The 144179-nt window shown below is 38.0% G+C and overlaps 4 protein-coding genes and 1 pseudogene across 4 annotated transcripts; 4 read left to right on the forward strand and 1 right to left on the reverse strand.

Annotated features, from left to right (window-relative positions):
- The first annotated feature begins 15299 nt into the window (after window positions 1–15299).
- Window positions 15300–44579, forward strand: LOC145773063 (alkaline phosphatase-like). The gene is made up of 11 exons (XM_082584776.1): window positions 15300–15434; window positions 16985–17098; window positions 17423–17544; window positions 18134–18308; window positions 19700–19875; window positions 22001–22208; window positions 22777–22929; window positions 29207–29386; window positions 30134–30283; window positions 32119–32263; window positions 43503–44579. The coding sequence occupies exons 1-11, from the start codon at window positions 15320–15322 to the stop codon at window positions 43780–43782; spliced, it is 1818 nt and encodes a 605-aa protein (XP_082440902.1). The 5' UTR covers window positions 15300–15319; the 3' UTR covers window positions 43783–44579.
- Window positions 35678–35823, forward strand: LOC145784934 (U6 spliceosomal RNA; annotated as a pseudogene).
- A 1016-nt stretch (window positions 44580–45595) lies between the features above and the next one.
- LOC145767988 (venom phosphodiesterase 2-like) lies at window positions 45596–79942 on the reverse strand. The gene is made up of 23 exons (XM_082579541.1): window positions 79636–79942; window positions 70199–70384; window positions 68997–69140; window positions 67387–67503; window positions 66298–66411; window positions 64867–64921; window positions 61983–62074; window positions 60667–60746; window positions 59445–59564; window positions 58411–58583; window positions 57625–57806; window positions 56555–56745; window positions 55964–56067; window positions 55055–55124; window positions 54199–54289; window positions 53542–53705; window positions 52948–52999; window positions 52306–52481; window positions 49863–49986; window positions 49206–49283; window positions 48636–48762; window positions 48045–48222; window positions 45596–46450 (listed from the first exon to the last, which is right to left on the reverse strand). The coding sequence occupies exons 1-23, from the start codon at window positions 79940–79942 to the stop codon at window positions 46148–46150; spliced, it is 3228 nt and encodes a 1075-aa protein (XP_082435667.1). The 3' UTR covers window positions 45596–46147.
- Window positions 79943–83628: 3686 nt separating this feature from the next.
- Window positions 83629–86019, forward strand: LOC145768004 (52 kDa repressor of the inhibitor of the protein kinase-like). Its single transcript, XM_082579542.1, has one exon. It carries the CDS (start codon window positions 83629–83631, stop codon window positions 86017–86019), a length of 2391 nt encoding a protein of 796 aa, XP_082435668.1.
- A 40163-nt stretch (window positions 86020–126182) lies between these two features.
- LOC145784268 (uncharacterized) lies at window positions 126183–141634 on the forward strand. Its single transcript, XM_082596060.1, has 3 exons — window positions 126183–126436; window positions 128636–128747; window positions 140890–141634. Exons 1-3 carry the CDS (start codon window positions 126226–126228, stop codon window positions 141008–141010), a joined length of 444 nt encoding a protein of 147 aa, XP_082452186.1. The 5' UTR covers window positions 126183–126225; the 3' UTR covers window positions 141011–141634.
- The last annotated feature ends 2545 nt before the right edge of the window (window positions 141635–144179 follow it).

Below are 144179 nucleotides of genomic sequence, written 5' to 3' on the forward strand. Positions count from 1 at the left end.
GAAAAGTGCTAAAGTCTCAAAGTTCTGCAAACAATTTTAAATTGGATGGATTAAGTGCAACCATATTTCTTTTAACCATGTCTATGACAGCACAATAGTGTGATTAAAGGAAAAAATAAACATGACTATGACATCACAAAGGTATATTGAACTTCGACAGCGAAAATAAAAAACATCAAAATGTTCCATCTTTTACTACATTCAAATGTGATTTGGGCTAAAAGTTGGGACTTTAGCACTACACTGCTTTTGCCAAACGTTTTATCTATCTTTCCTCTACCCAATTAAATTTTTTTTTAAGTTACACATCATGGTTTTATCGGTGCGTAACGACAAGACGTTAATTTCTTTTTATCTCAAAAAGTAGTTTAATGTTTACTGTTAATGTTTATAAACATAAAACTTGTTTAATGTTTATAAACAGATAGCCCACCCAAAAAACATGGGGGTTAAAGCTAAAAATTATCCAAATATGTTTAGCGGTTCTTGAGATATTGTCGTTTTTCTATTGCTCCTTATCTATGAAGCCACCTAGTGGCTAAGGTTATTTCACTTATAACTCGAGAACCGCTTGTGTGGTTTTTATTAAGTTTGCTCCAAATGCACAGCAACAGGAACAAACTCTTGACGTTGTACTGGAAAAGGTGTGGTGTGCTGGTCAAAAGTGCCTTTGTGAAGCAGAGAAACAGGACACTGACCACCTGGTCCTAACATGCCCATTAACCAAAATCCCAGGTGGCTTCGACACTGTACACGAGTGTGGTACTGCATTTAACAACTGGCTGGACAAAATTACGGACAATACTTTAGATGTGCCAACCATAGGACACTGTTACTACTATTTGAGACGATGAGAAGTCTTCATGGCTCGTGTGTTGAGACTTGAGAATTAAGATCTACAAAATTGCAATGAAACAATACACCAGACATATAGTCTGATTTGAAATAAGTTATACGAGTTATGAGACTGTTTGTTTGTTGAAAGAGACGCTATTGCAATGAATTTACCCTAATTGCTGCATATTGTGACATTTAATGTCAAAATAGGTAAAAAAAACTAAATAACGAATAAAAAACAAAAAAAACGACAAAAAACATAAAAAAACGAGCACGTTTTTTTAAAAACAAAAAAAACGTTCTTTTACATCTCTAGTTGTGAGGTTGTAAAGGGGTGGAAAGTTTTCCTGAATTTTGAAGGACCCAAGAATATCGGGGATTTTCAAATTTGGCATTAATTAGCCTACGGTATGTTTAAAACATTTGTTAAATATTTCATGAACCAGAAAAAAATATTAAAATTTATCTTAAGCTTTTCTTATTTTCTTTTAGTATAAACACTAATTTAGTGTTAATTAAGAATGAGGCTTATGCACAATTATGCATACTCTCTCAATATTTTAAAAAATACCAGAGGCCTTACCAGGCGCGGATCTAGGAGTTTTTTTCGGGGGGGGCCAGAAAATTTGAAAAGCAATTAAACAGAAAGAAAAAGATAAAGCAGATATGAACAATGATACTACGACAGTAGCGTAGCCAGGAAAATTGAAAGGGGGGGTTTTGACGGCCGGCGGGGGGTCTGGGGGGCAGCCCCCAGAAAATTTTGAAAAATTACTTTGAATTTGGTGCATTCTGAGAGCATTTTCAACAAAAATGTGGGTAAAAATATTCTTATAAAATGGTGCTGTCTGGTGGCATAGCAAAAGGATAAGATCATGTTTTCTTCGGATTTTTCGGTAATAAACCTAAGTCTCTATGTTTTCTTGTTGCTAATTCCTGGCTGAGATATTTGAATGTTTGGTATTGGCAAAACTCGCTCTTTTAATGCAGTTTCGTTTAAAATTAGGAAAACTTTGTTTAAGAGACATAGATACTGAAAGCTTCATTCTCAATATCGTGATGTCACACGCGTGCCAAGGGGGGGGGGGGGGGGTTGTAACCCCCCCTCCCCTTGGCTAAGCCACTATACCACTATACTACGACATATACGATATGCCATAAAATAAAATAGACATTAAAAGAAACAGCCATTTCGTCAATTGTGAATGTTTGAAAAATACATTTTGCTTGAATAAAAACTGCTAAGCATGCAAAGTAAACTTGAAATCTGGTTTAAAACCCTTTATGCAGTGTCCATAACCAATTGGATGTTTGTATGTTTGCAAGCATAGACGGCAATTGATTGAAATTATAATGAAGGCTAAAAACTATAAAACAGCCATTCAAGGTTTCAGATTGTTTCAACTGACGTCATTTGGTTCAGCATTGGTTTCAGCTGAGTCAGCACCAACAAATGTTGCTATTAAAATGCACTTACAGTTGTATAACGGAATAAAGGAGTCTGATCGATGCATGATTTTAACCATAATAATAACAAAAAATTACCCCCCCCCCCCCAGATAAGTTAAGTCCGCCTTGGGACTAATATCAGCTGTTTAGACGTACATCAAACGATTTGATGCGGATACATAGAATTTCAACAATAATTCCTCACAACATTTCGGGGGGGGCCCGGGCCCCCTGGGCCCCCCCCATAAATCCGCGCCTGGGTCTTACTCACTAACCTCTCGTAAGTTGCGATCTCCTAGAACACTGCGAGAGAACTTTACGCGACCGATGCGAGACCGCTTAAGATCCTAGACCTCCTATTCATCCTCAAGAAGCGTAGGCCTAAAAACAGTTTTGCATGAAACCAATTCATGCTACACCAAATATTCTAGACCCTAAGCATTGTGGAAAGGACTTAGATGACGAGCATATTAACACTGCGTAGGAAGCGATGCCCACGTTGGCACGCCACCTTGAACTTGATGAAGGGAAAGTCCTGGCTAGCTTGGCTAAGTTTCGCTCCAAAAATGGTTTGTGGAAATGTGTAGCTACATGGTGGAAGAGCCATGTAGCTCTGAAGCCATATCTCCCATTGCTTCTGTCATTTTACAAATGCCACCTACCTCAGCATCTTCTGAGCGCAACTGGTCAGTATTTGAGAACACTCACACCAAGGTCCGTAATAGGCTCGCAAATAAAAGGATGGAAAAACTAGTATCAGTCAGGTCAAACTTGGCATTGTTTGAGTCATGTGAAGACAAGTCATTTCAAATTGTAGTTGACTCTGAAGTTGATGACGCTGCCAGCACAGTCATGAGTAGGCTAGGCCTAGGCTACATCATCTGAAGAAGTCTAGCAGGAGGATGTGCTAAATTGCTAACCGGCAGCAACTAGAACAACGACTTTGTAACTGACTCAGTATTGTAATGGGCCCACTGACTCGGTGTTATTGCTGTCGATTTTGAGGTACCTAACAATAAAAGCCATTTGATCGATCGGTCATGTTTTTACGGTCATGTCATGATCGGTCATGTTTTTACCAATAAGCTCGATTAATTCATTTTGGATAGCTGGTGAAAGGTACGTTATCATGCCCTTTTTAGAGAGTTGGGTACGGTACCAAAAATGTGTTCGTAAATGATTGTAGCCTACTGTAATTTTCAAGGCGTTTTAAAGTTTCAAGAAAATTTCCCTGGTTCCTTGAATTAGAATTTTCCCGATGACCACGAAAAGGCCACTCACTGAATCCATCCCTGATAAGACGATGATTTTATATTTATGTTAATATCTGGTTTCAATCATGTATCTGTTTAAAGGCAACATGAATGTAATCTACATCATTCTGTTTGGAAATAAATATAAATGTTTGTTATAAATACCAACGTTCAATTGAAGACAATGGCGCTATGACGTCACTATCTGCCCCCAGTTTTAACAATCCCATTGTACGTTGTCATGGCCTCTATATAGTCCGTCTTGATTTAAAGGCAACATGAATGTAATCTACATCATTCTGTTTGGAAGTCACTAGGACACAAACAACTGATGAGAAACTGCGTATGAATTCCACAATTGTTGGAACATGGAACATGTCAGTTGAAAACCGCAAAGCTTTCTCAATAAGTTCTTAAGGTTTATTTGTGATTGATTGAAAACTGTTAAAGAGTATTGGTATAAAACCAAGCTTAGTAATACCAAGAAAAAAAACAATCTTGATTTTTTTTTAGCCCGTAGGCAAAAGCTACTCTGACAATGCAGATCGAAGCATTTTGGCCTACATATTTTTCCGGCCAAACGGTAAGGCACGAATTGTAATACGCAAAGTAGGCTACCAAGGTTGTGAACCTTATTGGAACAGTCGCTCAGATAGAAAGGTTCAATATTTCTGTTTGTTAAGGTTTGTAACGACAATAAAAACTTTAGGCTACAAAACATAATTTTATTCGTCAAAATATTGTGTTTGAATACGAGTTGAAGATGTTGTTATAGCAAAACCAATTCTTAATAACTGAAGCTAAGTGATTGGCATGACAACATCCAGGCATAGACCGAACTCCATTTACCATGGCACTGGACGAACTTGCTAAAACCCGTGACTCATAGACAAAGATATCCCATACAGATAGAAACATAGAAACCGATAACCCACACAGATAGGCTACAGATAGAAACAGATAACATGTTGATGCGCAATCTGCTTTAAGCGGAGATGGCGGTTAGCCTCAATATAAGAAATTCGATTGTTGAGCAAAGCATTAAATAAATGCAAATTAGCATCAAGCTACTACGAAATTAGGAAAGCGTGTTTGTAGCCTAAACTTAATTGCAGCGAATAATGATAAAAATGAAATAGACTGCTATGAAACAATTGACCAAGCAAACTACTTATCCGCCGCGATAGCTCAGTTGGTTGAGCAATGAGCACTTGACTTTATAAGGGATGAAACTTCAAAATTAAGCGACGGTGGATCGACTCTCGAAATGTGCGCTTGAGCAACACTTTGAAGGACAGTTCTATTCAGTGCCATCTAGTGAATAGAATAATCCACAGACAAGAAGAAGAAGAAGCGGAAAATGCACTCGACCAATCTCGGTGACTTGGCGTGCGTAAGTGGTTCAAAGCTTCAGCAAGTATGCTAAACTGCCAGGATTAGGTTCTCAAGGAAGCCTTCTTTGTCAGAGGATTTCCAAGATTTGCACAATCCAATCAATCTATCATCTCGAACATGTCATTCTGAGCAATGTATTTCAAGGACAGCTCTCCATGCAGCGACATCGAGTGGTTAGAATAATTTGCAGAACAACATTTCAACATATCATAATGATGCGTTTTTGCCTCGCAGAATTAACCGCCAAGTGATGTGCCTTCCTCCCCTGCTTTGCCGTTTCATTCTTATGCATTTTGCTTTTTAATTCATTGTGCAGATCAGTTATTTATTTTCAATGTTGATGTAAAATCAGCTATTTTTCGTTACTTGAAAAGGGTTAACTTGAGTATGGCCGAAAATGTTCGTAGTTTATAGTTTTATGTTCACTTTAATGTATAATGTTAAATGCCGTGTGGTTGCTTGATTTTATCTGTCTATGATTGAAGAAAGTAACTTCTTTACCAAAATTGTATTAACATTTCAACAAGCGAATACTCCACTCTGTCAAGCTGAATCACCACGTCAGTGGTTCCTCAACAAATTGGCTATTTCAGAACTTGCAGGATTAAGCACCAGACAAACTATTTCAATTTGAAGATATAAATTCCCACAATCACTACAGTAGAGTTAGCCTACTTTAGGGTTGATGAAAATACAAACTGGGTCTTTCATTTCTTCTGAAGCTACTTTCGTCCGGACATGTTTCACTTGCGCCCTTTCAACTGTATCGAACATATGCTCGCTATGTGATACGATAAGCACGTTCAATATTTTGTGGCTTAGAAGCGGAAGATAAAAAAGTCGTGCTTCCGTATCGAAGTTTCTGTGAACCAGCTTCAATAATGGTAAGAACAAAACATTGTTGTGGCGATTTTACTGTTGGCGAAATTATAAATATCTGTACTGTAAAATGAAAAAGATCACAACAAAATGTCACATATTAGCTAATAGCTACAGTTAGTAGATTAGAATCTGTTGGGTTGATACAAAATAGCTTTTTTTTTGTGTTGCTCGTCTTTCGAAAGGATCTGCCAAGAAACAATGTTGCATCCAGAAAGTGCTACTGGGTATAGTCTGAAGAACAACTTATTAGCCTACGGCCAACAGTCAGTTACAAAACATATTAAAAAAAAAGATTGTGTGAAATGGTGGTAGTTGAAATGAAGTATAAAATCGGCGATGGTTTATTTGACAGCTTCACCGAAAATCAGCTACTCCCAGTTGAATCTAGATCTTCGAAAGGACGAAGTATAACTGTCAATAGAAGTGAAGACAGCAAAGAAGTTCAAAACAAGAAGGCAGTAATCACAAACTTCAAACTGGGTCAATCAAGTGTCTTCGTCGATTACAAACACAACATTGTCTGCTGTGGATGGTTGTTTGTTATAAAGAGACTTTACTGAAATGAAATTATTTGAAAATCACACGACCAGTTGTCGCCTTCAGCTCTGGTGCTGGTAGATCTGAGATCGATTCCAGGTCGGGTCAAACCGAACACTTTAAAAACGATACCGATTGAGTTTTTTCTTGCGTAACGCATTGAGAATAAGCCGGGTAATAATGTGATGACATCGTAAACCTAATACAAAATTAAAAATGAGCCCTTTAGCTAAAAGACCTTAGCTGTTGTAGAGCGAAAAATAAATAAAACCATAAAATTATTATTTGCAAATCACACACGTCCAAGCCGTGACGTCGCTGGTTAAGTGCTCAACTCAAGATCATGTGGCGCAGGTACGATTCTCAGGGTGTGCGCTTGAGCAACGCATTTTAGGACAGCTCTCCATTCAGAGGCATCTAGAGGATGGAATAATTCCTAGGCAACAAAATTTCAACAATTAGAAGCTTCACTCTTGGTAATCGGCCCTGTGTCAAAAGCTACAAGTATGTATGCACGTATGCGAAACTGCCAGGACTAACCCATCAAATGCTTTGTTAGTTCGAGGATAAAGATTCAAGACCAACTAGTTCCAACATTGCGAAATGACAACATATTCATGCTAAAATAAAAATAAAATAAAACTTGTTTTAACCTTCAGTCGGTTTTAGGAATCGTTGCTGTTTTTGCCGTAAAATACATGAATGAAAATCACACACTACAGGGAAAGATGAGGTTTTCAGTGATAGGCTATAACTCGATGTTGGTAGAAAATGGAATTTGGTGATTTCATTTTTTATGTTAATTCTGCTTTGAGTTAGATCAACAAGTAGATTGCAAAAGTTAAACATAATCCGTGACACTGTTTGCCAACACAAAAGTAAAGACTCTTGTTATCGGATTAAGCGGTTAATCGAGACAATGTGATTCGTCATGTTATTGTTAGTAAGCGAGAATTTCTTTTTTTTAACTTGCTTTTTTGCCACGTCTACTTCTTCCCAGCGCCCTATGGCACGAATCGAACATAGCAAAGTGCAGCAGGTAGGTCTATAATAAATTTTGCGGCATATTTTTTTCTAGTAGGCCTATTAGTAATAAAGACAACAGGGGTCCGCAAATACTTGTTGGCGCGACCCAAAATACAATCGTTTTAAATCTTTGTGACCAAAACGATTCGGAAGCATATAATTTCGTGCAAAACATTTTGCAATTTAATATGAATTTAAGCACAGTCGTCCCATCTTATTAAGGCTACGTCTGGACCGGACGATTTTGGGCTGATTAAACGAGGGCGATTCTCTGCCACTCCTATAGCCTACTTTCAGAAATTTCCGAACAGACCTAATTGGGCTTAATAAGCGGGTGATCCTATGAGCCGTGGGCTTAATAACCGGGGACTACTATAACTGATGTGCTAAATTTCATACAATTTTGTGCAAAAAAAAATTGAACTTTCAGTGATGGTAAGTTGATTTATGGTAGTAAGTTAGTGTATAAGAGCTAGTATGTGATTGCGTTTATTTTTACAATCAAGTTAAATAGTAAGTTTAAACTGCTTTACGACCCAGAGTGGATGGTCTCGCGACCCACCATTTGCGGATCCTTGTATTAATGTATTAGTAGCCGATCCTATTCACCTTTTATTAGACTTTAATAAACTGTTGCTGACTTATCTCTGCGGAACATACTGTAACATAGAACAATAAAAAAAAGATGCGCTCACACCTCACACCCAGGGATGCAAGTATCGGTTCCAAATCGCTATTCGATAGCGCTATTCTCTACTTTTTCAATATCGATTACGTCATAGTCTTTTCTTTTTTCCCCGAATATCGTTTATGATTTTTCTTTACTTTTTTTTATGTGAATCGATATTCTTTATTCGATTGTTTTGCGACTTTTTTCAAGCCTTTAATTTTACTTAACCTGTTAACCGTATTAAGACTGGGCTCTCAAGGGATTCCCTGAGTTGGGGGGGGGCATAATGTGCCCACGGTTTTGAGCGTTTATTACGCCTTTAATATGCATACTGTCAGTTAGATATTTTACCAAGTGAAAGAAAATTTATCTGACTTTCCAAAAAATTTAAACGTGTCTTCGAATCATGTGTATATCTATAGCTATAATAGATTTATTAGACAGTAATCAATTCGCAAAAGTTAGATGTAAATTATAATAAAGAAACAAGGCTTGCTCTGCTTGAGATAATAACGTCACTGTAATCCCGCGTCACACTTTGCGTTCTGTCTCTCACGCTAACAACCGTAACGGCTCATCAACTTCTGAGAATCTATTTGTTCTGTAATTATCCAGCCGGCAAAAGTGCGACATTATTATATCGACTCAACGTTTGACCACAGTGCTTAGACGTGAAAATTGTTTATTTGACTTCAGTTTGTTTGGAAAAATGCGAAGATCGGAAACAAGCGTTGCTAGAGATATAGGCAGATTTGGCTACAAGCCTCAAAAATATATATTCTTACACAGCTAACAATTCCACTCTTATTGCCAAGCTGGAAATAATTCACATCGATTGGGCGTAAAATGGGCGATTTTCTAGCTGAAAAGCAACGGTGAATGTAAATAACCGTCAATAAACGCGGATTCAATGCAGTTAATTATAATTTAGTCCATTGACATTCCATGTTCCAATTTTGTATGGTTTAGTGAAGCGTAGAGTGGTAGTTTCACTGCAAACCGTTTCAGCAATTAGGGGTCCAAAAGGCTTTGCCCTATTCACGTCATTAGTACTTGAGTTCCTTTGACTTTCTCTTTGCTCTTCTCCAGTAGCTTGATTGGTACCGTCCAGCCTGGAGGTTCCACTTTCTGGTACCATTTCGTCTCCACTTTTTCGTTTTGTCATCATAGAGTATTTTGGCAAAAGTTCTGGGGTAGGTTGCCAGGTCTTTCCCAGCGGAGGAAGAGGAAGGGAGCGCCCAAAAACAAGATGGCTGGACACAATTGTAAATGACAGTGGTATGGGAGTGCATGAATTGAAGGAGGCTGCGTGGGATCGAGAGATGTGGAGTGACGTATAGAGTGACCGACAGTCGTAGACGACTGAACGGATGATGATGATGATGATGAATTATAATTACATTATAAAATATCGTCATGTGATTAAGTGTTTCTCATTGCAATACGCGTATTGTGCAGTAAATAGCGTTTCTGCTTCAATAATATTTTAGTGAGGACTCGCATGTAAAAGTTATTTTGTTTGTATTTACTCGACTACCTTGTTGTAAACAAGTATTAGTACGTTTGATTATACGTGATGACGGCTGAAATAGTAGGCTATGCGTGTAGCCTACATCTTGTATGCAAGGCTAGAGTTATGGCGTGCTGTGCTTTATTTACTATTTTGTTGATTTGCAACGTTGAATGGGCACAGTTTCGAAAATCGAAGTAATTTCAAAGCAAACATTTCTATCTTTGGTGTTTTACAACTACAAATATCATTTGTAGAACTGAATGATGGGTTAATAAATTATGCCATTATCGTTAACTTATTGCTTGATTATAATGTAAACAACAGGATGTAAGAACAATAAAGTAGAAGAGCTGTCGAAATATGTCAACCAACCTACAGAGAAAAATTGACCATTTGTACGTCGACTCAACGTCTTTAGTTGTTGAATCCACGTAAAAATGGCCGATTTGTCAGTGAAGAACAAGCACATGGAAGTGGTTTTATTTCTGTTTGTTTTAATCGCAGCAACGTTTTTACGTCGTTTCACGTTGGATCTGCGTAACAATGGTGGGATTTGAAAACAGGAAAACACGATCAAATGCAAATAAAAGCAGAAGACGTTGATTCTATTCAATACCGTAAATATTACAGCGAGCGAGTTATATCAATTGAACATCTGCGTTACATCAAAATCATTGAATAAAACCACGGTTTGTCTTGTATGTTTGCTAGTGGCATGATACAAGCTAATAGAGTCGGTTTACGATGATGCGTAGCGCCGCCCGTGCTGTGAAATCTTTTATTTGGCATCACAACACTCGACTAAATTAATTTTGCTGGTTGTTCTTGCGCGCCAGTGTAAACCAGCTTATCCTTATGCATGGCTTCCAAGCGAGCAAAACTGGTCCTTTTTACATTGATTCATCGTTTGCAGACGTTGAATCAATGTAAAAAGGACTAGCGTTGCTGAATGGGTTGTGTACCGTAGCTGTTACGGCTGAAGGTGAACTTCTTTGAGGCTTCAAATAAAAATGCGCCACTGTTACATTATTACAATGTTGCTTCAAATAAGAAGGCTCCATTACCAATATACTGTGCGTTTCAGAGTGAAAAACGAAACAAATCACGCTGTTACTCAGTTTACACGCTGATACACAGCTGGTACAATCTGTCATATTATGGTCATATTTATGTTGATTCAACGTCTAGCAACGTAGAACTAATGTCAAACTTACCGAGTTTTCGAGCTGGGTATAAATTGCAACGGTTTGCCGATGTTTAGAACAATCCAATTAGCGAAATCAGGAATTGTTTATTTACCACGTTTCTGCAGAAACAGATGCAAAACAAAAAGTAGTGCGAAAATATAAAATTACAGACTTTTCGCATTCTATATATACCCAGGAGTTACGTCATTTTACATTGGTTCAACCATGATGATAATAAATCAAAGCTGAAACAGCAATGTGCTGCTGTAACACTTATCTTTTGAAACATAACAATAAGCGTTGTTCACTTGTGCAGTCATTGGAGGCAGGCAGCCAATTTTACGATAAATCAAACTCGTCTAACGTTGCTTCGATGTAAGAATCCTATAGTATAGGCGATCGTGTGCAAGCATTCTCTCATCGCAAACTTGTCGATTATTAAATCGATTCAACAGCTGATGATATTGAATCGATGAAAACATGGCACTTGCTGCCATCAGGCTTGTATGAGCTTAGAGATATATCATTCATAGCATTATATACCATACCCCAATTAGTAAAGTGATGCATTTGACTTGTATTATACAACTTATCTAGTTCGAAATTCCTTCATATACATATGCGAATTCATTTTCAAAATACATTCCATCAACACATTGTTGTTTTTTTCTGTCGATATCTGCTTCATTTCGTCAATTTCACATTAGAGGGACATCTAAAGACTAAAAACTGATAAAGGCAAAGCAACCAAACTTTGAAGTAGGTTATTCCAAGAAGAATATATCCGTTGTGTAAAATAAATGGTTTTGTTTCAGTCACAGACAGAAGTAACTGTATGCAATTTATGCCAGACGCAAATCATCACGCAGTGTCTTCTTCACAACTAATCAAATTACACGCGCGATAAGCTCATTAGGCGACTCGGTTTGGCGGCTTGGCGCCTTTGAATAAACGATCGATGATCTGTCACTCTTTTTATAAAAGAAACCAACCAAGCGCAATCTGCTCTCACTCCAGGAGCAAATCAATGAAATATTTCAAGGTACATGCTAAAAACAGTAGAATATCTCCCAAACCGAATAAGGTATAGCCAAGACACTTTAAATACATTTAGCCAAGTAATATTTAGGAAAAGTCAAGAAATTTCAGCTTATTAGCACATATGCCCATTAAAATACAATCGTTTGAAATTGGGGTGGGCACATTATGCCCAACCCCAGTCTTAATACGGTTAAGTGCGTATGACGACAATTGTCGTCTGAGACATTCGCTCTTGCTGTGCGTAAGACGACAATTGTCGTTTTCGTGATCGCAGCTATTCATGGCACTTTTAATTTCGCTTTCCTCTGTTCGCTTTGTCTGGAATGCGCAATTATGATGTGTGAAGAAACATAGATGCATTGTTTACGCTTCAATAACGATTGCAGCCTGACGGAAATCATTAATCCCTATATCACTCTATTACAATATTAGGTAGCTTCTGCACTCACCTACAATATAACCACAATTGCAAGAATAAAAAGATTTCATCCTAAATGTTTTTTTTTTCTGAAATAGCTTCCTTCCGGTGTATAAAATTCGAACCACATCATGCGCGTTCAGTCAGTGTGAAGTCATTTTGATGTAATGTTGCAAGCAGTTTCAGAAATATTTTGTTGTGTTCGAAAACATATTTTGTAACATGTAACATATAGTTAACAAAACAATAGGGTTTTGTGTTGCTGCTAATGTTAGAATAAGCGTCAGAAAATGATACAGTTTGAATATTTCCAAACCAAATTTATGTGTACTTTGTTTAGTGTCCTATAAATGCTTAGAAATTATTCTGTTCTGTGAACTGATGTATTTTTGTCTTCATGATAAACAATTAGTTGAATAATTTCACAATGGTGAAAGGTATAATCACTTGAGTACAATGCGATTACACCAGAAAACAATAGTCCAGCCGGAGACTTTTCCGCAATAGTCGATGAAAAGGTAAAGCAATAGACACAAAAGGGAAATTGAACAAAAGCGTATTGTGCTGCGTCATGGGGGTTCCCCGATATCCTAGCAAGCAATAATGCGACGAAAAATACTGCGAGTGATCAAATTAAATACGCACAGTAAGGAGAGTTTCGAAAAATTAATTACGCACTTAACGGGTTAATAACATACGACGGACAAAGATATCATAGCATATTTTGACGCTCATGCGAGAAAAACGATATTGAACGATAATTGAACAATACCTTGAACAATTGAACATATTGAACAATTGAACATATTGAACAATTAAACAATTGAACAATTGAACAAACGATAATTGAACAATACCGATCAAGCGGAGTTGAAAGAATAAGCATTTTGTTTGAAGTTATGCATGATTGAGCAGAAAGGAAGCACTGGTAGGCAGTATAAAATCAGATACTTGATTTGTATTTTTTTTAATTGCGTTTAACATCGATTAGCCTAGGCCTATTCTTTATTCTCTACTTTTTTGCGAGGCTATTGAAATCGGATATTTCTCTACTTTTTTGGAAGGCCATCGAAATCGGATATTTCTCTACTTTTTTGGGAAGCTATCGAAATCGGATATTTCTCTACTTTTTTGGAAGGCCATCGAAATCGGATATTTCTCTACTTTTTTGGGAAGCTATCGAAATCGGATATTTCTCTACTTTTTTGTTTGACTATCGATATCGATTTATCCCCTACTTTTTTCAATATCGACTTGCAACCCTGTGACACACCACACAGCATGCAACGCGAAGAATATTTTAACTTAGATTTTTTTAATCAGAGATACAAGTAAACGTTTGTACATGAATTTTCAGCGAGAATCAGCGCTTGTTTTTTCGCTAGAGAGTTTAGTACCGGTACATCAAGTTTTGAAAATATTTGCATTTTAATGTTTTAGCTATTGTTACGTATTTAGTTATACAAAAATACGTTTCTAAAATGCAATTGGTAATCACAATGCATTCTGATTTCTGCTTTGTATTAGCTTGAAGTCAAAATTGTCATCAATATGCCAAATTGCGTCGCATTTGCTTTGCTAAAGGTCAAATTAAAGCAACAAAAATTCGAATATCTTAAAAACCTGGAGTACTGAAGAAAAATAAAGACATTTTCGGAATCAGCGTCGAAAACCCTTCAAAAATGGCCTAATTTGGTCTCTGCTTAAAACTTGGTATTGACCAATGCAATGTTATGGTTTTGTTTATTGCTGCTTTAAAACAGCTAATGTCTTTTAGTGGCATGGCTCATTTGTAATTTTGTATCAGGTTTACGATGTCATCACATTATTACCCGACTTATTCTCACTGCGTTAAGCAAGAAAGAACACAATTACCGTTTTTAAAGTCTTTGGTTTGACGCGACTTGGAATCGATCTCAGATCTACCAGCACCAGAGCTGAAGGCGACTCCACTGGGCCATTGAGCTGGTGGTATGCAACGCTTTCTAAGCACTGCGCTACAATGAAAGACAGACTCATTGAGCAAGCGGAGTCACGCAGCAATCAATCAGCCACAAACAGAGCAAGAGAAACAGAATAGCAGTAACTGTGACACAATGATAACTCCATTTCACAACAGTGGTACAGATTGTTTGTCGCATACACGCATAGGCCCACTTGGCCTAGCAAGTAAAGCAACTATTTTTTGACTCCACATTCAAGAATACCTTTAGGCCTAAGTGTCTTGCCATGTACACAGCCACCAGCCCAGTGACCCAGTGGTTTACCTGCGGCTCTGGTGCTGGTAGATCTGAGATCGATTCCAAGTCGGGTCAAAGCAAAGATTTTGAAAACGATATAGTGATTGTGTTTTTTCTTGCATAACGCAATGAGACTAAGTCGGGTAATGATGTAGCCCCGATTGCTCAGTTGGTTAGCGCGTGACTTTTGGAACAAAGAAGCTTCAAGACCAAGCGGCGCTGGTTCGACTCTCGGGGTTTGCGCTTGAGCAACGCACGTTAAGGACTGCTTTCCATTCAGCGGAATCTAATGGATGGAATAATTCCCTGGCAACAAGACTTCAACAATCGGAAACTTCACTCTACAGTATGTCAATCTCGGTGACCGGGCCTGCGTCAGTGATTCAAAGCCTCTACAAGTATGCAAAACTGCCAGGATTAAGCTCTACAAGATGCTTTCCCAGTCCGAGGATAAATATTCAATCAATCAACCAATCAATGTGATGACATCGTAATCATGGTGTAATTACTGATATAAAATTAGAAATGAGCCCTATCGCTAAAAGACCTTAGCTACAAGCGACAATAAATAAAACTATAGCATTATTAAGCACACAACCATATACTCTTGAATGGTGTCGAACCGGCGCCCTTTCCTTCGTAGTGCCAGGGCTTTCGTCACTCGGCTGTACTGCCTATGCAGCCGACTAATGTACAGATACGGAAGGCATAAACAAATTAGCCTTTATTAATTTTCTTTGGGAAAAAAGGATAAACTTTTCACTCCAACCCTTTCACACGACTTGGTGCTCAGTAATTGAACAATAAAGTATCTAAATCTTTATTGCTAGGTGTAAGCTGTTGTAGTTTTTGTTTTGGCATCCTAGTAAGCATGAAACAAATTTTATCAGCACGAATAAAAGGCTTTATACTTTGCACTCTTCTTTGTATTCAAGTTACTTTTGGATTCTTAGATGGACCAATGAATGTTAAGAAAGTTTGGAAAGGTAAAGTATTTGAAACGTAATTTTTTAACAACGTTTTTACATTATTTTATGTCGAGTTGTTTCGCGAAAATGGAAAGTGTACGAATTATTTTTTAAGAAGGCTTCGTGCCGGTGCGTGTAGCATTACGTGTATCAGTGCGTCCTACGTGCAAGGTGTATCATACGCCAAGACGTGTCATTACTGCCGAATATCATAAACCAATCTTACTGCCTTTTATAGATGAGATTTTTTTGGTAACTAACCCACACAATTGCACATACTGTACTCTACAGAGAGGTATATCTTTGTAAGCTACTGTAAGGCATGTTTCTTTCACTTTTAATTGCGTAAAAGGGCAGTCACGCACTGTCGTGTAACACTAATAGAGATTTCAGTTCAACATCATTACTTGCTTTCATGGGATAGTTCTCAGTAAACTGTTTTATTATTTGATGACACGGTCTTGTCTTTTTAACCACCCCTTCTCGTTTTCATTATTCCAAGTGTGGTGAGAATTTTCCATTAGAATCATCATCATCAGTCGTTATCTCCGCCTGCGGCAGATTGCGCATCAACATGGCTTATTTGCTTCCAAGAGTGGCGATTTTGAGCCAACTCGCCCAGTGTCATCAAGTGGAGTCCGGTCCATGATTGAATGTTATCCATTAGAATACATTGTTGTTAAATCGGCCGGAAAAAACGAAGTGATGCAGTTATCGAGTTTACTGATGCAATTTAAGCATATGCTGTTAAGCGGTTTCGCACGAATGTCTTTTCCAGTGTAGCCTCATGGCGGTTTCACTCTTTGGCGAGAAACTTTGGTTTGCTGTTACTATAGCTCCTTGGTACGGTAGTTGAGAAGTCGATGTAGACATTAATGATAATTTGTTGTTGCATTTTCTACATATTGTGTCTTCTACATTTGGTTGGTACACCAGAGAACAACACATTCTTTTTTGACGGAGTTGTATATTGAAAGGTCCCACTTGCTGCACTGGGTGGTAATAAGCTAAAGACACATCAAAAAGCGGTCTGCTGTTTGACATTTGGTGCCACAGATATATGTAACTGAGTCTGTGTTGTAGCCTCACGTTACCATTGCTGATTTACTACGGCCAATACTGGTTTGGAGTCGATTCAAGGTTTTCCACTTTGCCCAGGTGGTGTTCGCTCCTGGGGAAATGGACTCTGATGGTGGAATTTTCATTTCCGAGAAGTTGTTTTTATTTGCTCAAGCATTGTTTATTTTTTTGCTGTTGTTTTTATTTGTTGTTGTTAATCCTGTTATCAAAACTGTTCCAAGGCAAACAAAACCAAGGAAGAACAACACAAACTTTCATGCAGAGAGCTTGACAGAGCACAGCCCGGATGACCTGCGACAGTTGGCTGAAAATCGCCAATGATGGAGACTTTTAGTTAACGCTGTTTGCACTCAACTGGTTTAAAATTGATTATTATTATCATTATTTTATTACTAGACAAATTGTAAATTTTTTACTTTTCTTTCGATTTTGTTAGAAGTTAAAGTCGGATTTTTAAAATCCTGTCCATCAAATCGTTATTTTTATAGATGAAGAAGAGACTCCAGACTTTTGGCTCAATCTTGGCAAAGAAGAACTGGATAAGTCTGTCAGGCTAGAAAATCTCAACAGGAATGTTGCAAAAAATGTGATTTTCTTCTTAGGTACCATTCAATTATTATAATGTAGTCTGTCTAGCGTAAATAATGAACTTGCCAATGCTGACTGATAAAACTATTTATTACGCACGCAATAAACTTCTCAGAAAGTTAAAATTAGCTTAGAGTAGGCACGGTATGTTACAAGTAAGTACCTACAGAACAAAAATGACGAATTATTGCATTTTCCAGAAAACTAGATTGATTTCATTGAGCTTGTTTAACTATTTAATTTTAACTATTTAAAAATGTCCAACAAGATTTGCTTTTCAAATTTTCGCGTCTGATCAAGTGAATGTTTAAACACACGGTCTTCTTCTTTTCCCATAGGAGACGGCATGAGCATTCCAACAATAACAGCTTCCCGAATCTTAAAAGGACAGAAGCATGGAAAAAGCGGCGTGGAAGCTACCTTGGAAATGGATAAATTTCAGCACGTTGGGCTTTCCAAAGTTAGTATACAATAACGCCCAGTTAGCTCAGTGGTTAAGCACCCACCTCAAGATCAAGTAGTTAGCTACTTGGTTTTGGCTCTCGAGGTGTGCGCTTAAGCATTTCAAGACCGATTCATTCAGCGGCACCTAGTAGATGGAATGTTCACAGACATCAACACTTCAAACAACTATGGAAACTTTACTCAGCCATTCTCCGTAACGTCAGTGCTTCAAAGCCTCTACATGTATGCAAAACTGCCAGGAATAACCTATCAAAGGCTTTGTCAGTCTGAAGATAAAGATTCAAAAACAAATCAACACAGAAAAATCCATCATTTTTACATCGTATGAACGTCTGCAGGCGTTGAGTCCATGTAAAAACGACAGATTTTTCTGTTTTAGAAACGAAAACCAAACTGGTCATAGAAATTCAATGACATTTACTTATATACGTGCTCTAAAGATCACTTTCTTCTCACTTCAAATGCACCACTTGATAACACATGCTTTGGTAAGATAATCTGATATATATTGGGAAAATGCTGATACCACACGTGATGATACATCAAATAAATTCTTTGCATTTAATCCTCTAATACTGTTCCAGACATACACAGTGGATAAACAAGTAGGTGATTCCGCAGCCTCATGTACAGCTTTTCTGTGTGGGGTAAAAGCGACATTTTTCACACTTGGAGTGTCAGCAGCAGCAAGATTAAACAATTGTAGTTCAGTCAAAGGAAACGAAGTCGAATCGATTCTTGTGGATGCTTTCAGAGCTGGTACAACTCTTAATTATATACCAATTATGACGAAAAATAAGATCATGAACAAACGAAACCAAGCATATGCGCATCACTTGTTATGTCACAAAAGAATAAACTGCAAACGTTTTCAACTCTTCATCATATAGTCACAGTTGGGCATTTGAAAGCATACCCGTAATTTACGTCATATACAATGCATTATACTCAACTAACGCTGACCATGTTTTTGCTTCAAATCATTATAGTTTCTTCTTCTTTTGAAACATGATAAGTGACGTATTACTGCATGGTTCTATGTGTTTATAGTTCAACCACGGCCACCTCTAGATGCGGCCTGATTTGTCACATTTTGCAGATTTTGATTACAGCTAGACCTACTGTTGGTGTTTGACTGACATTTTCTGAGATGTTTTTACTTTTTGCTGCCTCCTAATGACATAAAAGCTTTTTGTTGTCTTGGGGAAGCACAAATGAGAAAAAGTAAGCTGAAAAACGCTCAATCAGACTGTTATTGAAAAATTAACAGTCTGACTAAAATCTTCGAATTCAAATTTTCTTTGTTTTTCAACATGTGAAGATGTTAAAACCCATTGTGTCATCTGAGGAAAACAGTAAAGAAAGCGTAAAAATATAATTTTTAGAAATATTTATTTAAACATTTGCCCAAACAGCAAAATCTGGAAATTTCTGCAAAATGTGACAAATCAGGCCGTAACTTTAAGTAGCCATGGTTCAACAAAGTAACCTCTTTACCAAACTAAATTTGTACAAACATATGAAGTGTGGCAACATTAAAAAAACTGTTTTTTGTTATTAATATTTTAGCTTATCCAAATATTTATAGCGAAAAGACTTGTTGATAAACATGCCGCTAAATGTATTACGGTTACGTATAATTTTTGTTAGCATATAGTGTGGTATTATTCAAATATAGGCTATCTTATCGTAATGCTCTTACAAGGCGACTTCTCGTTCATTTCTGCAGAGGCACATCCTAATGTACATTATCCCTCAACGATCATTCTATCAACACTTCTTTTTTTTACAAGAGAACTTCGTTTGTTGGTTCTGTAGTTTTTTCTCTGGTGCCTGTTTTAGACTTTAATATGTTTGAACCTTTCTTCATTTCTTTTTTTGTTTTTTTTTGGTTTGTCGTATCCAGGCTTACGCCCGGTGATTGAAGATTTTGATTAAGTGAACGGGAAAGCAAGGAAGCCAATCTTCGTTACCACCTTCAGGCCTTCAGGCATGCCTTTAAGTGTTTTACCAAAGACAAAGCCACATGCTATTGAGCGGTGTCGAACCGGCACCCTTTCGAACGTCGTTCTAGGGCTCTCATCACTCGGCAATGCAGCCAATTTTTCAATTTGTGTTTACGCTATAACTAAACAATAACTTTTCTCAAGGAAAATCTACCGGTATTGTTACTACTACCCGCATCAACCACGCAACGCCAGCAGGTGCATACGCGCATAGTGCATCCAGAATGTGGTACGATGACTCTTTAACTCCGGAAGATGCTCTCAAAGAAGGATGTAAAGATATTGCCGAGCAGTTTTACGACCAATCGCACATGATAACTGTAAGTTAATATATATACTGTTATTTGGAAAAAAAAATGATTAGCCAATACTCTCATTTTCCTGATTGTGCCTAGTTTATGATTGGTATTAGATGATTCTTATTAAATTTGTTTCCAATTGTTTGCACTTTAACTTCAGACAATAGCCTAAAGTAAGAGTAGCCTATGTGTGAAATTATTGATTCCATCAGGCAATGAACTTTTCAGGAATTTTATAGCCTATTTTTATTGATTCCAAGCATAATTACAATATCCCGGTTTCAAACACAGTCGTTTTTGTTCACTAATTACTGCCATTGAGCAAAGTTTGAAAATCAAAGCTCTAAACATTTTACGAATTTACAACCGTATTGTCAGGATGGGAATGAAACTAACGACCCTCAGAGTGTTGGTCACATGACTTTTACAAACCTACTTTGCCGGCTCTGCTGCTCTCACGAAAAAATAGCCATGCCGTTGTTCCAGACAATGGTTCACCTATTCAAACGTCATATAAAAACCGTTCAAGTCTACTGAATATTACGTCATGGAAGTTGCTAGAAAATGTGCCAAAATTGCACCATCGTTCATAGACTTGTGTCAAACCTGTTTGGACTTGTTTGGGCCTGTTTCAGTTTGAAACCTGTTTAAACAGGAAATATTACATCAGCTTTAAACACCTGTTTGAATGACTTCATAATTGTCTATCATTATTGCGTCACAGTACTGCATATGTGAGTTTGAGATATTGCTATCTATTCTGGTCATTCGTAAAATGATTGTTTGAAAGTTGGCCGCACATTTAACTGTTGGCTTAGTGCTTGCTAGCTGGACAAAGGTTCCGTCTTTTATCCAAGTAATCTGTATCGTAGTGACAGTTTTTTTAGAGGTGTACGGCGTTGCATCTCGATTTCGATAGCCGCGGGCTAATTTTACAGGAATACACTTTTGAAAAGACGTTTCGAAAGAGTGTTTATTTTTCGGTCACCTACATGCAGACGAACGGATTTGGGAATCTTATGTTACAATTTTCCCACGAAGAGATTATGGTTTACCGCTGTGACCAGCCATTTGTAAATGAAATTGACCACTCGCAGTAGTTTCATTCATCATTTACAAACTTTTCAATTGCTATAAAAGTCCAATGCGTGACTTGGCAGGCGCAGCCGCAACGGTAAATTTTGAAACATGCCACAGGTGTTTGTTGGAACTTCCGACGGCCCTGCCTATTTCAACGCTTTCCGCTTTCCTTTGTAATTTGCATTTTTTCACACTTGAAGAGAGGATTGCTAAGTGACCTATTATTCGGACTGAATAAAGTAATCTTGTCAATCCTGGAAACATGACCGGTCACAACGATAAACCATAATCTTTTCGTGGGAAAATTGTAACATAAGATTTGCGGATCCGTTCGTCTGTATGCAATGACCGAAACAAACACTCTTCTGAAAACGTCTATTCAAGAATTGTATTTCTGTAAAAATAGCCCCAAGGTTGTCGAGATTGGGACGCAACACCGTACGCCACTAAAACTTGTCACTACAATAAAAATTACTGAGATAAAGACGGAAATTTCGTCCAGCTTGTAAGCACTAAGCAAAACAGTTAAATATGCGACCAACTTTCCAAGCAACAATTTTAAAATGACGAGAATAGATTGCAATATTCCAAACGCACGTAACCATCTTCTGTGACGTAATAATGATAAGCATTATGAAGCTATTCAAACACCTGTTCAATTTGGCTTACACCATATCTCGTAATTCAAGATTTAACGATTATGTAATGTTTCACAGGTGTGACAAAGGTGATGCAATCTTTGCTTATTTCTTGCAACAGTCCATGACGTAAGACGTTAGGTTCAGTAGACAACGGTTCCATGTGACGTTTGATTTGAAAATTGCCCGTAACAATGACCAAGTCAACGGACTTGTGCTTTTAACAAAAGCGCTTCAATGCAGGAAATACTGCGGATGCCTGTTTGAAGATTAAATGCACTTATGCCAAGAGCTTAGAAAAGTCCCTGGTTAGGCATAGTTGTAGAATGCAATATTTTATTCAACCACTGCGTTTCCAATTAACTTTTGTAAGCTGTTACTTGCTTTTGTTTTCCTGCAACATACAAACCAACATTGATCGACTGCAGGTTGCTTTGGGGGGAGGACGACGACATTTCCGCCCAAACACAACTTACGATCCTGAATATCCAGATGAAGCTAATTCTCGCCTTGACGGACAAGATCTTATCTCAAAGTGGATGGACGGCCACAAGAAGCAAGGATTGACTGCAAAATACGTTTGGAATCTCACTGAGTTTGACAAGGTCGATCCTGCACATACAGATTGTCTTCTGGGTTCGTTCTCATTACAGTTTGTTTCTAAATTGATCAGGTGTTGCGACAAATATTGCACATATTATGTTCATAATTACGTACGTTTAGAGAACACCTAAATGATAAAGTAAAGAAAAAGTTACTGTCTGCTATTGTGGATAGAATAGCAGTGGCTGACACATGGCTCACAGCTTCTTCAATCTTCAGCTCACAGAAAAGATAACCAGTCGTCCAGTCAACTCATGAATTATTGTCTTCGGTATCAACTTACTGATCAACATCGCAGGATTAGTCTATTCTTTTGTATCAATTTATAGTTTGTATCAGTTTTGTAGTTTGTATCAATGTATGAGTATCATACATATCATTAATTTATGACATATTTTGTCATTATGACTATTTCTTACTGTATTTAACTTACTTGATATTATCTTCATCGTCTTGATTGATGATTCTGAAGTAGGCTATGGCAAGTGCTGCAGTAGAATGTTGCTTAAAATATTACAAACCTGAGTGTGTGCCGGTGGTATTTTAACAGTTGCTACTTTTTACATTTAGTTTACAACGCTACACTTTCTGTATTTGTTAGGAATGTTTGAACCTACTGAAATGCACTTCCACGTAGACAAAAGCCTTGATAAAGCTGGAGAACCAAGTTTGACAGAAATGATGGAAAAAGCGCTTCAAATATTGCAAAAGAATGATAAAGGATATTTTTTGCTGGTTGAGGGCGGTTTGATAGGTAAGATTGTAGCCGATCGAATGATGTAAGAATAAGTTTAAGCGCCAAATTAAACCTAGCTTACGACGTATATAGCCTAGCCTATTGTTTTACCAAAACAATCACTCAAGAAAGTAGTTCAACACCTCTGTCTGTACTTTTGCAGAATACCAGTGAAGGATACTTTGGGCATACAATGCGAGAAATGAAAACCACATAGTACATGTTATTTGGAGCCTAACTAAGCCTTTAATTATCCGTAGAAGCATAGCATCTTTTCACATATAAACTAGGCAAGCAATTGCCCACCTAGTCTCTTTGCTTGCCCCCCTAGTCCTTTCTTTGCCCCCCTAGTTTGAAACTAGGTGGGCAATTTTTAAGACTTAATTTTTGTTTAAGTTAGATCTAAGTTAAAGAAAGAACAGAAAAATGGAATGCTTCATCATACATTTAGAACTTATGAGCCTACCTTTGACCTTACGGTAGGCCTACTGATAATATCCTTTAAAATATCCAGACACTTTAAAAGCTTCCATAAAAGAATTCGCCATCGACGTAGATTCGTGGGAAGACTTATTAGCCGCAGTACGACTAACATGGCGCAGTCCTATTAATAAAGGCGCAGAATCAGCTGAGAAAGCTTGATCTTAGCCTCATTGGCCATCTTCGGAAACGAAGGGCGAACATCACTTATAATATTCTTAATGTTCCATTCAAGCAGATTAATTAGCAATTTGTGTTGTGAGTAGCCTATACCTCAAATTTTGTGTGAGATTCTAAATGTCTGAATTAAGTTTGTTTCTTATTTTCATCAAAATAAAATACCAGCTCTTTAAAATCATCTAATTCTGCAAAGATTCAACTGATTATCAGGGCCGGATTTAGCTGATGGAGGGCCCGGGGCGCTTTTAAATCGAGGGCCCCCGTGCAAAAATTTTTTCGCGCCTCCGGCGCGAAAAACCACTTCTACGTCTACAGTAGCATTAATCCAGCACTGCACAGCATTTTGCAGAAATTTCGAAGGCTGAAAAAATATAATAACACAAAACTACATTTTGTCCACGTAGGGGGGCCCCCGGGGCACCTGCACCCTCTGCCCCCCCTAAATCTGGGCCTGCTCATTATAATATCTTAAGCAGTTGTGTTTTATAGATTATGTATTGTAGTTGTTTCTTTTTACTTTAGTAAAATGAGACCTCTGCAACTAAATGTTGCTAGATTAAATTTTATTACCTACATTATTAGGCTATTTATAACATATTGTGGGCGGAGATGAATATAGGAATCAATTATGGGTCTCAAAAGTTTAGTCTAGGTATAATATGCATTTTTAACAACAATTTGCCTGAGAAATCTACATTTTTAAGCTCCTACATGTTTTAAGCTCAGGAAAAATGCCCTTTTTCCCATCATTTACGCGTGAAAAGTGCCCTTTTTAACATAACTCTCGCGCTAAAAGTGCCCTTTTTTGAAAATTTGCCCACCTAGTCCCAATTTGTGAAAAGATGCTATGCGTAGAAGAGATGTCAATTAGTTCAGTTCAGTTTATTCTGTTCTGTTGGCAAATAAACAAAAATATACTAAACACAAATAATTCGAACAAGAATGGCAGCGAAAAACCAAATTGCTTCTTTTTGCGTTTGAGGCCACTGCAGGTCACTTTGTCTGTTCCAAGAACGGAAGCCGCCAGATTGTGTGTTCATCGAGCGTTGTTAGGTCCACATATCTAACCTGGATCGGTATATTCAGGGTTGGAAGTAACCACTAGTTGTCACTATTCGATAGCGTTATTCGTTGATTTCTGAATATCGAATGCTTATACTCATTCCTTTTAACCCTTATGCACTAGCTCAACAACATTCAGTGACGAAGGAGAACTTCTGAGTAGCTTACTGTTGTAGCGATTTCAAAACGTTAAATTGTTTACACAATGAGTTATTTGCGTTTTAACTTAATCGGCACATCTGTTGACAAAATGTCAACAATCAGAAACAATAGGAGTTTTTAATGTAAAGCCACTATGCAGTAGCTAGCTATTATCACAAAGTGATAACTGGCGACATACAGGAAAGTTGCACGTGTATTTAGTGAATCGCTGCCTGACTAGGTCCTAGTTAGACTGCCAGGAGGAGTTAGACTGCCAGTCTAGGAGGAGTTAGATTGCCAGTTGATATAACTCAGAAGAAAAATACTGCCTAAGCAGTTGTGTTGGAAACGTTTGCCCTACCTCTAACTAGCTCAAACAAGATTTTACATGTGTATTAGCTCTTACATGAAATGCTAACTATTTGAAATCCACAGGTTATTTCGGTTAATTACAGCAAGGTGCAAATTTAGTGATGGACAGACAGAGAAGATTTTCATCTCAAGAGACCCTAAGACACCTGCAAATAACTTCTGATGATCTTGATAGCGACTCTAATGCTGAGGCTACAAGTAGTAGTGAATGTGAGTCCATACCAGATGTTGATGAACTGCCTTTGGAAGTAAAGGGACTGTCTGATATAGCCTAGATGTCTTTGAGGAAGAAAGTGAAGATGACGAGATTGGTAGTGAAGCAGATCAAGAATCTAATGATGATTCCTCAGAAGATGAAGATCAAGTACCAATAACAGCTGGCAATGGGATGGACGACAAATGGCTGCTCGTGCCCCATCCTGTGAGTACCATCTGCTTTCAACCAGATGAGAAACGAAATTTGTCAACAAAGAGCCTCCACCCGGACGGCACAGCTGCAAGGGGCAATTGATAAGTTCAGACGCCCCACCATTCTGCAGCTCAACATAGCTGGCAATGCAATCTATTATGCAAATCCTTTTCCAGGAAAGCTCAGAAGAAATATATTGACGTAACAGCCTCGGATTGATGCTGCTCCTGAACTTGAAGTGGATGCCTTCAAATTATTTTATCGGCCTGAAATTATACTTCAGATAGTACGTGAGACGAACAGAAAAACAAAGGACGTGAGACACCGATGTAAGCTGTTGCCTAATTCTAAACACAAAATCTTCACAATTGAAGTTGCGGCAGGTCTTGGAATTATGATACTTGTTGGCTTGGACAGAGATAACTTCACCGATTTACGTCGATTGTGGGATCCTCTTGATAGTAGGCCATTTTATGGAGTGGCTATGGCACTAAATTGATTGAAATTTCTGCTAGGATGCATGCGTTTTGATAACTATCGCAATCGATCAGTAAGACAAAGGGACGATAGGTTAGCTGCTGTTCGAGAGGTGTGGGAAGCATTCAACAGCAATCTGCGCAACGCCTACATCACTAAAGAAGCATTGACTGTGGATGAACAACTGGTTGGACATCGAGGCAAAATTCCTGGAAGAACATACATGCAATCGAAACCATGGAAATATGGAATAGAGTTCTTTTGTCTGTGTGAAGCCACATCAGGTTTTGCTCTAAGTGGCATTATTTATTCCGGAAGAGAACCCGATTCGGCTCCTCACAGAAATCTTGCAAGTGATATAGTGATGAACCTGTGTTCTGTTTACTTTGGTATTGGTCAGGATATATACGTTGACAGATGTTTTACATCTCATAGTCTGGTTTGCAATCTTTTGCTTCAAAATCTTACATTGGTGGGAACAGTAATGGCTAATCGCCGTGAAGTTCCATCGCAGCTCAAATCAGCAAGGGGAAGAGAGGTGGAAAGTACTGAAGCGTAGTATGACCATTTGAACAAGTTTCTGTTATTGTCATATGTACCAAAACGAAACAGGAATGTACTCATGATGTCTTATTCACACTCTTCTGTTTCCATCACTGACTCTCACAAGTAACCTACAGTTATAATGCATTATTTTTTTATAACAATCATAATGGTGGAATTGACACTCTTTATGAAAACTGTGAAGAATTCAATTGCTTGAGGAAAAAAATCATTGGCCAATGCTTATAAATTACAATTTGACAAATGCCAGTAACAACGCATTTCTCATAATGAGAGGCAATGGGAAAAGTAACAAAAATAGATTTTCTCAAACAACTTAGCTTTCAGCTTGTTTGTTTGTTTGTTTTATTATCTTTATCCTGCATTGCGGGAAAGCGGACTTGAGCGCTATGCATCGGTGTACGCGGTGGTGCTGACATACGCTTGCTCAACCGTATGTCAGCAAAAGAAAATTGGCGGAGAAACTAAACTGCTTGCCGAAAATTTGGGGTTCATCGATGCTGCTACTTCAAGCACTTTCAATCGCACAGTTCAAAGTATAAAACAGGGAAGATGCTACAGATGTGCAAAGCATACTCGATCTGCATGTGTCACTTGTTACCTACGGGTTTGCCCACGACACTAAAAACTTCACAAGAACCAATATTGCTTGGAATGCTGAACGATTTGTTGTAGTGCTCCACGTTACTTCGTTTTTGTGTTTGAAATATACGTGGCAAAACTTCGCTTGTTATGATTTCTTTGCATTTTATCTGAGAGCTAGTAAGCTAAAAACATGTCCTGGGTAGGAAGCAGACCTCCCAATTAGCATTAATGGTTGTTCTGTTAAGGTTTTATCAACATCAAATCATCTAAAATAACAACTTCACTTTCCGACAAGCGCATTTGTACCGAAAAACACAAGGAAATGCCATGTTGACAATTTGTCAACATCTGTGCCGATTAAGTTACCTAAAATCCCTGTGCTAATAAGGGTTAAAAATAAATATCGAATGCGCGTTATTCACTGCTTTTTTATGCAAGCAACGAAATCATTATTCGTTTTTCACTAATCGATATTTAGGAGAACTGCTGAATCATTTTTTGTTGTTCACCTACTTTGGCGTCAAAACGAATTTACGAGATTTGGTTTTCGGATTACTATCCGACCTAGTCCCTTTTCGGTTTTCGAACTTTAAAGGATCAAGGAAAATTTTTCGGCAACACAGTTCAGAAAAACCATGCCAGTGAGAGCCATTAACAGTGTTGCAAACCTTGCGGTTTTCCCGCAAATTTGGGATTGTTTTTGTTTTTTTTCGAGTTTTGGTACCTTTTTTTGAGTTTGCGGGTTGCTTGTTTTTTTTTGGCCAGTCAATTTTTAGTAATTGCTATTCGTTGCTTTTTTTAAGTATCGATAGCGGAAAGTCATTGCTTTTTCGGGCACTATCGAATAGTGAAATAGTCATTGCTTTTTGACTAACGACTTCCAGCCCTGGGTATATTAAGCATTGGTAATGTGGTGTACAGTCAGAAAGTTTGAGCCACATGCACAAGATGGTGTCGGCGATGCTCCATTGGAAATTGTTGCTAGTGAAACCACCCAGTTCGTAAGCGATTGAGCTTCACCCATTCCTTCCTAGGTAGTTCCGCTTCAAATGGAGCATTGGTATTAGGAAGAATATTGTGAATTGAATTGGTCTCTCGACTTCTTTCCATTCATTGTTCTAAACTGTGTAAATGTGAGAGTTGCAGATAACTGCAGCATGGCGGAGAAAAAGGCGTTAAATTTAAGCACTGGGGCTCTTGAAAGTGCAAGTTTGGAACCATCTAGTTGTGGAGGTGGTCATCTTTCATAGCTTATAGAACAAGACTATGCACATAATTTTCCCCGAGCAGTTTAGCTGGGACAAAGCAGTATTGGTTATCTCTTGAACTGTTAGTAGGTTATAACTTACAGCAGTATTTTAATCTCAATCTCATTTATATTTTTTTGCCAAATTTCCTTTATCAACCACAACAGTATTATGATGTTCATTTTAAATTGTTATTACTTGGTTGGCTTTGAATCTTTATCCTCGGACTGACAAAGCCTTGATAGGTTATTCCTGGTAGTTTCGCATACTTGTACAAGTAGAGGCTCTTGACGCTGGGCGAGTTACCGAAATTCGCAAAGTGAAGTTTTCCGATTGTTGAAGATTGTGTTGTTGCCGGGGAATTATTCCATTCACTAGATGTCGCTTAATGGAGAACAATGCTGAATTGCGTTGTTCAAGCGCACAACCCGAAAGTCGAACTTGCGGTGCGTGATCTTGAGCCGGGCGTGTAACCACTGAGCTAACCGGGTGGACGAAAGTTTGCGACTACTTTTGACTTCCAAGGGGAAGGTGCCGTTGTATTTGAGTAATCTGTGTTTGCTGTAACTTAAACCTTATTTTTTAGTTAGGCTGATGCCTGTAGGCTGGAAACTTCTTTTAGGTTTTATACTCTTCGACGTGTTATCAGTTTATTGACACGTTTGCATATTCCACATTGTAATAATCTGCTTTATGTTTCGTTACTGCCAAATTAAACAATAAATAATAAATCTATATGATCTGGGAGATATGATTCACAATTGGCGCTCCTTTCCAGATACGGCTCATCATCTTAACAGTGCTTACAAGGCGTTGCACGAAACACTTGCTTTTGATGACGCAATAGCGAAAGCCCGAAGCATGACGTCAGATGAGGATACCCTGATCATTGCGACAGCGGATCATAGTCACACGCTAAACTTTGGAGGAATGACTGACAGAGGAATTTCTATATTTGGTAAGATTACGTATAGGCTTCTGTTTCTAAAAAAAACAGTCCATGGGAAAGCTGATTGTTTTCAAATATAATTTTCTCTTTATTGTTTTGCAATTTTAAGCGTATTTTTTGGATTATAAAAGTTTTGTGAAAGTGATCATACTCAACATGTTACAGTAGCAGAAGAAATGTTGTTCATAATCGATCAAACATTTGTTTTAGAAATTTTTATTCTTCTGTTGATGGATTAGAGTCCATTCTTATGGAAAAGAGTTTTATTCCAGAAAAGCACCCTCAATAGATAAAGTTAAAAAGATTTTCATAAAAAGGAATGCGTTCACTTTGTAGCCATGAGTGTGGTTTTATTGCTTCTGTTTCGATCAATTCAGTTTTCGAAACTTTTGCCCGACCATAAGTTAATTATATTATTTTATATTTAGAGCTCATTAGTTCTTTTCACATTGATCAAACGGTTCAATAATTTTGGTTTCAAGTAGTTATAGTTGCCTATAGTGGGGTAGCCGAGTTGTCTTCACGGAATCTTTGCAAAGATAACAAAATTACGCTAAAATCTCGTGAAAATAAGTTGCTTTAAATATTAAAAATTGTTTCAAGAGTACTACGTGTTACTCCAAATAAAGGGATAGGCTTCGCTGTTTACTAAGGTTTGTTTCTGTCTTGATATGAACCTCCGGGGTCAAGACCCAAAATCGTGGGCCCGAAATCTTGAGGCTGATTTGACGATCAGCCTTCAGAGTTGTGTTTCAGGTTTAGCGGAAATGAATGGTGAAGTTATCATGGGAACTGACAAAAAACCGTTCACTAGTCTCCTCTATGGCAATGGCCCATCAAATGAAGGATTTGATAACAAAAATAACTTTACAAATGAAAGGATGAATTTAACAAATGTTGATACGGGTAAGAGCTTGTAGTAAACATTTTTCTTGGAGTTAAGTTTTATTTCCTCTTCTTCAATATGGACAAAGTTATGCTTTTAAGAATTTAGATTTGCAGAGGTGAGAGGAAGGGGTAAGATTGAATTACCAAACGTTTTATCTGTTGCGAACTTGACGGAAAAATATTGAGAACTTTTTTTAGTTAAATCACTAAAGTTGTGTTCTTATATAAAATGTTTTAAGTAAGGTTAATAAGTTTGACTGCAATGTATGTTTTTAGACTGTCTGAGTTTAGAAATTGCATGGAAAAAGAGATTTTGGCAAAACAAAATATAGCTACTGTATGTGGTACAAAACAGGGGTCACTAATTAGCCAACCATGCCACTGTAATGTGTGGCCCTCGGAATGCTTTAGCATACAAGTATAACTAAAAATAATTTTCTTAGAACACAGGGCATGAGACATGAAAATCTTTGTATGTGACCTAGTTTGTATAATTTTGCATATAGCCTACAAACTTTTTCAGATATCAATCATTCTGACATTTAAACTTTTCTTTTTTTATCTAGTAAAATAAATTTTATTGATAGAGTCAATCACATGGCACATTTTTTCACAACATAGTTGTATAGAATTTACTGAAAGTCACGTTTTAACATTGTTAAAGAATGGTTGATATTTCACAACGCTGATACTGGCGACCTGTTCTAGCCTGATGCTGCGAGTTCGCTGTGGTAGTGGCAGATCGCACTAGCTTCTGGAACACAGTTCCTTAGTCATGTGCTATGACGAGTGGTTTGACACATTCAACTCCATTCGTTATAGCACATGACCAGAGAACTGTGTTCCCAAAGCCAAGGCAAACCGCTATTAGCTTACCACAGCGAATTCGCATCATGGCTAAAACAGGTGGTCAGTAACTACATTTTAAAGTAAGCAACAATCATGCAGCTGAAAGCGAAGCTCAATCTACTGCAATAGTTAATATGACGTAGTACGTTATTAATACGGTATCTATCTTCTGCTGAACCGTTTGCAAACTTGGTAGCCTTTTGATATTTAAATATTACTTTTATATTTCTTTGTGTCGCTGGTTTTCATACTTCTTTGGCGACATCTTTGCTTTTTTGTTTTCGTTTTGTCTAATTGTAATAACATTGCCCTGCGCTGCGTCTTATGATAGACAAGTAGACATTACAAAGTCCTTGAAACTTCAGTTCCATTTGTTTGATGAAATGTAGCTTAAATGCGGATTAGCCTACTACTTCGAACAGCTTGTAATTCTTCAGCTTATTGTAAACAAAAAATACGCCATGTTTTTTCAAGCAACAACCGGTTAATTCTCCTTTATTTGCCCACGTTAGCCGCATTATCAAGCTCACTATTGTAAAGTGTCTCATAATGCTGTGGTTGATACGAGAGTCCGAGTTTGAAATTAATAGTGATACGGCCAATAAGTTTTTTAGTTTTTACAAAGCGATCCAAAAATGCTGACATAAAATTTTAACATGGCTTAATACTTTTTTGGTAGAGACTAAAGTAACCATTGAAATTACTAAAAAAAAAGTAGTTGTTATTACATACAAATTGTGTATTGCTTCTTTGATGTTTTGCGCAATCGTTACGCATGGGTTCGATGCCTTGTCGTGTCATACCAAAGGCTTTCTAAACTTTACACTGAACCTTGTTTCTGCTAGGCTGAGTAGCAAAAGGAATGGATTCAGGACAGTAATGTAGCTCGGTTTCGCCTCTTAACAGCTGCACTGATAGGCTACTGTTTGGTTTGTAAAGCGCTGAGGAGCAATATAGCGCTACATGAAACCACGGATTACTGATATCATGTTTGGTTTGTGTAGGTGACAAAGATTTTCACCAGCAAAGTGCTGTGACACTTAGTTATGCAACCCATGCTGGGGAGGACGTGGCTATTATGGCCCAAGGCCCAATGGCTCATCTCATTCACGGAGTCCATCAACAGAGTTACATTGCTTACGTTATGAGGTGGGGACATTATATAATTCATTTAGTGATTAAAAACCCTTTTTCAATAGACTTTAGCACAAATTTGTCACTACTGTAAAAATATTTGAGGGACCAAAATCTTTGTAATTTTATCATTGAGTGTTTGCTTTATTCCTTGTTGGAAAACTTACGTCACAGTAAAAATTTCAGAATAAAAGACTGAGTGAGATCATCGTTTATAATTCGGTTTAAGCAGGATAGATCTAACGCTACTATAGACCTACTTCGTCTCAACGTTTATTGATACAAACTGTTACAACTTTAATGCTTATAGTGACAAAACAATGTCGATTGTCTAGTACAGGGGTCACCAGCCTTTTTTCCATGCTGGCCACTTTGGCACTATGGAGAGCTGTGGCGAGCCGCACTAATAAAATGTTAGGTAGGTTGACTCTTATGCTAGAGAAGAACGCATTTCGTACCCAGTATCCAGCGTTACATGTTGTTCATATTTATATTAGAATACCGCAGCAACAAAATTAATCGAACAACGCTACTGCCAGGCCAAGCTCCTTTTACACCACTGTTGACTTTTTTTAACAATGCCTAATAAATGGGGCTACTTGTTTTGCGCACTTATAGCGAAGCGAGCGGTTTCATCAGAATATTCATCGCCAAGCAAGAGTGGTGTTGTCACTTAACTTCACAAAAGATATCTTGCAATTAACAATTTCAGTAAACAAGGATACCACGGCCTACTAAAACACGGCCAAATATGTTGCTATTTGGAAAAATTTCTAAGAGTCTGAATTGTTACAATCATAGCCATGACAAACCTGTCATTTTCCCACTTACAGAAGTATGTAAAACAAGCAACATTTGTATCTAGACATATTGTTGGCTTGTTTTGCCAGAGATTAGATATGTATGTTACGCACAATTTATGCAATAATAATGTAAAATATGTAAGACTTTCCAACTGCATCCTGGAGGTAGTCTCATCATACGTCGTTAGGTTTTTTTTGTAAAGCAGGATCTTTCGCCAATAGCCATATTTTACTTGCAAAACTAAACTTGGCTAAAAACAAACAAAATAAAATTAAAATTGACACATCAAATGAACAGCTTACAACATAGAATCCACAAAAAATCCTTGATATTTTAAATGGAACATGCAATTACACCAAACGATACTACCTCCAGGGTGCAGTTGAAAAGTCTTACATATTACATTATTATTGTGTAAACTGTGCTCAATGTACATACCTAATCTCCGGTTAAACAAACCAAACATATGTCTAGGTGCAAATAGTGCTTATTTTACTTACTTCTGGTAATGGGAAGATGACAGGTTTATCATAGCTATGATTGTAACAATTCAGACTCTTAGAAATTTCCTCAAATAGCAACATATTTGGCCGTGTTCTAGTAGGTCGTGACGATATGTTTGACACATCGCAATACAGGCAACAATAGTGATCTGCAAACATATCAGCGAAAAATAGGCTCCAAAAACAGAAAAAAAGAAACCAGGCACCATGAAACAAATGCTTATGGAAATCACCCAAGAATCGTAATTCTATCGTAATTTATGAACAGTCTTCCCTTTAAAAAAGCAATGAGTTGGTTTTTCATCCTTTTTGTGAGAGTCTATAAAACCGTCTTTCTTTTGTTATAGACAACTGTCACTTGCGATGCTTATCAGCGTGAAAAGAATTTGTTGATTAACAACATTTTGCAGAGCTTGCATCGTCAGTAGATACAGGTTTTTTTTTAAGATTTGGTTTGGGTGACCGCTAAGTAGTTTTAAGAGACCGCAAGTGTTTCATTTAAATACCAAAAAATAGCCATAACTACATACAATCAACGCAACATAAAATGAATTATTCGACAAGGCACAGCTTAAATGATTGTGACAGCGACCAAACAGCCTGCCCAACACGGCCGCCAAACAAGTTTGCTGCACAATCACACAAAGTGTGCTTGTTGGCTTCTGCTTGTTATGTTTCCACACGTAAAAACTGATCATCATGCGCCATGAATCAGAAATAAACATTGACGAGTATCGAAGGTGCACTTCTTTTGTGAATAACAGTGACGTTCGGTGGCTTAAACCGTTGGGAAAGCAACTTGTAAATATGCTGCAGCAAGGTAGTAGGCCTAGGCACGAAGGGCGTAACCGTCGGGCGAAGCCCAAAGGCGTGTTGCCGAAGGCAACACTTCCAGCGGGGGGTATGGGGGGCCTCCCCCAGAAATTTTTGAAAAACACTTCCAATTTGGTGCGCTCTGAGAGCATTTTCAAAACAAATCAAACATAAAAATCTGTCAAATTGTGCTTCGCCTTTGTCGTGATCATACATCCATTTAATGTTTAGAAGTCATGAACAATCTTAATTTTAACGTTGCAGGACCAAAATCCAGTGTTAGACATGGAATAATAGTTGTCTAAATATTTAATTCGTCATGAATATTCATTCTGAGATATTCAGTTAGGCCTACACTACAAAAACTAACACTTAGGTCTAAACATTACAACCGCAAGCAATTTGTACAAAAAGCTGGATAAGTTTGCCTCCTGCGTATAGAAGCTTAACAAACTAAATATTGCACCCGCACCTGAACGTTCATTGGCGAAGTAACGTTACATCAACGCTGTAAAAAGGGCAAAGGCATGACTATGAAAGCTAGTAGGCTAAAGTACAGTACATGGCGAGGAGACATCAAAAAACAGCAACAATTATTTCGGCATTATGATGCTTGTGCGGTGTACCGTGACGAGCACCATTCTGACGAGTTAGTCTAGCCGCTCTAGCGAATGTATGCATTGACGTCACTGGGAAAGCAAGACTCACCTGGTCTCACCATAACACATCTGATTGGCTAAGCAGCTGTTGACGTTTTGCAAAACGAGTGATGATTGGATAAAACGAAGGCGTTTTTTGACATTTTTGAATTTGGGTAAGCAAGTTTGATAGTTGCTTACCTTGGAGCCTCAGTGATTGTTTCTGACAGAAGCGTTTGCGTTAATTGGCATTTATAGGCAAGACATGCGGTTTGGTGAGGATTTAGACTACTCACTAGCGTTACGAGTAATTCTAGTCACGAATACAGTAATTTTCAAGTTAAAATAGACATGATAAAAATAATAAGAAGTTAAACCTAGAATTCAATCATTATACTTTGCATAGTTTTCGCTCAGGTAAGCACTGCTTTCCTTGCTTTCCCTCACCGATCGTCACTGGTGAATAACTCTTTGATTCAGCTGTTAGCTGTACCTCCACTTATTTTTTTTTTCCGGACGTGAACTATTGATCGTAGGCTATATTCATATTATCGACAAGACATAGCGAGAAACAACCATTACTTTTCTACTGTAGTTGCAAGTCCAAATTTTGGGAAACCGCTGGAGAAATTTGGGGGACCGTTTCGGTCCCCCAAAACACCTTAAAAAAAACACTGAGTAGATATACTAAAATTGGAACGATACAGAGCAGATTAGCATGGGCAAGGATGACACGCAAATGTCCCTGCGCAAGGATGACACGCAAATGTCCCTGCGCAAGGATGACACGCAAAATCGTGAAGCGTTCCATATTTCTTTCTTTGTAAAAAAAAAAAACATTTTGCAGTACTAAGCTAAATATTTTCATAATACAATCAGAAAAAGTCTTAAATTTATATATAATATTTTGCCAATCTATTATCAATTGAGTTGGCACACCGACCTATTTTGCCAACAAAAACTTGCATAAAGAGAACACTGCTCGGGAAACACAATAACGGTGAAACGCACACTAGTGTTTACATGACATTTACAAACTTAAAATAAGCTACCCTATGCTCACAGACATTTTCGAAACTCGAAAACAGACGTTTTAATCAACCACTGGGACAGTGTGGCTGGACATCGCATTGGAATAGCTTTAAGCCACCCCCATCTAGAACTATAATCTGATTGGTCGGTCGGTGGAATCGTATGCAAAGCGAAAATATGCTTCCCGGAAAGTATTTTTTGCCTTCGTGCTCTTTAACTCCCTCAAGAAAAGTATTTTTGGTTATACTTGTACGCTGATACCTTCCTTGGGCCGCAGCGATACAGCGTGGCGGGCCGCATGCGGGCCGCCAGTTGGTGACCCCTGAACAAAGACGGTTATTTTTCTTGAATGTATTAACAAAAGAAAAATGATCGAATCGCAATTTCTGCAACAAAATACACAACGTAAGATTGTTAAACTCAACACTAGAACTAGAACAAAAGAAGCTGTTGTTCGCTAGCCTGCCAGAATGAAATGATACGAATAAAACAGAGTACTGCCTCGCGGAGTACACGTGACAAAAGGAGTGCAGAAGTAATCAAGGAAGCATGCTAACTGCAGGCATTTGTGCATCCCCCCCAGCTCGTAAGGCGAAACTGTAGACTTACGAGCTCGACCCCTTGATTACCCATTGACCAGAGGATGCGTCTAAATCCAATGCCGGCCGTCGGGACCGCGTGGAACGGCGCAAAACAGGCGATTTTTCAATGTGAGGGACTCCACTTGTGGGTTCGGTTGGTTCCACTGAATCGAAAGGTAGCGGCTGCTTTGGAGGTTCAGGTGAGTGCTGTGGCTCACAAAGCTTCGGGCTTGAGGCTGGTGTCGGGCAGGTGAGTGCGGGCGGACTGTGATCTGCATCGAGAAGCAACATCGGAGATTCTCCAATTTCTGGGCTAGGGCCTATTTCGTGATGCGGAGGGTGGGGAGGGCAGTAGTCCGTTTCAGGAGGCTGGGCAAAAGAAGATGATGGGAGGCTCTGTGGGTGAGCAATGATGTTTGGTTGAGGAGGGATGGGATCGGCACATGCTTTAGTATGTGGAATTACTCGCAAGAAACGTCGATTCCGTTTTGTGATTCTGCCCGACCCGTCAACTTTCACTACATATTTGTCATGCGGCAACGTTTCGACAACCATTCCCACTTTGTCCCATTTTCGAGGATAGTTGCCGTTTTGGTTTTGGATAAATACGCGTTTTCCACATTGTAAGGTACGTAAAGGACGAGTATGCTGAGACAGCGCCTTATCGGTTCGACCAGCTCGCAGGCGAAGGGCGTCTTCCTTTGCCTTCCATGTATCCCGCCATGTACGACGAATGTGACGATTGGAGAACTTGACTAGGCGGTTTACAAAACCGAATGCGTCGCGCAGAGGGTGACCGAACACGATCTCTGCTGGAGAGATGTCACAGTCAGGATCAGGTGTGTTTCGCAACTGTAACAATGCACGTAAGAAGGAATCGTTGTTCAGGTCTCCGTTGGGGCTCACATTAGTCATGAGCAAGCGTTTTACAGTTTTGACAGCCACCTCAGCTCGACCATTAGATTGAGGGAAGTAAGATGACGATATGCGGTGCTGCACACCCCAATTTTTAAGAAAGAGTTCAGTAACGGCAGCCGTAAATTCGGGACCCCCATCTGTAGATATTTCCTCAGGAACACCAAACGTGGCAAAGTACGAGCGCAAGAGTTGAGTCAAAGCAGCTGCTCCTGCGGCACTCGATCCTGATGGCGTGGCAAATACATCCGACCACCCAGAGAATCTGTCCCCAATGACCAAAAAGTGACGGCCCCCATAGTCAAAATAATCTGCAAAAATTTTCTCAAATGGTGTAGCTGGGGGATCACATGGCGTCGGGGGAGGAGCTGCTTGAGATGGAGCATTACGATTACATGAAGTACACGAGTCACGAATAGCATGGATATCATTAGTCATACCGGGCCAAAATACTATAGCACGTGCCCGGCGTTCCATGGCAGACACACCTTGATGACCAGCATGCAACGTTGAGAGTACTCTAGGCCTAAGCGATGGTGGTACAACAATACGATCATGATATAGAATAACGTCGTCTTCAACAAAGAACCCGTCACGATAGGGGAGATATGGGCGAATGTCGCCGGTGTTGGGAAAGGTGAATCCCGTTTCAATAGCTACCATTAACTTGCTAAGGTTTGGATCGGCGGCTGTTTCCCGAACGATTTCAGGCCATTGCAAGCAAAAGGCATGGGCGGCATCTGCCTGTATGGCAGTAACCAGCGCCATTTCTGCTACATTATTTTCTGCACACGACGCTACAGCAATGAGATCGCATGATACTGGGTGACGTGAGGCAGCATCGGCTGCGCAGTTGGTTGTGCCAGGTAAGTGTGCGATATCAAAGCGCCACATTAGTGTACGCTGTTTTAAACGAAACAGGCGAGTGTTAGTGATTTCGTCCAACGTACGGTCACCGAATATTTTTACCAATGGCTTATGATCCGTTACAATAACCAAATTATCACAGCCTTGCGTAAAATACTTTGTCTGTTCTAGGCCCCACGCAACTGCTAGGGCTTCGCCTTCTATGGGAGCATAACGTCGTTCGGCCGATGAGAGGAATCGGGATCCTGCAAGAGTCACTTTCCAACCTGATGAGCAGCAGTCCGGTATAGTGGAAGCACATACGCAATGTTTTTGGAGAAGGAAATATCCGATGCCTTTGTTGGACCAGTCAGGGCGCAAACATGTTCGACGGCAGGGGTCAAAGATTTCTACCCCATGGCGAATAGCATCAACGATTGCCGATTTGGAGGCGGCAAATGCGGAATCCAGCTCCTGAGACCATTCGAACTTATGCTTTGGGCTAAGGAACGGCTTGAACGGTGCCATTAGGTCACGCAGTTGAGCATAGTTTCCTACTTGGTTGATTAATCCGAACCAGCTGCGTATGTCTGTGATATTATTCGGGACTGGAAATTCTTGGATGGCGAGCAAGTATTTAGGGAGGGGCTCGACCATTGCTTCTGAGATACGGAATCCAGCGAAATCTACGGTGCGTTGGGCAAATTGAAACTTGTCAGGGTTAAGGACAATGCCCGCCCGTCCCACTAAAGTGAGGAATTTTATGGTTCGCCACCAATGTTCCTCCAGTTGGCTATCATAGAACACTGTGTCGTCGACACAGCGTTCTTTGCGCACAAAATCAGTTAATACGGTATTGAAACGGCGATTGTAGCCATCCCCAGAGGATAGGAATCCTTGCGGTGCCCTAGTGTAGCGCCATCTTCCAAAGGGAGTGATGAAAGTTGTGAGATGCCGATCAGAAGGACGCAGTGGAACACTGTGATAGCCGTTCCATGCGTCAGTCACCGATTTCCAAGTGTTTCCGGGGACACGACGGGACAGCTGGAATGGAGCTTCGGAGGCGAAGGTTTCTCTCTGGCAGAATTTGTTTAAGGGGGACAGGTCGACAGTACGGCGTGGTGAGCCATCATTTTTGCGTGTGATAACCATGCGATGACACCATGTGGTGGGTTCGCCGTGGGGGACTTTTTCAAGGATTCCCAGAGCCTCGTCGCGGAGGAGATCAGCGTGTACTTTTTCTTGCCAATGCAAGGGGATAGACGCTGGTGTATGAACGGCCACTGGTTTCGCGTTGGGGTCAACATGTATTTCTATGGGAGGACCAGCCATACAATGTAGCGCGCGGTGCGGGCAAGTGTTGAAAGTGGATGCGGCGTACCTCTGGAGTAGCCAGTTTGCCATCTTGTCATTGTTTTCAGGTGTGCATGGGAACGGAAGCTTGGTTGGGGGAGCTGGAACTGCACCACGTTGAGGGCAAGTGCACGACTCCAGTTGCTTGCTGGGTAATGTGCATCCACCGTTGACAAGTCTGACGACGTTGATTTCTGGTTCGATAAGATTGTGCGCCATTTCTTGCTTGATCTGATGTTCCCCTAGAGTTGGGAACTTCGGGGGTAGGGCACCTAAATGCAATAGTGTGTCATGAGATAAGTATAACTTGTCAACGTCTGGACTGATGTAAATCATGCACCGACGTTCAACATTGCAGCCGTGCGCTGTACCCCGAATGATGGCACGAAATGCTCCTGTAATGGAAATAGTAGAGCGATTTGCAGCTATTAGGTTTGGTGCGGGTACAAGGGTCTCTTGTCCAAAGCCGGATTGCACAAAGTTCTTCAGTGACCATACATTTATTTGGGCACCAGTATCTGCGATTGCTGTTACTTGTGCTATCACGCTAGTGTACCTGCCTTGATGACATGAGTCATCCATAGTTATGTCTACCCGAACTGTGGGATGTTCTCGCATGCGGGATGGTGTCCAATGCCCTTTTTGGAATGTGTGGTGAGGACCACGAATTGTTGAGAACATTGGGTCTCGGGCTGCGATGTCAGTTTGTGTTGAGGCAAATGTGCCTATTTGAGGTACAGTAGGTGCTACACAGAGTGCTCCGACTGATGCATCTTTAGGAGGAGCGCCCCATTTGTTTTTATGACGAGATGACCGAAAGCATTCGAGACAAAGGGAATAAGGCGTAGTGTTCCAACCTCTGGGGCCTTCTCTGTAACGATTGAATAATCTATTGCATTTAGGGCAGTGAGTTTTTTGTGACCAATTGGGAGAGGAAGGTGCTGCCTGGATGTGTCCACGGTCTCTTGGAATAGGGCTTTGGCTTTTCTTGCGCTTGAACGTCGACACTGCCGAAACGTCATGAGATGGTACCGCATTGCGAGCCATTTCTTTAATCTCGACAAGGGCGATGATATCGTTGATGGGAATCGACAATACTTTGTCCATTCCCATCATTTCGCGACGAATCTCACTGTCCGAAATTCCACTGAGTAGTGTGTCGCGGATCATGTGATCTGTATAACTAACTTTCAGCCCGCAGGAACATTTCGTAGTGAACGCACATATATCCGCTTTTCCTCGAGCACGAGCTGCAAAAGCGCGAAATTTTTCGTCGCGCCTTTGGTGCATCGCCATAAACTCTGACCGTAACACCCCTGTGGCGACAGGTATAACGGCCAGTTGTTGCATTGCAAGCAAAAGTTCATCTACAGGTTTGCTCACTGTCTCAGCGTCAGCTTGGAGAAGGCTGTCCCCTAGGGCTTGGCCGGTACATTGAAATAACTGGACTGAAGCTGCTTCATCAGAAATGCTGCAACCTTCTTTAAAAGCCTTCCATCTTCTGGTGAACACGCTCCATTCTTCTGGAGAAACTCCAATATCTACAGTAGGTCGATTTAGCTTCGGGCCAAGGTTTACGGGCGCTGGAGCGTTGCGCGTCGTAGCAGCATGACTGTACGTGTGACTTTGCAGCACCACACAAGCAACCGCTTCGGGCACGTCGGCTGTTTCAAAATTACAGTTGGGAAAGGCGCATGTTATCACCACCATTCCACAAATTTCTTTAAATTAACCTTATCCTATTGCGATTCGATCATGAACAAAGACGGTTATTTTTCTTGAATGTATTAACAAAAGAAAAATGATCGAATCGCAATTTCTGCAACAAAATACACAACGTAAGATTGTTAAACTCAACACTAGAACTAGAACAAAAGAAGCTGTTGTTCGCTAGCCTGCCAGAATGAAATGATACGAATAAAACAGAGTACTGCCTCGCGGAGTACACGTGACAAAAGGAGTGCAGAAGTAATCAAGGAAGCATGCTAACTGCAGGCATTTGTGCAACCCCTGGTCTAGTATATTATGTTTCAAAACGTTAAGAATGACCTAGTGCAGGGGTCACCAACTGGCGGCCCGCCACGCTGTTACGTACGGCCCGCGGAAGGTATCAGCGTACAAATATAACCAAAAATACTTTTCTTGAGGAGTTATAAAACCCATGAAGGCAAAAGATACTTTCTGGGAAGGGGGTCGCTTAAAGTTATTCCAATGCGATGTCCAGCCACACTGCAAGCATAGGGTTGCTTATTTTAAGCTTGTAAATGTCATGTAAACACTAGTGTGCGCTTCACCGTTATTGTGTTTCACGAGCAGTGTTCACGTTATGCAAGCTTTTGTTGGCAAAATACAGGTCGGTGTGCCAACTCAATTTATAATAAATAGGAAAATATTATATATAAGTTTAAAGACTTTTTCTTGTTGTATTATGAAAATATTTAGGTTAGTACAGTAGCCTACTGCAAAATGTTGTTATCAACAATTCTTGCCATGCTGATAAGCACCGCAAATGACAGTTGTGTAGCCTATAATCAAAGAAAGACGGTTTTATGGACTCTCACAAAAAGAATGAAAAACCAACTTATTGCTTTTTAGAGGGAAGACTGTTCATGAATTACGATAGAAACGTTTTTTCGGTGATTTCCACAAGCGTTTGTTTCATGGTGCCTGGTTTCTTTCTCCCTGTTATTGGAGCCTATTTTTTGCTGATATGTTTGCAGATCACTATTGTTGCCTGTATTGCGATGTGTCAAACATTTCCTTGTTTACTGTAATTGTTAATTGTAAGATATCTTTTGAGAAGCGAAGTGACAACACCACTCTTGCTTGGCGATGAATGTTCTGATGAAACCGCTCGTCTCGCTATAAATGTGCAAAACAAATGGCCTCGTTTATTAGGCATTGTTAAAGAAGTTTTTTTGTCGTATCCAGGCTTTCACCTGGTGGTTGAAGATTTAGATTAAGTGGACGGGAAGGTAAGGAAGCCAATCTTCGTGTCCACCTTCAGGCATGCCTTTAAGTGTCCTGCCAAAGACGCAGCCGCATGCTCTTGAGCGATATCGAACCGGCGCCCTTTCGATTGCCTTTAAAGTTAAGTTAAAGAAGTCAAACGTGTTGTTTGGTCTGGCAGTAGCGTTGTTCGACTAATTTTGTTGCTGCGGTATTCTAAGACAAATATTAACAACATGTAACGCTGGATACGACATGCGTTCTTTTCTGGCATAAGAGTCAATTTTATTACCTAAAATTTTATTAGTGCGGCCCGCCACAGCTCTCCTTACTGCCAAAATGGCCCGCATGCAAAAAAGGTTGGTAACCCCTGACCTAGTGGTTTAGCTTGGAAAAAAGTAGTTCAACAATAAAGTAGTCCATATAAATTTTCTTTTACCAGCTGGTTAGCGAAGGCGTATAGTGACGTAGTAAAAGCGTCTGAAGGTAAAAATGACCGGAACTCCGGAAGGTTTTTGGTTCCACACCCACCGAGATCAGGCACTATGTCTTGTAGAGGTGCTCAATATTGAAGTCTAATAAAGAGCAGCTGTTTCGATATCTCCATATTCTGCTTTATGGGATCTGTTGTATAGCTATTGTGTTATTATGACATCATAATGTGCATGTCATTGCATGACTCGCAAGTTCATCGAATATCACTTTGATTTTAAAATTTACCACCAGAGCCATTGAGAGAATAATTTGGTCCTAATACTGCTTCATTATGTTGTCATAAAGATAGAAAAGTAATATGTCGTTTTTATTACTGTATTGCTAGATATGCATCTTGTCTCGGAAAAGATAAACGACATTGTGAGAAAAAAAAAGAAGAAAGTGCTGGATTTGACAAAGAGAGTTTGGCATCTTTCATCGACGAAAAGCTGCATTCTAAATCTACCATTCTCATCATCGCCATCCAGTTTATCTTGGTCATGCTTATGCTTTTGTTTTTGCTTGCTTTGTGTTATCTTACTTCAAGGCAGCATAAACTTTTGTCAACAATCGCCTCACAACAATGTGAGAGCCCATTGCTAGATCGGAAAATGGCAACAGCTTAGTTGCAGCAAACGCAGCCTATGAAGACCTCCGTGTATGCTACAATAATATGGCATGATTTGAATTTGCAATGAAATATCTCAAGCTTTTCCGGAGGCGATAGCTTATTTAAAGCCTTAGGCTACGTTTTTTTGCCTCCAAGTGTGGTATCCGTTTTGCAACTACTGGATATGTTCACCAGAAAAAGTTTCCACCTTGACTGTGATCAATATTTTTTTTAGCATAAAAACCGGAAAAAACAAAAGATGACAGCGTGACTGGGCGGTTAAAGCGCATGGACAACGCTCAGTAGGACATCAGTTCGAAACCGCTCATGATCATGCGGCTGTGTCTTCAATCAATCAACCATTTTATTTTTCGTCATTAAAGCGTCCGGGACGAAAAAGATACTAACTACAAAACTCTACATAAACCTACCAGCACGTAGGTTTATACGGCACTCAAAGGCATTCCAAATATAGAAGCTAATTCGATAACTATATAGTCTTTTGCTTCTCCCAACTCTATGTTTTGTTGGATCTATAATTCACAAACGTAGGTTACCGTACTCTTTAGTCTTGTCTATGTTACAGCATCACAATGAGTTCAAACTAAAATGATGATTATCAGTTTGTTGAGATGTTTCTGCTGTAACATACCCTACTATTGTGACAAAACAAACAAAATATTTCTTAGAATGTGCAGATTGAAAGTTCAACATTCTAAAGTTTCTTTTTTATACCACTTCCAAAATGGTAGAAATGATTTAAAATCAGTTGTTTTAGTTTTGTAAACAGCAATAAAAGATTTGTTTATCTGGCAGACGATTGGAATTTATAGTTTAAAATAGTAGTTCTCAAACTTTTTGATTTATTGCTTCCTTATAACTTTGGAAACATTATTTTCACCTCTGTTTAAAAATGTATAGTGGAGTGTTAGGCCACCTAAAACCTCGTCACATCTGACCCCAGATGTTTTAAAACGAAAATGGTGAAAATATTAAACCCCTAATCCTAATGCATAGCCTACAGGATTTTCTATGAAATCATTAAGATTGTATAGTTTTCGGTTCATTGTTACCTTAGCCTTATAAGCTTAGCCTACCTTTAGCCTTATAAGCTTTACCTTAGCCGTATAAGCTTAGCCTTTGCAACGATTTGGCGGATTTGGCATGAACTTAGCAAGGCAATGCGTGGGTAGGGAATTTGGCATTTAATATACTTGGTTGGTGGTTTAATTTTTTCTCGTTTCCTTTCGAATTTTTTGCCCTCACCAATTTTAAAATTACCCCCAGGAGGGCGATATTAACTTTGAGTTTGAGGGCCACTTTGAGAACCTGTAGTTTAGACAACGTTCGATGTTTATTTTTTTAATCTTTTCTTTCCAATTTAACGTTTAAATAGTTTCTAGAAAAAGCATGCAAACAGTTTCGTTAAACCGAGCAATAGTTCATGGCTACCTTGTAGCCCTAAATCTTAAAAATGGAAAGCTTACCCATTCTCGAACCTTGTAAAGAGTAAAAAAAACATTAGAAAACAGTGTTAATCAAAACTAACTTTGCGACTTATTGTTCCCCTGACGTTTAAAATCGCACACCCAAACATCAAATGGACCATAGAGAACCCATTTTGGGCAAGCTTACGGGTACGCCGCCGACCTTACGTTACTCTGCGGTTGAATTTACAACATAAAGTTTCATTTTGCAACCATGACTGCTTCTCGTTAAGTCTTTGTCGATCTTTTGTTGCTTGGTTTGTCACATGGACCTTAGCCTGCCTAATGGTCACCGCAGGGTCTACCTATTGATCTGGTCCCACACAACGGTCACATCATTATCAACTTATTCTCAAATTATAATTTTTACTACAAGATGTTGACACTATCCGTGCAATGACTGTTGGTTGCAAAACAAGATGGGTTTTTTCCTCATTGCTTTCAAGTGCATTTACATTATATGCATTGATCTACAGCAGGTAGCACATTATATCCGGTGTGTAATGGCAATACAAACTTTTAACTTCTCTATTAGTGAGCAAACTGAGCAGGCTTATATGTTAGTTCGGCGATGCAGCACTATGATAAAAAAAGGTGATTAAATTTATAAAGAATATACACCAGATTAAAAAAATTAAGTTAACATTGTTTGCGCCAAAGTGATATTAAAGTTTTACACAAAACAACCGAATAAAATTAATTTGAAGCATTCGAATCGAAGGATAAAAACGGTTGTATCATTGGTTAGACCTACAGTGCTTTATTTTGGTGACTAACATTCTACTAAAATTCTAATCAATCAATTGCATTCTACTAAAAGTTATTTTTAAATTAAAAACAAAGACCATCATTGCATGAAGCAATAAATGTACAAACAATGTAGGAATTATCAAACTAGAAGAGTTTCATAAGAAGCAAAGAATTTGAAAAAATCAGCAACAAGCTATAAAATGAGTTGCCAGTAACAAAATTTCCACTGGATCTGATTCCTTGTCGGAAATCCACCAACCACTGGCTGGTAAATTCTGGTAAGTAAAGCTTCTGGCGAAGTGCAGTCACAATTTCAGTCTGACTGGCCGCTTCCGAATGGGTGGAGGATGTGAAAAATGAGATTCCTGAAATGAGTTCAACGTCTCTCAAGCGAGCCACATGCTCCAAAAGCGTTCCAGGGATCCAGTCAAAATCAGATTGATTGCTCTATAATAATAATGATAATAGTAACAACCATAACAATAATAATAACGATAATGACAATGATAATAATATAAGTATGGTTATAATAATAACAATGCTAATACATAATACTAATACAGTAGTATTGATATTAACAATAATAATATTAATGATTATACTTTATTTTCTGCTGAACATGATCATAGTGATGTTTTGAGTAATGAAAAATAAAAAAGCGCCATGCTGAACCTATGCAACCAAGCAGTCATCGAAAGCCACGATTGCTACAAGTTGTAAGTATCTAGATTCTAAAAGTGTATTGCCCTTTTGTTTGTTTCTTACGATAAAACTTTGCAAACTTATAAATATTTTCCGAAATACAATAATATAAACTCATACTTGGTAGGTACGTTGCAAGGGTTAGCTTTGAAAGTTAACAAGGTAGTGAATGAGAAAAGTAGCCCATATGACAGAACGTTGTTTTGAAATTATGCTTTTATAGTATATAAATATTTAAAGCACCGTATGTACGACAATAAGGTTGTTCCAACAGAATTTTGAGATAATCCATAAGTTGTGTAAATTAGCATAAATCCAGCACTGGTCAAAATAACCATTTCAAAATATTCCCAAATAAAAATAATAACTTCTTCTTCGTTTGAACCTTTTTCGCCACTACAGAGGTCGAGGGGCTCTGCCTTTTACCACCCTTGGGAAGTGGCAGCGGCACGGTCTAGATCAGGGGTTCCCAACCTAGGGGGGCATGGCCCCCTAGTGGGCCATGGCCCCCTAGTGGGCCATGAACCTTTTTTAAGGGGGCCATGGAAAAATAATAATGTTTTTAATTTATCATCTCTAAGTCCACTCCAACCAGGCCCGGATTTAGGGGGGGAGCAGATGGTGCAGGTGCCCCGGACCCCCCGACTTTTGAAGGGCCCCCCTACCTGGAAAAAATGTGATTTTGTGTTATTTTTTTCCTTTCAGCCTTTAAAGTTTCTGCAAAATGTTGTGCAATGCTGGATTAATGCTACTGTCGTAGAGGTGGTTTTTCGCGATTTAGGCGCGAAAATTTTTTTGCACGTGGGCTCCCCGATCTAAAAGTGCTTCGGGTCCCCCATCAGCTAAATCCGGCCTTGACTCCAACACTATATATACTGTATAACAAAAGAATTAAAGTACAATTTAATAAAAATGCTATCTACCGGTTACTGTATAAACAAGTTTTTTTTAATTAAAATGACAATTCTTAAGCTTTTCAAAAGGTTGAAAAAATAGGGGGGCCATTGATTTTTCAAAATTTTAAAAAGGAGCCACGGTGTAAAAAAGGGTGGGAACCCCTGGTCTAGATGTTTGGGCAGGTGTCAAGCAGCCATTTAATTGATTTGTCATCCAGTTCACGCAGACCACGCACACCATTTGGCGCATGGTAGATGGCGCAATTACAGATGGTGTGGTCTACGGTTTGTTCCTCCTTGCCACACTCACAAATCGCGGATGGAGCCATCCCCCATTTGTGCATGTTGGAGCGGAATAGTCCGACGCCAGTACGCAGGCGGTTGAGCCGCATAACAACAACTCTTCACGATTTCATAGAATTCTGCCACTATGTGCTTCTTACCGTGTGGCATGGTTCGATGGAGTAATTGGGAATGATAAAACTAAGGACTTCGACGTCTTTCACTGACTCCATACAGTCAGATAAGGGCGTTCCCACTTCCATACATCGTCTCATTACCAAGAAATAATGAGTTGGTATGGGAGAAGAAGTTCGGTCATTGTTCAAGTGCACTGCATCACTAAAATTGATAAAATGCGTAAAGGTTATGTTGCAAAATTGAACAAAGTGATTTAATACAAGTAGTTCATAGAAGCAGCGTTTTAGTTTGGTACTGGAAAGATCAAACAATTCTGTTTCAACTTCCCACACGTGCTCTCAAGCACGAATCGCTCTTCTTTCACATTATTAATGGATTAATTTACAGACAACAACAGTTTGGGTTTACGTCGATGTTGAGCATCCTAGTCAATAAGTATACTAGAGTACTAGACTGTCATGATCAAGGTTTCCAATTAAAAATGCCAACAATGAATCATTTAAAGCTTAGGTGCAGGTCGAACGATATATTTTTTCTCTATCCTTTTGGATAAAGATGAGCCAAAAAAACAGCTTTAAGAAGCAGAAAGAAAAAAAAGTAAACGCCATACTTACCTATCTAGAACTTGTTTCGAATCGGCCAGTCCGTCATAGTCGTAATCGAACGCCGGTCCGGCGACTACGTTTATTCCCCCGTAGCGGTCCGCCCAATCAGCAAGTGACAAAGCCATATAATTCCAAACTGTGTATGCAAACTTAGTCACCAGTGTGGAAATTAGATGTAGAGAAACAATTACAAAACGACTAAACAAGCTCCACTACAGCTAAGTGGCTAAAAGTTGTTATGCATTTAACATAAATTTAAGGCAAACAAACAAATGCTTTTATTCGATCTGGTTACTTTGCTATGATTTATCTGTTTATAATATGTTAACTTGCTGTCTTCCACAGTGGCACAACAATAATAATAATGAACCCTTTCTATTGAACAATACCATCTCGTGCAAGTGGAACTTTGGAAATTCTGAGATAGTTGATTCATATTCAGAGCAAAGAGCCCTTGAGGTTAGGGTTAGGGTTAAGGTTAGGGTTAGATTTCAGTGGATTCAGATTCAAAGTTAAGGCTCCTTGAAGTCAAAATAGATTAAACAAAAATATTTCATTTGTTTCAAGGTAATAGCCTACCATTTGTTGCTGACTTGTACATCGGCACTTTGTTTGAAAGGATTGCTGCTTCATAAATAGCGTCTCCGTTCGAGAGTTCTAGAAAAGACATTTTGATTGCTCATTAAAAAAATTGAGTTTGCTAAAAATGCAATATAAATATAGTTAAAAATTATTTTTTATAAATTATTGATTGACTGCGTTTTATTGTTTTTCTGTCACTTCCAACAGGCGAAGGACCCTACGTCGAAATTTGCAAGTTGAATGTTGTATGTTCACAACGACTTGGCTTTGAGCCTGATACATTCTAGGAAGACAGCGAATACCTAACCTAGCTCTTACAGATATGAGCTGATTGACTAAAATCTAAATAATTGCACATTGTTATACAGTAATCAATAATTGTTAGCTTATGGCTGCAGTGAAATGTGGGCCACATAATAAAAAAGAATTTGGGATGTCGGAAAAGCACAAACAAGGCTTCATTCAAACAAAAAGTTGCTTAATAAAATTCTTTTACAACAATTTTTTTGTGGATGTGGTTGAATTTTTAAGCTTTCTCATCCCCTAGAATTGCGGACTGGTGAAAGAGAGCAAGAGTTCATACAAACCAAATTAACAATTAATTTCTGTTACAGTAATGTGTTTATGGATCTAATTGACTATAAGCTTTCACACCTCCTGGGTACAAGCTGACAGAATTGATGTTGGCGTCTTTTGTAAATTCATCACAAGTGAGCGTCATTTGAGGCAAACGAGGGTCTGGACGTACACAGGGATCGGGAGATACCAAGTTCCTTTGCTGCAAAATGTTTCCAGAGCATCATGTTAACGTACATCATAATGCAAAGTACAAACAAAAATCGGTTGTAAAGTAAACAAGTTTTCAAACTGAAAGTCTAAACCAGGGGTCGGCAACCTTTCTTCAGTCGCGGGCCAAAACAAAACTGCGCAGATGTCAACGGGCCGTACAAGTTTTCCATTTGCACTTCCGTTTTCTTTACTTTTCATAATATTGTTAAAATTGGCGTTCTTATCAGAGTATCTCCATATTTAGCTACTATAGGCTTATATAGATTAATATAAAGAAAAATAGTAACAATTGGTAACGAAAAACACCAAGTACTTTATTTATTGACAGCACAACATTAATGTGATATTTGATGTTGTTTCCTGCTAGAAAGTTTCTGAAGGTCAGGTGATAGGTTGGATGAGGCAAGAATCATAACATCTTGCAAGTGGTCATCAGTAAGTTGTGTTCTCAACTTGCCGTTAAATATACGGTTCTTCTTCGTCGTATGAGCTGTTCTTCCGGACTATATGTTTGGGCATGATGTCATCAGCCACTCGACAGTCTCGTCATCCAGGGCCTTCAGTCCAAGCGTTCCATGTGGTGGTTGATGGATTGGGCAGTCATGGACGACATGATCTACTGTTTGGTCTGTGGCGCCACACTCGCATCCTATATATCGGTTAATTGACTATTACTAACGCAACTCATGTAGCCTGCAACTAGCATGCAGTAAATAGGCTAATATAACCGGACTTCAAGGTGAAACTGCCAAGTACCTTGATGCTACCTTCTGCAAGCTTAAGCTAAATTTTGCCCCAAACCTAGTTTACTATAACAAAGCGACCCGTGATCGATAGGTCGCGGGTACAAAGGCGCTTTGTGATAATTTCCTATGCTTGGTGGATTCTAACAAGTAGCAAATTCTTCAAAGACAAGAATCACTTGTTGAAAAAAACGGAAAAATGGAATTGGGAGTAAATTATAACTCTAAAAAGTAAAGTAATTTAAAAGACTGGACCGGCTGTCACTAAAAAGGCCAATTCCTGCTTCCTAAGCTACACATATTTCTAAATTATCAACCTTCAAACAAACTAATTCTTAAAACTTCAAATCTATCAAACTATCTGTCAGGCCTGCAACGTCGCTCTCTCTAAAATGCAGTTCGCAGAGAAAGAATATCAAGGAAATTCAAAATGGCGACAATGCCCTAACTAAGCATTGTTGCGGCATAAGTACACAGGCTACGTGATTACAAGTGAGCGTTACGGATAAATATGGAAAAGTAAAAATTGCGAAAGTTTTACATAACATTTAGTAATCTTAATTCTGTTATGTAAAACCAAATGGCAGCATAAAATAATGGGATGTTCGTTTTGGCCCGCCAACTACAATTTGCAAAAATGCTGCGGGCCGGATACGGCCCGCGGGCCGTAGGTTGCCGACCCCTGGTCTAAACCTTCTCGCAAGTGTTTGTGACGTGGTTATTAAAAAGCGCACAAAACAATGGTGGGATACAGCAGGTTCACACCGGTTCATTCGAACCCGTTCTTAAAGTTGTAATGGCATCCGCGAACCGGTTGTTAGTAAGTATATTTGTATAGACCTATATATGACATTACATGTATTGTATATCTATGTGTGTTGTTGTAAACACGTATGTTTATTTATGTTATTGTAAACAAGCTGCTTGAATTTTTCATGCAGGCTATCAATAGTATTGATTTAATATTTTCTCTCTTGCTATTGTGACGTCAGATGGTATCCAAAGTATCAAGCTATAACACTCGAAATATTTTGTACTATTCCTTGTTTTAACATCCGGTTATCTCCTCATCATCGTCATTGTCCATGTAGTCTGACAAAGCTTCCAGATAACGCACACTCGTCGCAAAAGTTAACCTAAGTTTTGATCAACCTCACAGATAATGATGGATATGTTATCTATTTTTACAATTTATGCGATGATCATGGCTACACACAGTCTTTGTCTCAAAGTGGGTTATAATACCAGACACCTGGCCACGTAACTACTGTGACTAGTTCTTACACCCGTCGATCAAGGTTGCCTTACATGTGAGAGTGGGAACTCCCGATGTTGGGTTGCTCAGCGAAGACAAGTCGACCGTTGTGTTTTGTCAGAAACAACTTAGGCTTGTGGTACCAAAGTAAAGCATTAACCCCAAAATAGATTGGTTTCTTTGTACCACATGTCCGCTGAGCTGATCTACTTGTCTTTAATGACAGTTTAGTTTGCTTGTTTATGAGTCAATCTATTTTATCAAGTTTTCTTGGAAAACACTCTAATGTAGCCTACTTCCCATCACTTACAATGTCTTTCAACGTAAACGCTGCGTAAAACGGAAGCTTCTTCAATTTGTCGTAAGCCAGGACGTAATCTGATTGCGTCATCAAGCAGTAGCTGATGTCATCAGTGAGTTCCAATTGACCAGCTGGCTCCACTTGAGGGCGTCCAAAAGGAAAGTGTAATTCTTGTGCTGCATTGACTAGAAAAAGGAAAATTTACAAATAAAATAAATAAAGAAGCAAAAGATTGCTACGCTTGAACTAGTAGATTGCTTGTTTAAGATTTAACTTCTAATTTATTTAATCGGCAAGGGTAAAAAACTTTCTGAAATTATCAAGAAATCTTCTTAAAGTTTTACTGTACCGTATATGAAGTTCTTCAAAACTCAGTCTATACTGACCAGAACAATGTGTCATTTGGTTGCAGCCTATAGCAACATACGAGTTAATAACAAGAAACATACGAGTTAATACTCGTACATAACAGTTAATGGTATTTTTGCTCAATGTAAACGTTAGCAACAATATCGCCATGTCGGATAAGACTTATTGAAATTTGGCAAAAGAAGGCAAAATATTCTTTTCTTGACGAGACTGCACATTGCACAAGCGTGAATGCGGAATAAATATTTGATCTACATTTTGTTAAAACAAAAGTTGACCAACCTTTGTCAGAAGACAATTGCAACCTTTGATATGCTAATTTGTCGGATATTCCCTGCAATAAAAGTGATTTTTTTAAAATTATTTTTAAATACCTGTACTCTGTGAGATTGCTTACCGAGATATCTAGAATACTACAAAATATTTGTTTGCTTTCTTATGGTGATTGTATGCTATAGTCTACCATGAAAGGATGACGGTGATCATCATGAGATATTTGTGGTAGCCTAGCCTGCAGTCACCACAAAAAGCAAGACAATTTTATGCGATAATAATTATGAACTTATTTCGTGAAAGTTTTGACCATGGATGTTGCCCCGCATGGTGGAAAAATTAAATCTTCAAATCTACTATCCTTGATTCAGCTTCAATAACATAAATGAAATAATTGAGATTGGTAAGTTCCAAGCCAACACAATAATAATGAATGTTGTTACATAGCGCTGTAGCCTATATATTGCAGAATACGTTGCTCCTCAGCGTTTTACAAAGCAGACGGTCTCCATTATGTCCTATGTAGCTTACTGTCTTAGTTATAATGAAGCTTTTTGATAGGCAGAGTATTAAAACAAAACTTTTGAAAACTCCATTTCCTACATTGCACTTGTCACATGTTGAATCCAAATTATCTTCATCAAATTGGTTGCATTGATCTGGGTTCGTGTTTCTTGGAAGTGGTTCCAAAGGTTTTGGGTTGGACATCACGTGATTCAAAGACCCTGATGTGCCGTTGTTTGGAGCAGGATCCAAGTCCAATAGAGCTGTGAAAAAGAAATCGTAAAAATATCTTGTGTCAACTAACCAACATAAATTTTTCTGTTACATGGTGGTAAGGCATTGTCATATTTACTTTTTGATCTTGTAGCTGTGATGAAGTTGTACTGTACATAAAGTTTTACAGTTTTTTACATGGACGTTGAAATCCTTTAATAAAACTATTTATGCTTCACTCCTAATTGTAAAAATTCAGCTAGTTCCAGTATTGGATGATATGTTGTGAGAATTCTGGTTATTGTAGAAATTTAAAACCACTGCCCCGGCCCGGCCAACGAGGTTGATAGAGTAAAATTTCGCTTGTGATTGGAAAGCCTTAAGCTAAAATTGTGTTATCCAACCACACATGATGGAAGTGAATCAACTGTGCTTGACGATGCATTATTTTGGAAAAAAAATCTGGTCTGCACTGTTTAAAGTAAAGAGAGTTAAAAAAATGTAGTCGATCAACCAAATGAAATAAATTAAAAGTTTCTGTACCCGCAATCAAGTTGTACACTTCAATATTCTCGAAAGGAGTGGACGTGTTGTAATGTTCCTTGAACAGTGGACCGTGTGCAGCGAATAAAGCCTGCAATGACAAATAACGTCTCTAGTATAAAAGCAGACATCTGGCTGTCTGAACACAAGATCAGGCCTTGAGCATGGCTAGAGTCCAGCAAAAGTGTACATAGTTAAGTTTTGTTGACTGCTGCTTCACTTCGACTCCGAAGTTTGTGACTCCAAACTCCACTCGAACTCCGATCGCAACCGTAAACCAAAACCATCATCCGACCATAAACCACAATCCACGTTTTTTTGTTTTTTTTTAATATAATAACTTATACCTTCACTATTTCCTGTCATGAAAAGAAGAACATATTTTTAAATGAAAATAATTACTGCTCGGAAAAACACCACAAAAGTAACAAAAATAACATCTGCGTCAAGTGCAGCGTAAATAATAATAGAGATGTTGAACTTAATGCAAGTGAAAAGGCATATTGATTTAACTTCTTCTTGTTTGCTTGAGTCAATTCATGTGAAAATGCATGTGTTTGCTTTCTTGTGATTTCAAAATGGTTCACAAATCGAAGTAAACATGTTGTGACATAGTATGCAAAGTAGTTGAGAAAGGATGTATAGCAGCTCAACAAAGGAATAATTGTTACTTTGGCTACATGCACAACATATCAATAGAAAGTTGATTCGCCATCATAAATCCACTGAATAAATAGATAAGGTTCTTCTTTTTTTGCTTTTTTGCAGGATTACCAGCAATTGTCAATCGAACACAGAAAACTTTAAAATTTAAGATAATAATTTTGAAACAATTCAGCCAATGAAAATAACTTACGTGCATGCTTTTGTATTCGTTATCAAATCCATGAGTGCCTCCGTTGCAATTACTGTTCGAACCTTTACGACTGCAAAGACATTATTTGTAACCGAAACTTAGTTTGTTGGGCATTTATGACACAGTCAAAATATCGTAATGAAACGATGATATAGTACAAATAGGACTAGTGTGGTTTGAAAGCAATCTAATATTATTTGGAGTGCTTCGTGAATTTTAGTTTCAAACTCTGATTGACAGTTTCGAATCTAATATTAATATATTAAATCAACATTTAAAAAAAAATTTCTTCTTGTTGTGTAGCTTATTTGATATGAAACCATATGTCGATTGCTATGGATGAAAGTGTCCAACATATGTTTCAGTTTTGTATTACCTACAATATAACTCAATAAACAAAATTCATAATAAAAAAATCAAACGAACTTATTTCTACACGAGTCAGTTCAAGCATAAACAGCTAAAAATTGATTTCGATCAGCTAGCAGCTGGATTATGTTTAGTTAAGGTTAAGTTAAACTTATTCAAATAGATTAGTTGATTTTATTTGAATAAGGTTAACTGAAGATGGTTTAGCTGCTAGCTGATCGAAATCGATTTTTAGATGTTTATTATTGAACTGGCTCGTGAAGACACCATGTAACCGAATCGTTCATATCAAGCATTGTTGTGGGTTTGAAACTTGTCAGAAGATATTTCATTTTCGTGATAATAAAAAAATGCGTTATATTTCATAAAAAATCGGACAGCTTTATATCTTAGAAAGCAGTGATTGAAGTAGTAATTATGAGGACGGCATATAGGCTACAAGTTCATAATGCAGAACAAGTAGTCTATTCCAAAAGCTCTCTAGTTTACCATAACGTGATTAGTAGACGGAAAAGAAGCAAGTATATCCAAATCACCTACCCTTCTACAAGCCATTCATCGTCCATGGTGATAAGCACAGGCTCAATGCGGTCATTGTGGGCGTAATGATACCGCTTCGGAAGATACTGGTATTTCAGAAACGACTGAAAAGCAAAGATACTGTTGTTCGTACGAAGCAATAGATTAACAGGACTATATTACTGTACTTAAAAACTTTCCATAAGGTGTCGGAGCTTTCCAGCTCGGATTGTAATGGATTTAGACATAACCTATTTAAAATCCAATTTTGAACATAGCAAAAGTGATGCCAAGATAAAGGCTTTTGTATTTGTTGGACCAGAAAATGGACGGCCTTTGCTTTGATGGCTTCGAAGAGTTGCAAAGCCTCTTTTGTAAGCAGCTTGAGTTGAATTCAATGCATTAGTTGAATGCAAGCAAATTCGGTTTAATGACACAGTTGAGAATGTAATAAAACCATGTTGCTGACAATGTTGCCATGTTTCAAAAAAAATTGTTTTCTTGTATTATTTTCAGCACTATCGCTATTGTTTATATGCATTATTTTGTGCACTTTCGATATTGTTTATATGTAGCTAAATTGAGTGAACAAAAAAATCTCAAGCCCTCCACCTGCCAGTGCGTCTCATTATGTTTGCATCTGAGCTTTTCATGGGTTTCTTCAGCGTTAAATTGGTCCCATTCAGAGCGGTCCTTGCTTTTGCCTACTCTCCCAAAAGCCCCAGTACGGGCATAAACCACATCCATGTCAACTCCATAATCTTCTATACTTGTTTTGCGGTCACACGATATTGGAGCCATACCTAAAATGCAAATGAACGCACAATGGGATAGTCAATCGGTGAATGCCATCTTTATTGCACTTCTAAGATTCAAATTTGTTTTCAAAACTTTTATGATATTATTCAATCAATGGCAGACACAACAATACCACAGGGTTGAGCATTACAACAGTTTGTTGTGTCTTTCATGTCTTTGGTACAAAAAAGCAAACTCTTTCCAGAAACTATATTTTCGATCAATATTTGCTGCGTCATGTTTTGTTTTGTAGGTGGCTTAAACAGGAAACTATCAAAGTCAAAAACAGCCATTGAGGTCAACAGTCTTAGCTCGTGCAATAGCATAAAAGTAAGAAGAATATTAATGTCAATAAAAAAATTTCAAAGATGTTTTCTCAGATTGAGTCTTAAAATTTCACCTAACAATTAATTAAGCAGTTGTGTATTACATAGAATTGAAGCAACAAAAAATATTTAATTACAAAAAGAGCACGTCAACCAAACCTGTAGAATACTTACAGGGGCGTAGTTAGGGGGAGCAAAGAGGGCAATTTTCCCTCGAAATACTCCAAAAAAAGCATTTCACCTTTGTTAAAGCATCATTTGACATAGTTTTAGGCCTACTATGAAATTACGCTGAAAGTATTTTCAAAATGAGCAATTTTAATGCATTTTTTTCAATTTTTTTTGGGGAGGATCCCAGACCCCCTGTGAGTGCTCCGCCTGCGATGACTCGTTAGAAAGCTCAAACTGACGTGCAATATTTGATCCCAACGTAAAGTTTTGTACTGGCTGCTCTCCTGAATAATTTTTCTTTTATATTATCGTGTCACAGTCTAGAAGTGTAAAAACAGACTGACTGCGCATTTGAGCATTACAAATGCAATCATCTTTACTTCTTACCATGATCAGCTAACATTATGATATTCACACAATTCTCCATGTTTCTAAGTCGTAGCCCATCCATCAATATACCGATTATACGATCTGCTTCTGTCAAAGCATCGTCTACCTCAGGCGAGTCTGGGCCATGGTTGTGCCCTTCGTGGTCCACAATGTCCATGTACAAAGTTATAAATGAAGGCCTGAAAAGTATGAAGGATCAAGCAAACGAAAAATCAAAATTCTGCAGCCTACAGGTGTTAACTTGTGCCAAAATAAAGCGAATAAGGATTTGTTTGAGTTAAATCATTTGCAATCTGTGACATAATAAAAGCATTTAAATTTGAATATAGCCTAACACAAATTTACATTTGCTTTTCAGCAGCCAATTGTATCACGACTAGACACGTGTTTCGCTCATGAGGTTGGGATCATCAGTATAGCACCACTAATTAACGCCAACTAATTCTATTTTAGTGAGTACTCAGCTTTGTCTTGACTGTTATATAGAACGGTCCTTTTTACACAGTTATATTGTTGTAATTCGAAACGCCTTTTATAGATTTCTCGGCAGCCGATTGTAGCAAAAACATTTTTTAGGTTGAATTGACAGCGATAGACACATATTTCACCCATGAGGCTGGGGTCGTCAGTATTGCACCACTAATTCCTATTTGATAGTTGTTACCCAGAAAATGCATATTTTATCTTCATGTATATCCAAGCCTTAAACTAAACTTGAAGTTTTGACAAAATCTAACTAGCAATGATTAAAACTTGAACTTTTAAAGTGTGACATAGTCAAACCTATCTTCCTTTGGCAGATCTAGCCAATCCAAAGCCTGGTACATCCTCTCCTCGTTATCTACGCTACCATCGTATTTGTAGTAGTAGTCTGGATAGCGAGTTATATTTACGTCAGAGCCTGGCCAGAAATAACAGGCGCTTTTCTTTCCTTGGTTGCTGGTTGTGACCCAGATCTAAGAAAATAAAAATTAGATTAAATCAAATTTAATAATATTTCACTGGTGGGAAGGTTAGACGTAAACGAATGGCGGTTCCCCGTGTCCTACCCCGTAAGCGCGTTGTGTCCAACAAAGCAAACTCAGAAATGATTACCACAATGCGCCACACATGCAGCCCTGGAGGCACAGTTGAGAAGGCAATGGAAAGTAAGCATAACACTTCAGACAAGTGCAGACACTCTAATCGTGCTGTTCAACGTACAGTATAACATTGGAGAACGTTCTGACGATACCAATAAGGGTAAAACAGCCTGGTAGTGGAGCTCCTCGAAGCTTGGCGTGGCGAAGAAGAAAAGGTTCACCTGAAGAAGAAACAAGAGAAAAAGAAGACGAAAAAGAAGAAGAAAATAAAGAAGATAAAGTAATTTAAAATTTTCAGTAAAATAGTAACTGTATTGGATGTAAAACAAAAACATATCGAAAACAATTTACAAGAGCGTGATCATGACTTACAGCAGGGGTCGGCAACCTTTTTCTAACAGAGGGCCAAAGCCAAGCTTTACATGGTCTTGGCGGGCCGTAGCCTACTGATACCAGTTTTGATATATTTAGACTTATGACTTCAAGGCGTTGACGTAATGGCTTCAGAATATCGGTTCTTGTAGCAATACCCTTGACAGGAGTCAGCTAAACAAATTCTTCAACATCAAAATCTTTGTTTACTCCACGTATACATACTTCTAGCTCATCTGTAAGCCAAACTGTTGTGTTTGTGGCCATATAATACTATAATTTGTAAAGTGGCTGCGGCCAGATGATTTTCCTTGGCGGGCCGGATCAGGCCCGCAGGCCGTACGTTTCCGACCCCTGACTTACAGGTTCACCCTTCCACCATTCCGGGTTAAATGATTCAGGAGATCCAAGACTAAACTCTGCTTCAAGATCATGATCATATATTTTGTTATCGATGATCCCATGGCTTTCTGGATATAATCCCTGCGTCGTAACATAATTTGTATTAGTTTTGGAAAAGTGGTGGAAATATGATGCCGTGACGGATAAGATACCTCTTCATGTAGCAACCAACCTTATATAAATAATGTCTCTTCTTGCGCAGTGGCACAACATTGCTTACTTTAATGTAATCATCAGAGGCATTTTTTCTGGTTTTTAGAAAAGACTTATTTATTCAATAAGATCTGAAAAATGCTAGAAAGATTCTTCGAAGTGTAGTTCTCACAAACGTTAGCTAAAATAATTGCAATAAACTAACAAAACTTAACAGTTTTATATAGAAATATTCTATGTAAAGACATTAAACGAGCTTTTAATTTAAAAAAAATTCAATCTGATGAAAACCGTGTTCTTTATTTTCTGTTACCTATACCAACGTCTCTAGCGTCCTCATCACAACTATCAAAAAAAGGCAAATGACATTTATTGGGCATGTCATGGCCACCTGGAGATCCGGCCTGATTTGTCACATTTTGCAGATTTTGATTACGGCTACTGCTTGACTGACATTTTTTGAGATGTTTTTACTTTTTGTGGTTTCCTAATGACATAAAACTTTTTTGTTGCCTTGGGGAAGCAGTAGTAAATGAGAAAAAGTAAGTTGAAAAACGCTAAATCAGACTGTTATTGAAAATTAACAGTCTGACTAAAATCTTCGAAATCAAATTTTCTTTGCTTTTCAACATGTGAGAATGTTAAAACCTATTGTGTCATCTGGGGAAAAGAATAAAGAAAGCGTAAGAATATAATTTTTAGAAAAATTTATTTAAACGTTTGCTCAAAGTTAGAAAAACCTGGAAATTTCTGCAAAATGTGACAAATCAGGCCGTATCTTTAGGTGGCCATGGGCATGTCTATCGCAAACGCGGAATTGAACATTCGGCAATGATGGGGCGACTTCCTGATCAGAGGCACCGGGGCGTCCACGTTTGGAAATCTTAAAAAAATCTTTCAACATGGACAAACCAAGATTTTTTAAACTTAATAAGTACCATGGACAATCGATCTTTGTGGAGACTCACGGTAGCCGACGCCTTATTCAGGCATGGCCGATGATGATGATGATGATACCAACGATACTTACAGTGGCAATAGTGTAGTGGTTTGGGAATGTCTTGGTGGGGTACACTGACCTCATGTAAGGTGCATGGACACCGCAGTCAGCTGTAATTGTAACGTCACAGTAAATGGATATTTGATTAAACTTCATCATCGTGTTTTGTTTGCAAATAATCGAACACTTTCGTTTTTTTCTGAGCTCTCAACAGCAATGTAATTTTTGTGTTTTTAACTACAATAAGGTTACAGACATATACGACCAAGCAACCACACGGCATTTAATATAATCCATTAACATTGAACATAAACTATAAGCTACAAACGTTTTCGGCCATACACACGTTAGCCCTTATCAAGTAACAAAAAATAACTGCTTATCATATCTACAATGAAAATGAATAACTGATCTAAACACTGAATAGAAAAACAAAATGCTCAATGAAACGGCAGAGCATAGGAGAAAGGCACATCACATGGCGTTTAATTTAAACTTGATAAGGGCTAACGTGTGTATGGCCGAAAACGTTTGTAGCTTATAGTTTATGTTCAATTGTAATGGATTATGTTAAATGTCGTGTGGTTGCTTGGTTGTATATGTCTGTGGTTGAAAAAAGTGACCTCTTTACCAAAATTGTACAATAAGGTTAATTGTATAAATACAACACAATTAACCCACGTTTTAATACTATTAACTATAACTAATTGACTAACTAGTAACTAGTAATAAGCTTAATTTACGAAATTTGGATTTATTTTAAACATTTAGAAAAATCGTAAACGTTCACGCTCGATTTATTTTTAAATATGTCTTCTTCTTTGTAGTGGGAGTCTCTGGGATCGAAGGTTTGTCCTTTTATTACCTCAAATTTACTATTTTCCCTGACAACACTGGAAGGCTGCTATAGAGAGCAACCAATCGTTGGTTTCATCATCCAAAACGCCCATACTTTCCACTTCATTAAGTGGCTTGAAGATGATACAATCGTTGATGATGTGATCTGCAGTTTGATCCCCGGCACCACATTCATATCAGAGGAAGATATATATATGTATCATTACCCATTAAGCCCGACGCCGTACTAAGATAGTTGAGGCACACCCTGTGACACCCATGTCTTTGTAGTGTGATCGGTGGGGCAAAATATATGTATACGAAGTGAATGTTGAATATGTGAAACATATCAACTATTCTATTTGACGATATTCTGCTGCTTTGTCACGTTTCCATTTGTTACAAAAAGCAAAGTTTCTTCAAAAGTTGTATTTTAAAAATACGTATAATACAAAGTTTTTGTTGGTGGATTTATATTTGTAGCCTATAGATTTTTCTGTTCCGCTTACCCAATTTCCAAATATTTGGAGTTCGGTCTCTATAAATATATTCTGCTTTGAAGCCGTCAATAGAGAAAAGTATCACGATTGGGTCTTCATATCTGAACAATTGAAGGAATAAACAGAATATAACAATAAATTAAATTCTAAAAAAATATTAACCAAATTTGCAGTTTTTCAGCTATAGGCTCACTTTAGAAAGTCACAGAACAAATTTAATAAGTAACTTAAGCAAAGGTAATTACTTTTAGAGGAACAATCTATTACATTGGACTTAATACATTAAATTATTTCTGAAACGGTCTGGATTTTCTCGCATCAAATATTTTCTTTAAACGCCAAAAAACAATGCGGTGCATTGAATTTAATACCAATAGGTCTCCAGAATAGACCACTTGTATTGCATCGGCATAGGCCTACATTGTGTATCTTATTTAGCAAAAGTTTCCACTTTCATTTGATGAATGCGAAAGTACAAGCAGGAACATACGAGTGGTTTTATTACTTCACTGACGTTTTGTTTTCTGACTTTAGTATCACATGGTCTTTCAGAGAAACTTGAAATATCAGTTTGCTCCCAACGCACCACACAGCCAGCACACAAGAACATTTCATCTCATATTGCGATCAACACTGGTATAAGTTAATTTAATTATCGACTGGTTGGGTGTGCAATGTTTTACTTCGGAATAGTGCAGGCTATTGTTTCCTCACCTTTAAAAGCACCAAAATTCACACACGCTTTATCTGCTGCTAAAAAACAAGCGATCATTCTTTTGGTTGGATCAAATAATTCGTGATTGAGCGAGCAAATGTTGCAAAACGGAGAAAATCTTTAACATGTTTTTGTAGCCTATCTATTTTGAAGGGACACGTGACATCCTTGATTTAGATGCTGAATGCTCGATGATGTCATCGCGTTTCTCATACTTAAAAAGTTGTTATTTATGCTTCAAAAATTCTCATACATGTATTTTGACTTCGCCTAAATCTAAAAACTGCACGAAGAAATATTTTAATTTGAGTAGGCGTCCTTCATTTTGGACGCTAGGCATACATGGGTTAAAGAACACGTCATTGAAAATGTCAGCATTAGCGGAAACAAAGAAAACCCTTCATAGAAAGCTTCAATTGTTATCGTATGAAAGGGACAAGTGCTGTTAACGTATGGTAAGCATACAGTATATTGTAGTATGCACTATGCAAGTATGCATGGCTTATCGACTTTATTTCGCATAAAGTCCTGATCTGGTTAATCATTGTAGTAGATTATCTTATCTTATCGATATCTTATCGATAAACTGCGAGTGTTTGAATTACAACATAGTTTGATGTTCTAGTGTCTTTAGTGTCGGTCTCGGACAAAAGTTTAAATTAGGGGTACCCAACGTTTTGTAGCCACGGGCCGCATTTTGCTATTCGGGAGTCTTGACGGGACACATTATATTTCAACCTCATTATTGTCCTTGAAATTCGGCCTAAGCTTTTACACTGTGTATTGTAGAGTGACTAATCATGAAATGTTTTTGGCGATATGTGCAACTGCAACTCTAACAAATGATAAATGATTATTACGTTACAGAATGATTCTTAACCACAAGTCAAGCACATAAGCATGTGCACAGTATTTTGACTTTTTGGTCTTGCAAGCTAAAAAAAATTAAAATAAAAAAAAACTTTATACTGTTCTGGGCTACAAGTTTTGAAATTCATGCCGCTTTATCCACAAAAATTCAAAGATGTTCGGGAAATATGTCTACAACAACTAAATTGTTTCCGTCATTGATGATATAACTTAAATACAGGTTATGAGCCCAGAAGGGGGTCTCAGATATTGTTTCCGCGGCCGTACTTTGGACACCCCTGGTTTAAGTATTTATCATATAAAACTCGTAAACAAGTAAGGCTTATTGACTTTAGTTTACAAAGGTATTTTTGCAGCTTTCAAATACAAACAGTTTGTGTATTTTCAAGAACGCAACATGTCAAACAAGCTATTGTAGCCTACTGTAGCCTACAGCAAGATTATACTAATTGGATCGGAAGCTGACAGATCGTACATTTGCTTAAGTGTAAACCTTAATCTATTGCCAATCAGTCAATGCTGTGTTTGTTAAAACAAACTAATTAATCTCTTGCATTGTAAAAATGTTGTTTTTTCACAATGCCGAGAAACATATCGTTGATTGGTTAGTCTGAATGGCTTGCGTGGAAGCTACACCGTTGTGGTTGGCGAATCGCAGCTGCTCGCTGTACTAGCGAGTGCTCAGCCTTGTGCTGATAGCCGGGAAGAACGCCCCTCTCTTCACAAAACCTGATGTCTATTAACTTCTGCTATATGGGTAGTCTTCTTTCATGATTTTACTTTGTGAATTATTTTATACTTTTGCTCCCTAAATATTTTAATTTTCTTAAAGCTGAAGAAGCTGATTTTATGATGACAAACGTTTATAGAAATACATTATTCAAGTAACTAAACTGGATTGATCTCATATCATATCAAAACATAACGTGCTGTATTTAGGCTTGGTGGTATTAGCCTTAACCTACTGTATATCCTCCCGCATCAATATAAAGTTTAAACTGACGATGCAAAAGAAAAGTGTCAAGTGTATCACGTCCATTTTTTGGGAATAAAACGAAACAAACGAAAAAATAAATAGTTAGATTCTTTATCATCAGATAAACCACCAGCTCAGCGGTCGAGATAAGTGAAAGTGGTAACCCAGACACTAGACTCCTATCGGCATCACTTTGATGGGAATCTTTCATTTTGCGCCGTCACTTCAAACTAATGCAAGGAGGATACAACTTTTGAGTGCGGACGTCACACACCAAAGCAAGCTGTCATGTGCTAACAGCACGAAGTGTAGTAATAACATTCGGCACTTACCCGGGCGGACAGGATTTTTCTGTGGCACAGACTGTGCTGGACCAAGGTTGCTCTCCTAAAGTAAATTAACACAAAATGTGAATGGAATAAAGAAGTACGCTACTAAGCTGTTCAACAAATGAAGTGAAATTTCCTTAGTTGGCGATCGACCTTTCAAAGCCATCAGTTCAACTTTATCCTGGCGTCATGTCCAACCGATGTGTAAAATAAGATCTCAAACTCATAAACATATTTTCGAAAGTGTTTGTAAAAACAGTTGTTTTAGCGGTTCTGCCTCATTTGAAATTTTAAGCAATACATTTCAGGGCGACTTGAGCAAGGCATTTCAGGACTGCTCTCCATTAAACGGAACCTAGTGGATGTATAAGTTTACACACTTCAACAATAAGAGAAAACTTTAGATAAGTAATTTATTCATTATTCTAATTCAAATAGAACCAAACTAGGTGTTTGTCATACAGTATTTGACAAACGCACCTTTGCTGTTTCCAGGTCTCCAAAGTAGAATAGTTCTTATTCAGTCAATCTCGGTAACCGGCCCTTCGTCAGTAGTTCCCCAGACAGCCACTTTATCTGGCCTAGATCTGGCAAAGATCTGGTCAGATAAAGTGGCTGTCTGGGTCAAAGCCTCTCCAAGTATGCGAAACTACCAATATGACCTATCTGAGGCTTTGTCAGTTTGAAGATTCAAACCAATCAACTTAATAAAATCTGGTCTTTCCCAAAGAAGATGATTGTGGCTTAACGTTTATTCAATCATTTGCTTTTCACTAGCCTGGCGTCATATGCGTTACATCATATGCGGCATTGGGTGATAAAACTCTTAATGCTTTCTATGTATTAGCACATTTTGTCGTGTGAATATCTGCGTAACGTTTAAATTTTTTGGCCAACAGTAAACACAGCATATAACGATGTTTCAAAAACATACTAAATTTTAGTAAAGAATACACTTAGCCGTTAAGACTTTTCTAAGTCATTAACCCTATACTTTCATCCGTCGGGTATAAAACACTAATCAAAAGATAACTACAATTTTCGTGTCTTTTCCTTTGGTTGTAAAATTTTATAAAGATAGCCTACGTATTAAATTATTTCATCATAAGGGAGTAATTGTCATGAGAATGTTGGCCATGGGAGAGTATCGTAGTGTAGTATTTTGACCCCTTTCATGAAAGAATTTCTACTAGGTTATTCAAATGATTCATTAAATATGCACATTTCATTTGGAAAGTCTTTGACAGTCAAGAAAAATATGGATACCAAGGTCTAAAAAAATAATAATCTTAGGAGTGTGCGCCTTGGGGGTGTTTGGATAAAAACTTTGCAGAAATTCCGCCCCTAAAAGGGGTTTCACTACATCTTGTTGCACCCGCCAATCAATATTCATATCTCGGACTGGTTTAGTTGTGAGAAAAAGACAAGATTTACCTTGACATGTCTCTTTGTAGTCTGAGCAGCATGTCTTGTCATTTACACACGATTCAGTGCAATTGCATCTCACTCTGCTGACGTCACATTCGCCTTTGCATAAATACTTTTCACCTGAAAATACAAATTTATATCATGATACAGTTTCTGTACACTTTTCTATGGTATGGCTCTCCAATTTTTGTGCTTGTAAACATTAAAGTAACTTTTTTTACCAAACTTCATGTTAATAGGCGAAGTGTTTGGTTTCGAGTAATGTTGCTGACACCAGGTAGAGTTCAAGTGCTTCATTGCTGGCGTAAACATATAGAGAATGACAAAGTAAACACGAATTTGGCATCAACAAAAGGAAAAGATGGCAAAACCAAAAGGTTTGAAATACGCATCGATAAAACAGTGTTTGGAAATATTATTTATTCAGTTTGCACAGCCACCAATCCTAGAAGAGAGAACGAAAAGAAAAACATTTATTTCATCTGTTTTAAAAATAGTACAAAAATATGATTACAATTTTAATTAACACTTGCAAGTACAACAAGAGCGTTAAACTTTACTACTCACAAAAGAAATTCAAAAGTGACTAGTTTCCCAAACCAGCGTTGACAGATTCTCAAATAGGTTTGTCGCCGGAGGTCTCATTAAATTTTACCAGATACCACAAATTTACACCGGATTTTCAAATCTTATAAATCGTAGATAAATAAATTGGATCAAAAAATTTTGCATAGACAGTCGCATGTCTTATAGATTAATCTTGTACTTTATGTTACATGCTAAAATTTCTGTTTTGTTAAAAAAAATTGAAATTAAAAGATGGGCTAGCCGCAGCTTGACCATCATTGAACATTGACACATTGCTGCTGTCTAGCAGGCTCTTTAACTGGCTGATCTTTTGCAGCCTTTCGCCGGTGTTGTCCAGAAACATTGTGAACCTGGGGTGGTAAAAAGATAGATCCTTAACCCCAGGAGCTTACACGACGAAAAAGAAGACACATTACATCTCCACCAATTCTGTCTTGTTACAAAATCTAAGCACGAGAAAGATGGGCCAGCAACAGTTTGCCCATAGTTAACCCATGGCACCCCCACCTCCACAATGGTCTTGGTAATCATCACAGCAGTTGCCATATGATTCACATGATGGATCGCAGTAACAATTGGCTGATGATGGCTTACTGGATTCGTCACACCTTTCTGCACAAGATGCTGCAGAAGCAAAAGAAGTATGGTTGAGATTGATTAATGGAACTCATCGTAGCCTAATGATAATGATAACTAGGGCCATTTAAAGTCATTAAAGTCATATTTTTTTTCTATGCATCAGTAAGTCGTGAAATCAATTTTAACGCAAAAACCGCATCTCTATGAGGTATATTAAGAAAGTTATGAAGTCATATAAAGTCATATTTTCCTGGTTAGGTCATAAATCAGCTTTTTAAGTTATATAGTCATATTTTTGAGTTATAAAGTCATACTGTTGTATACTTTAAATAAAAAATACCAATTTAAGCGGTGAAGCAATTAAGCACTAAGAAAGTAAGGCAATTTCTGATTGAACGAAGGCAAACTGTAGGATTAGCCTACATAACACTTACAGTCACAGACCTATATTTTATGAGGTCACACATTGAGGTCAACTTAATACTCAAAATGGAAAGTTGTACGTACACCATCAAAGAGGCCCATGCTAATCTAAATGCCCTTGGTTTCGGAAAAGATCCGCTTGAGCTCAAAAATTACATTAAGAAGCGATTGGACAAAAAGGATGTGAAACAAATTATGGAGCTACAAAGACAAGACATTTCACCAGCGCTTTATGCAAAACTGCAGAAGTGTCAACCCACATCAGCGTCTGTGGAGCGCTCATTTTCCTTAACTAAAGTCATTTTTACGTCCAAATCGTAACTTCAAAGTCTCTAACATTCCACACTACATGAAACTGTACTACAACAGTGGTTTAAAATAAAAATGGATGTGTATTACTGTTATGTTGAGTATGTTTTACTCTTTAGTTCCGTGAGTGACGTGTTCGCATGTAAAAATAAACAATTTTTACATAAAGTCATATAAAGTCATATTTTCCAAAAAATAAAGTCATATTATTGATTTTTTAAGGTCATATAAAAATGGCCCTAATGATAACTCATAATGCTACTCATCGTATTTTTTTAAACCATTCTGATTTTTTTTTAGTTTTTTTTTACGCATATCTTAGTGTAAAAGTAGCCTACTCAGTAGTGCCTCTATATGGCTGCATTGACACTGTCTACTTTGCAAAGCGCTGAGAAGCAACGCATTCTGCGATGGATACAGCGCTATATAAAAACAAGCATTAGTATTGCCATTATTTTGAAAAGCAAACAACTTTTGTTCGTTTTTATGCATATCATTTTGTCTGTTTTTTGAATGAGGTTTTTTAGTTATGAATTTATTACCTTGTTTGGAGCATGGGATTAGTTATTAATTTTGGTGACTTGAAATACTGTAAATAACGTATATTTAAGTCTGGCTATAATCCCTTACACCACTCGCCTTTCAAGCTACGATTTTGCTAAGATTACCCCTGAAACTGTAGCTTTCTGAGTCTGAAGATAAATACTGCCAATATCAATTAACAATTTTGTGAAATTTATCGTTTTTTTTTTAATGATTTATTGATATATTATTATACGCAGAGATTTTGACCAAAAAAGACTCACTTATAACCGAGCAGAGTTCATCATAATCATTGCAGCAGTTGCCGTAGTCGGGACAGAGGTCGTTGCATTGGCAAGGATTGTTTGAATTGTATTCTTCGTTGCAGCGGTCTTGACAAGAGAGCAACCCATCCGTTGGAGCTGTCGCTAGAAGAGATTACATCGTAAATACGTCATGAGTATCGTCATGCGTCATAATTGTTGCGACATCACGTCATTATCACCAGTAAAGAATCGTAGTTGTTGGACTATCATTGACTTTATAGATTAAAAATACTGTTTGTAGCAAATCAATTGCTTTTTAAAATTATAACCTGAATTCTTACGAAGAAATATTTTGTATAACAATTTAAACAATAATAAAACTTTAATCTAATGTCTTGTATGAACTCTGCAAGCAAACTGACATACTGTGATATGATTAAAATACAGCATATAGTTCAAAGTAAATAATGTCACTAACATGATTACAATATACTTTATTGTGATTTAAATACACTTATTATGGTGTTATGGTGTTAACACTGTGTTTTTGTGTGAGTATTGTTATATGCAAATAACTTAATGGCACACCTGCATTGTTGCATTGTATATTTGTGCTTACGTAAATACACAAATGATCAGATTTGCGTTTCGTTTTTGATGCATTTTTAATGAGTTTGGATTTTTTACTTCGTTTCGACTGCAGCTTATACAGCGCCGGTTCGACACCGCTCAAGAAAAATGTGGCTGTATCGTTGGCAAGACACTTGACGTCATAATGTCGATTGCGTAGTAGCGCCCTTTCTACAATAAATCTTGATTTCTCTCATGGTTATAAACAGTACTTTGCTTTAGTAGGGTCATTTTATGAATTTATTATCAACACATTATGGATAGAACAGCAATGTTGATTTACAATTGGCAGTCTAGAGAGATTTTTTACCCGAAAAAAGCCACTTTTTTTGACGTCAGATTACAGACATTGTGATGCTCAAATCTTGGTAAACTTTTAATATGTTGTTCTATTGAGGTTAGGCCAAAGGAAAAACCAATAAAACGTTTTCTTGCAATTTTTTTCGCGTTAGCTTAATTATTTCCTATCTTGACCCTACTACTCTGGAGAAAAATGCCTAAAGCCCTTCTTAAGACTATGGCCTGCTGAAATTAACTTAGACTACTGATCGCAGATGGCAAAATGATAGCAATGCAAAAGTGAAGCTTACTATTAAGTGAGCACACTTGCTCATAATCATCGCAACAGTTATTAAAGCCGGAACATAATTCGTCACAATGGCATGGGTTCAGTGAATCGTGGATTTCGAGGCATCGACCTTGACAGGACTGTGACGTACTTGCTGAAGTCGGAATTGCGGTTGTACTGTCAGGAATAGTTGATGCAGAAATGGTCACTGTGAAAATGTTGATACAAGTTTACTGTTCGAAGGAGAAAGTAATGTTACGGTTAGTACGTTTTTTTGTAGTGTTAATTTTAGTCTCTGCCACAGTGAATGAATGTGGGACCAATATTTTGGCGGTTGCTGAAATAAATAAGTATCTTGCTACATTATTTTTTGTGCCATCCAAATAGCATTTTTGCATAAGCTGATTAAAATACTTTGTGGAAATAGTTGAATTTGTTATTTTGTAATGCATGGACTAGCCTACTGGTAGCCAAGTTCACGTCATTTGCAAACTAGAAGAGATGATCAATCACGACGTCGAATAGATGTTACAAACCAATAGAATTTACTTTCATTTTTATATTACAGACAAAATTATCAATGACAACTTCAAATTTAGAAGTGCTTATATAACACATCAAAAAAGTTTTTTGAGAAAAAGGTTAAAGTTTTGCGACGTCATAGCCAACCAGGTATTGAAAAATGTTGTTACGAGTATTGCTATTGATTGATGAACCTTTATCCTTTGACTGAAAAGGCTTCTTTGAGAGCATGGCCAATTTCGCATACTTGTAGATGCTTTGAACCACTGACACAGGCCCGGTACTGACGTTGAGAATGCGAAGTCTTCGCTAGTTGTTAAAATGTTGTCTGCGAATTAATCCCCCATTAAATGCCGTTGGATGGAGAGCAGTTTTGAAATGCGTTGCTCAAGAGCACACCCCAAGAACCGAACCAGCGCCGTTTGAACTTGCCGTTTTTTCGCTTTACAACGAAGTTAAAAAAGGTACAAATACATTAAAATATTATTATTTATTAGTGATACTATTATAATATGAACTCACCTAAACAATGAAGACAAGCAATGCAGATGGACAACACCTGAACAAGATAGAAAACAATAAGATAAACGTGGAATGAAGACAAATGTAACCTGTTGAAATTCCAAACTTATCATAAAAGGCTTCCTAGACTTGTAGGCTACGCACACACATTTTCAATAGAAGTAGAAATGTACAAGCCCTTTCGTTTGATGACGAATAGTTCGGTTCGGTTTAGTTAATTTTGTTCTGTTGGCAAATAAAAAAAAATATATATACAAAACACATTAAACACACACAATTCTCACAACAGGGATGACATAAAAAAATCAAAAGGTCACTACAGCCACCTGCCACGAATAATTGAAGGAATCAATCGATATGCTAAGTAGGGATAATTAAAACCTTCTTTTCTGGCGGATAGAAAACAACATGCTACACATGATTTATTTTTTATTTTTAATTAAATGAAATAAACACAACAAATTGTTACGCCAAACTACTTTTGTTTCCTGCAGCTCTGGTCTGACAAGTTGGAATATAACGTATAGAAAGTTTCGTAATGCTTTACATTGAAGATGCTATGCAGCGGGGTTAACGATGATGAGATAGATAAAAAGCTAAATTGGTTTTGCAATTATCTTGCTCCTAAATCTACAAACTTATAGTGAAGTTTAGAAAATATACTACTCTGGCCTCTCTACTGATATATTGTCTTCCGAATGAACTTAATAGCCTAAGTTGTTGAATAACATAATGGGACTTGGACTGTTTCAATTTTTAGTTCAAAACAGGGTTTTCTTTGTTGTAAGCTACACAGCGTACCAATCAGAGGAAGAAGTTCAAAGTTTCGAAAAGTTAGGCTACAGTGCAAAACAAAAATAATTTTCAAAGTATTGTTTTATTTGCACAAGATAAACAAGTCGCTCTCAAAAACAAAAACGAAAACGATGCTATGTAGAGCAGGCTATAGGCCCGACAAGTGTTTGATTTACTGTAAAAAAGAAATATCTGTTCGTAGCTTTTGTCGTTTTCCGGATATAATGTAAAATGTAAAGTACATGTTAGACAAGCGTTTATCAAGGAGATAAGTGTTTATTCGCACACCTTAACGTTTACTATACAGAAAAGAGTAGACTACAGAACACACCGAACTTTGTTTACTGTGATGTTTTAAAGTATTTCAAAAGCAAGAAGAAAAGCATTTTCAATATTGGAAGAAAAGTAAAGCTGGTACTTTGGGCTTCTCCAGGATCAGCTTCTCATTTCGTAGTTATTGTTTCTACGATGTTTGAATATTTTGAATTGAAGTAAATATTGACAAAACTAATAAGTTTAAACAACCTACGTCACACTTCCCAGCCACTGACGTCAGCATCAACAGAAACACTCATGAGTGAAACACACTAATTTTTCCTGCCTTGGCAACATCCTTTCAAAAATTATAATTTTCCAAACTAGGAAAGCAAATAGTTGAAGAAAAGAGCAAGATAAGAAAATAAAAATTGAGCAACTTCCCCTGTGCCCTCCACATTTTTGTGATTTTGTTTGCGTTTCTTACATTGCAGACCAGTTCTTCAAAGTCACATATTTATTATCGACAAAAATATTAGAATATAGCCAATTGCTCTGAGACACAGGACACCAGTGCTCGGATAAAATCAGGTGCCGATAAAAATGGCTGTAGTCTGTTTAAGTTGTTTATTTAGTATGTTTATTTATGCTCAGCTTCTTTCTCAGACATGTAAACGCTTTTACACCAATCTCTTGTGTTTTACGGTACGTTTTATCCTGCTGCAATTTTTGAAAGTTTTTGAAAACATTACGTTTAGCTTCCTATACTTGAAAGATAAGGTACACCACATGATGACGTGGTAAAAACGGGATTAGTTGCAGTGTAAATTAGTATTGTAGGCTATTATGTTGTCACCAATTATTGTAATATAGCAATATGTATGGTAAGCCAAAGAATAGCTAAGTAAAATCAAAATTTTATTTTGCATGTACAGTATTATTGTACAATTGCACTAAATCCCAGATAAACTTTCATAAGCACTACATGAGGACAAGCCTCTGCAGCTTATGGTAAAGTGAGACAGAATTTAAAAAACATGCCTAAATGCGTGATATTCAAATTATAGTAAAAATATTGCTTACAGTAAGTATTATTTTCGGATTAGTTTCCACAATTTCAAAATTTTACATAGACTTATAAAGGGTCAATGAGCCAAACGCCTCTCGAAGACTATGGTTTGGGCACCCCTGACAGTAGCAGAAAGCCGGGCGATTATTATATTTAACATTCTAAGCTAACATTCTAACATTCTAAGCTTCTAAACGTACAAAGCTTGGTCAACGCTCAATTAAATTTCTTGGAACAAACACTTGGAACAAATTACCGGAACAGCTAAGAAAACTGCAAACAATTAGTATGTTTTCTAAAAAATTAAAACTGCACTTAATGTCTGAGTATAAGTAACTGATAGCCTATAGTACCATCAAACTGCTTCTACTTATTCTCACCGTATCTCGCTAATTACTGTATATTTGCTTTTGTCTTACCAGTATGCTGTGTTGTATGTATATTGTATATGCCATTTTGTATTTTTGCATCATTTCTAGTACTTCTGTTTTTTTGTTTTTTTTGTATATTGCACTGTTAAATTTCGTATGTGTATTGTTTTTTTATGTTGTATATAATATATATCTATCAATCAAATCAATCAATCAATCAATCAATCAATATTTGCGTTCAACTTCGACACCGTTCCATTTTCAATAAGCCATGACACCACACGGGTGTGGCAGACTCGATGACCAGTTTGGTCCTTCTGTCACTCCTATCGTCATCAGCAAACAACCTAGCTCACATTGTAATTTTGTATTGTTTTGTTTTTTCGCATGTGCTGATGATGCAAAATAAAAGAACTTCTTCTTCTCATTCAGGTCAAGTTTGGGCATAAAATTATGGGTTGGTATCCTGGCTTGGGCTTGCATGTGTGCATTTCAGTTTGAAATACAAAACCTTTGTAGGCTACAACTGTTTCATTCAATTTTTAAGCTTCACATAGCAACAACTCACCAATTTGGGGTCCATAATGAAATAGATTTTGAATTTTTAGCTACTTATTCAACGAAAATACCTTATCTCCACTGATAAAAAAATAATTAATTTAAAAATATCTTTCAAACTAATTCATAGTTTACTGTAATCTAAAATAAAAATTCCAACTGCTGTATTTATTAACGAAAAAAATATCATCCCTATAGATATAAAAACGCCTTAAAATAAAGTATTTTAAATAGAATTGTTATTTAATTCTTTATTTAGTTTAACCCTCTTCTTTCTTTGTGAACAGAGATTAAGTAGCAAATCCTACCTAAATAATGATGGAGCTGCATTTTCTACCATCAACATTACTGTTTGTGTTCTGCTTTTCAGGAATGTTTTGCTAGGCACAAACTGCAAATAGACATAGGCTAATTGAGAACGTTTTGTTTTTTTAAATGATTTATCATTCCTAAATACACGAAAGCCCAACGATATATATGATAATTAACTTACCCTGTTTGACAAGAGTTGGCTAATTATATTCGTCGTACTAATATTGTAACAATTTCTTTTCCGCCCATGTTGAAACTAATGCACTGCAGCCCAATTACTGGTTAACATTTTCATGCAGAAAATGATACAGATTGTTATTCGAAAAAGTAAAAAGCTTGGAATGGAAATTTTAAAGAGTGGATATCTCCAGCAACAAAACTTAAAAGTAAATGAAAGAAATAGTGGATATTTGGCACTGCAATGACTGTTTGTACCACAATCATACCGTTGTTCTATTTTTTTGATCTTTCAACTGATTTTCATTTTAGTGATTACAAGTTTATAAAATCTTGAGTTAGATTTTGGCATCACAGAAGCAGCAATTAATTGATGCTTTTTTTATCATCTTTCAAAACTATCATGCGAAAAAATAGGAAATTAAATGGTTGAGGAAAAGCATAAGACAAAAAAATAGCTCAGAGCAAGTAGCTGTGTTTTTGGTAACACATTCAAAGGCATGCCTGAAGGACGAAGGTGGACACGAAGATTGGCTTTCCTTGTCTTTCTGTCGACTTATCGATCTAAATCTTCAACCACCCGGCGAAAGCCTGGATAAGATTTTGTTTTGCCCAGAGTTGGTTGTCGCACAACCTGAGAAACCTTTTAAATTAAAAATTAATTTTAGTTTTATGTAACCATCTATTTAAAATAGAATTTCTATGCGTGTTGATAACATCGGAGTTTGCTTTATTTGTTCGTTTTACGTTTTTTTTTAAATTTTCTTTTTTACTTGTGCTATAGCTGAAGATGCTATTACGATAGCAAAATCCATTCTTAATAAATTACACTAAGAGGTTATAGATTGTTGTGCAACTGTCAGCATTTGATGAATGCAAAATAGCAGTAACACGCTTAAATAAAAGAAATTTACTTTCAAATATTTATAACCAAACTATATCTTGAAAGATTAACTTCATTTCCTCGTATATTAAAGACAGGGAAATGCTGATAAAAAGTCCTAGTAGGCCAACGGAGCTCTGGCACTAGCAATGGCATGTGCTGGTCAAATCATGGCTCAAAATACCTCATGATAATTACACAAACGTTAATGACAGAAACAGAGTGAACAATCATTCGTTTGGGGAGTTCTTTGCTCGGTAGAACTCCAGTTTGTTGGCAGAATGAACTAGACTGTGATCCTGCTACTCTTCTATTAATAACAGAGCAACAAAAGGTGAAAAAAATAAAAAATAAATGGAAACAGAAAACTTCAAAAATTCGGAACATGGAACGTTAGAGCATTTTCTTGATATAGAAAACTTGATAATGTTGCACAAGAAATAAAGAAATTGAAGATCAGCATTCTTGGTTTGGCTGAAATGCGTTGGAACTATAATAGACAAATGAGGAAGAATGGCTACAATGTGGTTTATTAAGGAAATTAAAATTTGTGTTAATTTGTCTTGGTTCTAGGTAATTTTAGACTGTGTTTTTCTGGTCTTACTTAAAAAAAACTTGCAATACGACATTAGTCTAATAAAAAATAAAATAAAAAATAGCAAACTTCTTTTATTGCAAGAATTACAAAAGAGACCTTAAGCCTTACAAAACAAAAGTGGGTCATATTTAATTACATGTTAATTAAAATAATGCGGACTTGCTGCTAGATCTTTTCTGCTGGTCTTCTTATCCATTCTTAGCTTCACAAGTGCATCACTAGTATCTGAGCTGAGATGACTTCGTGTGTTTAAATGTTGAATGTTAAAATTTCAAAAAGTAACGATTTACACGAAATCAAACAACGCCAACAAAGCTACCGCAAATTCTTTTACAGTTTCAAAATAGTTTGCTCTTTTGCAGATCTTTTAACGTTGTTTGGCAGCACTGCTTTAAGACGACTTTTTTGCCTTCATCTGATAAGAAATGGTTTGTTTCAGCTTTTAGGACTTTGTAACTGGACTTATTTTTTTTGTTTTACTCTGTTTTTTCTTATTTCTCAAAATTTTGACTTAATTATATAGGCAGCCTTTAGCGCTTAGAGTACATGTCAAACTGCAGGCTACTACACAACCTTTGTAATGAACATTAAGTATCCGGCTCGTAGCAAACAAAGTTGGCTCATGTCAGATTCTTTGCGTATGATGAGCTACGGAAGTTGTTTTATTTTGTACATTTCCCAAGTGGAAAATTTAAGTAAAACAATCCGGAAACTGCTCATCAACGTGAAATGTTATTTTAAGGGAGAAATTTTGTTCCATGCTGTTCATTTAAATTCAAATGAATGCGAGTTTCGTAAAACAAAAATGACCCTTTGTTGCATTATGTTTTTTCCTTTTGTTTTTGTGTTTTTGAAGTGCGAAAGCTCAGCAGCAATATTGGTTCTACGACTTGATAAAACACGTAAATATGATTAATTGTCTTTAAAATGCTTTACCTTAGAATTGCTAGGCAGATATTTAATAAGAATTGATTCTATACCATTTGTTCTGGCATAACCCTACACCTGTATAGATTACCGTTGCAACAACAGAGCACAATCCAGTTACCAACACAGCGAATCCTTAGTAGAGCAGAATTTTTCGTAGGTTTTTAACAAAATTGTGATATCGGGCCCTATTTCCATACATGGTCAAAGCAGATTGTTTGTTGTTCAATAAACTACGCATGCAGCAAAGCACGTAGAGACTTTGCGTTTTCGCTTGAAACTATAAATCAGCAGAGATGGGATTCGCTTCTTTAAAAGTAGCGCTCGCTTCCGCTACTTTTTTCTTAACTGAAACTGACACTTTTATCAAAATGACTTTGAAAAAGCATGATATTATGTGTTTACACTGCCATTTCAACGTCGTTATAAAAACCAAATCTAGGTGAGATTCATTGTTACACATGAAAGGAAGGTATCCCCACTACTGCAGCAGCTACTATAAAAATAGCGACGCTACCTTCTACTAAAAAAAGCAGCTGCGCTACTTCTACCAAAAGATAGGAAAGATAGCGCGCTACTGCCCACCTCTGCAAATCAGCAAGTGGTATGAAAATAAGCCATGCAGATTCTAATAAGAATCAACGTTATGATACATTGCAAAAAGTTTAAAATTTGATGAGTAAAAGCCACACTAAGGTACTCTCATGGCCTGGTAATTCATTGGATATATTTTTATTAGAAAGTTTATGAAATATTTAAAACCAATGGAATGCCTAATGTTAATATCATCAACAAACTTCAACTCTTAAAACGTCTGCTACACGTGCGGTTTCATTTAGAAAAAAAAATCAATAAATTGTATGGAACACGTCAATGCGATAAGTGCTATGCGTAGAGGAATTGCTACTCTGAAATTCGCTAAAGGTGGTCAAACAAAATATTGAAATATTCTGTTTTTTTGTTTTGTTTCATGAGCGATTAATAACTATCAGTTTAGATAAATTTTAATTAAAAAAATGCCCTTTTTTCAAAAATGGGTTGTAGATTTATAAATAAACAAAGAGCCTTTGCGTCTGAAAGGCGATTGTTTGGCAGCCCTTGGCAGTAGCAAACAACCGGCCAATCACAATTAGTATAGCTTACCGGCTACCCCTGAATTGCAACATTTAATTCCAGATCAAGTTTAGACTGAAAATTATTAATTTGTATTCAGTTCAAGGGTTGCATTGAAGTTTAAATAACAAAACTTCTGTAGGCTACAACTCTTTGCAAGTTTAATTCAATAACAAACTCCACACAACAACAACTCACCAATTTGAGGTCCATGATGAAACAGATTTAAAAATTTCAAATATATATTAAAGAAATGAACTTATTTCTACTCATAAAAAAACCAAAAAGAAACCTTGAAATAAAATATTTGAACCATAAACAGACATAACTCAGCAACAACACTACATTTAACATTATAAAACAAAAAACAAAAAGCGAACGTTTTCGGCTAGTCATATAGCCCTTTTCAAGCCTATAAGAAATACATTATTAAAAGAAATGCTAAAGAATCATATAGTATCACAGCAAAAATATGGTCAAAGCTAAACATTTGAGAAACTGCCTCGCTCACACAAAATGATAACTGAAAATTACACAGCACAACGGGTCAAGTATTTCAGAGGTAAAATAATTGATTGTTCAGACAAGGACTCAGGCAGTTTATTGAGTTTGTAAAATATTTGAAACTACAATAAGTTTCAACTTAATTCATTGTCTATAAATTACAAATTGCAACTACTGTATTTATTAACGATAGAAATTTATCCCTATTGATAAAAAAGCAGACCGACATCACATTTTTCGCATCTTGTAGTAGTTTTTGCATGGCGATAAGAGCATCGAGTTTGTTTGTCCTGGGCAAGCACCCCATGCTCATAGGCATCGTAACGTACATAGGATAAAAGCTTTTGTGGTCTGCTCCGCTTTTCTTCTTGTTGAGGTGGCTTACCATGTTGCGATAAGTATACTTTAGCAATATATGTTCGAAAAGAAAGCAAATCCATTGAATTGCCGCTATTGCAAATTCTTTGCAGTTGCCATGCAGTGTTTACAGAAATATCGAGCATGTATGGAATAAAGCACGAATATTTTTACCTCTCATTGCGATGTGATAGTTCGAAATGTCCTGATCCATTCTGTCAACGCCCCCCATATCTTAGTCATAGAGCTTGATCAAACAAGGTTGTTCAATTTGAACACGTATTGTTTCAGATATCGAGAGGCTTTAGAAGTTGGGTAAACTCCAGCTGCATTCGAACATAAATTTACTACACTATTGTCATTCTATTTGCAAACCAGCACGCCGTAGTCGGTATCGGTTCTAAAATCGAACTTGCCTCTTCCTTGTTTTTTCAGTTTTTCAGAGCATTTTTAGCGATCAGCGGACACTTTTCGGTCTTGTTTTCACGAATTGTACCTGTTGCTTTCACTAATTTGTCCTTCAGCGTCATAGCCAATCTCACACTACTGAAAAAGTTGTCGTAGCACAAATGGAAAAACTTTCGGCCGCAGCTATCGAGGACATCAGCAAAATTGTTGACAAGGTTTCCTCCAAGACCTAAATCTTTTTCTTGAGGCCGCGTCAACTCTGACTTTCCTTGATGAGGATCAAACCAAACCAAGTACCCCGGTGGGGTGGTACCACACCAAATCTTGAAATCAAAACGTATCGGTTTACCTCTCAAAAATTGCTTGCATCCATGGCGCCCATAATGCTCGCACATTGACTCGTCATTTTGCTAACACGTGTGCCTATAGCGACCTATATATAGGACAACAATCTTTTGAAACAATTTTCTCAAAAATTTTGCTGCCAATTAAATTTAAACATTTGCTATAAAATATGTTGATACATAGCAAATAAATACAATGACAAATATTTTTGGAAGCTTATTTGCATATGCAAATTTATTGTTATAATTCGACGTGCAGTCGTGCACCTTCAAAATTTTAGACTTAGAAAAATCGGGAAAATTGAAAATGATGTCAAGTCTCAACCAAAAAAGCAATTTTTGAAAAGAGTTGGGATATGTGCTGCAAAAATACTCATAAAAGTATTTTGGCTTCGTCTAAATCTAAAAAATGAACGTACGAAGAAAATTTTTACTTCGAGTAGGTGTCCTACATATAGGCTAGGACGCTAGGCATAAACGGATTAACATGCCCTGTTAGGCCAGAGTTGACTAATATTAGTCATACCAATATCGAAACATGTCTCACTTCCGTCCGTGTTCAAACTAATGCACTGCATTTGCAAGTTAACCATTAATTAATAATTTTTGCAGATAGCTTTGTAGAGAGCTCATATTAACATTTTGGGCGTTTGCCTAAAAAATTCAATAGTTTATTTTTTATTTTTGCAATTGAGTCAAGAAAGCGAACCATACTGTGCGCTCGCTTAAAAACTAAGCTTCAGCATTTTGACGAAAGTTACCAGAAGTGGATCTGGTTGCAATGTGACAAAGTGCCCATATGTTTATTGAGACAACATTCCAGTAGGATATGGATCGGCAGGGGTTCACCCAAACATTTCAAAGATCTCCCTGGAAAACGTGGAGATGACAGACTCACCATAGCTTATAGTAGAAGACGTTGGTGTCTCATAATGTCTATTACGGTTTCCCAGTGCAGTGCCGGTCTTTGGGGTGTGCAAACCGTGCGATCGCACAGGGCCCGCAAATTAGAGGGCCCGCAATTTACTCAGAAAATGTAGTAATTTTGTCATTTCCAATGGAAAAATTCAACAAGTGAATTCAACAAAGGAATTAGCAACAAGAAAGACTCAATGGGTGCAACCTATTTCGTCCCCTGAAAAGATCGAGAAAAAAAACAACATGGCCGAAGTTGCTGATCGGAGTTGCCGCAAACATTTCAAATTTCTCTCGATCTTTTCAGGGGACGAAATTTGATTTTGTTAACTCCGATTTCAGGGTACGAAATCGGGGTACGAATTTTTCAGGGAACGAAATAGGTTGCATCTAGACTCAACATAGCTTTATTTCCAAAAAACGCCCAAGAATGCATGATCTTATTCTTTTGCTATGCCACTGGACAGCACCATTTTACAGTAGGATAGCCTAATATTCATACCCAAATTTTGAACATGCTCTCAAAATGCCCCAAATTCAAAGTATTATTTCAAAATTTTCTGGGGAAGGCCCCCCAGACCCCCCGCTGCTGGGTGTCAGACCGTCAAACCACCCCCTCCCCTTTCAAAATAGGCCTCCCCAGCTATGCTACTGAGTTGAATCATTGTCATTGGGGCCCGCAAATCATATTCCGCACAGGGCCCGAAATACCCTAAGACCGGCACTGCCCAGTGTAATATAAAATTATAAACTATGTAAAAATCCATCATTTTATGCAACCGAGGGATTGAAGATTTGAAGTAGCCTAGGCTTTAATACATTAATGACGATTTTGTTGCCGTGAAGGCAGCTTCTTTGGTAAGTGAGTTCCATGCCTGAATCCAAGCATCAAGGGATGTGAAGATAAGGTTCTCGTTGTATAAAGCCTTCGCCACTAACGAGAGCAGATCGCCACTTGCCGCCTTTCCTTCAGCAACTACGCCCACACAATTTATCAAACCCTGAGTAGAAGCGAGTTTTTTTGTCAACAACTAGCTAACCCGGGAATCGAAACAGGATTACATTATTGGAAATCCAATGCCTTGTCCACTACGCCATCTCACCTCCACAAGCTTTTTTGGTATTTTGTTTATATAGAATCAATTATTTCACATAATGTGTGCATCAAACAACCATGATAAAATAAATCAATAATGATTCTATCATCAATTTAATAGACATGACCGTGAATGAGTTGTTGCTATTCTTGTCATGCTTTTTACAACCTTAAGGAGCGGACTGACATCACGATGGCTGCTGTTGGGCTACTACTTTTACAGTATTACAACACAGCAGATGAAACCTTTGATGAACTCGATGTTCAGTTGGTAATTTTTTCTCGCATTCCTTATGTCGTGCAGCATCCCAACGTGTTGTTGCTTAGATGATTGATTTATTTTTTGAAAATTTGAGAAAATGTTATTCGTTCTCTGCCATAGGCAGGCCTCCCGAGAAGCGACCGCTTCAATAAAAACAATATTGTCTTCAAACTCTTCTTTTCTGGTGATGTGACCGAGAAATTTGAGTTGTCTTTGAGTTATGTTGTTCCTTAGTTCCTTATCTTGGTGTTAACAGTTAAAAATTTCTGTGTTTGTAAATGTGGTATGATCAAACCCGAAACATTTTTCTGTGATACCTACATTTTCGCTACTTTAATGTTTTGCTTAGGTTTGTGTTGTAGCCTAAAGGTCCATGTCTCACAGCCATACTAGAAAATAAACCACACCAACACTTTAAAAAGTCGAACCTTTAAACTTAAAGCAAGCGAGGGAAAGTTTGTCAACTAACAGAATAGGTCGAATTCTATTAAAAGTGTTGAGCTAAACCTATTCTTTTTCATGTCTCTTTCTTGCATTGTGTTGAAGGAGTCAAAGTAGGCTACGTAGTTAAAAGAAAGCCACTTGCACAGTTGTAGCCTATTGCCTCCCTGGTAAAGAGCAAAGTGGGGTTCAGGACTGTCTTTGGAGATAGCAATGTACTTTGTTTGTTTTTGCAATTAAAATGTAACTACAGTCAGGCGCGAATTTATGGGGGGGGGGGGGGCCCAGGGGGCCCGGGCCCCCCCCCCGAAATTTTGTGAGGAATTGTTGAAACTGTATGTTTCCGCAATTCCGCATCAAATGGTTTGATATGCTTCTAAACAGCTGATATTAGTCCCACGGCGGACTTAACTTATCCCTGGGGGGGGGGGGGGGATTACTTTTTGTTATTATTGTGGTTGGAATTATCCATCGATCAGACTCCGTTATTTTCTTTCATACAACTTTAAATACATTTTAATAGCAACGTTTGTTGGAGCTGACTCAGCTGAAACTAACGCTGAACCAAATGACGTCAGTTGAAACAATCTGAAACCTTGAAACTTGTCGATCACTTGTCAATGATGATTGTGATTTGTGGTTTGCAGTTTGTACTCTGTGCTGTTTTCAAGCTGAATACAGAACAAATTAACCAAAAATTGTACAACAGATTTACGCTAATTGCTGAGTTACGCTACTCTAGTCTAGTGGACGCAGCGAGAGTTAAGTTTGGTGAGCTAATTACGCTAGTAACAGAGTAAGGCAGCATAGGAAAGGTTTTATTAGGCTAGCCTACCAGTACCACTTGACAAAAGGTAAAACCAACAACAGTTTAAGAATACTTGGACTCGTGTCTCAGTTATTTCCTTGGTAGGCAGGCATCCATTTTAACTCGTTATCTAATTATTGTTATCAGTGACTTGTGACTATAGTGTGGTGTCTCGTGTCTGTCTGTAGCTTTCTGAACAAAACATCCTTTCCAAGATGAGGAAACGTAAAATAACAGATTTTTTTGTCAGACCTTCGATAACCATTGATTCGGTTGATGAAATACCTGAAACATCTAATACTGAATCCACTTTCCCTGCAGTCACAGACCCGGTTTCGATAAATCAGCACACTACTTCTATTGCACAAGAAGCTGATAATATCAATGCAGACGACGCGGGCTTTTGTTTAGACATTGGTAATGTTCCAGAGCAGGGCCAGAGAAATTTATCTGACGAAGTGATATTAAAGTTGATAAACTGGAAAGAGCCAAGTACTACATGTTTTCCACTAATCCAAGAAGGAAATCATCGAAGGTCTTTTCAGCATTCATGGTTACACACCTATTCTTGGCTCCGATATAGCCACTGCAAAAGTGGAGGTCTATGCGTAGCTTGCGTGCTTTTTGGACCCAATTCTGTTGGTCGAGGCAATCATCAAAATCCAGGCATATTTGTAAAAACGCCAATGATAAAGTACAAGAAAGCTACTGAATATTTGAAAGGCCATCATACATGCGATTTTCACAATGAATCTATGACGAAGATGGAAGAATTTGTGCTGAGACGAAAAGATCCCAGTCAAAGCATTGCCAATTTATTGGATCAACAACGAAAAAGCGATATTAAACGAAATAGAAAATTGTTGGTACCGATCATTCAAACTTTGGTGTTTTGTGGAAGAAATGTACTTCCAATTCGAGGCCACCGAGATGATGGTGCAATCGATGTTGATGTGGACCATGTGGTTGGAGAGGGGATTTTTCGAGGGTTACTTCGCTTTCGATTGCAAGCTGGCGATAAAGATTTGCTGGAACTATTTAACAAATCACCATCCAAACCAATCCTGATCAGCAAATTCACTCAAAATGAGTTGCTAAGTATTATTGGAGAAGAAATCCAGGAAAAAAATGTTGCCAAGGTGAAAGAAAATGTTTTTTTCAGCGTGTTGATGGATGAAACCCAAGACGTTAGTTGTAAAGAGCAAGCAACAATTGTAATTCGGTATGTGGAGGAAGCTGGCACAATTGCGGAAGAGTTCGTTGGCTTCAGCCATGCAGTTGATTTAACTGGACAAGGCCTCGCGCTGCTCCTAATGAACTATTTGAAAAGGTTAGGACTTGATATTTCGAAGTGTAGAGGCCAGGGGTATGACGGTGCTGCCGCTATGATGGGTAAAATAAGAGGTTGTGCAAAAATTATTTTAAACGATAACCCTGTTGCCTTTCCAGTTCATTGCTTCAGCCACAGGTTAAACCTAGTACTGTCCAAATCATGCGAATTCCCTCCAATTCGAAACATGGCTTCGATCTTGACAAAAGTGTACGATTACATCAAATCTTCTTCTGTCAGGACTAAGAAACTTGAAGACACGGTGAGTAACAGTTACTCCGGTGAAACGAAAAGACGTCGGTTAGTTCAGTTGTGTCCCACTCGTTGGGTGCAACGACATGATGCTGTAATAGTGTTTATAGAAATGGTTCCAGCCGTTTCAAAATTTCTATCTTTGGAAACAACATCAGATGCTACAGTTTTGCTTTCTGCAATCCAGTCTTCACCATTTATCATGGCACTAAAAACCTGCGAGGCTGTGATGATTCATACAGTTTACGTTAGTGAAGGGTTACAAAAAGTCGATCAGCATTTGGGGGAATCGTACGGCCGCATTCGAAAGCTCAAGCTTACTCTGCAAAACTTAAGATCTGAAGCTGATAAAAAATTCCACGATATTTTTGTAGAGGCAAAAAAATTGATGCTGGAAATAGGAGGAGGTGAAATTGCCATGCCCCGGTGTAGTGGAACCCAACAGAATCGAGGAAATGTTCCAGCTAAAAATCCAGAAGAGTATTATCGCTATAATGCTTTCATCCCTTTTCTGGATGGGATTCTGGTTCAGCTGGATGAACGATTCGGCGCTGACAACGTTGCCCCAGCTATAGTATTTCAGGAGCTAATGCCAGATTATCGGCGTGAAGGATCATTTGAACGCGTTTGTCAAGCTGCTTCAGTTTACAGTGAAGACGTCAATCGGCCTGAAATGATCGTCAAAGCTGAAGTGCAACGCTGGATGGCATTAGAGCATGAAGATATTATCACCCATGCTGCCAAATCCGATTTAGAAAACGCTCTGACCGCAGCTAGAGATCGGTATTTTCCTGCAGTTTCAATCATGTTGCGCATATTTGGCACACTTCCTGTTACGACTGCTACGGCAGAGCGAACATTTAGTTCTCTAAAACGACTCAAAACTTACGAACGTTCAACATGTGGACAAGAACGTCTCAGTTCGTTAGGGTTACTTGCTTGCAATCCCACACAGCACATTGATGAAGCTAAGATTACGGACAAATACGCACAAAAGAAAACCCGACGGCTTTTGCTCCAATAACTTTTGTTTAAAAGCTTGCTTTATTGCATTAACCTTTGCATTGGAATTTGTTTACGGCTCTAAGTTTAGCTTGGGATTGGTCAGATGTAACATTTACCGTAACTGAGCTTAAGCTTGGTCAGATGTAATTACATTTTCTTCAAACGTTTTTCCTCTATTTTACAGCATATCGTATTATGTCGCAGTATCATTGCTCATATTTGTTTTATCTTTTTCTTTCTTTTTAATTGCTTTTCAAATTTTGTGGCCCCCCCCGAAAAAAACTCCTAGATCCGCGCCTGACTACAGTACTTATAATTTGACTACTTTTGCTCGTTTCAGTATGAATATTACCTTTTGCTATACCGCTTCAGTTGAAACATAAGATTTCACTTAGGTGTATGCACCTTGTTTTGTAATATTCTGAGATCCTGTACTAGCTTCTGCTTTGACATTATAAACGGCAATGGCGAATTCAGATGAAAAAGCCAACTGACTCTTGTCTGAATGCCCGCTTTTGTATCGACGCTTATTGTACGTCAACTGCAACCAGTTTGCACTAACAGTATTTGTCGAGCAAACAATGATGCACAATGAGCAAATAATGACATTTTGAAGTTTTCAGACTTGTCAAATGGATGTTTCATAAAACAACAAGTCATTGAACTATTGCACTGCGCTCATTTTGGTGCATGCAACGATTTAAGGATATGGTTGGATAGTGGATACTGGTGTGTCTGCCTGCCATACTTGCCACAATTCTACACTTCAGATTTAACTAGCATTTTGTTGCACTTGTGTTTGCAAGTCAGACCAACCAAACCTTGACTGCGAGACAGGAGTCATTATTATGTTCAATACAGTAGTCCACTAAGGCGTTGACGGGTTTCCAAAAGAAATTGTATCAATGCCTCCCCGTTAGTTAAGCGCTCGACTTTGCGAACGAAAAATCGGCAAGGTCAAAAGACGCTGGTTTGACTCTCGGGGTATGCACTTGAGCAACACATTTCAGGACTGCTCTCCATTAGCGGCACCTAGTGGATGGAATAATTCAAAGACAACACTTCAACAATCGGAAGCATCACTTTGTCAATCTGGCTGGCCTGGCCTGAGTTTGCGGTTCAAATCTTCTATGAGTATGCGAAATTGCCAGGAATAAGCTATCGGAGGATTTTTAAGCCCAAAGCTTCAAATCAAATGCACAGACACCACATCTCTTACCATTTAAGGTGAGAAGTGTGCTCACGGCACGTGCTCACGTGTGCTCATGGCAATAGGTGTCGCCTCGTTTGCTACAAATAGGACATACTCAATTACTCATGCTTGCCTTCGATGTGTTGCTCAGCCCTTTTTGAAAAAAACAAGCAGAGTAAGCAATCGGCAATCTTTTGCCTTCTTGAAGCAAAATTCACATCCACCACCAGTAGGAACAAGCCCAGTGGCCAGCTCAGCGGCTGAGTTGTTTCGCCTTCGGTTATGGAGCTGGTGGATCTAAGATCGACTCCAGGTCGGGTCAAACCGAAGACTTAAAAACAACGATACCGATTGATAAAAAAATATTGATAAAACCAGATAAAAAAAGCCCTGTCGCTAAAAGACCTTAGGATGGTGTTCTTTATTGTATAAAGCGATCTTCTACCGAGTTTTCGAAATTTGGTTGATGCACCAAAGATCAAAGAAAATGATGGTGCCGTTATTCTGCAGCTCTGCTCTGCGTTCATTTGGGTACATGTGGTTAAATCTCGGTGTTGGTATGGACCGGTCGACCATTACCTTTTGTTTTATGGCGTTTTGACGGTTGATGATGCTTTCTGTTATTTGTGTTATGTTTGGTTGAAGTTGTAGGCTACTGCATCCCGTCTTTCCGCTTCGAATTATAACATAACAATAGATGAAGGATGACAGTCTTGTTGTACTCAAATCATCTTCACCATTACCAACGACGTACGATGACGATTTTTTATCGGTGTTCACTTACAAAAAATTCAAACTCATGCTTGATTTGTGCAATAATTCTTCATATCATACCACATCAGTTTATTTTGATATGATATAAAAAGCTGTTGAGCAAATTGCAAACCTGTTTTGTGTTTAAAATCTGCTAAAAAAAGTAAATACCAAAAAGCAATGATCACCGTACGTACACCGTACGTACTTTGGCTATGTTTGAGGCCCTATTACTGCTAAACTAAAGTAGGTAACAACCCAAACTTTTTACAGGTGATAGTGCTTCGGCCAAATATTGAAAACATAACATCGTTCACACTGTCACATTAAAAAGTCAAAGGTCATAGACATCCAAATTTTGCCATTTCCAGCTCTCGGCTACAATTTTTCAAAATTTTGAAACCTTGCCAATACCCCATTTTTGATTGGTTTTGGGTGAAATTCGGTAGAAATGTTGTTTACAGGATTCTCTATAAACTGAGAAAATTTCAGTACCGGTACAAATAATTAATGGGGTTGGGAGGCATTTAATGTGAAACATTGGGCGAAATGAAAAAAGCAAAAAGTGGGGTCCTTTTAAAATCCAGGTTACCCATGACCCCAGTGAAAATTTGCACTGAAATGTTTTTTCAATATTTGGAAAAAGTACTATCACCAAATCGTGCCCCCTCGGCAGACCCCCCAAACTAAATGCTTCATAACTGTCGTGCTTCTCAATAAATTTCACTCAAGTTGTACAGGTGTTCAAAGACAATGAAATTTTTCACAAAGCTTCGATTGAATACGACCTTCCTCAATGAAGATCCAAGCAACTGGTCGAAAATAGTGAGCTTCCAATCTTCTCAAGCTATTGCGAAGAGCTTGGAAGTAGTTAATGACAATGCAGAACGTGGAGTTGCTCTTGTGCAGTCTTATAACCGACTGTTGACAAAAGATGAAGAGTACCTGCAGTTTCTATTGCAAGTGGTTATTGAGCATCGACGCATCTTTCCAGATGCACGTAAAGAAACTCTCATCCAGCCCAAACAATGAACAGAGTAGCATCTGTTAACTTTGATACGCTCATACTACCGCTGATACATTTCTATATTAACGTTCATATGCAATGAGCAAACGAATTAATTTTGAGCAGATTATGCCCATTGTGGGGAACCTTTTGCAACAACTTTGTTGGACTGTTTAGTGTTTATTTGTATCATTTATGTTCCATTTTTTAAAATTAATTTTAAACCGAGGTTTTGCGCATCATAAGTTAGTGTGAAATAAGTCGTTTTAAACTTATAATGTAAGATGACATTGAAATGATGAAGACATGATATTACTGATAAAACAATGCTCATAAGTTTGCTTATGTTGGAAATGGACCTTTTTTCGCTGAAATTTGATGCCGTTTATCTTTATCTGCACTTAAACCTGAACACGATTTTACAAAAGTTACACCCCTCTGGACTACCTGTAAAGATCAATCAAAACGCATCAAATTTTGGCTGCAGTATTTTTATAGCAATTGCATCCAATTGACACCCTGAGAGCTGCAAAAAAGTCAGTTTAAATTTTACCTCCATATAAGAGCCACCCTAATAGATAGGTTAGGAAAGTTTTTATCTTTAAACTAAAAAGACTTCTTTAGAGTTTTTGAAACTACAATGGATAAGGCACTCATTTCCCGTCATGTAATCCTGTTTAATCTGGTTATTGAAAACACTTCTCACCTTCTCCCTAGGGTGTAATAAATTGGATGGGCATAATTTTTGTTGTTTTGTTTTTGTTTTATTATCTTTATCCTGCATTGCGGGAAAGCGGACTTGAGCGCTATGCATCGGTGTACGCCTTCCGACGTTCACCTGACCCACGCTGCAGCTGACTGCAATGTCTGTTTCCGGTTGTCTACTCTACTTATGACTTAAATTTGGTACTACCCATTACTCGAAATCGATCACTGGGTAGAGGCAATTATCGTAAAGTTTCTTGCCCAGAGAAACAACAGCAAGTGCGGGTGGCTGGAGTCGAACATGCAAGCTCTCGACTGCGAGCCCAACGCGCTAACCACTCTGCCATTGCTGCCGGCCTAGTGGCAGGAAAAGGCTGCAAGGAGTAATTGCTGCAGAAAAGGCTGCCGAGAGAAAGGAACTGGCCACTTCACTCTTGTTAGTGTCAAAGGCGTAATGAAAACCTTTTGTTCTCATCTCATTATATTTGGATTTAAGTATAGAACTCACCTTTACCAACACGTCTGATTACCAAGATCGACAGAGAACAATTTCCACCTGTTGTTTTTTCCTTATATTATTCCATTCACTAGGGTCGCTAAGCAGACAAATGCCAGTCAAGCACACATTCCAAAATTTAAACAATCTTAGCCTACCCTTCAAGCTTCTTCGTTTGCAAAAGTTGGTCATTCAACCCAATGACTTTGAAAACTATGTTTCGCGAAATAGCGGGCCCACTAGAGTCTATAGAATACATTCAAGTCTTTCGTAAAAAAGCTTTGGCTCTCATGTGATACACCATTGTTTTTGTTTCTGGGACACAACAATAATAGCAAAAAATGCTAAATACTTATGAGTCAACTGTAGCCTAATTATGAATGTAGTCTCAAAACATCAAGTAGTTTAATCCCAATAGCTTACAATGTATAAGCGATAGTTTTTAATTTTTTACAAAAATGCTGAAAAAAAGATTTGTTGAGGCCCAAAAAATGCTAAATCAAAGCAGCTAAAGTTTCCTTACCTCTTGTATGAACCCAGTATGTGAAGTCACATCCGCTGCGTGGAAGTCTTTCGGAAATCTTTCGGAAATTATTAAATGCGCACAAGCAGAAGTTGAAATGGAGATCTTGAGCTTAATAACTCAGGGTCTACCATCAGCACCCAGAAGGTCCGAATTCGGACCGCGGTCCACCAGTTGAGTAGCCCTGGTCTACATAGTCCTTCATAAAAATTTTAATATTTTATCCGAACCCAACACATCATACAGTAGGTTAACAAGGCACCACCTCATACTTTTATTAACACAGGAATAGTCTATAGTTGTAACCAAATTGAGTGATCAATTTGTTTTATGTCTCTGAGCCAGTGGTTCCCAACCGGGGTGCCGCGGCACCCTGCGGTGCCAATTGCAATGCTCAAGGGTGCCGCGAGATATTGAGATATTGCAATACTGCGGCCCATTCTTTATTTTAACTTTAACCCGTTAAGTGCGGAATTTATTTGGACCTATTTCTAACCGAGTTTCAGTGCGTATTAAGTTTCACGTCTTGCAGTTATTCCCGGCTCCTTTCTGGAGAGTCGCTGGCGGTAAGCCTTTGTTTTCTCGCCCAGGAAAAACAGCGTGGAAGAGATTTTGACTCTTGCTTTTCTTTCTTTCAAATTTCCATAAAATTTGAAACGCACCATTTATGGGCAGCAGTGGCAGAGTGGTTAGCGCGTTGGGCTCGCAGTCGAGAGCCTGCATGTTCGACTCCAGCCACCCGTACTTGCTGTTGTTTGGCAAGAAACTTTACGATAATTGCCTTTACCCAGTGATCGATTTCGAGTAATGGGTAGTACCAAATTTAAGTCATAAGTAGAGTAGACAACCGGAAACAGACATTGCAGTCGGCTGCAGCGTGGGTCAGCTATTTTAAGCTTATGCACAACCCATCTTGACCCAGTCTGACGTACCAGTCTGACGTACACGTACACCGTAACCGATGCATAGCGCTCAAGTCCGCTTTCCCGCAATGCAGGGTAAAGATATGAAAAACATAAACAAAACAAAAAAAACATTATTGGCAGGTTTCATGATTTTATTTTGCGTTTCACGGCGTACAAAGTCAAATTGCAGTGATGTGATCCAGCACGATTATAAAATTGCTCGATTGTTTGCGAACCATTGTAAACCAATCTATTCACAGGATGGAAATTTTAAGCTTATGCACAAGCAGGTGCCTCTCGACGAGTTCTGAATAAAAATTCAAAATGAATAGGTCCTTGCGTTGGAAAGGAAGCTATTGTGCGTTTGCTGCAGTTTTCCACGTCATACCTATGTGAGAGTGGATTTTCCGTATTAACGAACATAAAAACTAAAAAAAAAGAAAAAAAAGAAACGAGAACGACTGCTTATAGTCGAGGAAGAAATGCGGATGGCTTTATCAAATGTGCCTCCAGATATTAAGGGACTTTGTGCAAGAAGTCAAGCCCAAATTTCACAATGACTTTTGAATAAATACATATATTTATGCGCGCTATACTGTACAACTCATTCTGTGTTATTTCATACAGTTATTTGAAATACAGAAACCTCATAAAATTGATCCAGTTTAGCCAGGGTGCCGCAAACTATTTATCTCTTTATAGGGTGCCGCAAGGTCAAAAAGGTTGGGAACCACTGCTCTAAGCAGTGCATTATTCTCTCAGTTTTTGAAGCACAAAAATTCACAACCCTTGTATCTACCACTGAAAATACACGAGTGACGTCAGGGCAAAGTCAAATTGAAAATTGAACTTCTAACTGACACTTTCTTTTCTTATAAGCATATTCATATGTAAAATAGGCTCTTCCATGGCTATTTATTCCTGATAAGGACATAACGTTGCGTTTTATTAACTTATTCCTAATTTGCATCAGACACAAAGTCCATAGAATTTAATTTTTTAGCAATGATTGCACAAAATATCAGACTAACACAACACCATGCAAGCTACATCAAACAACATACAAAATACTGTAATAGTGAATAAAAAATGGGTTGAAAACGTTTGAAAAGTTTTTCTTATTTACAGTATGTTAGACTATGTCGATACGTGTTTTCGTGTAAACAAATATAGAATTAGCCTATATTAAACCACGGCTAGGTTTAACTTTAACCTATTCATGTTAGTCAGTTTTATATAGGCCTACTTGTAGACCTATATAATTATGCCTGCGATCATGTCCATTGATCGACCATTTTTGTTATCGATTTAGTAAAATCAAACGCTATCACCCAGTGAGGAAGTGACAATCAATTGATGGAAAGCGAAGTGCTGGGATGTTATGACCAAAATATGATGAGGTTTTATGCGATGAGATGTAATGAGATGTTATGACCAAACGAATGAAAAACAAAATAAAAAAGTCCCACTTGCATGTTGGATATTATCCGAGCAAGTTCAGGCTTGACTAGAGACAAGCTCACATTAAAAGTGTCCGTTCCAGGCTGTTTCTAGCCTTTAATTTAGTTTAGCTTCAGCCTAGAGAAATTTAGTGGCGCGGCCTGATAGTAAAGAGTAGCCATGGAACCAAAATCAAGAAAGATCTACTTCTTGATATTTAAATGAGATAGATTGTCTTTAGAAACTTCAATGAATAAGGCTCACAAGTTTTATGGGCAGAGGCAGAATCTGGGTTGTTGGGTAATTTGTCTGTAATAATAACGGCATAATTTCTCGATCTAATCACCCAGACACTAAAATCCGTAATTTTTACATTGATGCAACCGTCCACAGACGTCTGGGCATAAACTGTAACATTTAGAAATGCTTTGCGGTCCACCTGAAATAGCTTGGCGACCCACCAATATGGAACGACACACTGGTTGGGAAGCAATGTTTTAAACCCACCTATTTTCGTGGAAATTTAAGTTAGTCTGGAGCTCAAAGAAAAGTACCAAATATATTCAGTCGCCATCTCTACCTGAAGCAGACTGCCCACCAACATGAGTTATTTGCCTCCATGAGTCACGGATTTGAGCTAGCTCTCCCAGTGTCGCCAAATTGAGTTCTGTCCATGCCTGGGTGGTGTTGTAACAGAAGTGGCTAAACTAACATTCTGTATACGTGGACAAAGCACTACTGTTGCTTCTCAAAAGGGTTTCTTTATTGATTACCCAGCATACAAGTCGATGTCATCAGATAGCCGAGACAAGAACAGGTCACGCCAAGTTGTGTCAATTTAAAAAGAGCGAATATTGCCAAGCTAGATCTTTTATGCAAGAATCGAGTGCTGCCAGGCGCATTGGAAATGAATTAATAAAACTTGAAACAGTTGAATTATGCTAATAATATTAAAACTTGAAAGTAGACTAAACAGTAGAATTATGATAACTGCACTGCAGATATGGCTGATGACGAATACGAGACAGCAGTCGGTACAGTGTCATGTCATCGTCTTAGTGTTGACCTTGCCTTTTAAGCAGACTCCGTATTTTGATCTTTTAGTGTGGCCGAACAGTTTTAGCACTTTTGATTTTATGGTTGCTAAGCCTACAATTGGTTGTAGCTTCGTTATTGTCAATAGGTCTATTTTTACGTACTAAATTAAGTACCAACTAATGTATTTTATTTGGTAACATTGTTAGCCAGCCAATGATGGCAGCTGAAAGGATGTTTTTCTCACAACACATCACAAACACCACGCTGGTATAGCATTAGCTGTAGGCTACAACTTTCTGTGTGTTCAAATATAAACAATACATAAAAATCCAATCAATAATAATCCATTTGCCAGAAACAGAAACAATACATTCCACGTTTTCCATCTAAAAAGCTTTATTTCAAAGGATGAAGTAAAGATCTCAACTACCGGTATATGTGCCAGTTGATTTACTACCTAGTGAATATTTTTACAAAAAATACACGGTGTAAATGCAATTACTTGTAGGTAATCAATGACTTCATCAATAATTGAGTCTTTTCTCAAAGCTGTTGCTCATCTTCTCTCTTTTTGTCATAATTAACTTTTTTGGGTTATTTTTAATAATAAACCAATCATGCCTCCATACTGTGTCCAGTGAATTGATCATAGTCGCCAAAACTATTTTTTTATGTTTTTTCTCCTAGTGGGACTATGTTGCTATTTAGGGGGTTAGCGCGTTAGTATGAGCTATTGGAGGTAGGGAGTTCACTTTTTCTGCCAAAACAAAAATTAAAAAAACCCTAAAAATGGTTACGTACTAATTACCACTCCATCTGGAGATGTTTTCCCTGCTACAATAAGAGGCTAAAGAGACGCAGCCACTTCTTGATCTTCTCTTTCAAGAAATGCAAACCTTAAAGAACATTCGGTTATTGATGGTGTGGTCGTCTGCGGTTTGTTCCTTGTGGGTTATTTTACATTAGATTTATGATATTCGCTTTCCTCAAGTCCAAGCATATTGCGTATTATGGTTAGATGTTGCACTTTACTCTTAGCTTTTTAATTCCAAAGCTTGTATTTCTTAAGTGCTTGCCATTAGAAGAATCTGCATGCGACATTTATGCACTTATCCATAGGTAGGCATCCGCTACCTCAACAGTAGCACGCTGACGCTACCGCTACAAAGTTTACAATATACCAAAAAAGTCGAGCTACTGCTACTCGGACCAAAACCGCTGCATCTTCGCGTTACTTTTGTCTTAAACTGACATTGGAAAGCTCTATTCAAGTAACTTGTAAAGTCAAAATAACCTTGAAAAAAGATGATATCACCATTCGGTACCACGTTCGTTCACACTGCTATTTCAACATCGTTATGCAAAACAAATCCCAGCTGAAACTTTATTCTCATTCTCCAGTGTTTTCATCAAAAATCCCTAAAAACGATTCATTGAATTCCACTTAAATTGGAAAGTAGCTGGTGGCGGAAGTACAATTAGAGAAAATGTAGCCACTCTCCGCTGCCTCTATATTGGTAGAAAAGTAGCGTCGCTGCTGCAGCGGCTAGTCTCACAAAGATGTAGCAAAAAGATTCTAAATGTTTTTTATCATTGCAATTTTTTATAAAATTTACCTATTTTCATGACTTTAGTCCAGATTTGGGCAAACTACGTCCCGCTGGTCGCATGCGACCAGAGACAAATTTTTGTGCGGCTCGCAAAGACTTGAAGCAATTATATAAAAAAATAATAATAAAGTTGCTTGAAAATTTTAATTACTACAACGGTATAATTAATTTTTTTTCATCGCATTGTAGTGGTTTGTTCTCCCAGTCACATTGTGTTTTTTAGTGATGTGTTCATTTTAGCAATATATATTGTGTCATTTGTGCACCCAGCCACCTTGCATGGCTATTAGTGCCAAAGCAGCCGATTGCTAAACACCCAATTACGTCACTATGGAAATTTCTGACTTCGGCCTGTCGCATCACGTGACTTTCACGAAACTTTTTTTTTGTTTTAATTTTGGATCAAGGCCAAGACTCTTGGTAGAGAGGAGCGACTATTGCGACAGTTTTTCTGATTATGTGAATTCGCTCAAAGATGTATTCTATTAATTCGCACAGAGTACGTCTGGCAACGTTTGGTCTTGATGTGGGTTGTATATAATAAGTTATTTGCCTATTAAATTCCTAAAAGTCATGATGCTGATGGTAACACACAACACATTGAGCACTCTGAAAGCATTAATCACTATCATATACAGTAGTAGTAGTAGTAGTACTAGTAGTCGAAGTCTCATTAACGACCAGAATTAAATCAAATAGCCTTGCCATTTTGTTGTTGATGATTTAGCTTGCTTTCTGTATTTCTTGACAGAAAGTGGCTATTTTTCCACACCTAATGCCATTGCTACAATCAGGTATTGCCAGAGTTAGGAAGGGTTAAGGTAAGGTTTAGAGTTAGGAATAAGATTAGGGTTTTCATCTTTGCCCAGGACTAAAAAAAATTTCCGAACTACAAGTTTTTGTTTTCAACAGCTTTAATCTTTTCTCAAATTAGGGCAGAATTCCTTATCTGGCAACACTAGTGAGGCTATTATTACACAATATAGTGTAAATATAGCCACAGCCTTCTTAATAACTACTGGTATTGCTAAATTGATTTTAGTCACGCTTCACAAGTCATTCCGTTAATTGCATAAAACAACTGATAAATTTTTGCAATGAACAATAGACATTCATACCAAGTAACCAACTGCAAAAGTTTGCGAGACTACACGTTTATCATATCTTTGACAAGAAGCAAGTAATAATTGCAATTCATCACACAACATTTACTCCCCATTATGAATTAATTGTTATTAAGTTACCTAAATGTAACATGCGAGTAGTTAATTATATGATTTTATTCAAGCATAGGCTTACCTTTTAGGTTCCTTATAGGCTATTAATGATTTTGATGTTATAATATTGCACAACAAAATAAACCAATCAATTCCTGATCAGTAACATATAAAAAAACTAAAGTTTTAACCTCTTGCTTTGACCTAGCCTGCGCAAAGATACTCTCTTGGTAAAATTCTCTGTCAAAACCAAACATGCATTAAGAGTAACTTTTCCTCTGTAATTTGTTTATTAAAATTTTTATCAAATCTTGATTGCTGAGAACCTGGCTGTACCTTTAGTAGGGAAGTCCTCTTTGATGTTTTGACTGTTCAAGGTTCAGCTACAATGAAGAAACTACACCTAGCCTATCTAGCAACTTAATAATTGTAAGAAATCTAATGTAGGCTACAACAGTTAGTGACTATTCACCAGTTACAACATTCGCTTATAACATTACCAACATTAATAACTTGTATTAGTAGACTATACTTTGCAGCTGTCAAAAATTCACATCTTCTTGCTTGCAGCATAGATTTCTTCGTTTTCCCAATTATTATCTTCACAAGGACCGATTCAACATGTGGCATGGTTGTTAGTAACTCGAACAAATGGCTACTTTAATATACGTTTGTACAAATTATGCTTCTAAAAGTTACACATACAGTAATAAATAAAAAACTTCCACGTCCACGAATTCAAATTAAAAAAAAATCAACACTACATTGCTATTCTCTATTTCAACTTAATAACAATTTGCACTCAATATCAACCAGAAGCAACAATCACTTTTTCCTCCCCTACTTCTCCAAAAGCTTGACTCAACAATCCATTCAGTTTAGTGGAGTTAAAGTGTGGAACCATCTCCCGAAAACCATCACTGAAATTGAAACCTTTTCAATATTTTGCAGTAACCTGAAAAAGCACTTGCGTTGTGAAAATTAACTTCTAACAACCTATGACGTAACTCTTTAATTATCTGACTGTATTATTGATTGTTGCACCATATCCTGGTATAGCATGCCTTTTCAAATGCCACTTTTGTAAATTTATCCTACATATCATATATTACTATATTATACATTAACATATCTTACTATACGTAGGCTATATCTTATCATATATTACACCCGACCGGATAAGGATGATGATTATTATCTTTACTCTTCCATGAATAAGCTACTATTAGACCGAGAGCCTACGACAGAAGATTTCACCCCATAAGGTACAAAAGGTTTGAGCCCTTGAAGTTACTGGGGTCAACCATGTCACTCACAAAAAGTATGGAAGATTGACCGCACCGGGTGGATCTGGACCCTAGAGCCCCCTAAAAAGCCCAAAAAGGGGGTTAATTTCACCCCAAAAGGTACATGGACCAAACTTGGTGAAAACGAAGTTCTATGTCAGGACATCACAAAAATATCAAATCTAACAATATTTTCGAGTGGAAAGGTGATGTAAGACTCCCCCCAAAGTGACCCCCCAGGGGGTTAATTTCACCCCATAAGGTACATGGACCAAAGTTGGTCAAAACGAAGTCTTATGTCAGGACATCACAAAAATATCAAATCTAACAATATTTTCGGGTGGAAAGGTGATGTAAGATGCCTTCAAAGTGACTTCCCTTAATGTGACCCCCTCGGAAGGTTTATTCCACCCCATAAGGTACATGGACCAAACTTGGTCAAAATGAAGTCTTATGTCAGGACATCACAAAAATATCAAATCTAACAATATTTTCGGGTGGAAAGGTGATGTAAGATGCCTTCAAAGTGACTTCCCTTAATGTGACCCCCTCGGAAGGTTTATTCCACCCCATAAGGTACATGGACCAAACTTGGTCAAAACGAAGTCTTATGTCAGGACATCACAAAAATATCAAATCTAACAATATTTTCGGGTGGAAAGGTGATGTAAGATGTCATCAAAGTGACCCCCAGAGGGTTTATTTCACCATAGAGTACATGGACCAAGCGTGGTCAAAACGAAGTCTTCTAGGGCACCACAAAATATCAAATCTAACAATACTCTCAGTTGGAAAGGTGATAAAAGACCTACCCAAAAGTGAATCTCCTCCTATAGTTTAATTTACTTCATCCCTTTCTCGAACCAACCTTGGTGTAACGAAAGTGCTATGCCAGGATAGTACGAATGGATTAAATTTAAAAATATTTTTATATAGGTTTTGATGAAATACATTCACAAGCTGTCCCATGATGCATGAAATGGAACTATAGCCTACTTTACAAAAAGTTTTTGTATAAATCATATTAAGTCAATCGAAAAAAGGCAACAGGACATGACAATACATGGCTTTGTAACACCAAAAACAGAAAGTACGTAAGAAGCATATAGGCTACAGTAGCCAGAAAATTGATCCAAGATCTTGATACCACCACTAAATGTGGACTTAATCGAACAACTGACTATCCAAATCAAAACGTTTCGAAATGAATCATTTGGAACGTTAATTTAGGCAGTAATGAACATTTTCCAGCTGCTACAATAAATAACCCAATAAACCCAATGTAGTAAATTTTTGTTTAATGCCATTTGCTTCATGTCTCCAATCAGTTATTGTAACTGTTCATTCATAAACAGAGATTGTTTGTGTAAATGTAAACGGTAACTCAATTGGTTAGCGCGTCACTTCTGGAACGAAGAAGCTTCAAGATCAATAGCGGCGCTGGTTCGACTCTCGGGGTGTGCGCTTGAGCAACGCACGTTAAGGGCTGCTCTCCATTCAGCGGCATCTAATGGATGGAATAATTCCCCGACAACAAGCCTTCAACAATCGGAAACTTCACTCTGTCAATCTCGGTGACCGGGCCTGCGCCAGTGATTCAAAGCCTCTACAAGTATGCGAAACTGCCAGGATTAAGCTCTGCAAGAAGCTTTCCCAGTCCGAGGATAAAGATTCAATCAATCAATCAATCACTGGTGTCGCTTTTACTTTCTTCGTCTTATTCTTCAGATTCATACAATTCTCCTGTTATATACAGAGAAATAAAGACTGTACGAAACAATTGCTATTATGCACTACAGATATGCGTAACATACAATAGTAATTTTATTATCTTTTACAGACGTCTATTTTTCTTCGAATAATGCAACATTGCAACTTACTATTAACTGGAAAAAGTTCAACATTTATTTGTTATTTAGTGCACCCAGGCATTTTTCTCAAGATTGCAGAAACTATTGGTTATAGGTTCCTAAAACGAAACTTTACAGCCAGTTATTGGCTAATGTTTACAGTAAGAAAGTAAACGACTGATAGACCAGGAGAAAGTTTTATATTTATAAAGGGTAACCCAAGCGACATCCAATGCTGTTTACCTTCTTCTTGACTTTCCTGGATGAGATCAGATTCCACGCAGAGACATCTAAAGATGCTTTATACCTTTACCTTCAAACCACACCACTTTATAAGAACCTCCTTCTTCTTTCCAGCCATACTCTAGCAGCAACGTTGCTGCTTGTTCACTTCTAGTTGAAGATAACCACCATCTTGTGATGAGATGTGTGCGCCTTGTCTTCTGGAGAAGTACTCGTAAACAAAGTGGTAGAGTACTACTATCTACAGTAGCTTCTGGTATGCATGATATCCTTTCATTTTCTTTTTTGGGTTTGTAGCCGTCTAAAAACATTTGTAAACGGACTTCGTTGACATAATTAATTTTCTTGTTTTTGTACATGTTACACACAAAGTTCTCTATGGCGATGATAGTGTCTTCACTAATTTCTTTGTCGTGTCCGAGTTGGCTAAAAGCTGCCTGCGCTTCGTGGTTTCCTTGGAGTAATTTCAGCGGCCGCACTTTCCCTTTCCTGCTAAATGACGAGGTGTAATCAGAATCTGTAAAGGCATGATATGCAGGTAAACACTTGCAAATCGTCACTCCAAGTGCGGTAGGCCTATGCAGCTGGTTGATGTTGATGTACCACTGCGTGTTATTGCTTTGCAAGCCAGCTTCTATCCATATCTTTAATGAAGGATCAAAAGTTCCATAGCAACCTAAGCCAATTACAAGACAGTCAGTGTCAGACGTGCGGATAACCACATTGCTTGGGGCTGGTACATCGCAGACAGCTTGCTTTATCTCTGTATATAACAGGAGAATTGTATGAATCTGAAGAATAAGATGAAGAAAGTAAAAGCGACACCAGTGATGCGCTATTCCAGAAGTGACGCGCTAACCAATTGAGTTACCGTTTACATTTACACGAACAATCTCTGTTTATGAATGAACAGTTACGATAACTGATTGGAGACATGAAGCAAATGGCATTAAATAAAAATTTACTGCATTGGGTTTATTAGGTTATTTATTGTAGCAGCTGGAAAATGTTCATTACTGCCTAAATTAACGTTCCAAATGATTCATTTCGAAACGTTTTGATTTGGATAGTCAGCTGTTCGATTAAGTCCACATTTAGTGGTGGTATCAAGATCTTGGATCAATTTTCTGGCTACTGTAGCCTATATGCTTCTTGTGTACTTTCTGTTTTTGGTGTTACAAAGCCATGTATTGTCATGTCCTGTTGCCTTTTTTCGATTGACTTAATATGATTTATACAAAAACTTTTTGTAAAGTAGGCTATAGTTCCATTTCATGCATCATGGGACAGCTTGTGAATGTATTTCATCAAAACCTATATAAAAATATTTTTAAATTTAATCCATTCGTACTGTCCTGGCATAGCACTTTCGTTACACCAAGGTTGGTTCGAGAAAGGGATAAAGTAAATTAAACTATAGGAGGAGATTCACTTTTGGGTAGGTCTTTTATCACCTTTCCAACTGAGAGTATTGTTAGATTTGATATTTTGTGGTGCCCTAGAAGACTTCGTTTTGACCACGTTTGGTCCATGTACTCTATGGTGAAATAAACCCTCTGGGGGTCACTTTGATGACATCTTACATCACCTTTCCACCCGAAAATATTGTTAGATTTGATATTTTTGTGATGTCCTGACATAAGACTTCGTTTTGACCAAGTTTGGTCCATGTACTTTATGGGGTGAAATACACCTTCCGAGGGGGTCACATTAAGGAAAGTCACTTTGAAGTCATCTTACACCACCTTTCCACCCGAAAATATTGTTAGATTTGATATTTTTGTGATGTCCTGACATAAGACTTCATTTTGACCAAGTTTGGTCCATGTACCTTATGGGGTGGAATAAACCTTCCGAGGGGGTCACATTAAGGGAAGTCACTTTGAAGGCATCTTACATCACCTTTCCACCCGAAAATATTGTTAGATTTGATATTTTTGTGATGTCCTGACATAAGACTTCGTTTTGACCAACTTTGGTCCATGTACCTTATGGGGTGAAATTAACCCCCTGGGGGGTCACTTTGGGGGGAGTCTTACATCACCTTTCCACTCGAAAATATTGTTAGATTTGATATTTTTGTGATGTCCTGACATAGAACTTCGTTTTCACCAAGTTTGGTCCATGTACCTTATGGGGTGAAATTAACCCCCTTTTTGGGCTTTTTAGGGGGCTCTAGGGTCCAGATCCACCCGGTGCGGTCAATCTTCCATACTTTTTGTGAGTGACATGGTTGACCCCAGTAACTTCAAGGGGTCAAACCTTTTGTACCTTATGGGGTGAAATCTTCTGTCGTAGGCTCCCAGACTATAATGAATCAACTCATAAACAAGAAATCATTCCGCAAATCATGAGCACATTGTCTGAACTTCAGCTTGCATTGCAACATTACTTCCCAGAATTTGCTGTTTACAACTTTAGATTGGTATTTAATCCACTTGGAAGCAATTAATCAAACGATCTTTCTGCAGAAAAAGAACAGCACATTAATTTACGAAACGACCCGTTTTTTCAAACGCTGTTTCCACAACAAAACTTGGATGAGTTTTTGTTGTCTGCTTCCAAATCCTATTCCATGATCGGTGTAAAAGCAATCAAAATTATATTCCCATTTCCATTTTCATGGCTTTGTGAACATGGCTTTTCTGTTTTTTACTGAAATTAAAAGCTGTAAACGGAGAAACTGCTTGGAATTGACGACGAAATGCCGGTATGTTTGTCAACAATGCAACCTCGGTTCAGTCGTATTTGTTCGTATAAACAAGCACATCCATCGCATTAACACGTGAAACTAAATTTTTAAAGCAACTTTTCTTCTTTTGAATACTGAAAAGTTTGGGTGTTCATCAGGACAATTATCGTTTCTAGAACTAGTTGCAACGTTTATGTGATGAAATTGAAAGTAAAAGTAACAACAAACAAGATGGTTTATTGTAAGTGTTGTAAGTGTGCTTCTTCTGTAAGTGTGCCGCGAGCGATTTATAATTTCTTTAGTGTGCCACAAGCTGGAACAGTTTGGGAACCACCGGCCTACTGTATTGTTTTCGTTGTAATTGTAGGGTTTTGCTATCTGAAACATAATAATCAGAAATGAAAAAAACAACTTAACTGAACTTCATTTCTCCGCTTGAAACTTGTCTGACAGCTGCTGCTATAGGTTTTGCCTGTCGTTTTGTACGTCACTTGACCTTGTCGACCATTTGATCTTCTGATAATTCCTTCGCGGTGATAACACATACGTAATAATAATCCGTTTATGATGAAAGCACACTCCTACAGTGTCTGCATCGGTTGTACAGCAAGCTTCTGCTACAACTTTGAAAACTTTTCGTATACTGAACCTTAGTAGCTAATTGCAGAAAGACAATTGTATTGTGATTGCCATATTTCTTTGCAGCATGCTACATTGGCTTGTGATACTTAAATTAAATTAAAATAATATATTAGAACTTAATTAACTAAACGATTCGCTGTTTTCAACGTCTTATTTTAAGCTTATAGGGTCGAGAGTTCATCGTTTACTTTTAAAGATGCACAATGTTCCTTGACTACACTGGAAGGCTACTAGAGAGCAGCTAGTCTTTGGTTTCATCATTCAAAATACGCAGACCTTCCACACCGTTAGGCGGTTTGAAGATGATATAATAATATTGTTGATGGTATGGTCTAAGGCAGTGGTTTTCAATCTTTTTGGTGGAACGGAACCCAATGAAACATTCCAAAAGCTCGAGGAACCCCTGTTTAATAATTTGATTGCCTTATGCAAAAAACGTCGTTTGATTAATAAAATTAAATTAAAATACTCATGTTCAGATTTATTTATGTACAATAAAAATACAAACTGTAAAAAATTACATTTATTTTCATGAAAAATTTAATGAGAAACTTGAGTCTGGTGTTTCTTGCACAAGTCTTTAATATTGAAGAAAACATGTCGACGAAATTTGGCAGGAAAGCAGAAAGTTAAAGGTTATCCCACAACAAGAAAACAACGAAAATTCGGGATCGCAGCGAACGTGTTAAAGTGTAGCAAATTTATTAATAGTGGCAAACCTAATCAATATTTGATTACATTTAAACAATATGCATATATATAATAAAATAGACTCTCGGATTTAAATGTAAACTTGCGAAACCCCTAGACTTATTGGCGGAACCTTAGGGTTCCGCGGAACCCTGGTTGAAAACCACTGGTCTAAGGTTTGTTCCTCAGCACCACATTCACAAAAAGAGGAAGATGGCGTAGGCTACCCCATTGGTGCATGTTTAAGCGGAAATGCCCAATGTTCTTACGAAGACTGCAACTAAAAATATAATTTTATTGTTTCCAACTGAGTCTCAAACGCAATATAGGTACTAAGTATTACTTAAATTTCTTTAGTAAATATTCGTATTGTGCATTACTAAATACAATAATATATTGGAAAGTGAAGGTTGTCACATAAATAAATTTAAAAAAAATCAATATGTTTCACCAAAAATTGAGTCACTGGCGGATCTACATGGAGAGGGGAGCCATTGGAGCGAGCCCCACCTAAAAAACACAAAAAAGTAACTCTATAAATGGTGTTTTTGCAAGGCCAGACTAATGTAGACCTACACACAGGGCCCGATTAACCATGAGGCACACGAGGTACAGGCCTCAGGCCCCCAGGTTTTGGGGGCCCCCAATTTTTTTTACATTAGTACCTTAGGCGTAGCTAGTGAAAGTTGTTGTGCCAGTAAAACATGTAAAACGTTGCACAGAGGTGGGTTTGTTTTAACATTCTATTACTGACACCACAATGAAATGAAAGTAGTTTTAGTTACATAGGCCATTAATAATTTCTGGAATAGCCTGCCATAATATTTTTATGAATAGGCTACTTTGTATTTTTTCTTGTACTATCCTGGAATCCTGCTGTCAACCAGCTCACATTTCAAAAACAGTAATTTGTAATAAAGTCATCAAGAGTTATTATGACTAGTTTACGTAAAAGGACCTGGCACAATTATTCTGTGAAAACAATTGTTTTTTATTTCTCTAATGACTACCGCTTTTACTTTTTAATTTGTTAGCTTGTTTATATTACTATTAGATATTACTGGTGTTAGTAATTTAAAAGTGTTGTTTAATACCAAACCCGATAATCATAATTAATATATAGGCTACTTGCTGCAGCATTTTATGCCGATCTTCCATCGTATGTAAAAAAGTCAATGCTTTCATAGGTTTCAAGAAACAGCTTCGGTAGAGAGTTTGTCTTGTTGAACCATAGGCATACGAAGCCGAGCAACGTTATCAAGTTTAGCATATTTAAAGATTATTATATTTACAAAAACACAAAACTACGCAACAATTAAATATCGAACGTTTTCGACATCACAAGATGTCCTCTTCAGGAATAACATACATACAACTTAAACAACGTTTCAAGAAACCATTAATAAACTCTGCTAGTTCAAATTCAAGTGTAGGCTATATTTTGCTAGTGTTTTTAGTATGAATTCGCTCAACACCATTAAGTTCCTTCCTCTCGTCGAGGGTTGGAGGCAATGAGGCGCCAAGTTTCTCTGTTGTGAGATTTTTCTACTGCAGTTTTGTAGTCAAGTTCTGTCCAGTCTTCGATATCATTAGTCCAAACTCTTGGCGGTCTGCCCCTATTTCGCTTGCCGTTCATTTTTGCTTCTAATAGTTGTCTTTGAATAGAATTATTGCGAATCATGTGGCTAAAATATTTTAATTTTCTTGATTTAGTTGTTTGTAAAATTTCCATGTTGGTTTGTATTCTAGATCGTATATCTTTGTTTGTGATTTTATCCTTCCATGAAATTTTAAGCATTCTTCTATAAATCCACATTTCAAATGCCTCAAGTCGTTTAACCATTTGTGATGATAGTGTCCATGTTTCTGCATTGTAAAGTAAAGTAGTCCAGATAAAGGATTTCATAATTCGTTTTCGAGTGTTGATATTAATTTTGCGTGTTGTTAATGTCTTTTTCATTTTTACGAAGTTGTATCTTGCTACTTCTATTCGTCTCAATATTTCCTTATCGCATCTGCCATTTTCAGTTATTGTGTGTCCTAGATAGGTAAAGCTTTTAACTTGTTCGACCAGCATTCCGTCAATAGTACTATTTAAACTTGGTACAGTTTCTTTTCTTGTAATAATTATCGTTTTCGTCTTGTTTGTGTTGATTTTCATGTTATATTCCTTTCCAGTATTGTTCACTTTTTCTATTATTGTTTGGAGAGCTTCTGCTGATCTAGCCAACAAAACAGTATCGTCTGCACAGTAGCGTATTTAGGGGGGAGGATAAAGGGCGATGGCCTCTCCCTAATGATCAGGTAAACAAGTCTAATTTTAACCCAAGTAGAAAAAATTTGAACCAATTATCAGCCATTTTCACCAAATCGGAGCTTCATGCGTACAACCGTTGAAACTATCCCGTGTGTATTACCCCCAGACCTCCATCCACCGAGTCAGCCGCTACGCGGCTGACTGACACAATGTCTTGGCCCCCTCTTAACAACTTTCTAAATCCGCCACTGCGTCTGCATACCGTAGGTTGGATATATTCATATAAGTAACAAGTATAAGAGTGTTCATACTGTAAGAAAGTTGAAGGTAAATTGGTTAAATTAACCTATTTATGAAGTTATAGTTTTGCTTGAACTATTTGTTAGCCCATATTTCATCATTTGCAGAGACTACATGGCATTGCATCGAAGGCGATTGCCAATAGGGGCCCCTAAACTTAGTTGTGCCTCGGGCCCCCATAAGCCTTAATCAGGTCCTGCCTACACAGTACACAATCATTGTGTTTTGTTGATGTTGTCTCTCTCTAAAACTATGCGTTGTTTATTGTTCGACCAAAAAACACTTATCTTATCACTGCGCGTTAGAATTAGGTATGGGCTAAACATTGCAGTCCATCGTCAATATTAATAATTCAAAACGAACATGTGGTCAGTGAGCTATTACCTATATACAGTTCTTATCGAAAACGATGCTTATACCTTATACAAAAGGAGTCCCACCTCAATCCAACGATTGTGAACAAACATCTGAAACACATTTGTCAACTCAAACAAAAGGTGATTTCAAACCTTTCGTGATAGCGCTTCCTCTGCAAATCAAATTTTGGGGTTTATTATTTGAGGAAAGAATTACAATACAAAGTTCAAGCAGCACAAACTAAGAGGCAATACAGAGTATTGAGTATACATTGGGCGTGCTTGTCAACCAGCCTGTGAATGAATTACGCACTTTTATGTTGTTTGCACTTTCGACTTTTGAGAAAAAACTTTCGGTTTGGGACAAATTGACTTAAATAAAATTGATAAAAGAGGAAGTTCACGAGGAAGTTATCATAATGAATGAATTAGGGAAAATACATAAATATGCAAAAAAAACAGATCTATAAAAATATAATATCTTCTTATTGTGTAAAAGTGGGCTACAGAAATTCTAGTGTGGAGTAAAATGCTTTATAATCCACGGTTTTCAAAGTTCAGCTTGTGGAGTAGGTGCAGATGCTGTGCTAGCTTACGTTTTTCGACTAGTATGTTAGCTAACGTTAAACATAACCGAATGGTCTAAACCAGTGGTGGCGAACCTGCGGCCCGTCAAAGAATTTTGTGCAGCCCGCAAAACAATTTGACAATCGCTCATGCATTAAAGACAAAAGACATCTCAAAGCTCTTTTATGCCTTCACTGGTGCACCTTTCCTTTGCTGCAGGTCGTGGCTAACAGATAAAAATCTTAGTGTGCAGTTGAGAGTTGCCACATTGTCTGTTCGACCTAATATTGAACGCTTAGTCAAGCAAAAAACTTTCCAAAAATTTCATTAAGCAAAAAAATTCAATGCTTTAATGTTATTTTTTAATATTTTATGCTTCAATGCTGCATTAGATAGCTTCAGCTGTAGATGATTCGCATGGGCTTTTGTTTGTTGTTTGAAAAAGAAATTTCATTAACTGATTTGTTGTTTCGGAGCATAGTGGTCGAAACATTTCGTCAACTTGAGCAAAAAGGATAGAGCCAAAAAAAGAAGAAATCATACTCATATGAAAGCAAACGCTTAAACTGGAAAACTAAACTTAGAAACTTAAGCTGTCTTCAGTGCAAGTAGGCCTACTGCTGCTCTATCCTTTTTGCTCAAGCTGATTTGTTTTTATTTTTACTGTTGTATGTTTCGATTCTGCGTAAGATAATTTCAACTGTGTGGGTTTTACTATTTTCATCTGCCGTTTGTTACTTTTCATGAATAATATCTTGAGTCGCTTCTAAAAGCTTTCATAGTATAGGTTACGATTAAAAAGTTGTGTGGCCCGATAACTCATGTGTAATTGACGAAGTGGCCCACGACCGCAAAAAGGTTCGTCACCCTAGGTCTAAACATAACCAGGGTAGCTATTTGAAGTAAAAATAAGCTGGAGGCCAAATTATTTGAAAGTAAATATCAAAAAAATTAAAATGCGAGTGTGGCGCCACAGACCAGACAGTAGATCATGTCGTCCACGACTGCCCAATCCATCAACCACCACATGTAACGCTTGGACTGAAGGCCCTGGATGACGAGACTGTCGAGTGGCTGATGACATCATGCCCAAACATATAGTCCGGAAGAACAGCTCATACGGCGAAGAAGACCTTAAAAGCGTTTGCGTTTGAAAATGTTTCTGTTTTCAATAGCCTCAGTAGACATAAGCCGTAGTAGGCTACTATACTTAATGCTTCATGCAATTATCAGTATAATTGGCAGGGTGTCAAGGAGGTACTTTTTGACCTGGGATGATTTTAGAGGCAGTGCTACAGACATATAAACTACTACATGATTTTCTATTCAGGCACGTTTTAAACCTTTCAAGGTTTTGCCACCTTTTCCCGTTCATTAACGTGCTGATAGGTCTATACCGATTTTTGCAGTTAGTATCTTTAACCCGTAACCTTCCCAAGGGACCCGGACACTTAATAACCCCTCGTGTATTTTTTGGATATAGGCATGGTGCGTTTTCCTTAGAACTGTCATGATGTGGGGCCCTCATTGGCTCCGGGCCCAAATTATCCTTTCAACGGCCTTGGCTATTACAGATTTTTTTTAAAAAACATTAGTTTCTAGAAACACGGTGCCTCTTGTCAAGAAAATTGTGCATTAAAGCGTAGCAAAGTGTCGTTCAAATTTCTGGCAAAGGTGTTTTTTTAAAATACTGATAACCTAGGCTATACAACTTTCTCTTTTAAAATTCTTCCAATATAATTTCAATGCGAAAATTTTCAAGAAACATAGCCGAACTAATAATGTTTGCAGATTTAACCTACAAACAGAAATTACCATTAGAAAAAAATACTGTATTTATCACTTGATATAGGCTACATATCACTGACATATTTTTCAGAATTTAAATCTACTTTGCAATTTTCTAAACTTGCCACCGGACAGCATCATTTTACAGGAATATTCACACCCACATTTTTGTTGAAAATGCTCTCAGAATGCACCAAATTCAAAGTAACTTTTTAAAATTTTCTGGGGGAGCACCCCCAGACCCCTCGCGGCTAGGTGCCGTCTTAGGCGAACACACTGACGGGCTTCGCCCTCCGGCCGGCAAAAAAAAACTTTCAAAATTCCTGTCTATGCTACTGGGACTAGATGACAAATGTTTTTTTGCTGCTCCTCAGATTGAACTATTGAACACTCAGTGGACTAAGCGTTTCTCCATGTTTGTGATTTGTATGTTATTGTGATGTAAGTTTGTTGCGTAGTGTTACAGAATCTCTTTGGCAAATGAGTTGTTTCTCTCTAATGCGGTTGGTCAGAAGCATACAAACAAACCAACTTGTACAGCTGTATCTTGCTCTTTGGATTGCGCTCTAAAACTTTTCCAAAAAATAAAAGTGTTCTTGTTTTTTTGTGTTTTTTTTTGTGAAAGTCACCATTCCAATTTCGATCACAAATCAAGTAAAATTAAATTAAAAAAAAGAAATAGGACAAACATTAAAAAAATGAGGCAACACTGAAGCCGGAGTTGGCCAGTTATAAATCGAGGAATCGAAGCCGAACATATTTTACCCAACTCCATAGTCCTGATCAAAAGTGTCTGAAGTACAGATTAATGCGTTTAGCAAGCTTATTATAAAAAGGGTAGGCTGACTATAAAAGACCTGATGCTTTTGCTCATGTATCTCCGAAGGTTAAAAAATACAGCAAAGTGACAAAAAGCATTGATTTTGTTCTGTAAACCGGCAATATTTGCATAATGTAAATCAACATAATTAACTAAACTAATCGATAGACCACAGAATGGACCAAAATAACCACAGAATGGACACCAAGACATGCAAAAAGAACTAGAGGAAGACCGACAAGAATGTGGTGGGATGACAAGAAAAGATTGGCATCACGTGGACGAGAACAACAAAAGATAAAAATGTGGAAACAGGTCGTTGAACCACTCGGTATGGGACAATTCAGCAAGTGTTTTAACTCAGCAAGTGTTTCAACTCAGCAAGTACATTGAGCTACTGCCAAGTGAGCAAATGAGATTTACGTATTAACTTCAGACTTGGTTGGTCATCGCTTGCTAAACTGAATTTGCTGACTTGCGAGTTTTGGCTTGCTCAGTTATTACTTTCTCCGTTTTATCATTTACCAATTTCAGCCACTTGCTCAAATGTTGCTAGCTCAGTTGAAGGGCCTAGAGCAAAAACGAGATATGTCAAAAATGGCACTTTCGAGAAAATGATGGTTAAAGTATATCGTTGTACCCTGCTCTTTTCTTGGCATTATACCAAGTTTCATCGTTATGTGTCAGTCCCTAATGGTTGTTGAAGTGTGCCAGTACAATTTATTGTTGTTTGAACACAAGTTGCGTGTCTTTATTTTGCGCAAGAAATAACATACCACCTTTTTGCACAACAATTTCTTCACATGAAAGGAGATATGTCACACTCAAGAACAGGATTTCAAGAACAAAGCAAAGAGACAATATATTTCTTGCTTAGGCTGTTTTAAAAAACTTTGTTTAAGTTGTTTGGATCTTTTGCGGCCATCCTACTCTTCAAGTTTTTCTGCATCACGTTGTACGAAACGGTGGTAAAACCAATGATGTTGGCGAGGAAAACAGGCATTTGCTTCTGGATATCTGCAAACTTTTTACTGGAAGTTCCACATGAGTAGTTTTGGTGCAACCTAAGGGAATCAATGTTGAAATCAATAATTTTTTTTTTATCGGTAATATCCAGAGCTTTCCATTCTTCATCCTCAAAATCGTTTTTATAGCAAGTTGTGCCGAATTCCTTGATGAACATCACACTAACTTTCTGAATGGAGAATTCTTCCTTACAGGTATTCTTGCTCCTTTTAAGGAGTCCAAGTTGTTCAGGCAGCATTTTAAAGTCATAAAAACTGTTTGCCATGTCTTAGACACGGAATTTGTTTTGATGTTTTGTGTCCCGTATGGCGTTCTATATTGCTCTGGCAAGTAGGCTACATGTGCTAATGTTTTTTTAGCTGCTTCTCAATGAGACCAAAGTCTCTGCCGCAGTCCATGTAGCTATGCCTAACAATCGCAAATTTATGAAAAACACTTTTGAATCTCCCCGTTTGAACAAGAAAGTACCAGAAAGCCATCATATAGAAGTTTTTGTTCTGACCTCCACAGGAGTCCGACCAAGCCTGTAGCGTGTCACCGTGTACCTTACCTTCTAACATAAAGGCAGAGAGATGAGATGATCTTGTTCGACACTCTGCCTCCTTCATTCTGTACGAAAGAGTGCATGAATCAGTTTTCTTCCACATTACTCGAATCATCATTTTTTCGGATCAAATAAACTTCGAAGTTCCTACATTCAAAGTTGTCTCAAATAAAATGCAACAGATGTAGATATTTTTTGGAGAGGCATCGCTTGTTGTAGATCAAAACTATTAAAAACGATTCCGGGATTGGTTCTTGCTTCCTCTCTGTCCTTTTTCATTTCTTCTTCTTTCTTCTTTTTGCACAAGATGCGCAGCAGGCTCATGACGTACCTCCCTTTTGCACTTGGCCCTTCAGTTGTCACTTGCTCAGTTGTTGTTTGATCAGTTCACAACTGCTGACTTGAAGTTGAGGGAGGCTCATGGAAACATATACGGAGGGCGGCGAGGCTCTCTGCCAGCAGTGAGATGATGGGCTGAGATGAAATCAACCTAAATATTCATGAACAAAGAAAGCTTTATTAATAAATTGTACAAGTTTTCGAACCTGACTGGTTTTGTTTACTTATTATATTTAATTGTTCGGTTCTAGTATAACTTTTCATTCCCTGTAACATCGAGGAACCAGAACAAAGGTTAAGAGACATCAGCGCTGATTTTATTAAGCGCTGATGTTACTGATGTTATAATATTACGCTTATTTTATTTTATCTACCCCACCGAAAATGATTATAAACATCTAGAGCCCGACTACCTCAACGGAAGCAAGTTTATTCGCTGAGTGGTTTGCATTGTTTGGTCATCTTTCAATCGAGAACATACGTGATGGCGTGTGCCATATCGTTACACGCGTGCGACATCGCCAATCACAAACCAGGAAGTGATGAATATTATGAAATCTTGACTAACATGTCAATCAAATCCAATACATGCAACAAATTTGCAGTCATGTCACACTGTGGCGATATTGATGTGATCGATTGATTTATACACATTGCGGCTTTTGCTAGAAAAGATTATCACATAGATTACATACCACCGGTCAATAGTAAATGACACACGTGGTCCTTGACGATTGAAAGCCATGACATAATTGCATAGTTTTAAAGAAAACAGGTTTGTGATCACAGTGTACCTTTTGCTACGGTCAACAGTAAACAATCGGCTTATTGAAAAACTTTTCAAAGGGGTATTTCTTATTTGGTGACGTAGTTTGGAGGCGCAGTTGCCAGACAGATAAGCAAAATAGAAAAGTTTGACGACGTTGAAACAACGCAAAGATGAGTAAGTTGCTTCAAGCGAGAGAAAAGAGAGCAAAACGAGAGTGGAGGAGGTATTCCTATTTGCAAAGTCGTTTTTTTTTCAATAGTTTAACGTCTGCAAACGTCAAAAGAAAGGAATTGACTTGATAGAGTACATCTTAATTATGAAGTCTGGACATCATTGGCTGATGGAAAAATACAGGAAAAAAAAAGGACTCGAACTAGAGGTCAAACTAACTCCCTCGTTTTAACCTCCGCTCTCTGGGAAAGCGAAAAGGGCTGCCAAAATGGAGGCTTCCCGCCAAATTGGGCTTTTGTCGTTTTCTGGCGTTTTATTTTTCGGTTTGTCAGGTGGCGGTTTTTTCTCTCTTTTTGAAGATGTTATATGGATGTTGCGTTTTCATCCATAACAAACTTTCAAAATATCTGCTTTGTTAACCATGGTTAATTTTGATTTAAATACGTTTTTAAAACAATAGCCTACATTGACGATCGACCTGATTAAATATTGAGTGCTTAGGGTTGAAACACACTGTACGATAATTAGTTTGTCATGCATCAGTGGTCACTTTCTTAGATCGAGGTTAGGTGAGACCACCGGTTCTCTGAAACCGAGCCGCAGACTACAAATATAATCTACAAATATGAACGAAACCTGTTTTTCCAAGCGTTTTGGCCATTTTAAGTGTACGTAATAAGTATTTGCTTTGAATCTGTTTTATAGGTCACTTGCAAAGTATTTGGCTTGTTTATGCAACTTTTGGATGGTTTGAAACCTGTTTTTGGCTGGAAAAATTTGTATGCTCTGGCAACTCTGGAAACAGCAAGCGTGCATGCGACATCCCCGCAGGGCACAGCGTTACATTTTTTCATCTCCTCAGAGAATGATCAGTTAAATTCGCTCAGCTATTAATGGGCGTGGCAGAAAAGGCATTCATGCATAACGCGAATACAAAATGAAGTCTACTTCGGCCAGCTTCCCCAAAACACAAGAATAGAACACTGAACTATTCTCCAGACATCACATCGGTTGTTTTTCACATTAATGCAACGTTAAACCAACGTAAAAAATGAATCTTGAACCGCAATCGTCGTTGGCTACTGTGTGATGTGCGGTCTGACCACAGAAAGAGCTCAACGCCTTGCTCTCCTGAGACAAATCGAAACAGACTTTTGCCTGAGGATGGGTTTTTTTCTCCATCCTATTATTATTATGATGACTACTTATTCACATCAATATTGGAACTGGAAAATTCAATCCATAACGCTTTTCATTAGGCTGTTATTTATTACTGCATGTGTGCTTTTCTTTGTTTTATTTTTTGCAGTTTGTTTTGAGTTTGCAGTAGTGCTAACTACAAACATATAGTCTACTTCATAGGCTATCTACTATTTAGGCACGTTTTAAACCTTTCAAGGTTTTGCTACCTTTTCCCGCTCATTAACGTGCTGGTAGGTCCATATCAGCGGTTGGCAACCTGCGGCTCCGGCTCTTTTATCTCTGCGCTCTGGCTCATGCGGATGTTATATGCAATGAAATTCAAGAGCAGATATCACATTAACTGCGTGAATAAATCATTAAAAAAATATGTGTATGTTTATATCTGACCATGAACCGATTAGTTGTGTTTCCCAGTCATGTTAAAAGTTGACAGCTGTTGGAATGGTAACTTCAAATCAGTTCTACAGGGTGCGGCCGAATAACTCGAACAAAAGGCTTTCCTGTAAGCGTTAGGTTTTTGCTGTAAGTAGTCAGTTAGATGGTGCGGCTTCGAGGAGGTTTTAGTTTAATGGAGACGAGACCAAATGGCTGTTTCAATGCTAAAGGTTGCCGACCCGTGGCCTATATCGACTATTGTCGTTAGTGGTATCTTTTTCGTCCCGGACTCGTTAATGACGAAAAATAAAATGAATGAATGAATGAAAGACTGATTTGCTATCAGGGTCGTGGCAGAGTGGATCAGTTACTTTGGTAGAGACTCTTCGTTTTTTTTTTCCGGCAAGTTCGGGTTCAATACTAGGCCGACAAAACCAAAAGCATTTTAAGCCATACCGATTATGTTCTTGTGAGAAAAAGTAGATTTAGCAATAGCTGGCCCACTAATGTAGTTATCGCCTAAATAAGATCCAATATTTAAAAAGGTGACTTTTCTTCCTAATGTTGCCCTATAGTAAAACAACATTTTTATGCTTCCTTTTTGGCAATGATGTGTTGCATTATGGCAATTGTAGATGAAGTGTGCTACTAATCAAGACTACAGAAAGAATGAGGAACCTCACAGGAATGTCCAATTTTTCTGCAGACCACGCTATATCTTAGAGCAGTTTTTCTAGCCGCCATAAATGCAGCCATTGTTAGTGTTGACAAGAATGTGACTTTGTAGCTTAAAGAAAGCTTGGTTTTACAGTTTTAGTACAATGGACATAGAAATGTGCGTGGGTGTATTTTTTCGAAACTTGACAAACTGGCGAAGAAAGTTAAAAAGTAGCCACATCACGATCACTGTATTGACCTCCACCTCTTTACATACGCCTGTGACCTAGGAAATAAGACTGCAAACGTTTGCTGTGTAGCTGATAGTCGTACCACGCATCACATGCTGTATTTTAAGATCTTCTGTGATGTCGGGTGCAGAATTGTGAATGTTTTGTGTGGAAAAATTTTACTGCCGCTTTGGCAAATTGCTTCATTAACATGTTAGCATCATGTTAGCAAATCATGACTTGATAGAAAACAGCGTAATTTCCTGTTGTCACATCCTTCGAAAAAAAAAGTTTTTCTTGGATATTTAGATCCTTTGAATCGCAGGGTTTTGTGTGCTTCTAAGTTTCAATAATTTTTAATTGGCTTATAGTTAATTGCTTTTTATTTTATAAGGGACAGATTGTGATCTTGTACAATATTTTAGCACCACTCCCGAAATCATACTCGATTTGCACATATTTATGCATAATGTTAATATAGGCTGCTGTGCAGCACTTCTACATGATTACGTTGCTTTTCATTACATTGAGCTTTCTACCATTTGAAACGCTTAGAACAATTCATATCCACAACGAATTCAGACCCGTACAAAACACATATTACGTAGCTGCAGTGAATCCTTTGAAGTGAACTAGGCAGTGGCTGTGCAATGTGTGCATCAAAAGCAAAAAAAAATTTGAATCCAAAAATGCGTTTTGTACTAGCCAGCACTATAGAGGTTTTCCATTTTTCTAGTTGAAGAGTTATTGGATTTTTGGAATAATCACGGACCTTTATTAATTCGAAACATGTTGGCTATGTATCTTCTCTTTTATTGCATAAGAAATGTTTCTGACTAACAGTAGTTTAGTTCTCTATGGGTTTGTACTTGCAGTTCTTCCTAACACGCAGATGATTTAATGCAGTAGGATCCCTGTCCGACTTGCGAGTTTTTGTTGTTGAAATGTTGCCTGATATTGTAAAAGCGTGCTGACTAAAACTCGAGATTTTCATCATATATTTGCCGGCTTTTATTAACGAGCTTCGAACTGTCGTTGAACAGGAAATGCAGTAACACACAAACGTGTTGGGAAAGATATGTTTCGCTGTAACGTTTATGCATTATGCAAGCTTACGTGAGAGTAGGGCGTGGTTCGGCGGCGAGCGGTAGTTGTACGAATTGTGATTTTTTTTATTTGTTTCACTTCGCCGCAAAGGTAGTAATGCTCTCTAGCTCAAAAGAGATGTTATAACTTCTAAATTAAAGTGCCTTTAGTTTAAATCAGAAATGTGTGTTGAGTTTTTAAATTAAATGCCTTGAGAGCAGTCGCAATTTATCTTCTCTTATACACAGTGACAATAAGTTAAAGAAAATTAAGTATAAGGACTAACACGCATTTTTATACGAGTCATAGATCTGACCAGCCGCAAATATGCGCATGTACAATTGTACATGTACCTAGTTACGCATTGCAATTGCCTTGCATAGGAATTTCATACTAACCTCGAAAGTGCAAGGGAAGAGTTAGAATTAAAGTCTTTTAGTTATGAGTCATAAGCGAATGCTCACTCTTGGGCCAAGACTCCATGCTTCCAGAAAAAAGCAGATAACCCTTTTTAAGTGCCAATTGAGGCTGCTTTGATTTGGCAAAGAGTAAAAAGAAAGAAAGCACAAAGGAAACGGTAGGACGTTAAAGAGAAAGAATTTTAAGCTGCAGTGTGCAAAAAAGTCTTGTCGAAAGAAAACGACAAGAGCAAAAATTACTGGCTGCAGCACTGGGTGGAGGTTGCTTACTTGCCTGAATTACTGACTCATAAGCAAGAAGAAGATATCTTATGACAAACCCACCTGAAAATGCGTGGCTGATTTTTTTAGGACACGTCAAAGTGTTAAAGTTAGTCGACAAAGCTGAGTGTTTCTTCAGTTGAGTACTTGAGTTTGCTTGGTGGGACGGGTGGAGACAAAAGGTAATATATATTATGCAGCGCTTCACCATTTTGCTGGATCTGTTGGCAACGCCTAGAAGGTATTGACCTGATTTCGCTATCCTATTGCAGAAGCAACGATAGCACATAATAGATTTTTACTCTTTTTTAAGTTATATACTAAAGTTGTGTTTCAAACACTAACCAAATTACAAGGTTCAACAAAACAGAAGTTCACTGCACCTTAAATATTGTTAAGCCTACCTTAGAAAATGCTTTTAAATCTAATCATTAGATGGTGGTTTGTCAAGTGTTTTAGATATGATTGCATTGCAGTTCAAGCAACAGAATGGCATTTGTGTTTTAATTTGTGATAGCATTAAGTCCCGATACAGAGGAGGTTGATATTCGTAACTCGCTCTTTGAGGATTCAATTGCCTTCTAACTCGTGGTTTGCTCTCCCGTCAGCAAATCAGCTTCTTTTTACATTGATTCTATGTCTACAGGCGTTGAATCAATGAAAAAAGGCCGATATGCTGACTGTGTAAAAGTGTAGATGCTTCTCTTCTCATTAAAACGGCCCTTGAGGTTTGTTGATGCAGCTTTAGAAGAAAAAGTAGTCTGCTTTACTCTACTACGTAAACTCTATGTAACTGTAGGTAGAGTGTAGTAGGGTGCACATTACAATGTGTACATGGCTGTAGACAAAAGAAAACTTTAAAAAATAGGCTGGTTAGTTGTATCAAGCATCGGTACACAGTGCACGCGCCGAAAGATTGGAAAGTACAAATGTAGAATCTTGCTTTTCGTAGACTAAGGGTTGTGTTTAGCATAAACTGGTTTAATTTATATTTTCATAGAGGTTTGGTAAAAACTCCTCGGGTAAGTTGACCCTGTTGTACTATTGTTGTCAGATTGGTATTTTTTTTAAATTTATTATTGAACTTGGCCAGTTCAAAGCGATGTTGAAAAATTTTAATTAGTCTTTTTGTGATTTTTTTAGGGTTAGAAAATAAACTATGCAAATGATAAAGAAATTACTTTAATTTAAGCAGCAGTTTTACATAACCTATTTACGTCATCGGTGAGTCACAATAGAAGGGATTTTATTGTTTGTTTTGTAGGGTATTAACAGAATGGGTGATGATGTTACAGTAGGCCTACAGTAGCAAACAGTCGCGCTAATTATTATTTGTCAAATTGGTAACTCGAATTAATGCTGGATTCATCTTTTACTGACACATATTTCACGAAGAGTGTGACACAATAGAAGTTACATTTTTGAAAATTTTGTTTTTCAAACTTGATGTTTTGTTATTTAGAAGTTTTCAAAAGTAATTCTTTGTGGAGGAACACGCATATTTGCTCACTAAATCACCTTTGTTATTAGTTTAACAAATTTTTTTGAGTGAATTTACAGTAGGGATTAATAAAGCAAAGAAAGGTTGGTATTTTTGGGGGAATTTCAATGACGCAAATATTTTTTTAAGTGCTCTCGTGGCTGTTCATCAAAGAGAAAACGCGTTGGCGGGAAAAGGAATAGAAGAAACAAGGTTTCTCTGTCACGTGATTTAGCTTCATTACGTCACTGCAGGGCGTTTCCTGAGTGTAACAGCTCTCGGGATTGTAACTTGTTTAAAAATCGATATTCGCTGAACTGCAGTTCCTTTTGTCTCTCCCGGGGCAACACTCAACAGTTAAAGGCCGAGTTTTACCGTTGTTCCTAAACAGTGGTGTAGTCAGGGGGTGGAGAGCGAAGAGACAAGTCCCCCTTATAACGTGACTATGTACGCATAAGTTTTGCTTATATAATGTAACCTTGTGTGTTTTGTGACTTGTGTTGTGTTTATGAATATGGGCCTGTCTCTTTAGTGCCTGATGCAAATAAATAATAATAAAATACTAATAAATAAACATAAAAAAATAGTACTGCTATTTTGCATTCATCAAATGCTGGCATTTGCACAACAATCTAACCTCTTAGTGTAATTTATTAAGTTAAGAATCGATTTCGCTATAGTAATAGCATCTTCAGCTAGCACATGTAAAAAAGAAAATTTGAAAAATACGTAAAATGAACAAATAAAGCAAACTCCGATGTTATCAACACGCATAAAATTATATTTTAAATAGATGGTTACATAATATTTAAAAAAAAAATCTGCAAGCCTAAATCTTAACTGGTGTTCTCCCACGATTTCCAACAATATACTGGTAAAAAATTCAAGAAATACATTATCCTTATCATCCATCTAGTAAATCACAACAGTTTAAGAAGGCGAATACAAAGAAAAAAGCAATTTAGTTTCAGTCCATTGCCGTAAGTTTACATCGATAAAACGTCAATAAAGAATAAGTGTGAATGGGCATCCATCTAGTAAATTACAACAGTTCAACAAGACGAATACAAAGAAAAACACAATTTAATTTCAGTCCATTGCCATAAGCTTACATAGACAAAGCGTCAATAAAGAATAAGTGTGAAGGGGCATAGTTGAAGAATCTACACCACAGGGGTCGGAGGTTGCTGATGACATGGGATTTAAGTGGTTGGTTGAATCAATTTCTGTATGTTTATGGTGGCTTTGATTTTATGTAACCATTTATCTTCAGCGATGTCTAAATAATGTTTGCTGGGTTGTTCGGCGAAAGTAACGACAAAAAATAAATATAAATAAAAAATAAATATAACAAATAATACAAAAAATAAATATAACAATAAAAAAATAAATATAAAAGAAGATTGTCACTTTATACATCTTGTGATAGTTTAGCTTAATTTGCACCAGTAGAACGCATCATGTTATTTATTTCACATTCTGTTACAGCATCATTTGACAAAGTTTTAGTATTAATTTATTTAGCCTAAAAATTCTAAAAAAATGGGCAATTAACTTTTTTTTTGTGAAGAAAGGGGCGTTCTTTCCGGCTATCAGCACAGGGCTGAGCACTAACTAGTACACATTAATTTCTTTCTTGTGGTTGGTTCCCTTTTTGAATTAAAATTTCTATATGAAGAATTCCCTTTAGAAATTCGTTACTGTTTTTATTGTGTTTGAATTTTTTTTTCCTTTTTATTCTAAATTTTTCTAAAGGTGTTGCAACCATGCTGATTTTGTTTTAACTTAATTACTTATTTCGGTCTAAGTAAAGTAAGCGTTTTGTCGCTTCTACCTTTTTCTGGACCTTTGCTATTTTGACTTGCGTTGTTTTTGATGTGATGGTCTGAAATAAAAACAATTGAACAAGACAAACTTAAGTTAGTTTTGGTAGAGAAGTTACTTTGTTACTTGAATACTTCACAAACTTCACAGCAGGATGTTAAAACGTTTCAAGCGTTTCGGTTATCATCTGCCATCTGCTCTTATCAAGGATTTAGATTTTGGTAAAAATCTGAAGGAAGAAAATACTGTACAACAAGTACGTAGGTATCAAAATTGATTAAGGCACTGACGTACGATAGTTAATTACACGAATGCAACAAGATTCTTCTTCGTGTGTTAAAGTGGTAATACTAGTGCTATAGCGATTGGTCATTGGACTGTGTTGCTATCCAGTTAGCAGAGTAAGAGAAAAATAAGATAACAGATAAGGAGTACCACTGGCATACAGCTGCAAACTGAGCTTAAGATGGGAACTTTCGAGAAGAAGCCTATGCATATACCGACAACGGTTGCAATTTTTTTTGTTAGAATAATATATAGAGTGTTGCCACTTCGATTAGTTTATTCTAGAAGGATTCTGGTTCCCTCTGAAGCGGAATTTGTAGGCTTACTGTTGTCATTGTTGTTTCCAGAATAATTGCGCACAGCAGTTGACATAATTCGCTGATCTGGTCGATGTATAGCGGAGACAGCAGTTTCACTTTTATTTAATTGAAAACTTATGTATGCCTCTAATTGTAAATAATCGATTTTAGAAGAGTTAAAGAAGGAACTACCACTTAGAGACATGAGTCCCCAAACAAGAATAAATAATTGATTGAGTTTCGCTTTTAGGAGCATGATCGTTGCTTACTTCACAATGTAGATTTTTACGACCTGTTTAGCCTGACGCTACGAGTTCGGTGTAGTAATAGCGAATTGCACTAGCTTTCGGAACACAGTTTCCTAGTCATGTGCTGTGACGAATGGTGTTGAAATCTATGAGTTGTTTGTTTAATGCGGCTCTTTTTTGGCTTGAGGCTGCTGGCTGTTGAGTTTCTGTGTTTTGTCTTTGGACAAAACTGACAAAACTACTCCCACACTTCGACTCGGCCCTACCCACAAGTACCAAGAAGACCTTAAACGAAATACAGAGAAGAAGGGGAAGACACCCAATAAAGCCACACCACACCTGACGGAATTCGAGAAGACGATCGAGGACAACGGATACCCCAAGGACTGATTTAACTGCAAGAAGCTTTCCCAGTCCGAGGATAAAGATTCAATCAATCAAGGACTTTCTCAAGCAACCATCTAGGCGACAGCACCAGATTGGCCCATTCGGATACAACCTTATTTGGAGACAGGCTTTTTTCTGAGATTTCTAAAATTCCACAGCGTCATTTGCTCAAAGGATTTGACGCATAATAGAAGTTAATCAAATAAATTCTCAGCGAAAAAGTCTCAACAAAAGAAAAAAACAACCCTTGTCAAACGGTGTTTCATGATTAATCATTTTTTTGCAGTGCAGGTTGCAGTGTTTATGCTTACAGATTGGAAAACCTTGAATAAAAACTGCAACGCAGGACACATGTCTATTTTATGTGAGCAAACAGTTTAATTTAGTAGTTCAAAAATAAACTTTTATTCTCGGTTTGTTGTTCATTGAATTTTATTTTAATTTTTCTATGTCGGAATGTAGAAGAAACGAGTAAAATACAGTAACGGAAGCATCAACAAGAAAAAGTGGTAAAACCGTTGTGATTGAAGATGTGCTTGCAACGATATAATTCCAAATTGCCCATCCACACTTGTTACGCATAAATCATTACCAAATGAATGCGTAAATCATTACCAAATGAAAAACTGAATGCGTCGAAAACAACAATCTCCGCTTTCCATCTAAATAATCGGGAATCCCAGCGTCAACTGTCTGTCTCGCTAAAAGGAAATCCTTTACCATATACTCCAAACCCAACTTACCTTGGAGTAAAACTTGACCGACAGTTGACCTACAGACCCCACATCGAGTCACTCCGTGCCAAAGTTACCTCGAGAAATAACCTCTTGAGAAGCCTTGCAGGAACAGGATGGGGAGCCCGAGCATCAACCTTGCGTACAAGTGCACTAGCCTTGGTCTACAGCTCAGCCGAATATGCCACAGCTGTGTGGAACCGTAGCAGACACACAAAAAAGATGGATGTATGCATTAACGACACCTTGCGCATCATCACTGGCTGTTTCCGCCCCACACCTACTGCTTATCTGCCATGTTTGGCTGGCATTGCTCCTGCTCATGTCCGTAGGGAAGAAGCCTCTCACAAACTGGCTTTGCATGCAAGACTCGATCCTCAACACCTTCTCCACAGTCACTCCCAAAGATATAGACCAGTCAGACCCCAACGCCTGTCATCAAGGCGCCCATTCCATCGATATGCTACACAGCTTGTGGATAAGAACTTCAGCTGCATGGAGACATGGGCCCAGGAATGGAACGAGCTGCCACATATCCCTCCCCAGTTTTCAATTATACCAGCACTCTCCATCCCTCCTGGAGCAGATCTCCCAAGAAAGGCATGGGTCACATTGAACAGGATCAGATGTGACGTTGGCTGTACTGGAGCTAATCTATTGAGGTGGGGGTTGCATAATACGCCGATATGTGTCTGCGGAGCGGTAGAACAAACAATGCAACACATATTCCACGAATGTCCCATCTTACGGCCCCCAAGTGGAATCATTGGTGTTCGAAAACTGGAGCCAACTACCGTATCATGGCTGCACGATGAGGCATTGCCAATCTAAGCTACTACAAGTCAAACGAGAGAGAGAGAGATTACCAAATGTAATTTGAAAACCATTTCAAATAAACGTTCAAATGGCAACATGAAATCAAAGCCACCATTAATATACAGAAATTGATTCGACCGACCATTTAAATCCCATGTTATCAGCAACCTCCGACCCCTGTGGTGTAGATTCTTCAACTATGCCCATTCACACTTATTATTTTTTGACGTTATATCAATATAAACTTATGGCAATAGACTGAAACTAAATTGCGTTTTTCTTTGTATTCGTCTTGTTGAACTGCTGTAATTTGCTGGATGGATGCCCATTCACACTTATTCTTTTTTGCGTTATATCAATGTAAACTTAGGGCAATGGACTGAAGCTAAATTGCGTTTTTTCTTTGTATTCGTCTTGTTGAACCGTTGTAATTTCCTAGATGGATGATATATGTTCAATTGTTCATGTATTTCTTGAATTTTGTACCAGTAGGCTACATTGTTGGAACTCGTGGTAGAACACCAGTTTAAGATTTAGGTCTGCAGCTTTTGATTTTAATATTATGTAACCATCTATTTAGAATAGAATTTTTATGCATGTTGATAATATCGGAATTTGCTTTGTTTGTTCGTTTTACGTATTTTCAAATTTTCTTTTTTGCATGTGCTAGCTGAAAATGTTATTACTAAAGCGAAATCGATTCTTAACTGAATAAATTACACTAAGAGGTTAGATTGTTGTGCAAATGCCAGCATTTGATGAATGCAAAATAGCAGTAAATTCTTCGATTCAACTTTATTTTCTAATAAGAATACCAAGATTGCCAGATGTTATTAAATCTTCAGTCCACTGCTGACAAGTAACCCAAAAGCAGCCGAATGGTCACAAGTGATGTGAAACAAGCTCAAAACATGACAATTATAGTTAAAATCGAAATAATTTTGGCTGAAATGGAACGAAACGAAAAAAAAAACGCGACTGGTAAAATTTTCCCGGTACTCTAAAACAAAGTTGCTCATTTCTGCGAAAAAAAGCGCGGAACACAGCGCCAAAGACGACGACAGTGCAAGTGGTGTACTGATGACGTCAGCTTTTGATGGTGCTTGTTGCCTTGTCATTGTCAGGGTGAGGAAACCTACTTTGCCGTATCGACGTATTACGGATATTTTTTTATGTCTATGGAGCGTTTTAAATCGAATCTTTCCCAAATAAAACTTTGCTGGCGCCCATTATATTGGAAGGTTTACTTTGTACAAAAGCTAAATGTTGATTTCAGCGTTTCTTGAACTGTTAGTCGCATTTGTTTGGTACAGAAATAGCCTTGCCTTTCAACAAACTTTTCATTAATCCATTTGTTGACGGGTTGAGCTAATGGGATACAAATGATGTGACAATCCATGGTTTACTATAGTCCATGCGAAAACGTTTTATGCTTTGATTAAATTACTAATCAGGAAGTAATTTTAGTTGAATTAGTTTTGCTTACCTTTCTCCAGATCTCAGAAAATAGATCATTTGCCAAAAAGTTTCTGGCAATTGTAGCTTCATTGTCAGCTGAAACACAAAGTGTAACCATAACGTTGGCCGTACGGGATACTACAAACACATAATACTCATTGATTCACATAGTTTTCTATGGAGCGATATGTTGAGAATAAAATAATCTGCAGGCAACAAACGGATTAACTTAAAGTGAAAGTTGATGTGAGTTTTTCTAGGCCTGTATCAAAGGCTTAAACTTTATGAACATCTAAAAGCTTAAAAGGGCCGGGATTGAGCTTCTCGGAAGGCTTTCAAAGTTATTTGATCAACTGCTGAAAGCGTCAGTGACAACAATACAGTATGGTTAAAACAGCTCAATCTAGGTCCAACAGAGCCACCTATCTGTTGCTTCATGTCGTATAAAGAAGACGACTTTCCTGCAGCCACGTACAACATAATCTACTGGCATTTGAGTTTTTAGGTTGAGCTTTGATTCAGAACATACTTTGATCAGTTTTTACAGTGAATAGGCTATAGTCCTAAACAATGTTGGGGTAAAAAGAAATATAATTTAATGCCAAATTCCAGTTTAGTTTCATTTCCAACCGTATATTTTTCTCTTCTAATGTTGAATTGTTACATTTTTTCCCTTAATGGGAAAAACGTAACAATTCCGATAGCTCAATTGGTTAGCGCGTGACTTCATAAATCAAGTAGGTTCAAAATCAAACGGCGCTGGTTCGACTCTCGGAGTGTGCGCTTGAGCAACGCACGTTAAGGACTGCTCTCCGTTCAGCGGCACTTAGTGGATAGAATAATTCCCTAGATAGAAACAACATTTCAACAATCTGAAACTTCGCTTTGTCAATTTCGGTTACCGGCCCTTCGTCAGTGGTTCGACTTTGGCCTCCAAGTATTTGAAGCTGTCAAAAGCTTTCTCTGATTAAGCTGATTAAGCTTTTAAAAGCTTTCTCAGTCCGATGATGAAGATTCAATCAATCGTTAACTTTTTTTGTTAAATTAAAACCATAGATTGTTTTGGTAACGGTAAAATCTACAGTATCGTACAAGCAATATGCACTTTCATGTGTTCGTGGCTAGCGTTTAACAAAATGGACTTGCTACCGAAACGTTATTAATAGTAGCCTACCAATATTTTCATTGCAGGAATTATTTACAGTGTATTGTCACAACACCGATATTTAAAATTAAAAATGCAGTTGAACTTGATAATCATCTCTGTTGTCGTGGCGTGCTGCTTGCCAACATTCACCCAAGGACTGGATTGCCAAACCGGTCTGAAGTTCTCCATTAGTGCTGGTGGCCAGAATATTGAAAGTGAGCTCGCATCCATGTCATGCCCTACCGGATCCGATCGCTGCGTCTCTGTGAGTGTGGATGTGAATGCTCCAGGAGTTGGTGACAGTAAGTAAACCGTTCAACAACATGCAGTGATCCTTTGTGTCAATTCTAGGGTTGCAAAATTCCCGGGAATTTTCAGAGCCGAAACTTTCCATGGAAATTTCGGGAATTAACGGGAATTTTTGGGAATTTTCGGTAATTTTCGGAAACATTCAAAACAATCTTAATTTGATGTTGAAACAGGAAAATAACGGCCTTGTACTGTTCAGACTAAAAGTACTATGTATAACTAATATACTTAAGAACATACAAACACATGGTTTAGTTTAATAACTCCAAAAATGAATCATTACCAATCTGTTTTTTTACAAACAAAAACAATACTGAGTCTGTCACAAAGTCGTTTTAGTTACTGCCGGTTAGCATCTCCTCCTGCTCGGCTTCTTCAGATGATGTACTAATGACTGTTCTGGCAGCGTCATCGCCTTCAGAGTCAACTTCAACTTGAGTTAACTTGTCTTCACACGGCTCAAACAATGCCAAGTTTGACCTGATAGTTTTTCCACCCTTTCATTTGCGAGCCTATTGCAGACCTTGGTGTGAGTGTTCCCAAATATGATCAGTATTTTTTTAAATATTGAAAAAGTATGTATAATTAATAATTATGCATAAGCCTCATTCTTAATTAACACCAAATTAGCGTTTAGATTAATAATTAAAGAAAATAAGAAATGCTTAAGATACGTTATTGATATTTTGTTTTAATTGATGAAATATTTAACAAATGTTTTAAACATGATAAATGCCAAATGAAAACTCCCAATATTTCCGGGTCCTTCAAAATTCCCGGAAACTTTCCACCCCTTTACAACCCTAGTCAATTCCATGGCTGTTTTTATATAAATGTCATATTGCAATTTTCCCTGGACCTTATGCATTGCAATAGTTGTATTTTTTTAATTTATTTCATTCGTTCATTCGTAGAATGATGGGAATAAACTGGACGGATAAAATCACTAACAAAGAAGTGTGGAGACGCTCTGGGTGCACCCCTGGCGTCCTCATCACAACTATCAAAAAAAGGCAAATGACATTTATCGGGCATGTCTACCGCAAACGCGGAATTGAACACTCGGCAATGATGGGGCGATTTCCTGGTCAGAGGCACCGGGGACGTCCACGTTTGGAAATCTTCAAAAATCTTTCAACATGGACAAACCAAAATTTTGAAAACCTAATTAGAAGTATGGACAATCGATCGTTGTGGAGACTCACGGTAGCCGACGCCTTACTCAGGCATGGCCGATGATGATGATGATGAGTGTGCGGAAGTGTTTAGTTTTTACCCAAACAGCAAATCAGTCGTAATTTATATTGATTCAACGCCCAATGACTGATTTGCTGTCTGTGAATTGTGTCCAGTGGCGTTTGCAGAACTTTGTAACGGGGAGGGAGGAAAACATATAACTCATTAACATTTTTTCGATAAAAAATAACTCTTATCTTGTAGCTTGCACAAGTTACAACATCATTTTTGAAAGGGGGTGTAGGGCATGGCCCAAAGCTCCTCAAATCCTCTTACGTGCGCAAGTGTTTCTGTGCCATTTCGTCTCTTGAAATCCGTACATTGACAACTAAGCGTACAAAAGTTATTTAAACATTATATTTAAACAAACTCTCTCGCATTCTTAAAATGAATGGTTAACATGCATATCATGCATCCGTTCACATTAGAGTTCGATAACTAGAACTTGTTTTGATTTAGTAGTCAACTTTAACTGGTTATATTTATCGCTTTCGTATGGCGCAACGGATAAGGCGTTGACTTTCCAATTATACATACTTGGTTCGATTCCCGGCTTAAGCTAGTTATTAAAAACACCGCTCACCTTTACCCAGGGTAATTGGGTGGACATAATTGCTGCAGGAAAGGCGGCCGAGAGAAAGTTACTGGCCATCCTACTCTCGTTAGTGCCGAAGGCTTAGTACAATGAGAACCTTATCTTATCATACCTGACACTTGCATCATGTATGGAAGTGGAACTACCCTTACTTAATAGTTCTGAAACCGGATCAAGAATACTCAACAATCTGTAAAACGCTTGTGCACTGTAATTCGATTCTAAATTTAAAGCTCTTTGGCGATATCTTGCTGTTGTGCAATCTTAACTCTTGTGTGATGATACATTAACAGTGAACCACGTTCATCCGCTGCCAACTCAATCGAACCAATAATGAAATTGAAAACTGTTGTTTTTCTAGTTCCCATAACCGTTGGCCAATGTGCCCCAGCGAATTTTTGCTCCGGAGATGTGTGCGCTCAAGTCACCAGTCAACTGGAACAGAACCCGACCTTCTCTTCCGGTCAAATAAGGTAAAATAAGTTTAAAGTAAAATGTGCAATGATTGTGTAGGCTTGGGTTGTGGAGTCGGAAGGATTTTGGCGTGTCCAGAGTTAGAATCGTTAAAAAGGCGATTCCAACCTCGGCCTGATCAAAAACTGTAAACAATAAAAATTTTGTTTGCAATCTTTTATCAAAGATTATTTCTTGTTCTCCGTATTGAGCACTACAACTTCACCATAAAATAGAAGTGTTTGTTCTTGTTGGTTTTTATGAAAGTCCTCGTTTTAATTTCGATCACAACTTAAAGTGAAATTAAATTAAAAAAATAAATAAAAAAGAACAAAAATTAAAATAAAGGCAACCTTCCAAAATTTGGCAACATTGAAGTCGAATTTGGAGTCGGTCAGTTATAAACCGAAGAATCAAAGATCGTACATATTTTGCCCTACGCCACAGCGTTGGTGAAAATTGCATTATTTTCTATGGAATCAATTATTGTGTTAATGAATTTGTTGATCGATATCTTGAACCTTTATCTTCTGGTGGAAAAATTGTTTTTGGAAGCATGCGTTAAGCAGTTTTGTATTATTATAAAGACATGAACATGCAGGGTCGGTTAATACAGGGGTCCGCAAATACTTTTTGGCGCGACCCAAAAAACAATCGTTCGAAATCTTTGCGACCCAAATGTTCCGGAAGTATGTATTTTTGCGTAAAACTCTTTGCAGATTAATATCAATTTCAATACTGTCGTCCCCGCTTATTAAGCCCACATCGGGACCGGAAGATTTTGGCTTATTAAGCAGGGGACAATTTTCTACCACTCCTACACCTTCAGTAATTCCGAAACGGACCAAATTGGTCTTAATAAGCGGGTGGACCTATTAACCGTGGGCGTCGTCGTCGACGTATAGGCCTCTGGGGCCGAGGGTCTACTCTATCTTTTTACTACCCCAGACTCACGATGTTCCCGGACTACACTGGAAGGCTGTTAGAGGGCAGCCAGTTTTTGATTTCATAATCTATGGCGCGTAGACCTTCCACTCCATTAGGTGGCTTGAAGATGGTACAGTCATTGATGATGTGGTCTGCTGTCTGTTCCTCGGCATTACATTCACAGGAAGAGGCCATTCCCCATTGGTGCATGGTTGAGAGTAAAATCCCAACGCCCATATGAAGACGGTTGAGGCGAACCGAACCCATACCTGTCTTGGTATTGTCAGGCCGATGGGGCATGTGTCGCATCGGGGATGAACAAATGGTCTGGTGGTACTTGGCTTCCCTTCAGAATTTCATTTATGGTCTGCGGCTAAGCCGCAGAGATGTCTTGTTCATCAGCTTCGTTGATCAGAAGTTGAGCGGCTGACACGAATGGGTGTCTTGATTTCAGTTCGTGGGGGTGCTCATTTGGGAGAGCAGAGAACTTGTGGTGAAGATGGTGCCAGATGGCTCTAGTGCCCGTCGGCCGAGTAGATTCTTCGCGACAAAGCTCAGAAGATTGGATGCCAGCGAAAATGGGGATATTGTCCAATGGTATGGGACGCAGGCATCCGGTCACTGTGCGTTTTTTATGACAGTGTCGATGTTGTGGCAGTGAGCACTGCAGCACCAAACAGGTGCACAGTACTCTGCTGAAGAGTAGACAAGGGCTAAGGCTGCTATAGTGTCAGCCCTTTCCCCCCCTATAGCTGGAGCCTTAAGGCGGGATGTCATTTTTTTTGCGCACTGACACTGAATTGTGGTGGTATGTGAGCGATCTGTCTAGTGTCACCCCAAGATATTTTAGTTCGGGCAGAAGGACAGAGGTTTTCTATTGTTCTGAACATGTAGCTCACGATCAGATTCCCGATTGTGGAAGTGGAAAGCTGCTGCCAAAGTTTTTGTTTTGCTGACTTTCAGTCGCCAGTTTTGGAGATAAGCTGAGAGAGTTTTCATGCCCTGGCTCAAGGTGTCTTCCAGGCTTTATATCCCTGCGCTTAACGACTGTACTACAATCGAAAGTATAAATTTTCTTGTACCAAATTGTACGAAACTCAGCGCATCAATGACTATATAATTATATTTATTTTTGCCATAAAAGTTATATTTATAATAAGTTTAAACCGTTTTGCGACCCACTGTGGATCGTCTCGCGACCCACTATTTGCGGACCCCTGGGTTAATACATGCTGGAGCTTGTGAACTATTGTACTTTAAGCCACCTGTTCAATAAACAATTTAAGCTATCTCGCAATTTTTCAATTTCTCGGATGACTTCACTTTTGATCCTCATACACTTTATAATGGTTCGAATGACCTAGGCAGGAAAAACCATCATTTTTACACGTCTGCAGACGTTAAATCAATGTAAAAGTGAGGAATTTTGCTGTTTGAGAAGTGACCTTACACCAAAAGTTTTATAATTCTATCGATTCCTATTCTGTTTATCATACGCCCAAAAATATCGATTAGCTGCAATTCGGAACTATACAGTGAGTAACTAATGCATGACCTTGTTTAGGAACAAGAAAAAACATAACTTTTATTATCCTTTAATTATTTAGAGTTTAGACGAAAGAATGCAGGCTTACTAGTCAGAAAACATTACATGATAATAATCAATCGCCATCTCCGCTAGAAACAGATTGCGCATCAATAAGGGTTATCTGTTTTCATGAGCCGCGGTTTTAGCTAGCTCGCCCAGTGTGGTTAAATTGAGTTGTATGCCTGGATGTTCGGTCTATGCCTGGATGTTGTCATGCTATCGCCATGCCCAATATAGTCACGTTTTTTTGGTGTTCAGCACAAGCATGCGGAGTGCTTGAGGGGAATTTAAGAATAGATTAGCGATAGCAATATTATGCCAAAGTAGCTCTCCACTGCACCCAACATAGGACTGTGGACGGTCATCAAACGAGTTTCTGCTCCTCTACGCAGAAGAGCAGATTTATTACTCTCTTTCTTAAGCCACGGAAATGCGGCAAGATGTCGTGACTGAAAAACGATTTATCAATCATCGTTTCGGGCGTCGAGAACCATAAATAATGACTCGTAATGCACTTTCACGTGATTGGAGTTTTCTTATTATAGCTCTGCTTTTGCAAAATGACAAAATTCCAGCGGAAACAAACATGCTGACTGCATGGCCGATTGGTAAGAACCGTGGTTCAACATTTGGTTTCGACACCGCTCAAGAGCATGTGGTTGTGTCTTATAGACCGGGAGCCCGCGACGTCCACCCTAGGTGAAAAAGTTACCAATTTCTATTCATACAGCGATATCCGGTGGTATGTGGGTACTCATAATCTGGAAGTCTGCCGGCCCGCCGGTGGTGGGTATGGGAATGGGGGTCATTTTTCATGGCCCAAAAAATGCGCTAGGTCAGCTGAAAAAGTTACCGCTTGAAACTTAGTTGGTTGTAAAGTAAATAGTTTCTAGATGATTGTCTGGTATGTGACAGACATTTTTGGTGGTGGGGGGGCTCTGACAGACAAGTTTTATACCCCCCAAAATTTGCGCTAGGTCAGCTGAAAAAGTTACCGGATAGAACCAACTGATTATTAATCTGTGAGTTTTAAGCTTCACAAAAATGTATGTGACAGACAAATTTGGTGGTGGGTGTCCCCTGACAGACGACCTAAAGTAGGTGACCCCCCTAACTGAGCTAGGTCAGCTGAAATAGTTACCGGATAAAACCAACTAAAAATTAATGTGTGAGTGTTAAGCTTCACAAATATATATGTGACAGACAAATTTGGCGGTAGGTGTCCCCTGACAGACGACCTACAGTAGGTGACCCCCCTAACTTGAGCTAGGTCAGCTGAAATAGTTACCGGATAAAACCAATTGAAAATTAATGTGTGAGTGTTAAGCTTCACAAAAATATATGTGACAGACAAATTTGGCGGTGGGTGTCCCCTGACAGACGACCTACAGTAGGTGACCCCCCTAACTTGAGCTAGGTCAGCTGAAATAGTTACCGGATAAAATCAATTGAAAATTAATGTGTGAGTGTTAAGCTTCACAAAAATGTATGTGACAAACAAATTTGCTGGTGGGTGTCCCCTGACAGACGACCTGAAGTAGGTCTAGGTAACCCCTTCTCTTTTTGCGCTAAATCAATGACAGGAGTTGCCGACGACTTACCGCTAAAAAAAAATTGAAGAAGCGTTTTGTTTTATGTGTGCACAACAGCAAATAAGTATTACGTATAACAGGCAATTTAACTACTAATGGTATACCAGAATAAAAATGATGCAAATTGAGCAATCACCCAATTTGGGTTAGGGTTAGTTAGATCTATAATAACAATCACTGTAAAGGGTAGACTATTTATACTTGAAAAGTTTTTGTCTGAATTTTTCGTCAACACTAAACAGTCTAGCCTATATAAGAAAAAATGTTTGGCGATGGTGGTGAGTCATTGACTAAAAAAATAATTCCAAGTCAGATTCATCTTCCGAGTCGGAATCTCCGCTCCACTGTTCATCACAACTCTTAATGTCATCCTGATCACTTCTTTCCTCCGATTTACTAAATAGCTGAGATGGTAGCCTATAGCTGCGCTTTCAAACCAGCCTGGAATGATAACTTCATTTGTTTTCGACCAGCCATAATAGTGACATTTGCTCGTTTTCTGTAACAATTCTGTGATTACGCAATTGTTTCGCGGCATGCCGGCATCTTCGGCTTGTTCTAAGCCTGCAAGATGATTTAACTCTGTTACAGAAGCAGGTCTCTGTGTAACTGTGACACAACATCTTTTTATGGCACTTATTGAGTTCCGAAACCCAATTATTGCGACGCAGCGTCCCTATTCGCAGTTTGCTCTAAAGACAGATCGACTGCCGTCCTAGAGTAATCCTTTTTGGTACGCCTAACTGAGAAAGCACCATTATCCAGTATAGCCCTCAGTTTCGGATCCGCGTTTTTTAGTTTGCTGTAGAACAACGACCCCCATCTTGCATAATTTAGACGATTCAGAGCGAAATATATTTCTAGAAGTATTAGTACAATAACCATGCAACCACTTACGTCGTTCATCCTGACGCATCTCTGCACTTCTCGATAGAGTCGGTTTATTAAGAACACGTATAGTGTTCAGAACTGACAGGTTTCGCCAAACACTCCATTCATGGACCTGTTAAAGTATTCTTCATACTTTTCCCAATGTTCGGTGACGACTGGATTGGCCAAGCATACTTCTACTTTATCAGGGTTCGTTGGAATAATGGACATGACTTGCTGGAAGTTGTCAATTTCGTCTGCATCTAAAGTTAGCAAGAATCGATCGTATAGCTTTCTTTCCATGACCTTGGCTGTAATTTCGTGCACACGAGTACAGTACACCTGTTGTAAAATTTCTTATAATGAACCCTTGCAATGATCCCTCAGCAAGGATCTTTGACTCCGACAATATGGACTCTATCCCGCAATCATTTATGAAGGGTCCTTCTGCTCCGAAAAATGCAAGATCCATATGGAAATTCCCAAGCATAATGAGGAGATTGTCAAAAAGAGGGGCTTTAATGGCTTAAATGGAGTAGGCTTTTTGTGCAACCAGGGGTGTGCAACAGCTACGTCAACGTCACCACTAGATGTTGATGAGTTTCAGTTGCAACCTTCATCGTTCTCACCAGGGTTTCTTTAACAACGTTATTGTTGGTTGGTGATCTTTTTATTGGATCCATGTACCATATTCGCTGTGGCGGTAGACAGTCCACTCTATTATTGCTCATGAAACCAGCATAAAGTGGAGTTGCGAAATCTCTACTTTTGCTGAAGCAATACATATCTAGCGGCTTCATTTTGCATGTCAAGATGGACTCTTTATCCATTATTTCCTGAATATAATCAGATGCTTCTCACACGGAACGTGATTCCTATTTTCTTCCTGTGCTAACGAGGAGTATGCAAATTCAGGCTCTAAACTTTTCACATCATTGTAGTTAATTGTGTGGCCTTCCCTGTTAGATATTTGCAAAGTTAACTTGGAACCTGTTATTGCTCCTAAACCAAGTATTGTGTGCTTCCATGGCTTTACATGACCTCGACTGACGTTATACACAGCATTTGACTACATTGATTCTACTTTTCTTTCCATTGTGTCTGTGTGAGAATCACTGAATTTGGATTTCAACCCGCATAATAGTGTGGTATAGAAGAGTTGCAATCATTCGGGAAGTTTTGGGGCCATATCCTTCAAGCTCTCTATGATTGTTGGATTTGGGGTTTTGGTTTTGAGTAGCTCGTAAGTTCAACATTTCACCTCGTAAGAGAAGTGCCACTGTTCGAATCTGATCATCTTGATTGGCACTATAATCACCTATCAGAGCATATTTTTCTTCTTGGGCGGAGAGAAGTGAGGTGTAAATAAAATTGTCTACTTATTGTTAGTGCTTTACCAGATTTACGAGAAATTTTCCTCACAAGGTTCTGTGTGGTGTTAGACCATAGCTCAACATCACTTTCTCCATTTACCAAATACTCATCTTCGTAAAGATTAAATAATATTGAAAATAGCATTGGCGTTTGCTTTTGCATCTCTTCCTCTACAGATTCGCATATTATTAGGAAAGGAAGGTTGTGAGTTTGGCGAGATGAAATATTCCAGTTTGTTGTGGTTTGGGGATTGCTTTTAGTCTCTCTATCAAAATGAACCCGGCAAGACTTGTGATACTCTGCTTCTTTGGCAATTAAGTCAACACCACTACGAATTAGTGATTTAATCCTTTCGTTTTTAAAAAACACTGCTCGACTAAAGTGATTCGCATCCATCCATCGTTGAGACCTTAACGGTAATTTCTTCTTTTTTTTGTATTTCTTTTCGCTTACGAAAGCAAAATATACAGGATCCTTTCAATAAACCTATTTTGTCTGACTTAAGAAGCGAGCTTCTGCATCTTGTTTCAACTTTAGCGACTTTAGCAGAAGATAAAGCAACTGCCTTAGGTGGAAATGTTCTTTTAACTGCTGTACACTGTGTACAGGTAAACTTTTTGTGACATGGCTGAGGATAGACACCTATGGGTAACGCAGAGGAACTTGTCTGAATGATTTTACGTATGGTGACAGAAAAGCAATCGGATGATAATAATTGTAGTCGAATGCTGGCAATGTTTTTTTCCATGAAGTCCAGATTGTTACATTCACAACTTTACATTTTGCATCGTCTGAAGTCGTGCTACAGCAAATAAAACATAGTTGATGTTCTCCAGGTCTTTCATAGTTGACCTGAAAATAAAATGTGTGAGCCTAAAGAGTTTGACGTATGTCAACGTAAAGTTAAATTAGCAACATGTTGGTTACTAATCTACAGTTTTGCGTTGCCAATCGCGATATAATTGTATTCAAGTTAATCTTAAATCAAGCGCTTCCATGTCGCGTACGAAATACCATCCTTTATCGTGATAGTTACTATACGGTACCTTAGTCGCACTCGCATCCTCATCGGTGGCGGAGTTACGATGATTGCAAGCAACTGATCAATGACACACTCCTCCATTTGGTAGTTGTTTGTCTGTGCATTACCAGACATAAATCGAAACTATACAAATAGTAGCAGTACTTGTATTGGCTAATAACGTACACTAATTACTCCCAGACAGCAAATCAACCGTTTTTTTTCATTGATTCAACGTCTGCAGACGTTGAATTGATATAAAAAACGGTTGATTTGCTGTCAATGTTTTTTCGAAAGGATGCTTTTTACACTGTTTTTGTACCACATTCTTCAACTTAGCCTACTAATATTTATCCATACTCGTTAGATCGCTGATTTGTTGCGTATTGAATTGTCACTGACTGCCTCTTTGAAAAGTCTTGTTCATGGAATAACGGTTTGGAGGAATAAAAAACGTAAAGTACATGATTATTCATCATTGTGATGTCATATAGTAGCTTATTGTAGAGAGTTTCGAAAAAAGTGTTATCACATAGCTAAATGGTTAGGGTATAGTCAGTAGTCAGATGATCAAGCGCTTTAAGGAGTGAATTGTTAGTAATGTGTCGTTGCCCGCTGTGACACAAAAGCAAATGATCCCTTTCAAACTAATTTAACAGCTTGCTTGCACTAGAGCTGTAAAATTCCAATCAAACTCGCTAAAAGTAATACAACCGGATTTCTCTATCTCAGACAGCAAATCTACCCTTTTTTAAATTGATTCAACGTCTGCAGACGTTAATCCAATGTAGAAAACGGTTGATTTACTGGCTGAGATTGTAGTGAGCCAAGCAGATGCAAAAACGCTTGATATAGTTCCTTGCACTGCAATTATTTTTATTTGTGTACACAAATGAAGTAGATAAATCATGTTCTGTTACTTAGTATACGGTACTTCAAAAGCACAGCTAACAAATCCCTCCTATCAATTGACTTAGTGCAAACCTGGGGGTTATCTAGGGGAACGTTCAAATATTACGTAACGCTTTTTTTCCGAATTTTTGACCCCCCCCTCCCCCATGTAACGCCAACGTAACGCTTTTTTCAATCCCCCCCTCCCCCATGTAACGTTTTTTCACTACAAGTTCAGCACAAAAAACTACCATTCCGTACTCGAAAGCGTTACGTAACGTTTTGCTTGAACCCCCTCCCCCCCGATGCGACGCTAACGTAACGCTTTGCATAAACCCCCCCCTCCCCCTCGAAGGCGTTACGTAATATTTGAACGTTCCCTAGGCCTATTTCAGGTCTTCTGTCAGGGGACACCCACCGCCAAATTTGTCTGTCACATACATTTTTGTGAAGCTTAACACTCACACATTAATTTTCAATTGGTTTTATCCGGTAACTATTTTAGCTGACCTAGCTCAGTTAGGGGGGTCACCTACTTTAGGTCGTCTGTCAGGGGACACCCACCAGCAAATTTGTCTGTCACATACATTTTTGTGAAGCTTAACACTCACACATTAATTTTCAATTGATTTTATCCGGTAACTATTTCAGCTGACCTAGCTCAGTTAGGGGGGTCACCTACTTTAGGTCGTCTGTCAGGGGACACCCACCACCAAATTTGTCTGTCACATACATTTTTGTGAAGCTTAACACTCACACATTAATTTTCAATTGATTTTATCCGGTAACTATTTCAGCTGACCTAGCTCAGTTAGGGGGGTCACCTACTTTAGGTCGTCTGTCAGGGGACACCCACCAGCAAATTTGTCTGTCACATATATTTTTGTGAAGCTTAACACTCACAGATTAATAATCAGTTGATTTTATCCGGTAACTATTTCAGCTGACCTAGCTCAGTTAGGGGGGTCACCTACTTTAGGTCGTCTGTCAGGGGACACCCACCAGCAAATTTGTCTGTCATATATATTTTTGTGAAGCTTAAAACTCACAGATTAATAATCAGTTGGTTTTATCCGGTAACTTTTTCAGCTGACCTAGCATAAATTTTGGGGGGTATAAAACTTGTCTGTCAGAGCCCCCCCACCACCAAAAATGTCTGTCACATACCAGACAATCATCTAGAAACTATTTACTTTACAACCAACTAAGTTTCAAGCGGTAACTTTTTCAGCTGACCTAGCGCATTTTTTGGGCCATGAAAAATGACCCCCATTCCCATACCCACCACCGGCGGGCCGGCAGACTTCCAAATTATGAGTACCCACATACCATCGGACATCGCTGTATGAATAGAAATTGGTAACTTTTTCACCTAGGGTGGACGTCGCGGGCTCCCGGTCTATTAGGCAAGACACTTAAAGGCAAGCCGTCGATTGCGGAGTGGCGCCCCTTCATTTCTTTCATAAGTATGAACAGACGCTTCTCTCGAGAGAAATGCCTACGACGCTTAGGGCTATAGCCTGCTGAACTGAATTGAATACACTTCGTTAAATTTCAACAATTAAAAACCTCACTCTTCCAAGCTCGGTAACTGGCCCTGGGTGTAAAACCTCTACATACAAGTATGCAAATTGTATGCAAAACTACCATGAATAAAAGCTTTGTCGGCCTGAAAATAAAGATTCAAAACCAAACCAAGCCAAGAAACATTTTCGGATATAAAATTATGAAAATGTAATTCTGCTTAATTTTCCAAGCAATTTACATTTACAAACCATTATAAGGCAATTAATGAAGGAAAAAAAGGGTTCTAAAACACTTCACCCCGCATCTAAGAAAAATAGGCACAGCTCAACCGCCTTTGCACTCACATGTTTCAATATGGTCTTGCGGAATGACCATCTTGTGTGTGGGACGGAATAGATCTCCCCAGACGCCAAATGAACCGTTTTTTACATTGATTCAATATCTGCAGACATTGAATAATGTAAAAAAAACAGGTGATCTACTGTCTAGATTTACATGTAAAGTACAGTACATAACATCATGCGTTATTTGCTCAATCTCACTCTGGTGATAGCAATATTTATTTAACTGATCTTGATGTCAACGCAGTCCGACGGTTGAAGTGCTAGGATCGATTCACATGACATCTACCACCTCATACGTAATAAGAAGTTCGACAAAAACGAGATTAAGGAAAAACATGAAATGAATGACTTGTGAAATGATCGAATGCCAATGATCAGCAATTTAAATTTAGAAAGTTCCACTAAATTTTTGTTGCAGCGGCTGCAGTAGCGGCCCTACATTTTTTCAATGTTACGATAGCGTTGAGGCGCTATGTTTCTTTCAGCCACACTCCCTCTACTTTCCAATTTAAAGTGAAACGATGGCTCGTTTTTGTATTTTTAATGGAAACAATGCGTGGAAAAAGTCAATGTAGAAATTACTCTAATGTTGCGGGAAACATCAAGCCACGTTGGTTATTGACAGAAGAGTGACACCAACATCAGTCACGACTCTGAGGAATAAGGATGAATGTTTCGGTGTCTTGGTACTATCGCATGAAGCGTCGGTTCGGAAAGTAAAGTCAAACCGTGGAGGTGTTTTTTTCAGGCAGAAGTAGTCCTTGAGATTTCTTAGGGCTAATTTATAACGTCTCTATAAATAAATACAACACCCCCATTTCTTCCAGTGCTGCGGTGGAGAGGCGTTTCTCTTTTGAAAAAGACGCGCTGAAGCCAAAAGCGGACAGGACTCAGCGATTCGCATTTTAAAGTGTTCGTGATTATGAAAGATGCCTAACAATAAATTTCATCAAGGACGTGTTTTTTACAACGACATTAAAATGGCACGTAACGAATGATCGCGTTTTGTCATGACATCATTTTGACGTCACAAATTGCTTTCTGTGTCAGTTCAAGTTAAGACAAAAGTAGCAGGAGTACTGTATAGTTCGAGTAGCGATAACGGGAGCGCGCGAGTTTTATAGAATGGTAGCGATAACGCGCGCTACTTTAACCTGTGTAGCGGGTAGCGCGTTACTTTTAAAGTAGCAGATTCCAACCTCTGCAAAGCAGTTTGATTTTGCTTCTAGCTCCAAATGTAACAAACAGAATGTATGTTTTTGAATAATTCATTTTAGAACTACTGCATACTAAAAACAATATGGTTAGTTGGTTTTTGTTTTGTTTTTCAATCAAAACAGCCCAGCAATAACAAGCTTCAAATTCTTTTCATTGCTGTAATTTCAAAGCAGCTTGATTGGCTTCTAGCTCTAAGCATTTAATATCCAACAATAGTACACAGTTTGCAGGTGAGCTCCCAGTACCACTTGTTCTCGATATGGTTAAGAAACACAATGCATGCTTCTTAACCCGAAGCAGCTTTAAGAGGATGTGACATGTTACTTCAGTAAAAGAAGACTTAACCTAATTACCGTCTGTTGATGAAGCTGTCAGGGACCTTACACACAATGAATACATTTTGTTGTAATAATTTAGTGATTTAGTAGGCTAGGTTCTCTAAAAAATTCCCAAAAAAAGATCCTGGCAGCGCATGTAAAAACTTTGGCACTGTATGTCATTATGCGTGATGCACCTTTTGAAATTGTGCAATCACTTTCATCATATTGCGTCATGCTCCTGAGGCCTTTAGGTCACTCACGTTTTGTTCAGTTTGGAAGATTTTTTAATTTTCGTAACCACGGCAACACTTCCTGGTTCGTGCAATAAGTAGCCTACAGAAAAAAAAATCAAGAAAAGTATGACTCTTGCAAAACCACGCAAAAGTAGATATTTGATCAAGGATGAAAATGCGTTCATTCACAGCCTATGGTAGGCTATCATTGTTCTGCTACAAAGGTCTAAAACGTAATTGATGTGCTTGTGTTTCAGCAACTGCCAGGCTTCTTGTTGCTCAGAAGACAACTGCAACTCTGCCATGTCTGTCAGTTACAGCGTTGGAATGATGGCTTTCCTTGCTTTGACCTCAATCCTTGCATTGCTTCTCAATTAACAAAAAGAATCAGATTTTTGAGGATTTTGCAATGCGCCTAAAGATCAATGCGTTTTATAATGAAATTGTATCTGATGTAAAATGTGCGATTTTTCTGTCTGCATATCCTTAAACTCATCATAGCATGTGATATGTTGTTAATATAATTTTATGACTAGTCTACTTATGCGTTATTGGAAGAAACAATCTATAAAAATTGCAACAACTCTACACATTTCGTCATTGTTTTATTAAAATTGCAGATTTGCCATCAATTTATTACAACTTGACTTGACGTGTTTGCTATTGTATATAAATATACCCGCATGTGCTTGTATGTGAAATATTTGTGTTTGGTGAAACGTGGGAATAGAGGCACCGTCACCGCACGACAAATAGTCACTCTTTGTAACTGAGATGAATCTCCGCACGCATCTCGCTTGAACACGTTTGTATCTACGTGCGTTGGCTAATTGTAATGTTACCAGCAAAATTGTAATTGCATACACGATTAATATATTTGATCGTCGTTATTACAGTTACATTAGTTTCTTGCTGTTCATGGACGTCTAGCAAAAAGAACATTTCCACAATTTTTGCAACTATTAAAATTGGACTATTAATAAAATTTTGAAAGTACTGTGATTTTTACTTGAACTGTTGCATTACTTTCAATGGAATTTCTTGTAAACATAAATTCAAATTCAACGGACTGACCCTAAATATTCGATTTATGTTTTTTTCTTCTCTGTTTGATGGCTAAAGGGGTGACACTACTGAACGGCAATACAAACGACATTTTAAAATTGATTTGTATCAAAACATCGACATAACTAGGATGAAACTCCATTCAATGGCAGAAAAGACATTTAGAAAAGAATACTTGAAATATCCTCTGTAGCTTAGGCTTAGTGGACTACTTACTCCAAGCAAACAATAGAAGGTATGACGTGGCTTAACGTAGGGATATTGTGCTCGTCATTTTCCCGAAAGCAGCTATAAGCATCTGACTTGAACAAAGAAGCTAAAAAATCAAGCAGCACTGGTTCAACAATGTGTGGATAAGCGCTTCCCAGACAGCAAAATCCGTCATTTTTACATTGATTCAACGTCTGCAGATTGGTTTTTGAGAGGCCCTTGGAACTTTATCGGTAGTATTCTTTAAGTTCACTGCTGAAACCACGCGTCCTTAAGGCCACATGCTAGGTTATTAATAACATGAAATTGACGGGCAAAATAAGCTAGAAAAGTTTTTAATATGCAGAAATTTTTATTTTGGAGGGGATACTGTAGCTTGCTGATCAGGTACCCCTTCCTTGGATTCGATACTGCTTTGACACATATACAGCAAGTAAAGGGTAATGTTCATCTGTGCGTAGCCATACGTAGCCTAAATCTAGTACTGTAGTCAGGGGCGGATTTAGACCATGAGAGGCCCTAGGCTGTTCCATTTGTGAGGCCCCTCCCTATTTTTGAGCTCAGAATTTCTCTCTAAACAACATCACATGTCATTGCTTAATGTTAAAAATATGAGTGCATTAAACTCTTCGTTCTTTTCATTTTCCACATTCATGGGTGCAAATTTTTGATTAAAAGAATAAAAATTTAGAAGGCAGTTTTGCTTTTAATTTTAATTTTTTTGATCAAACAACCGTTACAATAATTGTAAAGTTTATTTACGAGGACATAAGAAATAGTGACAGCCATCAAATAGAGTAAGACTAGGCTAGGCTACCAAATTTTTTTTCTAGCTTTCGTCAAAGCAAAATCATGCAAAAGTTCATCAAAATTTATCTGTTTAAGTTTGTCACTCTCAATGCTCAGTGCGGACAACCTTTCTTGAGACATTGTCGATCTCAGTTTATGATGGCATTTTTTTGGGGCAATTTATGAATTTCGTCTTGTAAGAGCACAATTTTCAGTGAATATATAAGTTTGCTCATCCACCTGGCTCTGTGTAATGCAACAGGTCTTTGGAGAGATATATCCTTACTGGTAGTGGCTCAATGTTCAAGTACAATTGACACAAGTTCAAAAGTTCTAAGTAGTCGCTTCTTAAAAATTTGGATGATTCTGGACGGAGCTTCATCTGATTTATCAGCTCAGACAATTCTTCCCGCTTGCTGGCAAGCAGATCAATTTCCTCGTGCGATTTTGATGTATGAAAACAACCTGATGCGCTATCAGAAAGAGTTTGAAAATTGCTTTTAAAGCGTTGAAATATGGAAATGTTGGGTCCATTGCTGCTTTCTATTTTGAGTTCTTCCCAAACATGCGTATTATCTCCCCAATATGATGCCTGCATGTTGGCCAAAGTAGGCCTTTTCCAAGATGATTTTGTATTTAGATACAGGCCGCAGTTTTGTGGCTCGTATTGATACTTGTGGTGTCAAACACCATTGCAGCAAGACATGCAGTACAGTTCCAATTGTTTAACAATTCCATGCTTGCATTGGCTATTTTCTTTCCTTTTGGATCGGATGTTTGTGCAGGCAAATAAGGAACACCAAGCAGTTTTGAGCCTCCAATACCTGAAAGTAATATCGGAAGCCTATCAACTTGCTTATTAGGGTTTGTTAGTGACTCCATCATTTTACCATCCCAATGAATGGTTCCAACTTCAGGAGGTACCCAACCATTTTTCACCGCTTCAGAAATATTGAAAATCGTTTCAACTCTATACCTTTGAGCCGTCATGTGGTTTAAGTTTACGCGAATAGTTTCACCAGAACAACTCTAGATTAACGAGTGTAGTATTGCAGATAATGCAGTTGGTGTAATTCTGTTTCGTAAACTTGTGGCCACTACACCAGGTGATCGTAAAATGTTGTGTGGTACAAATATTGTGGTACCGGTTTTTACAACTCGACGGTGACTCCTTTTACTTCCTGTGGATGTAGAAGGCTCGGCAGTGTTAACTGCAGTCACTTCATCACTGGTATCATCGCTAGAAGAAAGTGAAATGTTACTTTAGCTGCTGGATTCAGCCTCTTGACGTTTTATTTCTTTTTCTTTCCTTTGCACTTCTGCTTCTTTTCTAGAATGTTTTCGTTTCAACGTTTTAAGCAAAGCATTGTCTCTCTCTGCCATTTACGCCTCTCTGGTAGTTTGCATGCTCCACAAAAATTCTTTATCTTCCTCAATTGACATCTTCTTCATTACATCGCGAGGCCAGAAAGGAAAGGTCAAT

Source organism: Aplidium turbinatum, chromosome 1 (assembly GCF_918807975.1).
Source record: "Aplidium turbinatum chromosome 1, kaAplTurb1.1, whole genome shotgun sequence".
Taxonomy (NCBI): Eukaryota; Metazoa; Chordata; class Ascidiacea; order Aplousobranchia; family Polyclinidae; genus Aplidium; species Aplidium turbinatum.

What these genes read in the sequence shown, in the direction of transcription:
- LOC145773063 (XM_082584776.1), top strand. Translation starts at nt 15,320, where the DNA reads ATGAAACAAATTTTATCAGCACGAATAAAAGGCTTTATACTTTGCACT. An exon ending in ACATACAGATTGTCTTCTGG is followed by an intron (nt 22,209 to 22,776) that starts GTTCGTTCTCAT and finishes TGTATTTGTTAG; the next exon opens with GAATGTTTGAACCTACTGAA. An exon ending in TTTAACAAATGTTGATACGG is followed by an intron (nt 30,284 to 32,118) that starts GTAAGAGCTTGT and finishes TGGTTTGTGTAG; the next exon opens with GTGACAAAGATTTTCACCAG.
- LOC145767988 (XM_082579541.1), bottom strand. Translation starts at nt 79,942, where the DNA reads ATGTGCGAGCATTATGGGCGCCATGGATGCAAGCAATTTTTGAGAGGT. An exon ending in GCAAGTGTGCTCACTTAATA is followed by an intron (nt 69,141 to 70,198) that starts GTAAGCTTCACT and finishes AATCTCTTCTAG; the next exon opens with CGACAGCTCCAACGGATGGG. An exon ending in CATAATGTTAGCTGATCATG is followed by an intron (nt 56,746 to 57,624) that starts GTAAGAAGTAAA and finishes TTTGCATTTTAG; the next exon opens with GTATGGCTCCAATATCGTGT.
- LOC145768004 (XM_082579542.1), top strand. Translation starts at nt 83,629, where the DNA reads ATGAGGAAACGTAAAATAACAGATTTTTTTGTCAGACCTTCGATAACC.
- LOC145784268 (XM_082596060.1), top strand. Translation starts at nt 126,226, where the DNA reads ATGCAGTTGAACTTGATAATCATCTCTGTTGTCGTGGCGTGCTGCTTG. An exon ending in TGCTCCAGGAGTTGGTGACA is followed by an intron (nt 126,437 to 128,635) that starts GTAAGTAAACCG and finishes TTGTTTTTCTAG; the next exon opens with TTCCCATAACCGTTGGCCAA. An exon ending in TTCTCTTCCGGTCAAATAAG is followed by an intron (nt 128,748 to 140,889) that starts GTAAAATAAGTT and finishes CTTGTGTTTCAG; the next exon opens with CAACTGCCAGGCTTCTTGTT.